This window comes from Sciurus carolinensis, chromosome 3, assembly GCF_902686445.1.
Source record: "Sciurus carolinensis chromosome 3, mSciCar1.2, whole genome shotgun sequence".
Classification (NCBI taxonomy): domain Eukaryota; kingdom Metazoa; phylum Chordata; class Mammalia; order Rodentia; family Sciuridae; genus Sciurus; species Sciurus carolinensis.
In genome coordinates, this window is record NC_062215.1 from 171,627,801 (window position 1) to 171,743,495 (window position 115,695).

General features: G+C 42.4%; 1 protein-coding gene and 1 non-coding gene across 2 annotated transcripts; one reads left to right on the forward strand and one right to left on the reverse strand.

The window, feature by feature from the left end:
• Positions 1-1,443: 1,443 nt before the first annotated feature.
• On the reverse strand, positions 1,444-114,991 carry Col4a4 (collagen type IV alpha 4 chain). The gene is made up of 46 exons (XM_047546602.1): positions 114,945-114,991; positions 108,863-108,940; positions 94,447-94,581; positions 93,542-93,586; positions 92,755-92,871; positions 89,349-89,417; positions 86,716-86,751; positions 84,779-84,841; positions 83,788-83,823; positions 83,527-83,568; positions 80,299-80,379; positions 79,454-79,507; positions 79,120-79,179; positions 78,233-78,277; positions 77,872-77,925; positions 77,021-77,090; positions 76,347-76,451; positions 71,406-71,570; positions 68,917-69,006; positions 67,882-68,045; positions 59,729-59,801; positions 58,859-58,965; positions 57,146-57,329; positions 55,001-55,069; positions 53,199-53,306; positions 52,452-52,670; positions 50,390-50,551; positions 48,757-48,927; positions 48,071-48,214; positions 46,156-46,263; positions 44,640-44,821; positions 43,762-43,825; positions 42,119-42,193; positions 39,355-39,462; positions 38,614-38,721; positions 26,046-26,117; positions 24,806-24,934; positions 24,607-24,720; positions 23,275-23,430; positions 21,355-21,462; positions 20,356-20,364; positions 13,798-13,923; positions 6,926-7,042; positions 4,416-4,604; positions 2,745-3,031; positions 1,444-2,322 (listed from the first exon to the last, which is right to left on the reverse strand). The coding sequence occupies exons 2-46, from the start codon at positions 108,923-108,925 to the stop codon at positions 2,059-2,061; spliced, it is 4,947 nt and encodes a 1,648-aa protein (XP_047402558.1). The 5' UTR covers positions 108,926-108,940; positions 114,945-114,991; the 3' UTR covers positions 1,444-2,058.
• Positions 55,979-56,106, forward strand: LOC124981526 (small nucleolar RNA SNORA66). Its single transcript, XR_007108037.1, has one exon. It is a non-coding gene; the product is annotated as a small nucleolar RNA SNORA66 (small nucleolar RNA).
• Positions 114,992-115,695: the final 704 nt, after the last annotated feature.

The following is a 115,695-nucleotide window of genomic DNA, read 5'->3' on the forward strand; positions in this document are numbered from 1 at the left end:
TTTACATATTTTAAAGTTTGCTAAGATCATATTCTAATGCCAGAGTTAAAGGATTTAAAATAATTTAACTCAAACAAGATATGATTCTGATGTTCCACTTTTCACCCTTACCTCTTCCCAGAAAATGTCCTCAGACTAAGTTCGAATGAACTTTCAGGCAATTTGACTTTGGTAATAGAAAGGTTTTGGAAATAAGAATAATTACAAATAAGGTCAAAATAGGCTTAAATTTAAGCAACTTGAAAATATTTAACATGCATAGCATGGTTAAAAAAGGGACAAATGAACTAGGAATATTTTGCTACAGCAAGAAAATATTTCATCTTAAAACATACATTTATCTTTTTACCAGAATAAACCCATCCCAAAGGCAGCCCATAGAAAACTCATTTAAAATGTATTCTACAGAGAAGAGCTCATAACTAATCAAAGTTTGGCAAGGAAAACATTTTTTATAAACAAAATTTTAATTGTTTTCTCAATTATTTTTAAGCACACTGAAAGTAAGCACTAATATGAATGTTACTTTCATGAGAACATTTGAGAGTTTTCTCTCAAACGACATTTTCTTCATATGAGGAAGATCAATTTTCTGAATATCTTTTCTAACAAATCTTTTGTTTTTTAGAATTAGACCACTGGATTCCTGGCAAAATAGAAAACAGATCTTTTCCTATTTAAAAAGAAAAAAAAAGGTATTTGAAAGTGACATAGCTTCTAGACTTTTATAGAAACTACTAATGCCAAATGTCAAATGACTGCCTTGGTACAATGCTAATAAAAAGTATGTTTTTAAAACTGGCAAACTGGGATGTCCTGTAAACACCAATCACAGGAATATAAAACTCAAGTTGTAGATTGTCTTTGTTTCTTTTAGAGACAGTCCATACCTTCCTGGTGGGGTGACCCTGACTTAATGAATCTTCTTACCTAAGTTTAATTAAGTTGGCCCTTAATTTCCTCCCAAGTGCATAATGATAGCCCTGTCATGTCCCTGTGTGAGCTGCCATTATGTGTGCGGAGAGAAAGTGTCCTTTGTGAGCTGAAGGAAGCTCCGAAGGTTCTCCTGGGGCGGGAGAGAGATGCTTTGTAGAAACCCTGGGCCCGCCTGAGTAAGCCCCATGTGGCTTCAGTCCCATTAGCACTGAGGACCCTGACTGGGGAAAAGCCCTCTATTTGGAGCTCACTGCAATGGAGAGTCAATTTTTGTGAATCACTACTTTAATATTCATTAATAGCTTTTAGGCTCCTAATCCCTTATTGAATATATTTTTTCCATAATTGCTACTTTTCAAAAGGGTTGCCAAAGTAGGCATTTCCATTCTCTGAAAAATGCAGAAGAGAACATAATGTTTTTATATTCATCTGTGATGTGTTTATGCTAATGTCACAGCTCTAGAATACAGCGACTGTGGGCCTTCCTGGCACAGTGACTCATGCTGCTTTGAAATGAACTGCTAAAGCTGGCCGTGTGGATTTTTTTTTTTTTTCTTTCTCTTTTTTAAAGTCTCTTTGGGTCATGGTTTTACAATTATTTAAAGTGTGTGGAAAAAAGAATAGATTACAGAGGAAATCATTTTGAAATGTTGAAAATCTCTACTTTCTGGTTTCATTTGTTGCCCTATTTCTTTCTTCCTGTAAAATCCACCCAGAAGTCACGGTGTTGTAATTGATGTCATTTGTTTGAGCTGCTATTAACTAATGAATGAAAGTTTCAGTGACACAATTTGTAATCTGGCCTTTACCGTCTACTCACCTTTCAGGGGATTAGTATATTTTCAAATAAAGCCTGTACTTCCATCGTCCTCAGTAAAATAAGAGTATGTGGGCTTCATCTAGATTGGTAGGTCCACACCAATCCACGTGTGTCACCTTTGCTTACTCTCTGGGGAAGGAGGGAGGAGGACCTGCAGGGCTACGGGAGCGACCACCTTGAGTCAGGGAAGAGCCGGGAGTGAGGTGGGGTCCCCGGTGAGCACCGCTGAATCGCCCCACAGAGCCGGGGAAGCGGGGGCCCCCTGGGAAGGTCTCTTGGCCCCGGCGGGTGCTTCTGCTTCTCTAGCTGTACCTCACGCAGACCTGGCACCTGCTGATTTTCCGGCGCTGGGCCTGGCCTTCTTTCAGGGTGTCTGCCGAGGGGGCCGGGGAGAACTGCAAGTCTGCCCGCACCGACGTCAGCCAGAAGCTGTACTCGTTGGCAAAAAAGTGGCACGTTCCCTGCCGGCCTTGGCATTCCAGGAAGGGCGCCGCTCTGAAATCTTCCAGGCAGCTGCCGGGCGACGTGAGGGCCTGGCCTCCTCCTTGGTCCCCAGCTCCTGTGTGCTACCCAGACAAGGAGAGCGTTAGGGCTCAGACACGCACACACGCGGCCCGGACGTTCAGGGCACGCCCAGGTCTGGGCCTGCTGTTCACATTTTTCTCTAAATCAGTCCCTAAAGAGCAAAGTACCGTCTATTGGGAAGTAGCAGGAGGCGCGTGGGGGTGCACGCAGTGGAGCCGATTTTGCCAATGACTGAAGCACATCTATTTTCTAAATGGTACCGAAGTGATTAAAAAAAATTGACAATAAAAAATAATAGTGGCCCTGTTATCTCGACCGACCGTGGTTTGCAATAGCGTGCGAGACCTCCTGTCTTACGGCTGTCCGCACAGTGAGTGCAGCGACGGTCCAGTGCAGACAGGAAGGGCAGGAGAAGGTGCTAGAACACAGCAGGTGCCCGCAGACCGCAGGGCAGGGCACTCACCATCAGGAAGGAGTACCCGATCCAGAGGCTCCTCCAGGCCCGCGGGCACGGGGGGATGGTCTGGTCCTGGCTGTGCACCGCCACCGCCTGCGCAGGGGCCTCGCACACCGCGCAGCGGCTGATGTACGGGCGGATCTCCTCCTCCGCCACGGGCCTCATGGGGAGGGGCGCCGCGCTGGCCAGCCAGTAGGACCTGTCGTTCCTCCGGGCGTAGTGGCACACTTGGTGGATGTTGCAGTAGGCAAAGGGCAGCGTGCTAAACACCGGAAGGCAAGACCCCGCCAGACCTGGGACGGAAGAAGAAGAGACACGTGCGTGAGCCGCCTGTGCTGTGCCGGGTGACCTTTCCGGCCACAGCCTACTCCGTGGCAGTGGGACTTTGGGCCAGCCCTGTCTACTCAGCCCTTCCTCGCGAGCCCAGCAACGGGCAGGCGCTGGAGGCGGGCAAGATCTTCGGTCCAAATGAAGCTCAGGACCCAGGCAGAGACAGACAGCGAACAGAGGGTGAAAACCCAGCCTGACAGCCCAGTGAAGGAGGGCAGGGTACCGGGTGCTCTGGGGTCGACCACTGGGAGGAGTTACTTGAAACTGGGACGTGAAATACAAGAAAGACTGAGCCAGGGTTGGAGATGGTGGCGCTATTGGAAGAAGAAGGTGCAACAGTGAAGAGGGCCAGAGGTACAGGGCCCAATGGGAGTGGGGAGAGGGGTCTGGAGGCCAGAGGACAAGGGGCTGTGGATGGGTGGTCTGTCTAGACCAGAGCAGGAGAAGAGGGCCGATGGGAGGGGGAGGAGGAGAGAAGGAAGCAGAGTCAGGAATGCTGAACCTTCCTTCTTCCTGCCCCACAATGAGAACTGTGATGGGAAAGGTCACAGCTGTACCCAAGGAGAAAGGCAGACGGCTGTGTGAGCAGCTGTCACTCTGGGCTTGTGCCTGTGACCCCCTCCCCTTCCTAACATTGGGGTCACAGTCCCCATGGAGTGTCCATTCACTGTTGTCTTGGAAAGACAGTGTTCATCAGCACCCAGGTGTGCAAACCCTTGCCCTGAAATGGATCCCCATGGCTTACACATCTCCTGAGAAAACTGGCAAGGAGCGCCGAGGGATGGCTCTCAGGACACAGTCTCGCAGTTTAACAGCACATTGAAGTCAGCAGGGAGGTATAACCCAGGTGCTGCCATGTGCCAGCACAGGTGTGAACACAGGCACTCACCAGGTCCTGAATAAATAGTTCATATCAGGAGTAAAACCTGCTTTTTTTTTTTTTTTTTTTTTTTGCGGTGCTGGGGATTGAACCCAGGGCCTCGTGCTTGCAAGGCAAGCACTCTACCAACTGAGCTATCTCCCCAGCCCTAAAACCTGCATTTTATTTCAGAGCTGCATTTACCTTACTGTGAAAGAACTGTCTTTGTTTGTTTTTGCTTTTTGTTTTTTTTTTTTTTTAATGAATAACAGGTGGCTAGATAATAATATGTAGCCAGAATAAGTTTCTTTGGCACCTCAAAAGATCATAAGTTTAACAGAAAGAGTTGGCAATCAGCATCATAGTTTTTTTTAAGTAATAATAATCCTATAGAAGATAAGGGATCATTTAAGACATTGATGAATCAGTAATATTAACCCTGAGGTATTCTCCTCCAATGGCGAAGGGATCTTGCACTATGTGCATACCAAGGTCTTGATTGTGAGCTTTCTCCTGTCCTTCCAGGTATAACAGACTGTACCCGGTCCAGAGTCGGGGCATGCCCACAGGGCAGGAGGGTTCTTGATCTGTCTGGCTGTGGAGTACTAGGAGGAAGCCACTGAGGTATCCAGGGCCAACCCCTTTGGGCCCAGGATCACCAGGGGGACCAGGAGGGCCTGGAGCAATAAAGAAAAAAAAATGTTTAGGGGGTTCTGTTCAACAAGCATTTCCAAGAGCCTCTATTCCATGCTGTGCTGAGCACTCAGAGAAGCGGGGAGCAGGATGCCGGCCATTCCCAGGAGCACCCCCGCCCCCAACAACTGCAAAATACACAAACACAGCTCCTCCAGCCAGTGCCCTTGCCCTTCCGCATCCGCAGGTTCCGCAGCCACGGGTTCCACCAACCATGGTTGAAAATATTCCAAACAAAACAGCTACTTACAAAGCACTTACCTGGTATGAGATATTAAAAGTAGTTTAGAGATGATTTAAAGTACACAGGAGGCTATGCATAGGTCATGTGCAAAGAGTATGCCCCAGGAAAGCAGCCTTGGAGGTTGGCATCTGCGGGGAGTCCTGGGACCAACCCGCCCAGTGAATTCTGGGGGATGACTGTATTTGCTACAAGTGCTTCTAGGTGCTGGAGCTACATTAGCATAAAAATGGAAGACAGGACAATCGCTGCCCTCCCTGAGCTTACATGCCACTTGAGGAAGAGAAATGACAATGAGCATAACAAAATGGCAAGTTACAAAGCAACTTAGGAAGTGGTAAGTGCTGGCAGAAAAGAGCAAGAACATCTCAGTGTGGTCTCCCTGCCTTCTCAGACCTGGCCGGGAGCAGCGTTGGTCTTCCTACAACTGCCAGGCCTTGTTGGCTCCAAAACATTGTGGGCTCCATTCTGAGGACAGGGTTTGGATGCACACATGTGATTTTGTATCTCTCTCTCTCTCTCTCTCTCTCTCTCTCTCTCTCTCTCTCTCTCTCTCTCTTTTTTTTTTTTTTTGTGTGTGTGTGTGTGCTCAGGGTTCGGCCAAGGGTCCCTTATTGCTGAGCTATATTCCCAGCCACCCCCCCTTTTTTTTTTGCCTAGGCTGACCTTTAACTTATGAGGATCTCTTCTTTTATAAGGGAGTGAGGTGGAAGGAAAGGCTAGTTTTAGAATTCTGGTTGGCAGATGGGAAGTAAACACTCTATCCAAAGCAAGCAAGGTCTGTCCCCTCTGACACCCCAAAGGGGCTGACCTGTGGCCAGGCCCATAGCTCTTTCTAATTGCCAAGAATAAAAGGTGAAGTTAGATGTTGAAATGAAAGGTGTTTTGTTTTTGCTTTAATCAACTTGTTCCTGCAGGACTGACAGGCTCTCCCCATCTATACTGTAAACCAGAGATTACCAAGTGGCCACTCATGGACTGAATCAGAACTGCTCATGTGTTTTGTCTGACCTGTAGAGATTTCACAATTCAAAATGTCATGCTTGAAAGAAAAGAGTTGGGCGTGCATCTGTACACAACAACTGGCCAAAGCCACATCTTCTAGAGCCAAGGTCTATTCTGCTGCAGGCCCTGCCCACCAGCCCTCCTGGCTCATTACTGCTCATTACCAACCAGGTGTGGACTGGACACCCCTTACCAGATGCTCTCCAAGATAAGATTGTGTCTTAAGTCTTTGGGTCCTCATGCCTGAAATGCTACCTGGTGCTTTTTTCTCTGTTTTGGGGGATGGAACCCAGGGCCTTACACATGCTAGGCTCTACCACTGAGCTACAGCCCCGGCCCCTGCATTATAGTTCAGATTTCTATTCGGAAGAGTCATATCTCCCCCCTTACCACTCCCCAAATTTTTTCCTTAAGAGCCCTGTATTCTATATAAATGTATCAGCAGCTATTCAAATAAGATCAAGTGCCAGGTGCAGGGTACACACCTATAATCCCAGCAACTTGGGAGGCTGAGACAGGAGGATCACAAGTTAGAGGCCAGCCTAGGGAACTTAGCAAGACCCTGTCTCAAAATAAAAACTATAAGGCTGGGGATGTAACTCAGAGGTAAAATGCCCCTGGGTTCCATTTTCAGAACCTACCTACCTATCTACACACATAAATAAGAAGTAAACTCAAAAAACCAGTTGCACAGGGCGGAAACATACCCACTATGCCCAAGACCCTCAGCACAGCCTCTCAGGGGCAATCACATAGCAAACCAGGCTGATGGGCCCTTCAAGACCTTGAAAAGTGAACAGCTGCAATAACAGAGCCATTCATGATGACGCAGAGCATTCTGGGAGAATGCTGACAGGAAACATGGCCTGTTTTTAGGTGGTGTAGCATCCATCAGCATGTGGGAGACCCAGCCACCCTGCACTTCTGCCTTCCTAGTACCTGCTGAGCTGCTTTCTAAGGCAAATGCTTCTAAAATCATCCTGTTTGCAAAGCTGCTTGAAAATAGAGCCCCTAAGGTCCCCCGCACCAGAGGAAAGAGGAGAAACAGAAACCCCTTACCTGGGGCTCCAGGGCAACCCGCCTCTCCAGCGTCACCTTTGCGTCCAGGAGGCCCAGGAGACCCAGGGATGCCATCATTGCCTCTCCTGCCATCCAGCCCAGGTTCTCCTTTGCACCCTGTGGACAAGTTCATGCTGGTGGTCATGAGAACAGCATGGCACCTGTGGCCATTGCCACATGCATCCCCGTGCCAGCCCCGGGCTTCCTTCTTGACTACACTGAGCCAGTTCATCTAGTCTTCCTGGCTGCGAAGCAGTGATCACGCCATGTCCACTTTGCAGCTGCGACAGAGGAGGCTCTTAATTAAGTCACTGAGCCTGTAAAGGGCCAGGCCAGACACAAAGCAGGAGACCAGGAGCTATTGAGAGAAAGCTTTCCCCATTTTCTTCAATATTATCGTATCTTCCCTTTAGAAAAAAAAAACTTGAACATGTATGGCTTTTATAATTACATATTATCCTTTGTAATGATTTTTTTTTAAGCCTGGGTGGAGGAATGAGTGAAATTTAATAAGATTCAGTTGGGGGTTAAGTTAAATTTGAAACCAGTTAAGAGCAGCAATTTTTAAAAAGAACTTTTTATTGAGTGTTTACAATGGGCTAGATGCCATGCTAAACCCTCTACATGGATCATCCAAGTCACTGTTCCCAGCAGGCATAGGACTAGGTACCCTCTTATGCCAATAGGAAGACAGGCTCAGGTCTAGGAATCCACCAGGTATGGTGAGTGGCAAACCTGGCCTAGGGAGCCAGGTGCAGAGGTTGCTTCATCAACCCCAGCCCAGGGAGTCGCGGTATGTTCTTAGAGGATGAAAACTGGAGACCTTGGCAGCAGTCACGCTTCCTGGAGGAGGTAGATGTCTGGTTACTTCTTTTATCAAGACATCAATTAACTGACCACAGTCTCCCTTTGGTCAGGGTGGCAGACATGGTCATTGTCTCTGGGGAAGTTACTGCCCTAGCTGCCCGAATGACAAGCCCTCTCTAGGTTTCCAGTCCCTACTTCTTGTTTTTTGTTTTGTTTTCTTTTGTAGTTTTTCTCTCTCTCCCACAGATTAGCTTATTAGGGACTGATTTGTGCCACTCTCCTTCTAAATGGATAGGTTCAAGACCTAACCCCCGGTGTCTTAGAATGACTGTACTTAGGAACAGGCCCTTGAAGAATCGAGTTAAAATCAGGCTGTTCAGGTGGGACCTAATCCAATCTGACTAGAGTCTTTCCAAGAAGAGGGAACCCAGACCAAAAAAAGATGCTAGGGGTGTGTCCCTGGAACACACAGAGGAAAGGCCATGTGAGGACATGCAGGACCATCATCTGCAAACCAAGGAGAGAGGCACCGGCAGAAGCCAAACTTGCTGACACCTTGCTCTTGGACTTTCAGCTTCCAGGACTGTGGTAAAATTCTGTTGTTAAGCTACTCAATCTGTGGCATTTTGATATGGTAGCCTGAGAAAACCAGCAGAGCTTAAAACTAACCCTTAAGTCAAAGGGGGCTCTCTTCAGTGGCTCTTCATCTTGCCTCCTGCTTCTGCCCTCCCATAGTAATGTGACGATGACAAAGCTGAGGATGCCAGTCAACCTCTGTAATTCACTGAGGTCCCTCCCCTACCCTATTTAAGAAGCTGGTTTTGCCTGTTAACTTGGACCTCAGCCCATTAAATCAATGAATTAACAAAAGACGCAGACCCAAATCCTGTGCCTTATCACCAACCCTGCCAAGCAAAGGATGCATAAGGAGGGTTGCTTGGTTTTTGCAAGCCAGCAAAAATCGAATATTCCCATGCACTTTCCTTCTCTGTCCTGTTTCTGAAAGGCCTGAGCCTCTGCTGCCCCAGGCCGGGCCCTAATTGCAATTACATCTAGTTCAGTCCCTGGTCTCTCACCCTTCCGTGCCATCCCATCTGAGCAACATCACATGGCGAAGGTGCTGCTGGTTCTGAGAACAGAAGCCCAAAGAAGTTCTCCAACAGTGGTCCTCCAACTTTGCCTTGGCAGGGCTGGGGCAGGGCCTAGGAATCTGCATTTCCAAGTTCCCACCTGTTGCTGCTTTCAGGGACCACAGTTTGAGAATGACCGTTCTCAATTACAAATTGAATTTTAAAGCTAAACTCTTTCTGTTAATAAAGTTGGTAGTATATTTTGAAAATCCTATATTTCTGCCTATTCTTTTTGTTATTGTTGTTATTATTTTCTTTTTCATATTTCTGCCTAATCTTTTATTTTATTTTATTTTTGTGGTACTGGGGATTGAACCCAGGTCCTTATGCATGCTAGGTAATCTGCCTAATCTTAAAGCCAGAAATTCTACTCAGAATTTATCTTAAGGAAACAACACCAACACAAATAATAGCAAGAAGATGTTCTGTTTATTCGGTCAGTTCTAAGTCCTTTCTCTGATATTTAACTCAGGTAATTCATACCACCAGCTCTTTGTACAGGTGTGGAAGCTGCATCACAGGGAGCTCATGTGGTATAGCACATGTAGTCCAGATCCAGAATCTTCCTTCCTAACCGTTAGCTTTTCTCCTTTAATCAGGGGTGCTTATGGGTGACATATTCATTACCCAGAAAGATATTCATTACCAGCTGTTTATTATTGTGAAAAATGGAAACACCTTCAATTAGAGCAGTTCCTTTAGGATAGTCCCTGGAACAGCAGCAGTAGCACCTGGGAACTTGTTAAAAATAAGGAATCTCGGAGCCCTCCAACAAGCCAGGAGTCCAGAGTGGGGCCTGGCAATGTTTTCACAGCTCTCTGGGGGATTCAGATGCTCCTTTGAACTTGAGAACCAAGGCCAAGTGACCCTTGTGACCGTCTGTCCCTGCCTCCAGGTTCAATTCCACTATTAGAAATTCCCACATTACCCTTTCTTAACGCTCAACACATCTATACTAATGTAGTGAACCCTTCATTTTCTGCTAGCCTGTTGCTCGACAGGGCAGGGCCTCGTTGGATTAATTTGTTTCTTGCAGAGCAACTGGCACTAAAGCAATCAATAAATAATTCATGAATGTGGTAGTTAAATAAATTATGGCACAATGAAATAATGCAATATTATGCAGCCACTACAGATAATATTGTAGGAAAATATGGAATGACATAAAAGTAAGGGTACATTAAAAAGAGCAGTTTGCAAAGGAGTGTGTGTAGAATAATCTCTTTTTAAAAACATGCAGAAATAAGACTGCAAAGATATACAGGCAATAGTACTTATTAAAATGTTTAGGTTCTTTTTTAAAAAATTGGTACAATAAGGACTCCCCTCCTCGCTTTTACTAAATAACTACCCTCTGGGCTAATGCTACCATCTCCCATCCCCTACGTACATACCTCTCCCTATAGCTCTCAACATCAGGTGGTTCTGCCCACGCCCACCAAGGGGGTGGCTGGGAACGTCTGGAGACATTTTTGGTTGACCCGTGGGGAAGGGGTCTGATTCTGATGTCTAGTGGGTCAGAGACCCAGGATGCTGCTCAGTCCCCTACAATGCACAGGATAATGGATAATCTGGCCCCAAATGCCAACAGTTGAGAAGCCCTGGGCTGAGAAATGATGCTCTATCTTGCAGGTTGCACTCAAGAGTCCTGCATTCCTTCCCAAATCCTCATCTCACACCTCCTGTGACCCGGGGCCTGCAGGGCTGCAACACTGAGTGAGAAGAACCTGCCCTCAGGCTGCTGCGGCCTTTAAAGCAGTGACCAGCAAATCGCAGGTCATGGGCCCGCGGCCAGGCTTGTGCTACGGTGGTGCTGGCCACACGTTCCTTCATCCGCAGGTTGTCTGTGCTTGTGGGTCACAGCAGTGGAGCTGAGAGGGCACAACCACAGGTGTCTGGCTCCAAAGCCTACCATCCCTACCATCTGATCTTTACAGAAAATGATTTTGGCCCCTGGTCTAGGAGGATGTACAGAATAAGCAAGCAAATACATATGCCTCTGGTGACACTAAGGACAGAGGGTGGAGGACACTACGGGGGCAGAGAGAGGACTCCAGCCTTGGGCCCTGGATTCACACAGGAAAAGCTCATAAGGAAGGTGACCTTGAGGTTGAGAAGTGAACAGCACAGTCCACGTGAAGGGCACTTGGGAGAGGGAACAGCATGGGCAAAGGCCCAGAGGAGAGTGGGGCACGGCCCTTCAGGACCCAAAGAGGACGGCTGGGGGCACATGTGATTTGAGTTGTGAAACCGACCTGAAGAGCAAAGGTGGGCTTTGTTCTTGGAGGGAATGGCGAGGCTCTGGAGAGTTCAGAGCAGGGGACGGAGGTGTCAGGTATACAGTACCTGTCTTGCCTTCCTTCCTCACATACGCCCACCACCTCCTAGAACAATCTGGAATGTGTGCCCCTTGCTGCTTGTATTCTACTACAGCAGCCTGTCTGGTCTGAGGCTTCCTTCTACCTTCTGTTCCCAGCTGGTCTCCCCACTCTGCACCAGGCGGTCAGCTGCGTTCAGTGAGGACATTCTGATGTTTGATGTGCTAACGTCACGCCTTTGGAGTGCCTTGGAAACAAACCCCTCTCAATGCCCCACGGTGCCTAGACTGCATTTTTTCATTCCCCCTGACTGTACCAGAGATGGAACCCAGGGCCTTGTGCATGTTAAGCAAGCGCTTTCCTACTGGGCTATGCTGCCAGCTCACCTGGGCTGCATTCTGCATGAGATTAAGTGACAAAGGTGATGTCTCCCCACCTGGGGGAGCGAAACTCCGCCCTTCATAGTAACTGGGAGGGAGCCTCATCTCCCTGGGTACAAGCTGTCACATCTCTTCCACCAACTTCAAAGAGTGCATCAGTTCTTGGGGAAGGAACACAGGGTCCCCACACTGATGTTGGATTATTCTCAGGGCACCTGGCAAGATGATTCCAGCATGCAATCACTGTGCTGTTCTGGAAAGGGCTGGAAGGAAACACTGCAGATCAAAGGCATCTGTGAGTAGAAAGTGTTAGACCTTCTAGATGGAGGATCCCTACCAGACGCAAGTTACACTCACCGTGACTGTCACCTGCTTAACCTAGGCAGGAAAGAACCAAAAGTTTGGTTCTTCTCTGCAGGTCTCAGGTCCAGCAGTTGGTAATGAAACTGGCTTAGCAGTGAGAAGGAAGGTTTTGAAGTGAAACAGGAAGAAACCAGCAATGTCATTGGGACTGGGGGTGTTTCTTCTAGTGGCAGCTATTTCTGCACAACCAGCCATGAGGGTGGCATACCCCCCACACACACCCTGAGAAAGAATCACCTTCAGAAAAGCATGGAGAGCAAGCAACGGGTGCTGCAGGTGACCCAGGTCACTTAAGGTTGGAACACTTTAGACACTCAGGGTAGACGTGTCTCCTTAGTAACTAGACAGGATTTCAGCAGGGATAGACTAGATGGGGAGAGGGGAACAGGAAGACGTTGGGGGTGAAGAGGGAATTCTTGTAAACAGGAACCCAAGCTATAGAAAAGAAGAGGGGCCCCAAAAACAGTAATGGCTTCAGAGCAGGTGCACAGTAGGACAAAAAGAGCCCCAGGGGACTAAGCCATGGGGTGATGCAGTTCAGGCTATGAGACCCTGGAGAGAGGATGATGATTTGCCTGGAAGAACTGAGCAAAATTTTTGTTTTAACGGCAATTAAATTCTGTGGCAGAGAGGTGGCCTTGGGATGTCCCGACTGCCATCCAGCAGGGTCAGTGACACCAATAAGGAGAGGACATAAGAAGCCAGGGAAGGCCCCCTGCAGATGAGCCCTGCCAACCCACATCAGGAGGAATTAGAGTATGCAGGTGATCAACCTGGGCCCACACAAGCAGACCCTCCTTTGGACTCTCACAATCTTTAGAGAATCTTGCACATGACCAGCATCACTAATAAGCTAGAGCATACAAAATGTACCCATTTGACATTTGTTCTTCTTGATTTCTATTTTGATTGTTTTCCAAAGCCACCATGATGGCTGAATCCAGCCAGCCATCAGTCTCAGTTTTGATGTCGAGGTGAGGTAGGGGTCTCCACCCTGGCTGCCGGCCACAGTCAGCTGCACAACTTTGAGGAGCACTCATACTTAGGTCCCACCTCCCTCCACATTCTGTTGCTCTGGCATGAGGCTGGGCACGAGCCCTTTTTTAAGTTCCTCCAGGCGACATGGGCCTACAACTAAGGCTGAGTCGCTATGGAAGGCATTGCTCTTAGCTTAATCTTTTAAGGACAGCATTTCTATAAGATAGCCAGGGTTTCTCAAACTCGAGCTTGTATGCAAATATCCTGGGGATCTTGTTCAAATGCAAATTCTGCTATAATAGTTCTGGGAGTTGGGCTGAGTTGCACGTAATTGACTCCTAGTTCCCAGGTTAATAGACCAACCTGCCCCACGGTGTTCCTGCCTCCTCTGTTGGATAATTCTGGCTCCTCAAAGCCAGAACTGTCCTTATGTCTCTGCTCCAATGCCAGCTCTTGTTGGGTCTTATCGGTCCTGCAACCCTCCACATGAATCTAACCTCTTCCTGCTCTGCTCTCCTATGCCATTGGCCTGCAACTCCATTAAAACACAAATTACATCTACCATGAAGCTACGCAGGTTCTGCTGGCCATTTCTGCCATGAGACTGTGGGGCCTGGGAGGAAGAAATCATGTCTGAATTGCCCACAGTAGTACTGTGCTTTACAAGAGGAGAGGGAATCCATGGTTGAACGATGTACAGATTGGTTAACTGAATAATGCCATCACTGCCCCGTCAGAGCAACCCTCCTTCACCCTGCCCCCTCTAAGTGACATGTCTCCTTCTTCTTTCTTGTAGGCTCTGATTCTGGCTCCGTACAAAAAGCTACCCAAGAAAACACCTCGCTTTTCATTTCTGCACTATGTGATGCAGATAACAAGCAGAGGAAGGCTCATACCTGGTCCCGGAGGGCCTCTCTGTCCTGGGAGCCCCATGGGTCCTTCTGGTCCTCTTGGGCCTGGCACTCCAGGAAGACCTGGGATCCGGGGGCAGGCATCCACATCTGCAGGTGGCCCCGGTTCACCTGGAATTGGAAGCACTCCCTCTGTGACAGGTCCAGTGCACTCTCAGCTAGGGAGAGACTTCCGGCACCACACTGAACTGTCCGCAAGATTTCCACCCATCCAGAGCCAGTTCCACAAAGGTAGGAGCTTGACTGGCTCACTGCAGGGATACACAGAAAACTTCTGGAAAGCATTTGTGGTATAAATGACTGACTGTTGTTGTAAATGGCAAATGGTATATCAGAGGAAGCAGAAGGACGAGACAGTGACAGTTGACCGAGACAATAATAATTTGATGATCTTTACAGGATTTCCAATCTTTGGGTCAATTTTTGACTGGGGTGCTATTTCATCAGTGGCACTGCAAGAAGGACTGGTGGGTCCCCAAAGCTCAGCTTACTCTGTCCCTAATTCATTACTCTACGAGTAGCCAGGGAGATTTCCCTTGCATTCCTTACTAAAACAGAATTTCAGGATTGCTAGGGGCTCTAACACAATGACTTTCAATCTTGAAAGAATGTTGGAATAAGCTGGGGGAGCTATAAAAATATGCTGAAGCCAAGATGTAGCCCGGACAGTGTCCTTAATTTGGCTGCACAGAAAACCTAGTTGGGAGCTTTTGAAAAGACCCCCAACCTAGACTATTGCATAGGAGTTCTGGGGTGGAACCTGGGCATTTGTAGGTTTTTTTAACCTCCCCAGGTAATTCCAATGTCAGCCAGGCCCAAGAAGAACTATTATAAAGCTTAGTTCTGACTTCAGCACATCAAATTCATCTGGCCAATTTGTTAGCCACCAGAGTTCCTTTTTATTTTTACAGACACAGTTTGATTCATTGTACACAGATGGGGTACAACTTTTCATTTCTATGGTTGTACACAATGTAGATTCACACCATTCATGTAGTCAAACATATATACATAGGGTAATACTGTCTGTTTCATTCTATTGTTTTTCCATTCCCACCACCTCCCACCCCTTTTTCCTCTACACCATCGAAAGTTCCTTCATTCTTCTCTTCCCGCCACAACCCCCCATTGTTATATATTGTCATGCACTTATCAGAGAAAACATTCGGCCTTTGGTTTTTTTGGGCTTGGATTATTTCACTTAGCATGATATTTTCCAACTTCATCCATTTACCAGCAAAGGCCATAATTTTCCTATTCTTTATGACTGAGTAATATTCCATTGTGTATATAAACCACAGTTTATTTATCCATTCGCCAATTGAAGGGCATCTAGGTTGGTTCCACAATCTAGCTATTGTGAATTGAGCTGCTATGAACATTGATGTGGTTGCATCACTGTAGTATGCTGATTTTAAGTCCTTTGGTATAAACTGAGGAATGGGATAGCTGGGTCAAATGTGGTTCCATTCCAAGTTTCCTGAGGAATCTCCATACTGCTTTCCAGAGTGGTTGCACCAGTTTGCAACTCCACCAGCAATATATGAGTGTGCCTTTTCCCCCACATCCATGCCAACACTTATTATTGCCTGTGTTCTCAATAATAGCCATTCTAATTGAAGTTAGATGAAATCTTAGGGTGGTTTTAATTTGCATTTCTCTAATCACTAGGAATGATGAGCACTTTTTCACACATTTCTTGATCACCTTATATCTTCTTCTGCGAAGTGTCTGCCCAGTTCCTTAGCCCATTTATTGATTGGGTTCTTTGTATTTTGGGTGTAAAGTTTTTTAAGTTCTTTATAAAGTTTGGAGATGAGTGCTCTGTCTGAAGTGTGTGTGGAAAAGATTTTCTCCCAAGGCTCTCTCTTCACATTATTGATTGTTTCCTGTGCTGAGAAAAGAACATTTTAGTTTGAATCTATCCTACTTATTGATTCTTGCTTTTATTTCTTGCGCTATGGGGTTCTTGTTAAGGAAGTCTGATCCTAAGCCTACTTTTTAGACCTACTTTTTCTTCTGTTTGGTGAAGGGTCTCAGGTCTAATTCCTAGATCATTGACCCATTTTGAGTTGAGTTTTGTACAGGGTGAGAGATAGGGGTTTAATTTCATTTTATTGCATATGGATTTCCAGTTTTGCCAGCACCATTTGTTGAAGAGGCTATCTTTTCTCCATTGTAAGTTTTTGGCACCACATAAGTACAGGTTACTGTACTTATGTGGGTATATCTCCATGTCTTCTATTCTGTACCACTGATCTACCTGTCTATTTTGGTGCCAGTACCATGCCATTTTTGTTACTATTGCTCTATAGTAAAGTTTGAGGTCTGGTATACTGATACCTCCTACATCACTCTTTCTGCCCAGGATTGCTTTGGCTATTCTGGGTCTTTTTTCTTGCAGATGAATTTCATGATTGCTTTTTCTGTTTCTATGAGGAATGTCATAGGGATTTTAATTGGAATTGTGTTAAATTTGTATAGCACCTTTGGAAGTATGTCCATTTTGATAATATTAATTCTGCCTATCCAAGAACATGGGAGATCTTTCTGTCTTCCTCAGTGTTTTGTAGTTTCATTGTAGAGATCTTTCACCTCTTTGGTTAGATTGATTCCCAAGTATTTTTTTTTTTTGTTTTGTTTTGTTTTTGAGGCTACTGTGAATGGAGTTGTTTTCCTCATTTCCCTTTCAGATGTTTCATTGCTTATGCATAAAAATGCTTTAGATTTATGCATGTTGATTTTATATCCTGCTATTTTGCTGAATTCATTTATGTCTAGAAGTTTTCTGGTGGAGTTTTTTGGATCCTCTAAGTAGAGAATCATGTCATCAGCAAATAGTGACAGCTTGAGTTCCTCTTTTCCTATTCGTATCCCTTTAATTTCTTTAGTCTGTCTAATTGCTCTGGTTAGTATTTCCAGAACCATGTTGAATAGAAGTGGTGAAAGAGGGCATCCCTGTCTTGTTCCCATTTTTAAAGGGAATGCTTTCAGTTTTTCTCCATTAAGAATGATATTGGCCATGGACTTAGCATAAATAGCCTTTATACAATGTTCAGGCATGTTCCTATTATCCCAATTTTTTTCTAGTGTTTTGAGCATGAAGGGGTGTTGTATTTTGTCAAACTTTTTTTCTGCATCAATTGAAATAACCATATGATTCTTATCCTTAAGTCTACTGACATAATGGATTTCATTTATTGATTTATGGATGTTGAACCAACCTTGCATTCCCAGGATGAACCCCACTTGATCATGGTGCACTATCCTCTTAATATGTTTTGGATATGGTTTGCTAATATTTTGTTAAGGATCTTTGCATTTATATTCATCAAGGATATTGGTCTAAAATTTTCTTTCCTTGATATGTCTTTGCCTGGTTTTGGTATGAGGGTGATATTAACTGCATAGAATGAGATTGGTAGGGTTCCCTCCTTTTCTATTTCCTGGAATACTTTGAGAAGTATTGGTATAAGTTCTTCTTTGAAGGTCTTGTAGAACTCAGCTGAGAATCCATCTGGTCCTGGGCTTTTCTTGGTTGGTAGGCTTTTGATAGCTTCTTTGATTTCATTGCTTGAAATTCATCTGTTTAAATTGTGTATGTCCTCCTGGTTCAGTTTGGGAGAATCATATGTCTCTAGAAATTTGTTTATGTCTTCAGTATTTTCTATTTTGTTGGAATACAGATTTTCAAAGTAGCTTCTCATTATGTTATGTATTTCAGTGGTGTCTGTCGTGATAGTTCCTTTTTCATCACGAATTCTAGTAATTTGAGTTTTCTCTCTCTTTCTCTTTGTTAGTGTGGCTAAGGATTTGTCTATTTTGTTTACTTTCTCAAAGAACCAACTTTTTGTTTTGTCAATTTTTTGAATTGTTTCTTTTGTTTCAATTTCATTGATTTCAGCTCTGATTTTAATTATTTCCTGTCTTCTACTACTTTTGGTGTTGATCTGTTCTTTTTCTAGGGTTTTGAGATGTAATGTTAGGTCATTTAGTTTTTGACTTTTTATTCTTTTCTTGAATGTGCTCCATTTAATGAATTTTCCTCTTAGTACTGCTTTCATAGTGTCCCAGAGATTTTGATATGTTGTATCATCATTCTCTTTGACCTCTAAGAATTTTTTTATCTCCTTCCTGATGATTTCTGTTATCCATGCTTCATTCAATAGTATATTATTTAGTCTCCAGGTGTTGGAGTAATTTCTGTTTTTTATTTTGTCATCAATTTCTAATTTCATTCCATTATGATCTGATAGAACACAAGGCAGTATCTCTATTTTTTTGCATTTCCTAAGGGCTGTTTTGTGGCATAACATATGGTCTATTTTTGAGAAGGTTCCATGTGCTGCTGAGAAGAAAGTGATTTTGCTTGTTGTATATATGTCTGCTAAGTGTAAGTTATTGATTGTGTTATTGGGTTCTATGGTTTCTTTGTTTAGTTTTTGTTTGGATGATCTCTCTAGTGGTGACAGCGGTGTGTTAAAGTCACCCAGAATTATTGTGTTGTGGTCTATGTGATTCCTGGAATTGAGAAGGATTTGTTTGATGTACATGGATACACTGTTGTTAGGCATAAATATTTATGATCATTATGTCTTCCTGATTTATGGTTCCCTTAAGCAGTATGAAATGTCCTTCTTTATCCCTTCTGACTAACTTTGACTTGAAGTCCACTTTATCTGAAATAAGGATGGAAACCCCCACTTTTTTACTGAGTCTGTGTGCGTGGTAGGTTTTTTCCCATCCTTTCACCTTTAGTCTGTGGATGTCTTTTTCTATGAGATGAGTCTCTTGAAGGCAGCATATTGTTGGATCTTTATTTTTAATCCATTCTTCCAATCTATGTGTTTTCATTGATGAGTTTAGGCCATTAACGTTCAAGGTTATTATTGAGACATGATTTGTATTCCCAGTCATTTAGGGGCTGACCTTTTAAAATTCTTCAAGACATTTTTTGTTCCTAAAGTTTCATTCACTCACCCTGCAAACATCCCACAAAGGATAAGAAATAACGGTGCACAATAAATAGCAGCCAACACCTACTGAACACTCTCAGGCACCAGGCCTGCGCTAAGTGTATCACTGCTAGAGCCCCTTAACAGCTCCATGTGGTGCTACTGTTACTCCCAGGTAAGAAAACTAGGTGCATAAGTGACATAACTCATGATCACACCACTAACAAATTGCAGAGTCGAGGCCAAATACAGAATATTCCGGTTCCAGACTCATGCCCTTAACCCCCATGTCATACATACAGTCTCAAGAACTCTTAACATCTGTGTGATGAATTCTAAGAAATGGACACTTTAACACATTCCAGTTGATTATTTATAGTTTCTTAAAATTCATCCAAATGTGCATCATAATTTTAACAATAACTGATAAAGGAGTAAGAAACTTCCAGCACAGTGTGGCTACAAACGCTAGCTCTGGTCTGCACATTTCTTAATGGACTGTACAAACTGCATTAGAATTCTATAGGCTGTTTGGAAGGTGACCCTACAAATCATGGTATGAAGCCACAAGCAACACAGGCAAAGATATATTTTCACAATCTGTCTAGTTTCATGTAAAACTTAGCTCTTCCACTCTGAGTGATTTGGGGAGATCATGGGAACATTTCCAATTTTCCCTGAATCATCTTGGGCCTGTCCATGGGGGCATAGGGGATGGGGACTTGGCTGGTAGTTTAGATTTAGAATTTGGATGTTATCATCAAATGAATTTCTACATACAATCGCCACAAAGAGAGAACTGAAATGAAAACTCATTAAATATACAACTATGACTTTTAAATACTAGCATTTAAAATAGCAAGATTTAAATATTATTTTACTTTTCAATAAACCAGAAGTTGAAAGACAGGGGCCACAGTGTCCCTCCTAAGGGCCCTAAAAATAATATATAGCATCTGTATTCAGTGCGATTTTCATTAGGGTTTATAACAGTTGCCTGGAAAGAGTAAATGCAAATATTCACAATTTTTCTTTTTCTTTTTTTCTTTTGAGAAACACTTTGTATTCTCTTTGAACATGTCAGACACACACACACACACAAATGCATTTTTTGCATCCTAAGCGAACACCTTCTTTTTAACACAAAGAAGTGTGCTTGTTGAAAAGGGACTTCAGGGTGGGACAGGAAAGGCTGATCACAGTTCCTTGTTGGGTGACAAGGGCCCATCTTTTAGTCATGTCCATACTACTTATATTCGGGTTGTTCTGTACTCCTGTATCGTAGAATTCAGAAGAGGAACTTACAAGGGCACATGCTTTGGAATTTGGGGGAGGGAGCACTCACACCTGGGCCCGTGGAAGATGACAGAAGCTGAGCAGCTGAACTATCTCCACAGCCACAGGGCTGGGGGCACCAGGATGCTCTAATACGAGGTCACCGTGTCTGCAACACGGAGGCAAAGCATTGAACCCTGACATCATTACAGCACCCCACCCACAAAAATGGACGGACTTATTTCACAAATACGACAAAAATGACAGAGAAACCAGACTGAGAAGAAATGATCAGTTGTACAGTCGCTCTTACCTCTGGGACCTGGAGAGATTCGAAGCCAAAAAAAAAACGAGGCCGTGCGAAGATTTTCACATGTGGAAAGAGATTTTAAATTTGTGAATTAGGACAAAAATGACAAAGATTGTTTGAGAACACAAATAATAATTTGGGACAGCATCAATGACATTCAGAGTGACAGCATCTTATTTACATAAAAATGTCCACATCAGTGTGACTGACAGGAATAGCTATGATTTTGTACTAATGGAGTTTTCATCCCTAGACTAAAGACTCGAATGCAAGTCTCCTGAGAAATATACAATTCTGGTTGATTTCTTACAGCAAGTATGCCCTGAATTAATGTAGATAGGAATTCTCTTCATTTAAAAGCTTTTGACAATTCTGTACTAATTTGCCAAATTTGATAGGCTATACCCAGGAAGGAAATATAAGAATAATCCAAGTGCAAGTCCATTGTCCTTTTGTTCTGTGGTGGCCTTTCTCTGTTCTCTGAACTACAGTGTCAATTCCAGACACTGCAGAACATTCTGAATTGTCACGATGCTGCTTGGTATTGACCTAGACTCTTGAAAGGCATTATTCTCACCAGTTTTACAGGCACACATCTGGTTAACTCTACAAAGTTAAAACAGCCTCTAACCTTTGAAGGAACTAATGCACTTTATAAAAGTAGTTAAATAAAACACCTGGTGAAATCCACAGACATTCAGGGAAAGGAAGTGAATAAACAATACCAACAAATAATCAAATCCATCTTTGCTTTTTGTGAGAAGGAGGACAAGTTTTCTTAGAAAGAGTGTAACAACATCTCTTAATATTTGAACTTACTCATTTGATAAAATGTTCATCAAACATGAGTCTTCGTGGTACAGCCTAAAATAACATGCTTTTTTATATCAGAAGGGCCTGACTCACGTACTAAGAGTTTCGTAATTGTTAAGTACTTCCTGAATGATGACCGTCAGTATGTGTTGAGGTTGCTCAGGGGAGGGCCGCTCGTTAGAAGCTTACCTGGAGGACCTGTGGGTCCTTTTCTACCTGAAGGTCCAGGTAAACCCTTCTCTCCAGGTGGCCCTAGAAGACCAGGTGGCCCTGGAAGCCCTGGAAATCCCATCGGTCCTAAAAGAAGTGTAAACATGAGGGCGCTGGAAAAAAGCAATATGAAGACGATAACACTTGGTTATCGACCTTAGACACCCACTCCAAGAAAGGGCCGGGGTAGAGATTTGCCTCAGGACTGCCCGTAGGGCAACGAAAACCTGCCTATCCACAGGGCACACAGTGGTCAGTGAGAAGAACCAAGGAGGACGTGTTTATGACTAAGAGGAAACTGAAATGGAGCCAGAAGACTGCACTTGATCTAGAGTCAGTCAGAGGACTGAACCCCGGGAAAATGAGGCCATGTCCCAGAGCCAGGGGTCCCAGGGGGGCTCCATCACCCTCTTGCTCACTTTCTTAGCTCTGGAACCACCAATGGCTCAGTTCTCCCCCCACGTTGTTCCCTCTCTCCTTCCCGCTCCATGAAGTCCTCTCCTTCTTAGAGTTCAGGCCTGAGTCCATCTCCTCAGGGAGGCCCTCTCTGGAATCCCAGCCAAAGCCCAGCAGCTCCCTCTGGGCTCATGGCTCGGAGCGCTGAGCCTGGTTGTAGCGGTGTTTCCTTGTGTGTGAATATCTGTCCTCCATCAGGAAACTCAGTGCTGAATGAGAGTGGGGCTGTTTAAATCCTGTCATCATTACATTCCTATGGTGCCTAATACATGATGATGAAATAGAATATTTCCCACTGCGCATGTGGCTAAAGGTAAACTGAAGGAATACCTGGTCTTCTCTGCAACAGAACTCTGTCTGCTCCCATGCCCTCGGGACGGAAGTGGAGAAGCATGGTTATTGCTTCCGCCAGTGCCCTAGTTCCCTGCGGATCTTTAGGCTGGTCACCATGATTTACACAGCCTGCTGTTTTTCCCCAGGGACTAGAGTTTATGTCCAGGTGGAGTTTCATTCTGTACAGTAACGGCTGGGGAAGAAGAGAGTCAGCCAGCCCCTTTCCTCTTTCTTCTGTATGATTACAACATGTCAGTCCAATTCTGATGTCCAATCATTGGAAACCCACAAACTTGCAATCTGAGATTGATTTCATTGCTAATACAGACGAAGAGAGCCGCATGCTGTTGTATAGATGTGCACTGCACAATTTCACAGGTGTCATATTCTCTGCATCATGGCACCCTCATGGTGGTTTTGATCTCCCCTCGGCCCTAATCTTTGCCATGCTTCACATTGGGGTCAGAAATAAGGCAAGGTGCTAGTTACTGGGCTCCCTTGGCAAACCTCGATGGCTGTTCCTCTGATATCTAGCTTTCTTATTTATGCAATAAGGGAGTTAAAATGGATAATCATTAGTGGTCCTTTTTCAACAAAAAAGTTCTATGAACTTAATAGTTCTCTGAAATCCTCCTACAAAGCAACTAACCACATACAGGTACTGACTACTGAGCATTTGAAATGTAGCTAATCCAAACTGGGTTGTGCTACGTGTGTAAAACACACAGCAGACTTCAAAGGCAGGAAGCAGTGGTTTAGTGCAGAAAATAACTAGGTTTGCACAATCAGTTGTGTTATCTCATTGATAATTTTATACTGATTTTGTGATAAAATAAATAATTTAAATTATGCATGTGATTTTCATTATATTTCCATTGCTCAGTTTTGGTCTAGGAGAGACTAAAAAGAAACTTGTATTTCTTATTTTTACATATCAAAATTTTACCCAAACTTGGAGACTTTTGGGGGGAAGTCAGGACATTTTGGAAATATATCCCCTGTTTCCACAAGAAATAAGAATGACATCATGGAAGGACGGTACCTCAGACCCTCAAGAGCAAGAGAAGGAGAGCCTTCGCATACCACTGAAGCAACAGACTGTATGCATACCTTTTTGGCCATCTTTTCCATCACATCCTGGAACACCCTGGCACCCTGGAGGGCCTGGGGGACCTGGTGGTCCTGGAGGCCCTGGCAGACCGCAGTCACCTGGTTCCCCTCTCAGACAGTCAACTCTCCCAGGGGGGCCTGGAAGCCCGGGTGCTCCTGAGCACAGTGAAAAGGCAAAAATGTTTCAGTCAAAGACAAAGGTATGTACTAGCTGCCTGAAATCTTAAGAAAAGCAATTTAATGATTTGCAAGCAAGGGATATAAGGGATTAGAATAAGAAAGTCAATAGTATCAGGAGTGAGACACAGAGTGTGTCCCTTGGAGCCCAAGCTGAGAAAGGGTGTAGACAAAGGGTTAGCAACTATTAGACAAAATGAATCTGAGCAAAATCTTCTTCCCTTTCAAGGCTGTTCCTCTTGAAAGTGTCTTTTTATGGTTTTTGTTTGCATTATCATCTCACTACTTTAACTGGGTGGATGGAAGAGTGGGTGGGTGGGTGGATGGATGGATGGATGAGTGGATAGACTGGCAGACAGGTGGATGGAAAGGCTCTGGAGAAAATATCACATCAATAGATACAAAAGGAATATTCAATCTGTAATCCTATTTGAAAATTAATGTCTACAAATAGGAAATGAATCAACCGCAATTCTTTCTCCACTTAGCTTCTATACTTCTTAGCAGTTTTCCTTGCTTTTATTTTTATTGGCACACAGTCCCACCCTCACTAAATCTTGAAGATTCCAAGAGGGTGGATCCGCGTGTGGAAGAGCTGGGGCGGGGGTTGTGGAGGGGGAAGGACGAATGTGGCCGCCGGCACTGGGCGCTGAGCCAGCTCCTCTCCCAATCAGCTCTCGGCTGCCCCGACTCTGTCAGCTTGTAATAACTTCCAAGGGCGGGGCCTGCCAGAGCGCATCCCTGCTAAATGGCCAGAGGAGCAAGGTGCACTGTTAGATGCCCACAAGGAGACGTTTCTGGGTGTGTGAGGGGTCTGGGTCCTCCTACTCTGGGCCAGTGGACAGGTGGCAGAAACCAAGGAGGGCGTGTTTCCCGCCTCCTGGGCTCTTCTGAAGACTCGGGGGCAGCATGATGCTCGTGAGAAACGCTTACTCTACGTCAGAGTCTGTGCCGGGCAGAGGTACACGATAGGACTGGCACGAAAGAGAGAGGTTCAGTACCCAAGTACCACCCAACCGGGTCCCACTTATCTACCTGCCTAACTGAAGGGACTGCCTATGCTCTGCCCTGCTAGCCTCCCCTCCTAGAGCCCTGCCGAGCTGGCAGCCTCCAATGAAGGGAGCATCCCCATCCTTTGCCATGATGCTGTCGTACCTCTTGGACCATCAGGGCCAGGAGGTCCCCGATCTCCAGGTGGACCCGGGTAAGGAATATCACCAATAGGAACATGTCCTGGGATGCCTGCAGGACCGGGTGGTCCTGGTCTCCCTGCATAAGCACAGGTTTACACATTAGCTTTGTATTTGAAAGATTTTGAATAAATCAAAGAGGGATAAAACATGCTGCTTCTTACCTGGAGGACCTGGGGGACCTTTTTCACCAAAAAGGCCAGGAGGAGAAATTCCCGGGCTCCCGGGGTCTCCCATCTCCCCTCTTAACCCAGGTAGTCCCACTGGACCAGGTGGGCCCATTTCATGTGAACCTTAACAGGGAAAACAGCACGAACACTTTTTTATCTTACTTGGACTTGACAAGGAACCATTTCCCAAAAGGAATGTGGCAGAGAAGTGGCTGGTTCTTCAGAGACCACCCTCTGACTGCAATGGTGCTTCCAACTGTGACCATACCTGGGTCACCATTTTCTCTCAATGACCCATCACACTGGTCAAAATCAGGTTTGATTCCTTTTATGGTTATTTCTCAGATTTAAAAAAAAAAAAATGAATAGGTGAGTGATAATACCAACCCTCCAACCTTTACGATGGACGAAGCAAAAACAAATGAGATGCAATAGTAAATAATGATGGATGATCTTCTTTGAAATTTGAGTGGAAGGCAGCATCTAATGAGAACCATGGTATTATGGAGTTTCCCAGTGAGAGGGGAGAACATCACTGGTTTTCAGGCTATTTGGAAGAGCCACTAAATGAGACCCAAGTGTCCTAAATTACTTTTCAATGTTCAAAATAAATAAAGGTTTCGTCTCTCCAAAATACCTAGCAGCACAAGTCTCCTTTCCCTATAGTCTCTCAAGTCTACATGTTGAGTTACAGCTTTGATAAACTTCGATTATATTTTTCCTGAGAAACTGACACAACCAATGTGTGTGTTATGAGAGGAACAAACTAAAATGCAGCTGTTGAAGATCAGCCTCTTTGTGATATCAAAAATCACAGCAAATAGTTCAGGTAATATTTTTTTTTTAGCAGTGGCAGTAAAGGAATACTTGAGGGGCTGATTAGGTCCACATGGCCACACAAGACACTGCTATAGTTAAAACTACACAATTTCTTTTACCGCCCAGACTTTGTTTGTTATCCACAGCACTGTGAAATCAGTCCCACGTAAGTGGTTATTTATTATTGGTAGAGACCCAAATGAGACCAACTCAAGGCGCTATTAACATCCCTTCTTAAATAGGTTTTCTTAAATGTTCTTTTTATGTGTCACCCTCAGTCCTAGAAATAGTTCCCATGCTGTGTCTCTCTCAGCTATGACAGATCTCACGGAGCGAGAAACTGCCCCGAGGGTTCCGCGTCATCTCATCACCCACCCATGGAAGCTGGGTCTCCGGGATGGTTTTTAGATCTTACCTGAGGCACCTTTGCTTCCTTTCTCACCTTTCAAACCATGCAAGCCGTCCAGACCAGGAGACCCTGAAGGACCTGAAAAACATACCAGGCCTGTGTCCTGAAGACAAAAGCCGCCCCTGATACCAATTCTGGTCACTGCCCTGGCACTGCACAGCAGAGGGCATACCACAGTGCAAATTGGACCTCTTGCACTCTGGAGGTCCTTAGCAGGGTAGGACTCCAGGCGATGGTTTCTTAGCACAGTCACCTGACGGAGGTCTGCAGCAAACAGCTTAACACGTGTCCCGGGTTTTAAGACACCCCTCTTGGCTTATAACCATAGCATGATCAGCTGCAGTCCTCAATTAACGACTCAGTGTAGGAAGTAACCTTTGCGTTAATGACAATAAAACAATTCTAAATAAAAAAAACAAAGACTGGAGAGGAGCCCATCCATGCCTCCTGCCTCCCAGGTTAGTCTTTCCACCAGGATCCGTAGGTCCCACTGCCCAGTCATGCTATAAGTAAGAGGGTGTCTGGCCACTGTGGTGCCTGGAACATGCGTGTCCTCCCTGGCTTTATTTTAAGCACTGCTGCTCTGGAACAACAGGCCTGCAGGTCAAGTTTGGCTGTAGCTTTTTTTTTTTTTTTTTTTGCAACCAGTTCTTTCAAAACCATTCGACTCCTTTTTACAACCCCCAAATTTATTTCATGATGATCGTCAAAACCTCCAGGCTCTGTAGTTAGACTTTATCCCATCAACGCCCGAGCCATCTCTGGGAACCTTCTGTCAGGCACCCATAGGATCGAGCAGCCAGGCGTCACCTCCGCCCCACTGAGCACTTTCAGTGGACTTTCTCCGACGGTGTCCCAGCACTACCCTTCCAGTGTGTTTAACTTTCCCCGTGGGCGACCTTTCAAATGCACGTTTCCTAATTGCCCAGCATAGAGTTGGAAGAGGAAGAAGAAAGGGTGGAAAGGATGGAGGAGAAAGGGGAGAGGAAGGGCCAGTGACCAGGATCACAGAACATCTCCTCCAGGCTGAGCCCGGCTGACTGCCGTCCCTTGGGTCGTGTCCCAGGGATGACTGGGGAGGGAGGTCTCTCCTCAGGGCCTGGCGAGTCTGGTCACCTGCCTATTTCATTGGTGGACCTTCCATCTGCTTTTATCCATCCTATTCTTTCTTACCCAATAATAAGCAACTCCACATGCAGCCAGCCATTCACTCAGTGTAGGGACAGATCTCTTGAATGTGGGACAATAACACCTCCAGTTGATATAACTTAACATACAGCGAGCACCCTCAGCTCCACCCGTGAACCTACGTGGGGTGCCCTGATCAACTATGCCTGTGCTGTGCTGTCACACTGTCTCCCCAGCTAAAGGCCAATCGGAGTGGAAGGCCATGTCCTTTTAGTCTTTTTGTCCCCAAACTCGGCTTATTTCCTGACACACAGGAGGAGGTGTTCATAAATGTTGAATGAGTGAATGAATGAGAAAATGTGGACCAAAGAGGTCAAGGGATTGGACAGGTAGAGAGAAAACCAAATTTTTAAAAAGCGTACTACACTTCCTATTTGCTTGTCACCTCCTTCTCTGATATATTCATTTATAGGATGAATATGATTTGGAGAACCTAGAGGAATCCATTTGTATACATGCGTGCCAATTATTATCTATTAAAGCCAGCCCTCCAAGGACTCCTTACTGCAGGATGACACAATTAGTCTCTTCCTGTTTATCAGCAGCACTTGGAACAGACATTGTTGGTCTCTTTTTAAGATCTCAACTTTAGATGAATTCAACTGAACTATATTCTTTTGCACTGAAAAAAAATGGAAATGCATCTTTATTTCCCCTTGATCTCTTATTCCTAACCATTTTTAAACAACCCTGGCTTAGTTGATTTTCCAATCCTCTTTCCTATTTTATGAGCCAATATTTCAAGTTTGCACCAAAAGAACACAATGATCTTCTTCATCTGCCAAATCTGGATATTTATTGCAATCTATCTGAAATGATAATAAATTTTTCGAGACCACTTTGCTATTTCCATGTGTTTTGATCTCCAGCTTTCACCCTGAGATTGATGGCTTGGGGGACTTGGCTAAGGGTGGAATGTTCCAGCCTCTGCCAACTCTCCATTGTCACATCAACACATCCAGATCCTGCGTGGTCCCAGCCCAGCCCCTTGCCATTGTTGAACTGGCCGACCCTTATCTGACCTAATGTTATCTTTCTAAATTGAATGCAGCTACATCTGGGGAGGGTTTTAAGGGTAATTTTTCCTTTTGACTGAAAGCTTTTTATCAATCCCATCTCTAAATCAGAAAGTTGTTCATGCATAAAATATATACAGTGCAGATGAGAGGCAATTAGGCTAACAAAGCACATTCCTGGGTAATGAGGAATTTTTATTCACCTCTCTGATCATCCTGTCCTTCTGCTTAACAGCCATCATTTAAGGCTGCATGGAACGGCTCTCAGGGTACAGGGTGCTCTTCCTCTCGTCAGTAAATCTCATCTCTCCGGCACAGTTGGCCTCCCATCTGTCTTAGCCAGCCTGCTCTTTGTGACTGGATTCTCACTCTCAGGTTGTATTTTTATTCTAAAGCCTGGAACGTCTGCACCCCAGGAGACGTCTACTGGTCTACACTTCTGGTAGGGAGTCCAACGTGTCCCCGCTAACCTGGGACTTTCCCCGGGTTAGCACCAGAAGTTCCACATCCTCAGCTAACCCTTGAATCCAGGCAAAAAGGGAGAGCTGGCCACCCCAACTTTAAAGCTGAAGGGAAGGAGAGACTTTGATGACTAGAGCTAATGGTTGAAGAAACTTGAATATTCTTATCAAAAATAATACTGCAATGAGATTTTTAAAAAATTTCAATTCATCAAATGCAGGAATGCCTACTGAAGGCACAGATAAGATTTCCGCCTGCACCGAACTTCAGTGACCAAATGTGTCTCATGACATTCTGATGGGAAGGTGGGAAGCAAGAGAGAAATGATACCTGTCACGACAGAACAGGCAGGCAGTGATGCTAGGTGTGGTAAGTGCTGCAGGCTGGGGCAGGAGGGTAACAATCTAGCTGTGACAAGGAGGGACGATTCCATCACTCCAAGGCGCGTGGCATTGTTTTCCTGACAAAGGACATTTCAGAGTGCTTTTTAAAAGTGAAACATTTTCCTTACCCAACCCACACTCTGTATAGTGTTGTTAGTCTATAAATAATTCTCTTTAGGTTTCCATTACGACAACCTTACCTTAATGCCCATCCCAGGACTGGGCATCTTAGAGGGACTGTGTGCGCAAAAATTTAAATCTGGGAATCAAGCCACTTTTAGCATATGCTTAAGTTAAAGTTTAAATCTGATTGAACACAAGCAGGACTCAAAATCCATATGGCCTGTTCTAGCAGAGCAAACAACTCTCGAGTTCAGCAGCTGGTTTGTTCAAACAAGATAACCAGTCTCCTTGACTTATTTAGAACATACTTCAAATATTTAGTTTCTCAGTTCAAAGTGTTTCTGCGGGAGGGTGGTTCATTTTGATATCAGCATGATCGACTGCAACTGGGGGCTGGTGTTGCAGCTGCTTCAACCTTTAGGAATGAATTTCATGGCTTTGTCTCGGGTAGGCGGATGCCTTCCTGGGCTGTCAGCAGTGAGACAGTGTCACTACATGGCCAGGAAGCACCCCCTCGCCGTCCCTTCCAACAGACTCACCACTTCATTGCACTGACTTCCGATGCGATCAGGGATTGCTTTTCATGAAGATTTGCTATGGATCAATTCATTGGCTATTAGTTTTTAGTGACATGTCATGTTGAAGTTACGTGATAAATGCAAACTAAATCGAGGTAAAGAAGCATCAACAACAGTAGTATGAGTATTGCCATTTTGGTGACACTGGGTATATGTTATGAGAGTAGAAAGGAAAGGGAATCCAGTAGAAGTGGTTAATAATGGGAAATGTTTTCTTTTGGTTTATTACCAACTTCTTACACACACACACACACACACACACACACACACACACACAAGGTCAAGGAATACCCCATAAGAGATGTAGGGATTGCCAGAGACAGGAAATGACTTCCATCACCAGAGAAACTTTAAAAGTAACCGAAGGATCATTTTGTTTGACACCTTAAATTCATCACCAATCTCTGGACCTCACATTACTGAAAATGTCCATGAAGGGGCAGAACAAGGGGCCAGGCCGTCTGGTGACAGGAGCTTTCCTTGTCAAGTTATTCTGCCGTGTGGAGACATACAAGTTGTGCCAATGCTTCAAAACAGCTTCCCTCTGCAGTCTTGCCCCAGGGAATACATATCAAGCTACCACTTGCTGAAAGTTTGGAATTATTTGGAAGCTATTCCATGAATAAAGAAGGGAAAGAATGGAAAACCAGAATTTGGATTTTCAAAACAATGAAATGGTTAATCCTGGAACTGGTGTCCACTCTCCTGAGAGGAGGCCCTTTCCACTTTACTAACATCCAGTGTATATATAAGCCAATGAGCAGAAGGCAGGAGGGAGAGGAGCAGGAGGGGAACAAGAGCGCTTAGACCCTCAACCTCAGGGCCACTGACTCAGTTGTACAGTCTTGGGTTTGTCTATTTGTTTACTCACACTGTCAACCCAATGCTTTTTTAAAATGGGTCTCTACTGGGTACCAAGGGTATAAAAAAGTCTTCTTTTAAAAAATCTGGAACTGGAGATCCAAGATGGCAGACTAGAGGGAGGCTGCTTCCTTGTTCCTCCGGGACTCCAGTTTCAAGCAGAGGATATCTGTTCCTTGGTGAGGCAGTTTTTGCTGCTTATCGATCCCCTGCCGTTTACCCATTTGTCTGCTGTGATCACCTGCAATCTGCCAGCATACCGATGCCTTTTTTGAGTGCAGATTGCTCACTGTCAGGTGCCTATCATCCACCATTTGCCTGCCCCTCACCTGTCCATCGCCTGCCTTACACCTATCCATCACCCAACGCATGAGGTTCACCTCCCGATCGTCTGACAATAGTCAGCAAACTGATCACCAACCGCCAGTGGAGCACCAGCTGCCTGCTGTTGCCTGGAAGTTCACTGTTACAGTACCTGCCGCCATTTTGAGACAACAGCCAGGCCCCGTAGGACCCCTGGCCAGACTGACTGAGCCCTGTCTCCAGGATCCCTCAGCCCGACTGATCACTCCCTGTCTCCAGAGCCCTCACATCGACTGACTGCTCCCTGCCGCCAGGACCCCTAGACCAACTGACTGCGCCCTATCACCGGGACCCCAGACCGACTGCACCCGGCCTCCAGGATCCCGCAACCACACCAAACACACCCAAACTCCAGGACCCCTGCCTGATCAACAGCATCCCACCTCCAGGACCTCCAGGCAACCATGTCCACACCTCGAGCTGCAGCTCCCCATTTGCCAACACATTTGGAAGCCAGAGTGGCCATCTTGGATAATCCTCGAAGCCTCAGCTCCAATCTTTAGGTGGGACAAATCCCATCCTGAGATGCCTGCTGGATACCTGAAGCTCATTGTAAGGTACCTCTCATGCATCAGGCTACTGAACTCTGGGAGGTTTCATTACTGTATGACTGTTATAATGTAGATTTTCTTTTTTCTTCTTATTGAAAAAATTTAAGTTTTTATTTCTTTACTTTTCTTGCTCTCTTTTCCTTTTGTTTACCTGTTCCCTCAGAGTCTCTTTCTCCCTTTTTTGCATGCTAAATCCAATTTCTTTTGATTACACTCTCACCCTTTCTATTATCTAGAATTTCTGTATATTCTTTTCTTATCCAATTAACAGCCACATTCTACATCCCTCTGCATCTTCTTTGTCCTCCATTTGAAACTGCAGACCTTATTGCAAATCTGTTTGTTTTACTGAAGATAATATTTGAACTCATTCTGTTTATTATGACACTTTTGTTATTGTCCTCATAGGGGCTATTTGGTCTAGGATTGCATAGTGTCTGAATTGGGCACTGCTAATACTGATCTCCCCTTAAAGAAAGGGTTTTAGAAACCTATAGGGCCACTATAAGCCTATAGGGGGAAATCTGCAGTACCCCAGATCTGCACTGCTAAAGGGGAAGATACTTGAACAACATGAAAAAACAAGGGAAGAAAATGATCCAAACAAATCTAGATTCTAAATTCATAGAATCCAATGACAGTATGTTAGAAGAAATGTCAGAAAAGAACTTCAGATTATACATGATTAAGATGATTCATAAAGCAAAGGATGAGATAAGAGAGCAAATGCAGGCAATGAATGATAATACCAATAAGCTGACAGAGCAACTGCAGGAAGCAAAAGATCATTTCAACAAAGAGATAGAGATTCTCAAAAAAAAAAAAAAAAAAGAAAAAAGAAAATCCTTGAAATGAAGGAAACAATAAACCAAATAAAAAACTCAATGGAAAGCATCACCAAAAGACTAGACCACTTGGAAGACAGAACCTCAGACAATGAAGACAAAATATTTAATCTTGAAAATAAAGTTGCCCAAACAGAGAAGATGGTAAGAAATCATGAACGGAATCTCCAAGAACTATGGGACATCATGAAAAGACCAAATTTAAGAATTATTGAGATTGAGGAAGGCACAGAGATACAAACCAATGGAATAACAACCTATCCAATGAAATAATATCAGAAAATTTCCCAAACCCGAAGAATGACATGGAAAATCAAATACAAGAGGCTTACAGAACACCAAATGCACAAAATCACAATAGGTCCACACCAAAGCACATTATAATGAAAATGCCTAACATTCGAAATAAAGATAGGATTTTGAAGGTCACAAGAGAAAAGCATCAGATTACATATAGGGGGAGACCAATATGGATAGCAGCCGACTTGTCAACCCAGACTCTAAAAGCTAGAAGGGCCTGGACCAACATATTTCAAGGTCTGAAAGAACATGGTTGCCAATCAAGAATCCTATACCCAGCAAAACTAACCTTCAGATTTGAAGATGAAATAAAATTCTTCCATGATAAACAAAAGTTAAAAGAATTTACAAATAGAAAGCCTGCACTACAGAATGTTCTCAACAAAATATTCCATGAGGAGGAAATTAAAAACAACAATGGAGGTCAGCAAAGGGAGGAACTACCTTAGAGAAAAACCACTCAAAGGAGAAACCAAGCCAACTTAAAAACCAAAAATAAGCCAAATGACTGGGAATATAAATCATATCTCAATAATAACCTTGAACATTAATGGCCTAAACTCATCAATCAAAAGACATAGACTGGCAGATTGGATTAAAAAGAAAGACCCAACAATATGCTGCCTTCAAGAGACTCATCTCATAGAAAAAGACATCCACAGACTAAAGGTGAAAGGATAGGAAAAAAACCTACCATGCACATGGACTCACTAAAAAAGCAGGGGTTTCCATCCTCATATCGATAAAGTGGACTTCAAGTCAAAGTTAGTCAGAAGGGATAAAGAAGGACATTTCATACTGCTTAAGGGAACCATAAACCAGGAAGACATAACAATCACAAATATTTATGCCCCAAACAATGGTGCATCCCTGTACATCAAACAAATCCTTCTCAATTTCAGGAATCCCATAGACCACAACACAATAATTCTGGGTGACTTTAACACAAAACTGTCACCACTAGATAGATCTTCCAAACAAAAACCAACCAAAGAAACCATAGAACTCAATAACACAATCAATAACCTAGACTTAATAGACATATATAGAATATTCCATCCATCAACAAGCAAAATCACTTTCTTCTCAGCAGCACATGGAAACTTCTCAAAAATAGACCATATGTTATGCCATAAAAAACAGCCCTCAGGAAATGCAAAAAAAAATAGAGATACTTCCTTGTGTTCTATCATATCATAATGGACTGAGAATATAAATCAATGACAAAATAAAAAACAGAAATTACTCCAACACCTGGAGACTAAATAATATGCTATTGAATGAAATATGGATAACAGAAAACATCAGGGAGGAGATAAAAAAAATTCTTAAAGGTCAATGAGAACAACGATACATATTTTTTTGATACAACATATCATACAACGATACTTTTTTTTTGATACAACATATCAAAATCTCTGGGACACTATAAAAGTGGTACTAAGAAGAAAATTCATTAAATGGAGCACATTCAAGAAAAGAATAAAAAGTCAACAACTAAATGACCTAACATTACAGCCCTAGAAAAAGAGAATAGAATAACAGCAAAAGTAGTAGAAGACAGGAAATAATTAAAATCAGAGCTGAAATCAATGAAATTGAAACAAAAGAAACAATTCAAAAAATTGACAAAACAAAAAGTTGTTTCTTTGAGAAAGTAAACAAAATAGACAAACCCTTAGCCATACTAACAAAGAGAAGGAGACAGAAGACTCAAATTACTAAAATTTGTGATGAAAAAGGAAATATCACTACAGACACCACTGAAATACATAACATAATGAGAAGCTACTTTGAAAATCTGTATTCCAACAAAATAGAAAATACTAAAGACATAAACAAATTTCTAGAGACATATGCTCCTCCCAAACTGAACCAGGAGGACATACATAATTTAAATAGATCAATATCAAGCAATGAAATAGAAGAAGCTATTAGAAACCTACCATCCAAGAAAAGTCCAGGACCAGACGGATTCTCAGCTGAGTTCTACAAAACCTTCAAAGAAGAACTCATTCCAATACCTCAAAGTATTCCAGGAAATAGAAAAGGAGGGTACCATACCAAACTCATTCTATGAAGCTAATATCACCCTTATACCCAAACCGGGAAAAGACACATCAAGGAAAGAAAATTTTAGACCAATATCCTTGATGAATATAGATGCAAAGATCCTTAACAAAATATTGACAAATCGTATCCAAAAACGTATTAAGAAAATCGTGCACCATGACCAAGTGGGGTTCATCCTGGGAATGCAAGGATGGTTTAACATCCGTACATCAATAAACGTAATCTATCATGTCAATAGACTTAAGGATAAGAATCATATGGTTATTTCAATTGATGCAGAAAAAGCGTTCGACAAAATACAACACCCCTTCATGCTCAAAACACTAGAAAAAATTGGGAGAGAAGGAACATACCTAAACATTGTAAAGGCTATTTATGCTAAACCCCTGGCCAACATCATTCTTAATGGGGAAAAACTGAAACCATTCCCTTTAAAAACGGGAACAAGACAGGGATGTCCTCTTTCACCACTTCTATTCAACATTGTCCTCGAAACTCTAGCCAGAGCAATTAGGCAGACCAAAGAAATTAAAGGGATACGAATAGGAAAAGAGGAACTTAAGCTGTCACTATTTGCTGATGACATGATTTTATATTTAGAGGATCCAAAAAACTCCTCCAGAAAACTTCTAGACCTCATCAATGAATTCAGCAAAATATCAGGCTATAAAATCCACACGCATATATCTAAAGCATTTTTATATGCAAGCGATGAAACAGCTGAGAGGGAAATGAGGAAAACAACTCCATTTGCAATAGCCTCAAAAAAAAAAAAAAAAATACTTGGGAATCAATCTAACCAAAGAGGTAAAAGATCTCTACAATGAAAACTTCAAAACGTTGAAGAAAGAAATTGAGGAAGACCTTAGAAGATGGAAAGATCTTCCATGTTCTTGGATAGGAAGAATTAATATTGTCAAAATGGTCATACTACCAAAAGTGCTATACAGATTCAATGCAATTCCAATTAAAATCCCAATGACGTACCTTAAAGAAATAGAGCAAACAATCATGAAATTCATCTGGAAGAATAAGAAATCCAGGAGAGCTAAAGCAATCCTTAGCAGGAAGAATGAAGCAGGGGGTATTGCAATATCAGAACTTCAACTATACTACAAGGCAATAGTAACAAAAATGGCATGGTATTGGCACCAAAATAGGAAGATCAATGGTACAGAATAGAGGACATGGACACAAACCCAAATAAATACAATTTTCTCATACTAGACAAAGGGGCCAAAAATATGCAATGGAGAAAAGATAACCTCTTCAACAAATGGTGCTGGGAAAACTGGAAATCCATATGCAACAGAATGAAACTAAACCCCTATCTCTCACCCTGCACAAAAATCAACTCACAATGGATCAAGGACCTTGAAATCAGACCAGAGACCCTGCATCTTATAGAAGAAAAATTAGGTCCAAATCTTCAACTTGTTGGCTTAGGATCAGACTTCCTTAACAGGACTCCCATAGCACGAGAAATAAAAGCAAGAATCAATAACTGGGATAGATTCAAACTAAATAGCTTTCTCTCAGCAATGGAAACTATCAGCAATGTGAAGAGAGAGCCTACAGAGTGGGAGAATATCTTTGCCACTCATACTTCAGATAGAGCACTAATTTCCAGAATATATAAAGAACTCAAAAAACTCTACACCAAGAATATAAATAACCCAATCAACAAATGGGCTAAGGATATGAACAGACACTTCACAGAAGAAGATCTACAAGCAATCAACAAACATATGAAAAAATGTTCACCATCTTTAGTAATAAGAGAAATGCAAATCAAAACTACACTAAGATTCCATCTCACCCCAATTAGAATGGCAATTATCAAGGATACAAGCAACAATAGGTGTTGTCGAGGATGTGGGGAAAAAGGTACACTCATACATTGCTGGTGGGGCTGCAAATTAGTGCAGCCACTCTGGAAAACAGTGTGGAGGTTCCTTAGAAAACTTGGAATGGACCCAACATTTGACCCAGCTATCCCACTCCTCGGCCTATACCCAAAGGACTTAAAATCAGCATATTACAGAGATACAGTCACATCAATGTTCATAGCTGCTCAATTCACAATAACCAGACTGTGGAACCAACCTAGATGTCCTTCAATTGATGAATAGATAAAGAAACTGTGGTATATATATACAATGGAATATTACTCAGCTATAAAGAATAATAAAATTATGGCATTTGCAGGCAAATGGATGAAATTGGAGAATATCATGCTAAGTGAGATAAGCCAATCTCAAAAAACCAAAGGACGAATGATCTCGCTGATAAGTGGATGATGACACATAATGGGGGGTAGGAGGGGGGCAAGAATGGAGGAAGGAGGGATTGTATAGAGGGAAAAGAGGGAAAAGAGGGGTGGGAGGAGTGGGGGTGAAGGAAAAAATAACAGAATGAATCAAACATCATTACCCTATGTAAATGTATGATTACACAAATGGTATGCTGTTACTCCATGTACAAACAGAAACAACATGTATCCCATTTGTTTACAATAAAAATAAAAAAAAAATCTGGAACCAACCTAGATGCCCTTCAACAGACGAGTAGATGAAGGAACTGTGATATATATATACACAATGGAATAATATTCAGTCATAAAGAAGAATAATAGTATGGAATTTGCAGATAAATGGATGGAATTGGAGAATATCATGCAAGTGAAATAAGCCAATCCCAAAAAAACAAAGGCCGAATGTTTTGCCTGATAAGTAGATGATGATACATAATGGGGGTGGGGGAGTGGGGGTTAAGAGAAGAATGGAGAAACTTTAGATTACCTAGAGAGAAATGAGAGGGAGGAGGGGGCGGGGGTATGAAAGATGGTGGGAGGAGACAGGCATCATTACCTATGCACATGTATGATCACACGAATGGTGTGAATCTACTTCGTGCACAACCATAGAAATGAAAAGTTGTACCTCATTTGTGTACAGTGAATCAAAATGCAGTCTGTAAAAATAAAAAACACATAAGTTTAAAGAATTCATCTTCCATTTGTAAGAAAACCCTCTAAGTTAACAAATGGATACAACATAAGTGTTATGCTAGAGGTGTGTGTGAAGTACACATGGAAAAATAACTTTTCTAAAATAAGAGAAATGAACTCAATAGAGAAGCTTCCTGGATAAGTGAGCAGACTTGAAGATTTGTTAATAACAAGTATATTATATCATATTATATTATATTATATTATATTATATTATATTATATTATATTATCACATCCAGACTTACACCCCATCCTCTGTTACATTAAAAGGCCAAATATTTTCACCAGGAACAATTTTTCTTTATCTAACAAAGATAATGAATACTGGTTACTCTTTTTCCATATTGCCCTTCTCTTTTCTTCCCTCCCCTTATCACAGTTGGTAAATACCTATTTACACATATTTTAATGTCTGCCTTTTCTTCTAAATAACAAGTTCCGTGGAGACTGGAACTTGCTATCTGCTGGCAAGTCCCTCAAAACTGCACGCCCAGCATCTAACACGGAACCGATGGCATAACGGGAGCTCAGCTGTCCCGTGGGGAGAACAAATGGCAGACTGAACATTGTGGAAAACACGGGATGAATGCCTAGAAGTGAGACGGCGCTGCCACCGCTGTGGACATCTCCCGTGGAGGCAGGTCAAGGTCAAGGTGGGTACTGCCTCCTCCGGCCCTATGGGAGGAAGAACAGGGGTGCTAGTGGCACCCACGAGAAAATGGCATGGCCAGAGAAATCACTAGCGGTCCGGAAAGGGGCTCCGCACCTGCTCTTTTCGGGCTGGATCTGTCTGATGGGTCAGGCATCTTTTCAACTTACCTTTTATTCCTGGAGGTCCTGGTATCCCTGGATCCCCCGGGAGACCTCTGGGCCCAGGGTCTCCCATTTCTCCTGGATGGCCCTTCTGCCCAGGCATCCCCTGATCACCTGAGGACAACAGGGAAGTTCTGCAGACACCCTGATGATGTGTGGTGACATTCACTGGGGAAATCGTCTCCATTTTTAATTCTTAGGTAACCAGGAATATTTTCATACCTTTTTATTAGATTAGATAACTAATCTTAACTCTAAGGAGAAAAATAAACAACTTCAAAAGGAGAAAATACACTTCAAAATGACTGAAGTTGCCATTTATGATTTTAAACTTGCCCCCTTTTCTCTGAATTGACAGGAAAAGGATCATTAAAACACTTAGCTCTAACTGTGATTTTTGCCTTAGGTCTAAAACAGGGGGTGGGGACGGCATTGTGAGTGGTAGGTGAAAGGAGGATAGCTGGAAAGGAGCTGCTGTTGTTAGACCACCTCTGGTGTGGGTACCATGCCTCTCTTCACAGGTGTTGTCTTGGTTACTCCCAGTCACTCGTGTGACCCAATTAGACAGACCAGCTTCATAGGTGAGCAATGGGTTAGTTTTAGTGGCCTGTCCAGAGGAACAGACTGGGAATCAGAAGAGCCACATGCAAAAGATTAATAATAATGCCTAGGTCTATGGGAACAATGACTTTCTGCTACGCCAAGAGATAATGAGTGGTCAGGAGGATTCCAGACTTCTTAAAGTACCTGGACACCCTGGTGGTCCCAAGGAGCCAGGCAGGCCTGGCCTTCCTGGTGGTCCTTTCAGTCCTTGAACTCCAGGTAGACCTTGATCTCCAGGGGCTCCACCATGTCCTAAAGAAGGAAGGTCACAGCCTGAGTTGCTGTAGATGGTCTTTGAGACATTGAGTCTTTTAAATAACCAACTGCAGTCCTTGCTATTTTTTTTCTATTCTCACTTTCTTGTACTTAAGTTTCTTTCTTATTAAGGAAAAATTGAAAACAAAATGCCCATCATCCAACCACCTTAACAATTTTCCATATGTATATGACATGAAAATAATATCCACAATTTTATACTGTGAATTTTTAAATTAGTGTCATAAGTAATTTTTTTTGCCATAGTCCTCTTAATTATAATTTTTAAAAGATGATAGCCTATTGATTCGATCTTAATTAAATCAATCAATCTAATTTTCTTCTACCATTGGACATTCACGTTATTTCTAACTCTTTGCTATTATGTCTATTGATCTTTACACATCTTCCTTCAATTTTTCTCATATTTGATTATTTCCTTATAAAAGATTCCTAGGAGTAGAATTTCTAGGTAAATAGTTTGATATCTTGGTTCTTTTAAAATACATTTTTAAATGCCAAAGTGTCTTAAAGCAAATCACAGGCATGATGGAATTCCATCCCAAAATGCTTGAGAAGTTAAGAATGAAACATTTTTCTACATTGCAAAGATAACATTATCATAGCCAATAAAATGAATGACAACCCCTAATATCATCTTATGCTCATTCTACACTGGAACTGTAATGTTCTTCACAGCTGGTTTGTCCACATCAAGTTTGGTGCCAAGATCACAGATTGTATCTAGTGACTTTCTCTCTTAAATTTTTAAAAAATCTGAAACCATAAAAGTACCAATAAGTGTGGAAAGACCTCCTCATATTTGGTAGACCTGTGGCTGAAGACTGCACTGTACAGTTGTGGAGCAATCTTCAGTTTCGAAACTTATTTCAAAGTGTCTCATTTGCTCCTCAGAACAATCTTGTAATGCATGCAGGGCCAGTTGAGGAAACTGAGCAGAGAAGACAACCGACTTGCCCAAAGCCACCGCAGTGATGGTGAAGGGAGACCTCGGACTCAGAAGCTTCTCACTCTGGCATCTATTATGAAACCCCACAATGATGACTGCAAAACTATTTTCCTTACTAACTATATATTTAAGTTAGACATTTCAGTTAGAATGTTGTACTGTCTGAATACACACGTCTGCGTTAGAGATAAAAGACTCATGTGAAAGGGAGGGGAGGACCGTGGGACGGGGAGGTCTTGTCACTATAATAGCTTCTTTTCCTGTTAAACTTCCATTTTAGTCGACTGTGGCACAAAAACAAAGAAAATAAAATTTCCCATAATAATTTGTCTTAGACATAGTTTCTGTTCTATGAAATAAAGCACAGCTATTGCCAGGGGGGACGTTAAAGTAATGCACAAATTTACTAATCTAAAATATTTTAATGTAAAGGGGTCCATATAAATGCAAACCTGGTTTCTAATCTGACCACTGTCAGCTGAATGCTCTTGGGCATGAGCAATTTGAGCAAGCATCTTGCATATGGACATTTTTTCTATCCGTGAAGTGGGTATCCCTGTGCATGCATCTTTGTACACTTGTCTGATTGCTGACTTAAAATAAATTCCTAGGAGTAGAATTCCTGAATCAAATAGAGCACTTTTTGTTTGCTTCTTTTTGGCACTGGGAATTGAACCCAGTGGCACTTTACCAATGACCTCTACAACCCTGGGCCTTTTTTTTTTTTTTTGAGTCAGGGTCTCACTAAGTTGCTGGGGCTGGCTTCAAACTTGGAGTCCTCCTTCCACAGCCTCCCAACCAAGTTCCTGGGATTATAAGCAAGTGCTACCATGCTCAGCAAATGGCATGCATAATTTAAAGATTGATGTATGCTCCCATAGGATCCTGAAAGGAAGTAGAAATTTATGCTCCACATGAGCAGAAAGAAAGGCAACAAAATATCCTAAGACCAGTTCCCCTCCTGGAGGTCCTGTTCTGTTGACTTGAATGGAAACGCTCCTCTCTTTCCTTAGGAGTGTGAAGCCGTGCAAAGCACCAGCTCCCCTCTGCCATGGGTCACTCCTGTAGCTGGCAGTGTCCTCCAGGAGGGCTGGGCCTTGCGGGTCCATCATGCTTCCTTCTGAGGGATTCCACATTAATTGTGAGTGGTAAGGAAGAATCATTGTTCGAAAGGCTCCGATCTCTTGTGGGCTATGCAGCTTAGTGTTCGTTTGGTTTGGGCTGATTTTTAGTGAACTGTAGTAGATTCATTGATAGCTCCACACGGCACGCCTCCCTTGCCTTCTCATGTGCTGCCTCAGTAGAGGACAGAGGACTGTGAGGAGAACCCATGGCCCTGTTAAACTGCAGACGGTGCAAATGGTGCACATTTTAATTGCTTGCAATATTCAATTTTGACTTCCGTCAACATAGAGGCCAGCCTAGGGGAGTGTATTGTCATGTCACCGTCCATAGTCATGTGAGCATGATAGAAAACGGAGTCCCTGTGGGTGATCCTTTCTCCCACCAGGCCAGGGGTGCCAGGGCAGCATTACACAAGATCCTTCTGCTTTGTGTCTTAATGGGCAAAGAGGAAAGCAAATACTGATACACTCATTACCAGTTTGAAGGATAAAAGTAATTATTCTATTTTTCAAACAAAACACCTTTTTATGTCTTAATAAGAAAAATATGTAGCTATACCTTGGCATCCAGGGCTGCCTGGTTCACCCTTAGGACCAGGTGGACCATACTGACTGGCAGGTTCACCTTTGTTTCCTGTGAGTAATAAAATACATGGAACATTAAGAAAATTAAATTTGGTTTCATACACCTGAGTTAGTAACTTTCATATTTGTCTTTATAAACTACCTTCAAAGATCCCAGGGTAAGATGGTTTAAAAGCTACTTTTTTTTTTCCTAAAGAAGAATGGACAACCCAACTTCATAGATCATAATGAGCATAAGAAACTATAGATATTGAGAAGTTTCAGTTCTTAAGTCCCTAAAAAATTTTCAAATTTGGGTTTCTTTTTAAGAAATTACTTGGTATTGCAAGATTCTGTTCTTATGTTTTGGGGAAAAAAAAAAAAAAAAAAAGCAGAGATTGCCACTGCTTCAGATGCTACAATTACATTTCCAGCTCCCTTACAAGGAAGCTCAGTTCAGTGTCCTTGTAAAAATAATATCACAAAGGCGTGCTTTAAGGAAGACTTGACAAGAGAGGCATACCCAAAGGCCACTGTAGGCAATGACTCCTGCAGTCCCACAAAGCTATTCATCTATGCCAATGTAATTCCAGACACAAAGAGTTACATTATAGAAGGGAGCCAGTTTTAAGTGGGGAGTTCAAAGTGGAGTGGGAGGGAGGGCCAGACAGCAGGAGGGGTTAGGAGAGAATAAGGAGAGTAGTTAGTACCTGCCCACTAATGCTGTCTTCTAAGAGGTCCCACTCAGGTCTTGGGACAGTGACGCTTGCACCTGACCCCACTCTTAATCATGGCTAATTGCTCAAGGGATTGGAATCTGGTCCATCCCACTCAGCCAGTCTTTCCTTGAGAAAAACTTTTTTTTTAACTTTCAATTCTACTTTCCCCCAAAACCTGGTGAAGGTGCAATGTCAGTTGTTTACTGGGCAACATTATTTTTGGCACAAGATAAACTAAGACCTGAGGAGCTGAATCCCATCTGCCATGTATTTTGTAAATAAAGTTTTATTGGGACATAGCCATACCCCTTTGTTCACATACTGGCTAGGGTTGCTTTCATGTTACAAGAGCACAGTGGAGTAGTTGTGCCTGAGATCATGTCCCACGAAGCTGATAGTTTTTATGATCTGGTTCTTTATTTTGGGGGAAGAAATTGTTGACCCTTGGCTTATGTAAAAACAATTATAAATTATATCTGGTTTGGGAATTCTTGAGTAAACTATAATACCTGCTGGGAAGTCATGGCTTTGGCTGGAGCCCTAATAGCAAAGCTTATGAAGTCCTTAGAAGAAAGACTGGCTCCTGTGGGACATGGGGCTTCTAGTCAATGGGGACACTGCCCACAGCTGTGGGGCTGGTCTCCTTGTGCCTGAGTTGCCCCTTGAGGGGCTATGGTCACTACATGTTTTGCTGCTCAGCCTCCCACTGAGGAGGGAGGGCAGCTGATCCTGCAGGCAGACCACCTCCTGTCTGGAGCCCTTGGAGCTGAGTGATGAATGAGAAACCTTTGGGTCTCGAGTGTTTGACTGTCTACATGAGTCTAAGGACAGCCTTTTTAGTGCTAAGATGATCACCCACAGTGTGCAATTACCCAGGACTATGAGCTTGAAAGGTGTCTACTGTATTTCCAAACCATACCTTTAGGTCCTCTTGCTCCATCAATTCCTGAAAATCCAGGGGGACCAGGAGAGCCCAGCTCACCCTAACAATTTAATGAAACAAAAATAAAACCTTAAATTAGGTTTCCAATGCAAGAAGCACAGGCAAGACTTGAGCCAGTTATAATTTTCTGCTATCAATTTGTTTTTTGTAATTTGCAATGGTAAAGACAATTGGAAGTGCATTGCAAGCATTCTATCACATGTGTCTAGTTTCAAAAGTTGATAAGCTCCTCCAGAATTAGGGCTGTTAATGTCAACAATTATCATACCGCCATCTATTCAGGCTTATAGAACAGTAGTTGTACCATATGACTTGAATTTTAGGTTTTGAATGAACAAATCAATATTTAATAAAATATTATTAGAAGTCCTGTTATACCATAAACTTTAAAAATCCATTTTATCCCAAAAGATGGATACTGAGTTGCACATTTTCAAGAAGTATGATACTGGCTACTCCATTTATTATACATTGTGGTTTCTCCAAGAGTATGTTGTTCATGATTATGAATACCAAATGTTAAAGCAAAATCTGATGAGGGTTAGAAACCAGAATTTGGGTGGTATTTCAGGATGATCTTCATCCCCTAAACCAGCAGCCCTGTGATGAGTCTCCTATGATGGTGCTTAAGGCTGGCTGTAGTGTGTGACTTGCTCATCTACAATAGAAGAACCAGGCAGGAGCACTGGTCAGGAACTTAAGCTATACCATAGCCTTCCAGAGGACTCCATTCCTCTCTCTGTGACCCCTATATTCTGACAGCCCATGAAAGGGAAATGATGTGCACTGGCAAATCAGGGCTCCTTATGGGATCCTGAGAGCAGAAAGGTTTTATTACAGCAGGAACCCCTTACCTGATCTCCTGGAAACCCTGGAAAGCCAATGATCCCTCTTAGGCCCGGTGAGCCTGGAGGGCCAGGGGGTCCAGGAAGTCCATGCTGCCCATTTCGACCAGGTTCCCCTCTGTGGAATCCGGGGGGTCCATATCTTCCTGGCTCTCCTCTTCTCCCCTGCATTCCAGGACTTCCTGTATCACCTGATGAGGTTGGAAGTATTATGAACCTCTCGGCTAAAGTCTCGAGTTAGGCAATAGTCATGCTGAAGAGATCAGCCCTCCTTCAAACGACGAAGTCAAAGGCAGTGGGAACTCTGGCTTGCCCTAAGCTGCATCTCCATGGTTTCTGGCTTCCATGACCTCCCTGTGAAGGATGCTGTCCGGGAACAGACTCAGGACTACCAGAGGAAGGACAGAGTGTATAGGGTTATTGGCTCCAATACACTCATTTTTCAAATAAGGAAGAACTTACCAGAGAAGTTGAAACATTTTCCCCTGACAACTAGTTAAAGAGAAAGCCAATACAAGGACCAAGGCTTCATGCAGATTAAGTCTGAACTTGCTAGAAAATACAAATATGATTGTCAAAATCCTTTCTATGCACTTTTTCTGAGGACCAGCAGCATGGCATAGGGTGCTTGTTAGAAGGACAGAGTCCCTGGAGGCCCCAGGTCTCTGGACTCAGAATCTGAATTTTAGAAGACCCCCTGGTGAATCATATGCATACTGAACTTTGAGAGACACCAAAGTGACTTGGACATTGATTACTATTCAATTTAATATCAATGACTACAACAGGGGTACTTTAAACCTGGATCCAGTGATTTATGTGTATCTCAAGTTGAACCAAGTTTAGAATATCCAAATCTATAAATGTGTGAGAGCTTTAGCTAAGTTTTAGCATGAAAAAGCAAAAAAAAAGTACATAAATTCATGGATGTGTAATTATATCTAAATGACCTTTCCTGATCTCCATGTTGGTGCAAGAGTTGACCTGAATTATCTGTAAAGATGGCATGCATACCCATATTCATAGAAGCACAACACAATAGCCAAACTATGGAACCAGACTTGGTGTCCACCCAGGGATGAATGGATAAAGAAAATGTGATATATGTATATATACACACAATGAAGTTTTATTCAGCCATAAAGAAGAATTACGTTATGTCATTTGCAGGAAAATGGATGGAACTTGAGAACATAATGTTAAGTAAAATAAGCCAAATTCAGAAAGTCAAGGGTTGTGTGAATGTTTTCTCTCATATTGGAAACTAGAGAGGAAAAAGGAAAAGAAAGGCACAGGGAGGGGAGTTCATGAAAATCGAAGGGAGATCAGTAGAGTAGAAAAAAGGAACCAGAGGGAGGGAGAAAAGGGAGTGATAGAAGAAATACTGGGGAAGGATACTGGCCGAGTTACATTGTTCTATTGTGCGCATGTATGCGTATGTAATAATGAATCCCACCATTATGTACAATTATACCGCACCAATAAAAATGTATGGGGAAAAAAGAAAACCTAAACGTCTGTTTACCTCTCTCTCCTGGGAAGCCATTGTCCCCGGGAAGCCCAGGTTCCCCAGGTTTCCCCTTGATGGAAATGATAGCCATTTCTCCTTCAAATCCAGGAGGCCCCCTTGCTCCTGTAGAGATGGATTATTTCAGAGAAAAACACACGCGCCACCCCGGCATCTTGTCTGTTGCCCACTCTCCTCCGGGTGAGCAATCCCCACTAAACCCGCTGCACTGCACTGGAGTTGACAGGATGCACATCACCAGCTTTGACCGTCGAAAGCAAGGCTGTGCCTTCTGCATTCCCGTCCCTGCTGGTCCAGACCCTGGGGACCAGAGAAGTCTGCTAAGTTCAGCCAAACGGGTCCCAGAGGTCTTCAGTGAGTTAAGACAGATTTGAAAATCTCCAGTCTACAAACTGTCTGTTTATTCTGTGAAGTCTGAATTGCTCACCTCTTATTTCTGGTTCCACCTCTTCCCCGTCATTAACACCCTCTGGTACTTTCTTTACACCGACAGAACAGACACATGTTTTAATATGGTTTTCCAAACAGACACTTCCAAAAGGTAGGAAAGGAGTGATCTCCTCCTGCCAAACTTTGCCAACACTGTTCAGCGGCTGCCAAACTACGGGTAGGTTAGGTCAGCCATGGCGGCTTCTTTATGTCTCCGAGGGTGTATTTGTACCCCCGCAGTCAGCAACATCGGGCATTTCAAAGAGAAAATTTCAGAGAGCCTGTTTATCACCACATCACTGGTATTCGGCCAGTTTTTAATTTTTATTGGAATAATTGGAACATTGCAAACATCACTTATCTAAGGTAAGAAAAGAGTGACCTTTAGATTCCTGATTCTATGAAAGTAATTTGCGAGCTAGTAAAACAAAACAAAAATAGTAGGATCAATCCACTAAAAAGAAGAGGTAATTTGAATTGAATATGAAACTATTTACCCAAACAGCATTAAGGGCCCAAAACTTGTTTCTAAGAATGACTGAAAGTTCCTCTTGACATTGGAAATGGTACTGTCACTCACCGCAGCCTCAGGCTGAGAGGTAAAGGTAAGCACTGAGCAGCGAGGGGCACAGAACATTTAAATCAGTGCGCTTGAAGCGTAATTTTTTTTTTATAGTGATGAAAGCTCTTTCTTTAAATGAAACTTGGGAGCAACTGAACTCATGGCCCAGATGAAGATCAGCTCACTCTAGTCCAGAGCTCTGCAAACTACAGCCTACGGGCCACATCTCTCCTGCTGCCAGTTCTTGGACAACCCAAGAACATGGAATGGTTTTGATACTTTTAAATGGTTACGGGAACAGGGTAGCTAGGGGCAGGGCAGGACTCAAAGACAAAAGCACAAGACAGTATTTTGTGAAAATTATATATATATATATATATATATATATATATATATATATATATATATATTTTGTGTGTGTGAAAGTAATACATGAAATTCAAATTTCAGGGTCCATGAATAAAAGTGTATTTTCTGTCCATGTTCCAAAGACTAAGGTATATAGCTGTCCCTACAGTCCATTGTAGCCTACAAAGCCTGAAATATCATCTGTCATGCTCTTAACAGAAAAAAAGCTACCAATTCCTGGTTTAATTGAAACAGAGGTTGGGGGACAGGGTCTTCCAACAGCTGAGAAAGTTGTCTGAAACCCAATATCTGTAAGTCCATGTGTTTCAAGCCACTGGTTATTTTTTTTTTCTAACAATAGAGCAATTCATTTACCATAGTTGTAGGCAAAAAAAATTGAAAGGTAAGAAAAAATGAATGTTGTTTAAAATTTTGAAACAAATACTATAAAAGAGCTTTAAAGAAGGAGAATCTAAACTGTAGAATAGTCCCATTTTATTTTTCAGAGACCATATTAATAAGTTCTGATCAAATACCAACATGGTGCCTCACTGTGCTGTTAAGTGCACTTACCTTTGACACCTCTTGCTCCCTGATCTCCTGGGAAACCAGGCCAGCCTTTCTCTCCACTCTCTCCCTTTCTGCCAGGTTGTCCCTCTGGACCTGGCTTTCCTCTCTCTCCAGGAAAGCCTGCGAAGCCAGGCAGCCCCTGGGGTCCTGATGGAATAAGAACATGAGCTTTTAGGAAAGCAGTTGAAGGACTGCTGTCTAGGCTCTCGCAGAGATGTGAACTCCCAGGCAACTGTGGGTTTGCAGGGACAGTAAGCAACAGTTGTCAACTCCACCATCTTTAATAGCGGTGCTCCCTCACCCAATCCTATGTTCTACCATACAGACCTGACACATAGGCCCTGATGATTCTCAGTCCTGATCTCATAATGCCTTAAGAGGACTAGGGGATGGGATGAGGACAAAGGGCCCATCCAAAGCAACATGCATTACCCTGACCAAGGACTGTATTGTGGTCAGTCCTCTGAGCTGAAGTGTCTGAGAGTCCTTTTCCCATTTACCTACACTAGGACATTCTGCCACTGGAAATAACAATACAGGGACATGAAGAAGGAAGGCATCATTACTGGAAAGACAGAGTCAAGCTCACAGAACAGTAAGTTTTTGAGTATGGTCATACATAATGGCTTTATCGATAGTGGATTTCAAGTTTATAAAATGGGGAGAAATCATGGAAAAGCACTACTTACCCTTTGGGCCTGGAAGACCTGGCAGCCCATCTTCCCCAAAGGGTCCTGGAATTCCTGGAGGTCCTGGGAATCCATCTGCCCCTGGAAGTCCTGGGAGCCCAGGGAGGCCCTTCATTCCTGCTGGTCCTGGAGGCCCCACATCTCCTTGCTGCCCTTTCCAACCTGGGGCACCTGAGACAGACCACAGTGAAGACAAGGGATGAGCAGAAAGCTGGCTTCATACGCACAGCAAAACCTACTCATGGAAGCTTCAATTGTGTATTTATGTCCCATCAAACAAAAGCAAACCAAGTAAGATAACAAAGCAACTTCCCATCCATCTAAGAATATGCTTTTCTGGATGCTATAAAAAGAAGGGGAGATAATGCAAATCAATATTTCCTGGCAGGGATGTGTGAAGATTACAAAGTTGTGTTTTTAATTCCAATGGAAAATGACTAGGTGTTAAAAACAAAATTTTATTTGTAAGTTCTTTTAGAAGAGAAAAACTACTAGAAGAAAATTACTAGAAGAAAACTTTTCAGGTGCTTCTCAAAGCTCTGGTCAAGTGAACTCCTGTTAAGCTGTTAGCTGCGATGAGAGAATTGTAGGACTCAGAGCAACACCATCTAGCATTACTGGCACTAGAAATCAGGCTGTAGTGGCAGATTTTGCCTCAAGCTTGTTTAGATTTTTCAAGTGGGCACATTCTTGCATTTGGACAGAAGTAATAACAGATTTATGTAACAGAATAATGAAATGAATATTATATTACAAATAGCCCCTGGTATGATCTGAATGAGTTCTCCAAAATCCATTTTAAAATTTAATGGCCAGTGGGGTAGTACCGAGAGGTGGGGACTTTAGAAGGTGAATGTCATGAAGATAGAGCCCTCAGGACTAAGATTTAGTGACCTTGTAAGAGAGGTATGAGGGGGGCTGGGGTTGTAACTTAGCACGTGTGAGGCACTGGGCTTGATCCTTAGCACTACATCAGAATAAATAAATAAACAAATAAAGGTATCATGTTCATCTACAAAGAAAAAAAAATTTTTTTTTTTTTTTAAAAGGGTATGAGGATGCTCTTCTGCCATGCAAGCATGCATAGAAATTGCCACCTCTGAGGAACAGGTCCTCTCAAGACACCAAATCCTCTCATGCCTTGTTCCTGGACTTTCCAGTTTCCTGAACTATAAGAAATAAATGTATCTGGTTTATGAATTGCCGTGCAGCAGCCCCTTAGCCTCTGTACTGGGAGACAGTCCTTCACAGGCCTCTTGCACTCTTTATGTCTTGCTGCGGATGGCGAGAGTGCCAAGCCCGATGCTCTTTACCTGAGCAATTTCTCAAGGCTGTGTTTGCAACACAGCAAACGGCTTGCAGGTGGTTCCTAGGCTTAGCACCTCCTTCATCTCCTGCACCCACTGCGTGTGCAGCATCTAGTCAGCCCCACACATGCTGTCGCCACAGGACTTGGGTGACATGGGGAAATGACACAAACCAATATAAAACTCAGGAGTAATAAAGTGTTTTGTCTCTGTCTTGAGACTCCTGCTTCTGCCAATATCCATAAGAGCTCAAAAGACCAGATTATTTATTTTTAAGTAGGGTAAACCACAGACCTCATAGGTTCTCAACACCTGCCAACACTTACCTGGACTTCCTGGAGCCCCAGGGAGTCCTGGTTGACCTGGGATTCCTGGTGCGCCTCTTTCACAGGAATGGCCAGGCTCCCCTGGGATACCTGGAAATCCAGCACTTCCCTCTCTGCCTTTTGGACCTTTCAGACCCGGGAGTCCAGGAACACCAGCTACCCCTGAAATGATACAATGCATCCATGACATTCGTGGCTTCAAACTATACAGATGGCCTCTAATCAATTGTCCATGCATGTCAATACTGGAAGTAAATATTTGATCCTGACTCAGGGCTCAAATGAGCTAAATTTCTAAATGGATTTTTCTTATCATAAATGCAGTGAATTCCAAATGAATGGAAAAACCATGTGTTGCTAAGTGAGTTACTTGATAAGATTATGTGGGTGACAAAGCAGTTACCTATGCAAATAGGAAACCACATGGTTCTTCCTGATTCTAATTAACCTCTACCTTTGCAGCAGGATTTACGCCAAATCTCTATAATACTTACAAACCCAATTTGCACTGTATGAATTTGCATTTTATAAGAAATTTGATCACTTATACTCTCAAATTTCTATATTGGAAACACAGTGTCATCTTCAGAAAGAAAAATAAAGCCACCATAATTCCATACCCGAGCCTAAAAAAACTATTTTCCTGTTTTCATAGTATTTTGGTTCATTAGTTACATTTAAAAAATAGTAATGAGAGTACACAGCCATTGAATTATTTTACAATGCACATTGAATCTGTAAATATTTTTTGCCTGCTGTAATCTTTACAAATATGATTTCCATTGCTAATAACTGAATAGTATTTCTTGAGTGTATGTGTGGTGTGTGTGTGTGTGTGTGTGTGTGTGTGTGTGTATGAGTGTATGTGTATTTTACTTAACTCTCTTCATTGTTTCTGATGTTTCCTGCACTATGGATAAGATGAGAGTATTTCTGTAACATTCATCTTCTATTGAACACTTCCCTTAAATACAGTTTTTAAATGAGAAAGTGGTATTATTGGATCTCATTACTTACCAACTGTTTCTTTGCATATAAGTATTTTTGACTTACAAACTGTCATGTAAGCCCCCTGAGGGCAAAGACAGGGCCTTATTTCCCTACTTCCCTCATCTTCCCTTCCATGTCCCCTGTTATCCTCAGGGAATTGGTTCCAAGACCCCCTGTGGATTCCAAAATCCACAGATGCTCAAGTTCTTTATATAAAATGGTTTGGTATTTGCATATAATCACACATATTCTCCCATACACTTCAAATCACCTCTGAACTACTTAGGCTACCTCATACAATGTAAAGGCTATGTCAATAGTTGATATACTAGATTGTTTAGGAAATTATGACAAGAAAAAAAATTCTGTACATATTCAGTACAGAGGCAGGGTTTTGTTTTTTTCCTGAATATTTGTGGCCAATGGCTGGCTAAATCTGAGGATGAGCAGTGTGCAGGGAGAGGACTGTCCACACTAACCTGCACTGGTGGATACTAAACCAGGCTGGAACATCCACTATTAGGAAAAGGCCCCAAACAGCATCTGGTCTGTGGACCATATTGAGATCACCCTCACCCAATTCAGCCAAGTTCAGACCCTGATATAATGGGTCAGAATTCTTAGGACTGGGGCCCTGAAGATGATCATTTTAATGATAACTCCCAGATTATTTTTTTAATATAAAAACCTGAAAAACTCCATTGTGGATCCTGGAAAAACCCTTAATGATTTCGGAAAACACTGTGAACCATCTTCCCACCTTGAGTTTCACTGCCTGACCTGCTAACCCAGCTGCAGCAAATGTCCCCCGACCCTGTCAACACAGGTAGACATGCATTGTTGCTGCGTGGAAGTGAGTTGACTGAGCCTTGCTCCACTGTCCTGCACTCGAAGATAACTAATACACTGCAAAGCAAGCCAGGGATGCAGGTTGTTTGAAATGCAATCAATGCCTACATGTGAGGAAAGGTGCTTGGTGAAATGTTTAGATTCTAGCTATCTACAGCCAAGTACTCTAAACGTTCTTCAGGCCTGTTCCAGATCTGAGCTGGAGACCTCAGAGCCCTCGTACCTTCTGCCCCTGGACATCCAGGGTCACCGCTGGGTCCTCTCATGCCTGGCGCGCCTGGGGGACCTCTGTCTCCAGGGTGTCCTGGGTGACCAAATGCAGGGTCTCCGGGGATTCCTTTCTGACCTTTCACTCCAGGTGGCCCAGGAAGGCCCGGGGGCCCAACAGGGGAGGATCCCTTTTCACCTCCCAAGCCTGGATCACCCATGTCACCGCGAAAACCTGTTCAACAACAATGACATTTAATGTGTACAAGTATAGCACCTATACACATAAGAAGACTGTTAGTTGATAAAAATACACTTCTAAAAATTACAGGAGTACGTACTTAATACTTGGGAGAAGCTTAAAAGGCAATGCTGCTATTACCTTAGAGAATTAGTAGGCAATGTCGTTTTTGCCCCCTTTAGTAGGGAGGTAAATTAAACTTTGCATTTTCTATAAACCAATGACATTTCCCTCATTGCTTTCTTTCTCTGGCAAACATTCTGTCTGGACTGAGCAGTTTCAACCATATAATAAACAAGTAATAGCCTATAACTCACGGTTCCAGGTAGAAGGAGTCTTGATATTTATAAGATTATTATAATCTACAAGTTATGGCAACACAGTTAAGGGTCTAAGTTATCAAGAAAAACCATTTTCCCATTACTGAGGAATCCCTAGACCATTCCCTTAAAGTCATTCATTTTTAGAACTATTTAAAAGTTCCTAATAGATGTTCCCAAAGCAGGAAAGTACTTCATTTACCAGGTGGACCTGGAATTTCTGGTATTCCTGGTTTGCCCCGTTGGCCTTTCTGCCCATCCAAACACCTTGGCCCAGGAGCACCCGGGGGGCCTGGAAATCCCTTTGGACCTAAACAACAGCAACAAAACACAGACTCAATACAAACACAAATCAAATGGGAACAATGAGGTTTTTTTTTTTTTTAAATGTCTATGTTAAGTCTCTTTTAGAGTATTTCTATTTTATGGAAGCAAAGATGTTGCCTACCCTGGATTACAAAATTATTTCATGAATCATGTCCTCCAAATAAGTTTTTTAAAGTGATTTTGTTAAGGTACTTTCCCAGTAACTGTATTGTAAAGAATTCTTCCTGAAAGTCTTTGGCATGAATACCACCATTCAGATAAATTTTTGGTACCTTCCTTTAATTTGTCTCAAATGCAAATCTGCAGGCCTAATCTGCTCCTGTAGGAAGACCAGGCGATGACCAGTGTCTAGCCTGGTGAGAAAGCACCATAATAAAGGTCAAATTTATTTCCTAGCATCTTACTGCATTAATCCACAAGTGACAAATAGGCAAAAATGCCTGCAAAAGGAGTCAAGATTTAACTTTAAATTGTGTGTGATTTCCTGCTAGGAGATATCTCAGTTAATATAACCTACAAATTGTGAACTTCAAAGGAAGGGCAACTACCAATATGAAGTTTAAGTGTTCACTTTCTTTGAAGCTAAGGCTGCTGAAAGCAACGAAACTTTTTTCATCCATTCATGACAAGGTATCATTAAAAGAGGAAATGAATGTTCATTCAGTCAGTCAGCAAGCAGTTCTTCACTCCTCTGATAGAGAATTATACTTCTACACTCTCACCATTGCCTTAAGCTGGGTGGAAGGTACTACTTTCTGTCCTTGGATGTGGGACTTGGTCATGTGATTGACTTTGGTCAATGGGATATCAACAGCTGTGATATAATACAAGGTATGAAGTGAGTCTGTGAGGCTGGGCCTGTCCGCTTGTGTTCATGCAGTCACATCAGGGCCCTGAGATGGGATGTGTGTTGCAGACGGGGACTTAACCAGGAGCCAGAAACCAAGCCAACAGATTCCATCTCAGATCAGCTGAATCCCCCCAACCTGCAGGCCCATAAGAAAGAAAATAAACGTATGTCCTTGAAACTCACTGAGAGGCATCATCATTATGATGAAAGCAAATGACTCTGGCGAGCAAGAGAGAGTTGGGCATCATCCAATCTTTAGCTACTTTTTGTACTGATAAAAAATCGCCTTTAACAACTGTGCTAGTACTTAATGAGTTGGCTTAAGTAAACTCTGAAGAATAAAAATTAATTTGGCCAAATTCCTGATATGGATTTTGGGTTTAATTCAGCTAAAAACGAGTGATTGATTCAAATGAAACAGATGCATGCAAGTGCAATCAGGAACACAGACGTGGGATTTTTCAGAATAGGTCTGGTCAGAAGCTTGTCCTCTCAGAAAGGTGAGTGGAGAAGCAAGTGGTCTTCTTTGGACACAGGAAGAAAAGGAAAGATACAATTTTACAATTTTCAAAGAGGACATTGTAGCAGATGTGTCATCAGATCAAGGTAAATTCTGGGCACCAAGACTTGAAAATCCCTTTCCAGCGTGTGCTTAAGCCAGTAGACTAGGGGTCCAGCTATAAATTACTCCAAATGCTATTTCCCCTCAGAAGCGTCTAATAATTTTACAAATATTCTAACTTCTTGTCAGGATTTGCTACTGGCTCATCTGTCTTGCTGGTTCTTTTACTCTGCAAGTGTGTAAAATAACTCCTCACTGGTAGTACCTGAAGGTCCATCAAATCCTGGAGACCCTGGCCTCCCAGGGTAGGTTACATTACAAAGGATGGTGTCACCTGGAATGAAAAGAAGAGAGCCATTCACATGACTGATAGCCCAGTGTTAGGTGAGCCTCAGTGACAACTTGCTGAAGACCTGTTGTTCCCTTACAGCACATATAGGAAAACCTGAATGACACTCACAAGTCATTCAGCAGATGACTTAAATTGCTTTTATCCAAGCTTGGCTCAGTGGCGTGCACCTATAATCCCAGCAGTTCAGGAGGCTGAGGCAGGAGGATCACAAGTTCAAAGACAGCCTCAGCAATTTAGCAACCTGAGCAACTTAGACCCTGTCCCAAAATGAAAAATAAAACAGTCTGAGGATGTGGCTCAGTGGTTGAGCACTCCTAGGTTCAATCCTTGGAACAATAACAAAAAAGATTTTTATATCAAATTTCTAGAACTGCCCTGAATCTGAATTTCAATTGTCTAAAATGTTATCAGCATAACAAAAATAAGAAAAGCACTGTTTCTAAGTATGTGTCAATAACTTGTACAATGTACTTACAGGCACATGTGCATCTGTACTTATAGGCTAATGGGCATCCGACATGATGGAATCTGAAGTTTTAAGAAATCATGAAATAGCAGCAAGGGTCCAAGGGTCCAACACAGAGTCAGGGTTGGCTCCTTGTTTGCACAATAGAGAATTTTACAAATGAAGAGACTGAGACAAGACACCAATGAAGCTACCATTCATTGAGGGCTTGCCATGAGTCAGGTGCTTTAAATACATTGTCTCTGGTTCTTAATGACTCAGCAATGTCATTGTTACCATCCTCATTTTAATGGGTAAGGAGACTATGACTCCCAAGCCTGTGCCTCAGAGTTCCAGGATCCTACTAAAAGTGAAGGTGTCTCTTTTGTAATAGAAATATCTCACAATTTATGATTTCATATGCAAATCAAAAACATACGAGATGGGTACAAACTATTGCTAACTCTGCATGGGGGCAGAGCTAAGGGAACCTGGTTTGCTAGAGTAATTGCAAGAACAGGAATGTATTAGCCTCACAAATTCCTGCCATGGCCCATTCTATCCTAGCATAGTGGAGAAAATATCAGATGAATAGAAATGATGCTAGACTTTTTGGGTTCTTTAGACTTACATCTTTATCAAATGCAAAAGCTTATACCTTATCAAATCCAAAAGTATTTATTAATCTATGCTATTAAAGCAAAAAACAAAGAATTATTTTAAAATCTCAAAATTAACAGTGTAGGCCAAGATATATGTACATGATAAAAGAAATCTTAAATAAACCTCTTCGGGGTCTTTCTAAAAATTTTAGCTATAATCCTGAAAATCATTTTATTTTGTGAAATTCACATCACTGTCAAATATATTTAAAATTATCCTTTTTTTCCCCAGAATGTTTACAACTGACTTTTCATGGACAATGATTTATATATATACATATAATATTAATTTATTTTTTTATTTATACAGGCTGCCTTTTGATTCACTGTACACAAATGGGGCACAACTTTTCGTTTCTAAGGTTGTGCATGATGTAGATTCATACCATTTGTGTAATCATACATGTATATAGGGTAATGATGTCTGTCTCATTCCACCATCTTTCATACCCCTGTCCCCTACCCACCCCCCCAGTTCCTCTACCTAATCTATTAAGAGAAGAATGGAGAATGGACAATGATTCTTTTAAATGAAGTACTAGTGTTTCTCTTATTAAAATATACTGCCTTATCTCAAAAGAAAGTAAAAAATAGATACTCTGAATATATATATATATATGTATATATATATATATACATATGCATATATATATACATATAATTTTAATATAGTCAAATTGTATGAGTTGATACTGAGAAATGAATGAAAAGCAATTTTGGTATGCCAAATAAATAAATCAACAAAGATAACTTAGCATTTTGAGAACCTATTTTAAATATTGATTGTGTTGCAGTGATTTTATCTGGTTGACTACGTGCAAGGTGCAGATAGTGCCTGATGGAATTTTACTTATGTGGTTCGCCATGCCTGTGACAACTTTGCCTGGCAGAGACTCACTATAGCTGTCGTGATTTCACTTAACATTCTGCCACAAAAACATTCAAAATTACCTTTCTGCCCCTTCAAGCCATCGGGGCCCCTCACACCTGGGTGGCCCGGAACTCCAGGTAGACCTCTCTCTCCCAGTGGACCAGGAAATCCCAGTCCTGGTGGCCCCACGGGTCCTGCTTTCCCGGGGAGGCCTGGTGGTCCAGGAAACCCTTTACCACCTGGGGCTGCGTCTTCATGATCCCCCTGGGAATGTTATATCATGAGTCAATTACCAATCTTTGAAAGTCCATGAACTCAAAGTAGTCATTGTAGGCTACAGAAACAGGCAAAAAGTTCATTAATTCCAGGAGACAGTTACTCTGTAGCAAGTATAACTTAAAATAATTAACTTTGATTCTTCCAAATATTTTACAAATATATTTTGTATATTTACATGCATACATGATATGAATGTGTGTGCTATACCTCAAATACACAAAATAAGGTGCAAGTTGTACCTTAAGTACTGAATTAAAAAAATTGTGTTGAACTGCTTTCTAATTTCAATTACCATACAGCTTAGAAGTAAGTAAGTCAAGGGACATGCTGGGTTTATGAATCAAGTAATTTCTTATGCGTTTGAAATTTTTTGCCTTCATTCTTATGAGAAGGTAGAGGGATAGACTCCATCACCCTCTGTATCTGTAGGCAGAGGATGAACAAATCCTTTCTCCTTCTGCATGGGAATTAGGCCTTCAGTTGACTATCTAGCTCTGTTTCTTTGGAAACCTGCTAACAATTGAATCATCAACTATGTTCAGAGGCAACACTGCTTATAGTAAAATGAACTCCTGAATGCAACGTTTGCATCTGGTCTGGAGGAGCTGTAAAGACCTGTGGGGAGCCTCTGAGGGAACTTCCCTGCACCTGTAAATGCCTGCAGGCTGTGCTGTGGAAATGGCTCCCAAGTCGGTGCTGCTCCCACATCTCCCTTATGCAACTCCATCTTCTTACACCACTACTGAATGAACAGCTGCAAGGATCTTTGAACGTCAAGGACACCTGGCACTGCCCTCTGGCAATCTGGAAGTCCGATCTTCCAGTCTCCTAAGTGGCCTGACCTCAAAGTGGTCTATGAAAACCTTGTGGGTCTGCATTGTTTCAATTAATTTAGAAAGGAGTCTCCCTCCCCCAACCAGTGTGTGTTGCAGAAAAGTGGATGGTTAGAAATTACTCTCCCAATTTGATCTATAAATACACAGGTTTTCCACATTTATATGAGGGCATTAGGACGATTACCATTTGGTTTGCAAATGGTTTAAGAGGAAGAATGAATAAATCAACAATTACCAAAACTAAAACAGAGATCATTCACATACTTGATACCAGCCAAAGGCCAAAAAACTGTACACACCACCGAACCCAATTTTCAAGCTCTGTCTCTTGTCCACATGCATTTGGTTTGAAGGGATTTCCTGTAAAATCAGATCATGGCCCTTCCTACTACAACACTCTCTATGGTTTCCCATTGCATATGGTGGCCAGCACACTTTGAAATAAAACAGACTGAAATTTTCACTTCTGTTTATCCTGCTTCATAGAGGGATAACCTAAACCTCGATTTCTTTTCTGCAAAACTGGGAAGATAACTGCCCTCCATTAAATTGCTCTTACCAAAAACCAGTCCAGTTTCTGTGTTACCATATTGAGCTGCATCTTGGTAAACTGAGGAGAGAAAAGATGTGTATGTGACTCTATTACAGAGGGAAATTAAATGGCAGAAGTACACATACCCGGGGTCCTGGATCCCCTTTTCTTCCAGCATATCCATCCTGACCATGTTGTCCATGCTGTCCTGGAAATCCTGGAGGCCCATCAGGGCCTCTTTCTCCTTTGTGCCCTAGGAACAGAGGCCAAAGGACATTCATCTCTTAACAGGGATTTAAATAGAAGGAAAGTGAGAACTAAAGATAAAAACAATGGCCTTGACTCTGGCATGGGTTGGTAGTTTCCTCTGAGTGTCTCAGTTGTTGAAAGTCAAACAAACCATGCCAAAGTCAGAGGGGAAAATGACAATTGTCTAACCATCCGAATCTCTTAAGTGTGTGTGTTACTTACTGGGAACTGAATCCAGGGGCACTTTACCTCTGAGCTACATACTCAGCCCTTTTTATTTATTTTTTAATCTTGAGACAGGGTCATGTTAAATTGCCTCAAATTTGCAATCCTCCTTCCTCAGTCTGGAATTATAGGTGTGCTGCATCTAGCATCTAACCTTTCACATGTAGCTTAGGTGAATTACCTTCACCCCAAACTGCTGCACACTAGGTGTCACAATTAAAACACTCTGGACTAAGACAGGATACTAGAATGCAGGAGCAAAACAGAAGGCAAATCAAAGGAGGTTTTGTTTCAAATTCCAAGTTCACTACAATGAGGATTTGAGTATGCGACTAAAGGAGCATTCATGTTTTCAAATAAGACAGGGGATTTGGGGCTAAACATTCATACCACTGTATGAAGGGCAGGAAATATTTTTTAGGCAATCTCAACAATCCTAAATTACACGGACTTGATTAATGGTGACAAGGGAAATGAATGCAAGATCGTGGGCCATATGTCATTCATAAAGGTCAGGGGGCTAAGTGACAGATCATGCTTACCTTTAACTCTAGGTACAACCATGTCACCCTTGGCTCCTTTGTCACCAGGATGTCCTGAAGCACCAGGTTTTCCCTTGGTGAAAAATAAGAGTGATAAATGAGATTCGTTATGATGGGTCAAAAGTTTTTCTTATTCAACAGTTAGGAACATTCATGTGTATCGACTCTGTCTCTACTCTCATCCTGACTCTCTTATTAAAGATTCTAACCTGCCATTCTTAGTCTCACCCTTAAGGTGGTCCTACTTTATAAAAGGCTTTCAAAGTGCATGTGAAAGGCAATGAAATCTGAATAAGTCTTTACCTGACTTAACAGAAACTCAACAGTGTTGATTTCCTGAGCCTAGTGATGTGCGATGGCTACGTAAGAGATCATAGTGGAGAAGCTGGGGGAAAGATCCATGGGAACGCCACGTGATTGACAACCTCTGGTGAGTCTTTTAAAAATTACCTTGGGCTTTGTACTGTAGACTCGAGATCAAAGAGGGTAAGTTAAGCAAAAGAGCTGCCACAGAGCTGAAGGCAGAAGTCTGGCAGGGAAACACTGAGTGTGTGGCGAAGCTGAGGAGCAAGAAGCAGGGAGCAAGGTCTTGGTTCACACACTGCCTCTGTCCAGCAAGGACACAGCCAAGTCTGGCTGGTGGACTCGCCTCCTTTGACCTTGATTTTGCCCTATTTGAGACTGCTTTTTATGTGTTATGTTTTACTGAATATCAAACCATGCCAAAATCATGGAAACCTATTCTTGGTATATTAGGCAGCCACATGTGACATCGATGCCCTTGTAGAAACGCTACATGAAGTCTCAGCTTGCTCATCTAGGAACCTCCATGATCAATAAGCTGGGAGAATCTGGAGGAGGGGGAGAACCTGAGTAGACCTTGGGTGCTCTCACATGGGTGCTACTCCCGTGTCTTTTCATACAGTCTAAAACCGTGCTCAAGGCTGCTTCATTCTCTCTTAATTTAGAATCTGTGGGTTGTAAATGAGAAGAAAGGGATCCATAAGGATAAGGTTGATGTGCAAGGAGCAGTCTCAGAGAAGAGGAAGCCAAAAGTGGACACGTCAGGCATCAACACTCAAATGGGCAAAATGGCTGGGAGTCATTTAAGGTAAAGAGAAATCAGCTCCATACCTGTGACTTTCCCCACCGCACACCCCAAGAACACTGCTGGAGCAAACCACCCTGTCTGTACCTCAGTCTGTGAGACATGGAAACAGAGTGGGACAAATTTCTTGTATGATGGATAAATCAGAAAAAGAATTTTAGCAATCATAAAGCACTAATAGGGGTTAAGTGTTATTTTAATTTTTACCAAGTCATAAGTGATAATAGCACTAGGCCAAAGTGGGTGGCATACAGTATCCTGAGGAGGGAGATTAAGAAAATGTCCTTCGGGTGGATAAACCGTCAGGTCAGAAATCTATTCACATAGCATTTGAACCAATTTCTCTCCAGGAGGGAAGACTGTGGTGTGCTTCCTAATAAGCCTTTGGTGTTCTGGAGAATGATCCCAGTCTGGAAGGCCAAGCGGGTTATTACTGGGCACTTTGGAGACTTTGAATGGACTAGGATTTGTTTTAATGTTTTGTGGATATAGAATTTTCAGTACAAGGTCAGATCATAGGCTTACTTAAGCTAGTCTGAAAAAAAAGTATCAGCGCTGTTTCTAGATATCATTGAAGAAGCATTTCCTGAAACCTTACAGAACATTTTGAAACAGATGTAGTAGTAGACATTCCTCTGAGTACTGAGGGTCCAGCAGCTGACAAGACCACCTTGTCCTGTGGCATCCAGCTGGAGGTAAATCAGGTGTTTAACCCAAGAGATTCCTGGACAAAGGTTCTACACCACAACTTTGGGACTGAGAGCTGCTTCTCACAATTCTAATATCTGAAATCATAACCATCTGTGTCAACACAACAAAAGCTCCAAAGCAGCAGAAGTTCCTCTTCAGGGCACATTTGAGTTGTCATGTGCACAGTCTGGATCAGGGACTTCAGTCACAGATGTCTACAGGGGTCATGCCTGTCCCAGGAAAGCTGGTGGGTGACATAGCGGGAACCTGAGAGGCACAGCCACCTCCACAGACGTATGCAGGCACTAGTGTAACACATTACCCTGTCTTCCTGCAGGTCCGGTTTCTCAAGGAAGCTGTACATGTCATGTTAATAATCCAAAAAGAAACACAGTGAGGACACATCCACGCACTGCACAGGTCACATTTAGCCCATGGCAGCTTATGATGTCTGGTTTGCTCCTAGATTCCTCGGGGACAGTGACCCTGCCTCTCTCATTCACTAGCATGTACCTGAGAGCTCTCAAAACAGGGTTGTACTGAATTCTTTCCAACAAAACTCTAAGACAGTGTTGTTATGCCCATTTTATAAATGATGTGACTCAGGTCCAGGGAGACCACAGAGCTCACAGATGTGAGAGGTGGGACAGGAAGCTGGGTCTGCCTGCTCCCAGGTCCTAGAGCCCTGCATGAGAGCATCCTGGTGGGAACCCCAACCCAGACAGCACTTGCAGGCTAAGGTAACAAATACCAAGACTCAGTTCAATTGCAGGGAAATTGCAAAGTACTTTCTCTTCTGTTTTCTACTTTCCTACCAGTCTGTGGCTGCAGGCCCAGCAACCAGCTTGTGAGGGAAGAGATACAGGGAGGAGAGAAAACACTCGATAGTGCTGATTTGCGGTCCCTTCATGTTCTCCTCATGTCGGTCCCTCTTTCTTTCCCACTCCTAGTGGTTCATAGGACAGTCCTGGTCCCTGGTCATGACATAGTGAAATGGATTTTGTGCAGAGAAGTCACAGGGACAGAATCATACCAAAACAAAGGCATCAGAAATGGAGCCATTTGGAAGAGGCAAGTCCTAAAACAACTGAAATAAGCAAACCTTGCCTAGGATAACCCTGCATGAACTAGGAGTCCATGCTCAAAGATGTTAGCCCTGAGAAGCAACTCAGTGTAAAGCCACAAACATATTCTAGAGCTGTCAAGACTGTCATTAAGAAGATTAAGTAGCCACACACGAAAATGACGGTGATAAAATGTTGAATTTTAAAAAAGCAGACTATAAAATGCAAACTACTCAATAACCATGTTCATCCAACGCGCAGGCATCAAGGACCAGCTTCCTGTGAAGAGACTGAGAACATGCTTTGTGTGGCAAGGGTACACATGCTAGGCAGGTACTCTGCCATTGAGCTACAACCACAGCCTCAAGTACAGGTAATTTTTTAATGATTAAGATGTTTGCAGAGATCCAAGATGGTGGACTAGAGGGAGGCTGCGTTCCTTGTTGCTCTGTAACTTGGGTTTCAAGCAGAGGATATCTGTTTCTCTGTGAGGCAGTCTTTGCTGCTTATCGTCCCCTGCCGTTTACCCTGTTTGTCCAAGCCCATTAAGGGGCTTGGAGACCTTAATTGTCACCTTTGCTTTAAGTCCTTAGATTGAATCTTCTTTTCATGATATTTTCCTGGGAGAAATGGAGAAGAGCACTTTGGGCTTGGTGGTCAGGCCCAGGTGGCCCCAGGATTAAGCTTCTTTAATAAGGAGGGGACAGAAGGGCTACCCATAACCTCCACAGAAGCCACACTCGTCTTTTATTCTGAGGGTCCAGACAGCTGAAAATCTCATTTGTAACTGTCAGAAAATAAAAACTTGAACTAGGTCTCAACCATTTCCCAGCATTGAATATCCCCACAAACTCTGACAAAGCCAGTTTCTGGGCCTCCAGCCTAGACCTCTATGAATCCTAATGTCAACTGAAATCCTCCCACTGCCTCCTCGACACCTCAACTTGTTTGTTTGGAATGCCCCAAAGGGCACTGCTTCCTTCCCCAGCGGTGCCTGCTCTTTCCGGTGTCTTCTCCATCTCAGTCCTTGGCAACCTTCCCTCAATGACTCAGGCTAAAAACTGAGCTGCGTCCTTGACTTCTGTTTGTTGTTGTATCCTGTGTTCCATCTAACAGTCAAGCTGTTGCTGCCATCTTCAAACTCTGCCTGGGATCTGACCAACTCTCATCCCACCCAGCACCACCACTTTAACCGGGTTTCATCAGGACTCCTTGGCTAATCTTCTCGCTTCTCCTCTTGTCTGTAGTCTGTTTTCCACAGAAAAACCAGAGGGAGCGATTCTTTCAAAATGAATGTCAGAGAGTGTCTCTTCTTAAAACTCTCCCCGGTTCTTCCATGACACACAGAACAAAAACTCAGAGCTACCTCAGCTCTCCCTGCAGAGCCTGCCAAGCCCCATGCTCTGCAGCCCCGCCTAACTCCAGCCACCTCTGACGCCATCTCTTCCTGCTTGGCTCTCACCCTCGCTGGAGCCGCACTAGTGGTGATGGCCTTTGTCACCATCTGCCGTGCTCTGTATTTTACTCACTTATCTGTTACATGCTCTGTGTCCTTCCTGAAGTTCCAGGAGGGAAGGGACTGTTCTGGTGCCTACTGCATCCTCCCCACATGAAGCAGTGCCTAAAATATGGTAGGCACATGATAAACATTAATCAGCTGAATGAATGAATGAAAATAGATAAATTTTAAACTTTATTTTATTTTTATTATTTTTAAAAAAATTTTAGTTGTAGATGGACACAATAGCTTTATTTTACTTATTTATTTTTATGTGGTGCTGAGGATCAAACTCAGTGCCTCACACACACTAGGCAAACACTCTGCCACTGAGCTACAACTGCAGCCCCAAGTACAGGTAATTTTTTAATGATTAAGATGTTTGCAGAGATCCAAGATGGCGAACTAGAGGGAGGCTGCGTTCCTTGTTGCTCTATAACTCGGGTTTCAAGCAGAGGATGTCTGTTTCTCTGTGAGGCAGTCTTTGCTGCTTATCGATTCCCCTGCTGTTTACCCCGTTTGTCCACTGCCATCACCTGCAGTCTGCCAGCATATCGAGTACTTTTTGAGTGTAGATTGCTCACTGACTGCCACCTATCATCTGCCATTTGCCTGTTTGCCTGCTTCTTGCCTGCCCATCACTTGCCTTTCACCTACCCAATACCCACCACCCGAGGTCCAACTGCTGAATGTCCACCAGTAGCCTGCAGCTGACCGCAGACCACCAGCAGATCACCAGCTGCCTGCTGTTGCTTGAAGTTCACTACCACAGTATCTGCAGGTTTGGTTACATGTGACTATTGCCATTTTGGGACAATGACCAATACCTCCAGGACCCTCAACCAGACTAACCATGCCCTGCCTCCAGGAACCCCAGCCAATCATGCCCACACCCTGAGCTGCAGCTCACCATTTGCCAACACATTTGGAAGCCAGAGTGGCCATCTTGCATTATCCTGGAAGCAAAAACTGCCATCTTTAGGTGAGGCAAATTCCATCCTGAGACGCCTGTTGGAGATTGGAAGCTCATTGTCTGGTACCTCTCATGCATCAGGCTACTGAAGCCTGGGAGGTTTGAATACTATATGACTGTTAAAGTATAGAATTTTTTTCTCCCTTTTGAAATTTTGTATTTTTATTTCTTTATTTTTCTTGCTTTCTCTATTTTCCTTTTGTTTACCTGTTTCCTTAGAGTCTCTTTCTCCCTTTTCTCATGCTAATAATCAACTTCTATTGATTACACTTTCACTTTTTCTACAATCTAGAATTTCTATATACTCTTTTCTTACTCCATTAATAGTTACATCCTATTCCCCTCCACATCCTCTTTGTCCTTCATTAGAAACTGCAGACCTTATTGCAAATCTATTTGTTATACTGTATATAACAATTGAACTCATCATCTCTGTTTATTATGACAATATTGTTAACATCTTCATAGGAGCTATTAGGTTTAGGGCTCCATATTGTCTGTACTGTGTGCTGCTAATATTGATCTCCCTGTTAAAGGGAGAAACATATAGGGTCACTATAAACCTATAGGGGTGAAACTACAATACCCCAGATCTGCACTGCTAGAGGGAAAGATATGTGAGCAATATGAAAAAACAAGGAAAGAAAATGTTCCAAACATACCTAGATTCTATATTAATAGAATCCAGTGAAAGCATGGTAGAAGAAATGTCGGAAAAGGAATTCAGAATATACATAATTGAAATGATTCATGAAGTAAAGGATGAGATAAGAGAGCAAATGAAGGCAATGAATGATCACTCCAATAAGCAGTTGAAAGAGCAACTGCAGGAAACAAAGGATCATTTCAACAAAGAGATAGAGATTCTCAAAAAAAACCAAACGGAAATCCTTGAAATGAAGGAAACAATAAACCAAATAAAAAGCTCAATGGAAAGCATCATCAACAGACTAGATAACTTGGAAGACAGAACCTCAGACAATGAAGACAAAATATTTAATCTTGAAGATAAAGTTGACCAAATGGAGAAGATAGTAAGAAATCATGAATGAAATCTCCAAGAATTAGGGACATAATGAAAAGACCATTTAAGAATCATTGGGATTGAGGAAGGTGCAGAGATACAAATCAAAGGAATGAACAACCTATTCAAGGAAATAATATCAGAAAATTTCCCAAACCTGAAGAATGGCCATCTTGACGCTTACAGAACACCAAATGCACAAAATTACAACAGATCCACACCAGGACACATTAAAATGAAAATGCCTAACATACAAAATAAAGATAGGATTTTGAAGGCTGTGAGAGAAAAGCAGCAGATTACATATAGGCAGAAAGCAATGCGGATATTGGCAGATTTCTCATCCCAGACCCTAAAAGCTAGAAGGGCCTGGAACAACTTATTTCAAGCTCTGAAAGAACATGGTTGCCAACCAGGAATCCTATACCCAGCAAAACTAACCTTCAGATTTGAAGATGAAATAAAATACTTCCATGATAAATAAAATTTACAAATAGAAAGCCTGCACTAGAGAACAGTCTCAGCAAAATATTCCATGAGGAGGAAATGAAAAACAACAATGTAGGTCAGCAAAGGGAGGAACTACCTTAAAGGAAAAACCATTCAAAGGAGAAACCAAGTCAAGTTAAAAACTAAATATAAGCCCAAATAACTGGGAATATAAATCATATCTCAATCATAACCTTGAATGTTAATGGTCTAAACTCATTAATCAAAAGACATAGACTGGCAGATTGGATTAAAAAGAAAGACCCAACAATATGCTGCCTTCAAGAGACTTATCTCATAGAAAATGACATCCACAGACTAAAGGTGAAAGGATGGGAAAACACCTACCACATACTTGGACTCAGTAAAAAAGTGAAGGTTTCCATCCTTATATCAGATAAAGTGAACCTCAAGTCAAAGTTAGTCAGAAGGGATAAAGAAGAACATTTCATACTGCTTAAGGGAAGCAGACCATATGTTATGCCACATGGCATGGATGTGGGGAAAAAGGCACACTTGTACATTGCTGGTGGAGTTGCAAATTGGTGCAGCCACTCTGGAAAGCAGTATGGAAATTCCTCAGAAAACTTGGAATGGACCTATCATTTGACCCAGTTATCCCACTCCTCGGTTTATACCCAAAGGACTTAAAATCAGCATACTACAGTGATGCAGCCACATCAATGTTCCTAGCAGCTCAATTCACAATAGCTAGATTGTGGAACCAGCCTAGATGTCCTTCAATTGATGAATGGATAAAGTAACTGTGGTATATATACACAATGGAATATTACTCAGCCATAAAGAATAGTAAAATTATGGTATTTGCTGGTAAATGGATGAAGTTGGGAAATATCATGCTAAGTGAAATAGGTCAAGCCCTAAAAACCAAAGGCCGAATGTTTTCTCTGATAAGTGCATAACAATATATACCGAGGGGGTGCGATGAGGGGAAGAGAAGAATGAAGGAACTTTGGAAGGTGTAGAGGAAAAAGGGGTGGGAGGGGTTGAGGGAAGAAAGATAGAATGAGACAGACAGACAGTATTACCCTATATATATGTATGATTACATGAATGGTGTGAAACTACACTGTGTACAACCATAGAAATGAAAAGTTGTACCCCATTTATATACAAAGACTCAAAATGCAGTCTGTAAAAATAAAAAACAATTTAAATTAAAAAAAAAAGATGTTCACAGTTTCGAAGCAATAAATACACATCATATTAAAAACTAGAAAGAGGCACATTAAATTCTATCTCTGTCTCTTCTCGCTGGAAAGATTCTGACTAGTAGAGGTACTCACTGGTGGCCCCCGAGATCCTTCAGCACCAGGAGGGCCTGGGTCACCTCTTTCTCCAAGCCAGCCCGGCAGTCCTAAGTCTCCTTTACTCCCCTGCTTCCCAGGAAGTCCTGGAGGACCAGGAGGACCCATAGGGCCAGGTTTGCAGGCACAGAGTCCTTCATTTCCTAGGCAAAGAATAAAAGTCAGCTTTGTTACATTTCCTGAACAAAATCCCCAGTAAGAGTTTTACTATACAAAACAAATAGGGTGAATAGAGAACAAAAAGACTGGTGTATACAACTCTTGTTACAGGCAAATGGTACGTGGGGTGTAGCATGGGGCAAGCTGCAGGGTAGCTGGCACAGTCCACATAAGGTGAGTGCATAGGAACACACAGCGTTTGTGTCTGAGGGATCTGCCCCTGACAAATTCTAGGGGAAATACTGATCTCCAGCTCCACTGAAGGATTGAACAGTCTTTATTTGGTTTCCACTGAAGAAACAAACAAATAAATAAATAAAGCCTGAACAATCAAGGAAACAACATAGAAAGAGGAATCATTGATGGCACTGCATGTGACAATTGCTAACTCAGGACAATGCAACAGCTCATCATCAGGACTTTAAGTCTTTAAAGGTCTTTGGATGAAATTCCTCAGTTGAATTTCAGTTCTATTACCACCTGAGCTGCTCAGAAAGACCGAATCACAGTCAGAGTGGAGAAACGCAGAGCCACAGGAACTGGATGAGTCTGGAAAGTGCGGAGCCCAGCGAGAGAAGCTGGGATAATACATTAGCGCTGCCCTATCTCTGGCACTCTTGAAAAATCAAGAGGACCTGGTGAGCAAAGTCCCCATTGGGTGTGAGTTCCATTCGTGGCTAAGACACAGGATTGGATGTTATGGTGACTGAGTCGCAGAGAAATGGTGTGGCATACTTGGAGGGAGCAGCTGAGGTGGGTGGCAAACGGGATGAAATGTCACGCTGTGCACCTCAGGGACGCCCCAGGCCGTACGTGGGATGGCCTCCAGGAACTCTTCCCCTGAAGCATACTTGCCTTTTTCTCCTTTTGAGCCTCTTCCTCCTGGGGGGCCCACTCTGCCCTTAAGTCCTTGGGGTCCCGGGTGCCCAGCGCTGCAATACATCACTGCATGGTGGGCAAGGGGACAGGGACAATCACATTGTTTTATCAACGTTTTCTATAGAACAGGAATCTCTCGCCCTCACGTCCTCCACCTCCGGTTTCCCCTCCCCTCCCCAGGCTGCGTTCCTTTCTTTCTTGAGGATTCTCCCTCCTGATGTAGGAGTGGGAACACACGTAGACCATTCGACTGTCCTGGCACGGCATGACAGCTGGCAGGGTCCTCGCTACTCTCAGCCGTAAGTTAATGAGCTGCGGAACAAGGCAGTGGGCAGCAACCACAGGAACGCGGTAAAGCAAGTTGTGTTCTTTTTTACAAGGGGGTGTGTGGAGGAGATTTTTCCCCTTCGCATTAGCTAAGGAAGAAAACGTAAAGATGGCTTGCAAAGCAAAATGTTGGAGGCGTTGTCAAAGAGGACAGATGAAATGCCAATGATGCATTCCCTAAGCCCAGTAGAATTAAAGACAGTGACAGAATATCAGAAAAAGACCTGAATCTACAGGACAAAGGAAGAGGAACAAGCAGGCAAAAACAAGGTAGAAGGTCCCAGCCCACCCTGAGAATCTGAGACCCAAGCTGGTCATGGGGGATCTGGGAAAGAACTGGATTTGTATCAGAATCCCCCGATCCTGACAGTGGGGCTCACACCTGGGTTTGTTAGAGAAAGACACAGGAAGAGCCCCTTCCAAAAACTGCAGCAGGAAACACACAATAGTCCCTCCCCTCCCCACACCCTGAAATTGGAGGAAACAGACACTGCAGCAAGAAGGAAGCTTTTACAGAAGCTGGGTAAGTAAAACAGCAGAATCCTCCAAACACAGTCCTCAGAAACAGACACACACACTAATCCCGGGAGCTGGAAAATGGACCCAACGAAATATCCCCAAAAACGTCACTGAAAAATAAAGAGGTGAAGAGTAATCAAGAGAGATTAGTTTGCTAGTAGAAAAATTAACATAAAGTTCAGAAGGAGAAAGGACGGAGGAGGATATTTCAAAGAAATACTTGAAGAGAAATTTCCAGAAATGAAGGCTATGTATTGAATTGAACACATCAACAAACAAAGTCCTTGAATACCTGCAAGCAAACGAAGACCGACCAGCACCGAGGCAAGTCATTGTGAAATTTAAGACACCGAAAACAAAGGAAAGCTCTACAAACCTCCAGAAAGGAAAAGAGATTTCAAACAAAGGATCAAGTATCTAAATGTTATTGAACTTTGTGGTAGCAACACTGGAGTCCAGGAAACGACAGAGAATGCCTTCAAAATCCTAAGATTTGCAACCTGGAATTTAATCATCAACTGTCAATCAAACTCTGCAATGGAATCAAAGCATTTTCAAATCAAATCCCAACTTGATGTTCTTATTTATGACTTTTTTCAGGAAATATAATGAGAAAATATACCATTGAAAGAAGTATGAGTTGTGAAGAGAGAGAGAGAGAGAGAGAGAGAGAAAGAGAGAGAGAGAGAGAGAGAGAGAGATTGAAGAAAATTCTCAGGATAATGGTGAAAGATGATCCCAAGTCAGTGTCTCAGCAACAAATCAAAAGTGCAACCTGACATAATTTGAACAAATCAAAAAGCTCCAGGAAAGAATTACTCAAAAGGGTAACACTGGTAGAATATTTAGTGAGTTAGAATGTACAATAATGATATTTACATAATTCTGGGTGGTTAGTTAATATAACCACCCAGAAGCAAGCACGCAAAGAAAGGAAGACAATTTCAAGATGCTGTGGGAAAAGTAAAAAATATTATATGGTTCAGCTGGTGAACAGCATTATATAACCATTAAGTATAAACACTAAATATTTATGTGACCAAAATTATGACAATAAGTATATTAATAAATATATCAACAGGTCACGGGGATGGAGATCACACACTTGTGTGGTAGGGTGGTGGTAAATGAGAGTTAAATTCGTCTTCTGTGGAGGGTGGTTCAAAACACAAGCTCAAACTGAAAAGTTAAGGAATTGCAATGCAAGTCTGTTGAAGTACAACCGGAAACAAATAACAAGGATCCAGTTATGTGTGTGGCAATGATCAGCTCTGAGGAGGAAGAGCTGAGATTTCCGCTGTTCATAAGAGGTCTGTAGAACAGTTTGACTTTTAAGCCAGACCCATCGAAAACTTTGACAAAAATAAAAATTATATTTAAAAAATAAAATTGTACTTATTTACAAAATTCTGTCATTTGTACTCAAACTCTCAAATAATTGCAAGTCCTTTGATATAATAATTCAACCTCAGCTTATTTTGCAAAAGGATTTTAATATTAAGTTGGCCCATGGAACATGATACACTTTTCAGATATTTCGAAAGACAAGCTTTCTGAATGACCCTGCACATATCAAATGCAGTATAAATGCCAGCGAGTGCAAAGGAGGAACACTTTACCATGTGATCCCGGGGGTCCCTGCAGCCCTGGGGCTCCAGGCAGGCCGGGTGGGCCTGGCCTCCCTGGCTTTCCTGGAGCAGAATCTGGTCTCCCAGGAACACCAGGTAGCCCAGGAAGCCCTGGAGGACCAGGAAACCCTGGTGGCCCAGGGGGTCCCGCCAGGCCTGCAAGAGAAATGAAGAATGAAAACCACACATCCTCGCAGAGAGACATTTCTTTCTTTTTTTTTTTTTTTTATTGTAAACAAATGGGATACATGTTGTTTCTCTGTTTGCACATGGAGTAAAGGCATACCATTTGTGTAATCATAAATTTACATAGGGTAATGTTGTTTGATCCATTCTGTTATTTTTTTCCCTTCCCCCCCACCCCTCCCACCCCTCTTTTCCCTCTATACAGTCCTTCCTTCCTCCATTCTTGCCCCCTCCCTAACCCTAACACTAACCCTTCCCACCCCCCATTATGTGTCATCATCCACTTATTAGCGATATCATTCGTCCTTTGGTTTTTTTGAGATTGGCTTATCTCACTTAGCATGATATTCTCCAATTTCATCCATTTGCCTGCAAATGCCATAATTTTATCATTCTTTATGGCTGAGTAATATTCCATTGTATATATATACCACAGTTTCTTTATCCATTCATCAATTGAAGGGCATCTAGGTTGGTTCCACAATCTGGCTATTGTGAACTGAGCAGCTATGAACATTGATGTGGCTGTATCTCTGTAATATGCTGATTTTAAGTCCTTTGGGTATAGGCCAAGGAGTGGTATAGCTGGGTCAAATGGTGGTTCCATTCCAAGTTTTCTAAGGAGTCTCCACACTGCTTTCCAGAGTGGCTGCACTAATTTGCAGCCCCACCAGCAATGTGCAGAGAGACATTTCTGTAGATGAAATCAACATCAATGCATTCTTATTCAGATCATGGGATTTCTTAAAGGAAAGGGGATGAACTGGAGGACATTATACTCAGTGAAATAAGCCAGACACGGTAAGAGGAAGACCACGTGGTCTCACTTCCATGTGGCATCTAAAACCATCAAACCCACAGAAGCAAAGGGCAGAATGGTGGTTGTCAGGGCCGGAGGAAGGGGGATGGGGTGACGGTGGTCAAGGGTTCAAAGTCTCAGCTATGGAGGACGAGGCAGCTCTGCAGATCTAACTACAGCGTGGGGTGGGACTACTACAGTACTGGACTGTGCACTTGAAATTGCTGAGAGGATAGATCCCAACTCCTCTCACCACACACACAGACAACTATGCAGAGATGACAGACATGTCAATCATGAGGTGATCATTTCACGCCAAATGCCTACATCAGAACATCAAGTAGTATACCTTATAAGTTTTAGGTTAACGGCATCTTGATAAAGCAATTTTTGTTGTTGTTGTTGTTTTTGGTAACAGGGATTGAATCCAGAGACACTTAACCACTGAGACACATCCCAGCCCTTTTTATATTTTTATTTAGAGACTAGGACTTGCTAAGTAGCTTAGGGCTTCACTAAATTGCTGAGGCTGACTTTGAACATGAGATCCTCCTGCCTCAGCCTCCCAAGCAGCTGGGATTACAGGCGTGTGCCACAGCACCAGGCAGATAAAACTATTTTCTTTTAAATATAAAGAAAACTGCTCTTGATGATAATTCTCAAAAGAAGTAACAAAAAAGGTGATGTTTAAAAAGTTTGCTTTTATGTAAGTAGACTGCTACCTACCTATAAAATAAAAGTTACAATAATCTGAATAAACTGCATTTTTAAAAAAATAGGAGAATGCAAAAAATAACTGAATATCCCAGTTATTAAAATGCTTCACCACCTTTGAAAAAAGGATACTGATGGAAACAGATAGGCTTGGAGAATCAAATTTTCTTAGTGTCCCCCATTTTTTAGGGTTATTGGGAAAGAAGTACATTTTATTTAATTAAAGTTGGTACTTTCTCAATTTTTCCTCCTTAATAACTTGGTGATTCAAGTTGGTAGCCCATTTAATGGCCAAAAACATAGATTCACATAATCACACGTGGAACATAAAATACCCTACTTCTCACAGCAACTCCGGTGGTGGGGAGGCATAGAGGTGAGATTTGAACTTGGCCTCTTCTGCTCTAGCCACAGGAAGGAACTTAAGTAGATTATTTAGCTAGCAAATCCTCTGGATCTACCTGGTAGGCTTGTTATGAGGATTAAATAAGATAATCTATGCAAGGAGTTTAGTGCAATATCTAGCAATAACAAGGGCTCAATAAAAGTGTAGGTGTTCAGGGTATTTGGACGAGGTCCAAACAAGTACTACAACTGCAGGAAATCCTGCCTGCCCTTGACATTGACTGCTGCTGATGTCTGTGGCTTAGAGACAGCTAGCTGGAAGCTTGGGACAAGAATAATCATTCCTGATAGCTCCTTCTTCCTAAGCTTGCCTGGTTCCTGATTCTTTCCATGGAAGACTGCATTTCTCAAAGATGGCGCCACAATTGCTCCAGTCCCACATCCTGGTAGAAGCTTGCAGTGGCCCTTGTGGAAGACTCTTGCCTTGTGAGCAGAGACATCTGGGACTTGGAGTCCTAAGTGACCAAGCAGTCTCACTGCTCTAAAGCCCCTGGTGCTGTGAGGAAGCCTAAATTAGGTACAGAGCCCACACGGGGAGCCTGAAACTACGTGAGACAGGAAGGAGATGCCTAGCCAGGCCTGACGCTCCAGTTCCAGCCCCTTCTGTGACTGCAACAGGGGGGAAATCCATCAGCCAGAGTGCTCCCTTCAGCCCTTCCTGAACTCTTGAACTTCAGAGTCAGAGGGGACATGCTGATTGTTGTTTCAAGGCTGTAAGTAGTTTGTTCAGCAATAGATAACTGAAACCTGTCAATAATGGGTAAGTAGCAAGGCACGCTGATTAAGTTAATGGCTATCATTATTGTATGCACGTGTGCTGGGGCGTCACCTGTGTTTGCATACATTATCTTTTCTCCTCAAAAAATTCTGCTGAGTTTATACCTTATAGATAAGGCACAGAGAGTTTAGGCCAAGTACCAGTGATAACAGTAATAGCTGACACATTGAGGTTTTTTTTTTTTTTTTTTTCAGTGCTGGAGATTTGAACTCAGGGCCTTGTGCTTGCAAGGCAAGCACTCTACCAACTGAGTTATCTCCCCAGCCCCACATTGAGTTTTTGCTGGGCACCAGGCTGAATTTGAAAGACCATATACATATAACTTTTTCAACCCTAACAAGATTCCATGTTACAATGGGAAACTTGTATGTAGTAGAACCTGAAATGTTTCTAATTCACAGTGTAAATTCCTAATAGTTTTATTATCCTATATCATATTATGTGGTTTCCACTGCATGGTGCAACTGGGATTGGGTGATAACTGTCTGATGATGAAGCCTGCTTATACCATGGTAGATACGACAGATAATTACCAAATGAAATTTGTACAACAAGAACTAAAAACACAGGTGTACTTAGCACAAATAAAGTGTGCTCCTGTGCCTTGGGCAGTCATCTGGACTTCCTGCCTTCCTTAGGGTCTGACTTGGATTTTCCACATCCAGTCTGTGGCTGATGCGGATGCTGCCTGATGTCTTTCTTATTCCAGGCCGAGGAGAAAGTTTACCCATTCATATGGCATATCTCAGCCTTGTCCCCAACAAGAGAGCATAACATTAAGTTGTGTCTAGCAATTTTTTTTTTCAAAAGAATGAAATGGAAAAAAGAGTGTATCGTATACCAAAAAGACATTATTGTGTTCCAATCAGTGTGGATAGATAGATGTTCATGTAATGTAAAATAAAACGCACATCCTACAGTGGTTCATAGTGAAAATTCCAAAACCACTGGGTTGATGTACTTTAAAAGGGCTGTGGAATTAAGTTTTCCTGTATATTTTGGTTTAAATTGGCTGGAGATCCTTGTTACTTCCCCCCATTGGGTTTTGATTTCAATCTCCAGGAGGCATTATTTTATTATAAATGAGCCCACAAGGAGAAATCTAAGGTCAGAGTTTAGTGCTTTCTGGCCAACAGAATATTCTATATGATTTACATAATCCTGGGTCAATTAAGCCAATATTACATTAGCTTTAAATGAATTAAACAAAGCTCTATTACCTTTGTGGTCATCACAACTTAACAAAGAGGAAAGTAGATTGTAGATGATTAAACAAGAATTTTGAAGTTAGGGGTTGAATATCTCAGGAATCTTCTCAGGTCTTCTTGGTAAATATAACAAGAGACACTGGCCAGATAAAAGTACATTCATTCGAGACTCTTCTTCTCACAGATTTAATCAGTTGTCCTGGGTGCGGAGAATGCACACATCCTCAAACCTTTGATTCCTAAACTTGCCAGGAATTCAACCAGCACAGCTCCCAAAGGAGCTGAAGTCCTATGTCAGCTGGCCTCTTTCCCAGACATTCTGTCCAATGTCACCTGTAGTTTGGGGGGAATCTTTTTGGTGGGAGTGGGGAAGTCTCTTGTTTTTGAAGTAATGCTGAATCAAAATTTCATCTTTGCAATCATCATTCTTATCTGCACATTTCATGTCGGAAATTTAAGGTGGGGCCTGGGTGAATAGAGGGAGAGCCTTCCAGGAGAGGGGGAAACTGAGGAAACCTGTAACCCAGCAGCAGATTCCAACAGTGTCTGCAGGTGACAGGGCTATAGGTGGCCTGTTATGTGACCCACACCTTCCTGGCCACACCTCTGTGTTGACTGACCATCTCTGAGGTCCCACTGAGGAACCCACCTTCCTTCCGAGTAAGTGATTGACTGATTTGAGCACAGCGCTCCTTCCCCCGGATGTGCAATGGAAGTGAACCGCCAAACATTCTGGGTCTGCTCTGCAGGTCAGCATCGGTCTTTAAAGCTGATTTCAGTACCAAGTGCAGGTGTGGGTGTGAGGCAGGAAATCTGGCAGGTGAGATATAGCAGATTCCTACCTGGACAAGTGTCTCCTGGTCTGCCCAAGGGACCTGGAGGGCCAGGTGGTCCAACAGCCCCCATTTCTCCATATCGGCCAGGGAACCCTGGGTCCCCTGGAGGACCTGCCAAAGATCATGACAGATGTGAATAAACAGATGTCAGTATATATTTTAAAATTCAGACACAATGATATTTTGGGAGGCTTGGTAAAGTCCAATTAGGAGACTCTTTGACAGTTTCTTGCCCCCTTTTAATGAAATATCTTAGACTGGATCCCCTTCATCTGTCCCTCCTCTGCAGATACATAAACTTTGAGCAGAGCTCTCTTGGTTATTGATTGAAGTACTTCCTCTCTCAGCAGTAGCATCTTGGTTGATATGAGTAAAAAATGATCTTACTCATTTCTTGGTAATTAATATAAAAATACTTCTGATAGATGACATAATAAAAATCCCAGCATAGAGTTTACATACGGAAATAAAATTTGATGTCTTATGGCAATAGACATGAACCAAGATGTGCATGTCTACCTGCACATGTAGGATACATTTTCATGCTAAAGTTCACGTACTTAACCCTCCTAGTGTACAAGCTAGAAGACCGTTAAGCCAGACTCTTTTTTTTTTTTTGGTCTGGACCATTCACATCCCATTTTTGCACGAATTATGGGGGAACAAAAGGGAACACAAACCTTTGAGTGGAAGAGATGGAGTTACCAAAACACCTGGTGGTCCCGGGTACCCACGGTCTCCAGGATCCCCCTGAAATTATTTATTCAATTTTTTTTCAGAAATACTAAGATTTCACTCATGTTGCCCTGGTATGAAACAAATGTTAGCAGAACTATGTGTTGCATTCTTAAAAGAAGTAAAGATTATAGGCTGACTAGAGGAATAATTGACTGATGGAGTCCTAGGAGGACAAAGATACACCTGATCTCCAGCCAACACTCAGAGTGAAATGATGAACTGACAAAGCTTTCACAAAAGAAAAACAAATTTTAACTCCAACGAAATTATTCTATGCCCATAATTTAAATACTCCGGATGTCACTAAGTTTCTTGGACGTACTATGATTGTTGATGGTTAACTTGGTACTCGAGTGCAAATAACTTATTCCCCTAACAATAGCTGAATCTACATTGTATTTTAGCTGCAAATATCCTTAACCATGTCCCAAGCTAGGACTGAATGTGAGGTCATAGAGGTTAAAAAAGAAAGAAAACAAGGTCATGGTGGTAAAGCAAACCGCTCTCTAAGACTCCATCTCAATACCATGTGATTCCAGGGAATGACTGAAACTTCCATCATTACCCACTTTCAAAAGAATTATTTCTCAAACGTAAAACATAATCATGCTTAATATGATAATGCTATGACACATGGTAATCATGCACAATAATGTATGCCATACATAAAAATAATGCCGACAAAATTAACTCTTTCAAACCTTACATTTTCCATTCTTTGAAGTATTTTTAAAAATAAATTTGATAACATAAGGGATATAAATTTTTATCCTAAATAATCTCACTCTTTTACCTTTGGACCAAGAAATCCAAACAGCCCAGGAGCTCCAACCAGTCCTTGTTCTCCCTAAAAACAAGCAAAAACATTCATTTTAAAAAATTACATATGATCAAATGACATATTACCTCATTTTCACTTAATTTACACAACACACGCTCACTCAGACTCCGATCTCAACACTGCTCTTGGGTTGCGTCAGGCAATTTTGTGCTTCAGGTTTTGCACCCACAGCTAAATCCTGCAATCCATAAAATGAATGCTGGCCTTTCCGATTCTGTGAGTGTTGGCATGCAACAGGGCAACTTCCAAATGACTCTGAACTGCATTTGCTAGTGAAAATGTACTTATCATCTCTATAATAGTGTACGTTTACCTTTAATCCTGGAAAACCTGGAGATCCGTCGGAACCAGGGTCACCCTAATAAATAGATGAAAATTAATGAGCAGAGTTAAAACAAAATGCATGTGCCAGCATTTTTTTAACTTTAGCAGATTGTTCTATGGATATGTACTCTTTTTTTGCAAAGTAGTTGAATAAAAGGAAGTGAATATAAGATGGATTCCGTTTCTTTATGACATCTGCTTCTTTAATTGATCTTTAGTCTTATTAAAAACAACTCATGTCATGGCTAGTGTTTCAATTAAGAATGTGTTTTTATTGCTGTGACTCTCCAATTTTATTTATTTAACTTAATGTTTGTACTGCACCAAAAGCACTTGAAATCACTGCAATATAATTTGACTGAAAATTAATACTTGTTCTACACAACGTCACCAATAAAATGGCTATGGAAGCCAATATTGAAGTATTTAGTACCAAATCTAGGGTCAAATAAGCTCAACGTCCATGTCTGCTGGGGATTGGCCTCCAATGGTGGTGACTCTGAGGCATCCCATTAGTGACATGTAGGATGTCTGGACCTGACATTGTGCTTTTCTTCTAGCCACTGTCCCTGGATCGGCGTGTTACTTTATGAAATAGGTTTAAATTAACCATTCCAAGTGACTACTACTTTGACTCTGACCCTGTCCCTTCCCCCAATTCTTCAGTATTCTGTGTGCCTGATTCATCTAAATGAAGTCAATCAAAAGGATGTCCTGGGACATTGATCTATCACATAATTCTTGTTGTGCAAAGTATATTTTTCTTATGTGAGGTATTCTCCACTTTTGAGCTCATAGGAACAGAGTTCATCATACAAATGTGTGAAAGACCCAGGCCTCCAGATTCACCAGAGTTAAGTGACAAGTGATCCTTACCCGGGGTCCTGGGAATCCAGGAATACCCTTCTCTCCTTTTGCCCCAATACCAGGCTCTCCCTTTAAAAGATGACAATGTTTAGAAAGGACAGAGCAACATCATCAACACAGAAAGACAGAACAAAATGAGAAATAGAAAAAAAATACCGTTCACAGCTTAAAGAAAATTACTTTAGAACAGAGGCCCCACAGGATTACAGCAAGATGGTGAAAAGTTCTAGTAAGATGTAAGCATTTAAAGCAACGGCAAGGACTGTGCACAAAATTTTTTTGAATAAAGGTATCATCTCATACAAATGAAAAAGAAAATAGAAAATGCACTTAAATAAACTACCTTGTGTCCTGGTGGGCCCGGCCATCCAGCCAACCCAGGAATTCCTTTTATGCCCTAAAAATCCCAAAGGAAATAATCTGACTTATTATATAGCATACTGAATTCTCTCTTCCAGAAATCATCTCTTGTGATGACCTGTTTCATTATTGCTATAAGAAATTGCTTGTCACCTGTCACTAGTCAGCAGCAGAGCTCTAAACACAGCTACAACACTGAAACTATTCAGACCACAGGAGAAGTATAGAAGCATGGGAGTGGACTACCTTGGAACCAGAGTCACAGACTGGGAACTGTGCAAGATGATTAGAGATGTAGCCATGCAGAGAAGTGGTTCATTTTGAGTACAGCAGAGGGATTTAACCAAAAATTGACAAGCAACAACGGAATCTAATGTGGAACTGGTCACATCCATTCTGGAGACTGATAGAAGAATTCTTGCTTGCCAAAAGTCTATTATGTGCGTACATTACCTTTCCAATCATCAAAACATTAAATCCATCTACAACATCTGAAGGACAACTGGTACCTGATTGGCCTCTTCTGTCCACATATCAAAACAACATTCAGGAGGCCCTGTGTTTTGGAGGACTTGGCACAGTTTAGCAGCCCAGCTCGGTCTGCCACTCAGCAGCTAGGCAGCTTTAAGAACTGGGTAACCTTGCAGGCCTCATTGTCCAACCCTGTGCAGTGGGGACAGTTCCTTACAGTGCCAGCCTATTAGAACAGCTTGAGGTGGGCGCAGGGAGGCCTCTGAGGAGCTCAGTACTCTGGAGGGGCCACAGATACATGTTTGGAGAATGCTTTCTATTAGGACTTTACCAAGGTGACTTATGGACGGGGGTTACCTTTTCTCCTTTGTAGAGAGAAGAATCAGGGGGTTCTACCAATAGGGTGGGTCCAGGAGAACCTTGCTGGCCAACCTCACCCTTCAAAAAAATGAAGATAATAGAAATTTCATATTAATTCACATTTTGAAACAAAACTTTCACCCATGTATGATGGTATAAAATACTTCTAATACTGCGTGCCATGGATTTAAAATATCAATTATGGCAAACATATCATATAATTTAAAACATTTATCATGTTTTTTAATAAATGTAATACATGGTTACAGTTAAACACAAATTTAAAAAATCAGAATGATACATAATCTTACCATCTAGAGATAATCTCCATTAGAGGTTGGTATGGTTTTTTTGTGATTTGTGTATGCACACCTATGCACATGTATTGACATAGATGTATGTACATATTTGTGAATAAGTGGTTTGTTAAATGCAACTTAAAATATATTATTATCAGTATAACACTATATAAAATATTTAAGCATAATTTAAAATATAAAATATAATTTATATTTTATTAAATTCTTAATTAATTTTATACTTTTATGACAATATTTGGTGAGCATTTTCCTATCATGCCGAAACTTTGGAATCATGATTTTTAAAGTCTATCAAATAACCTATCTTAAGAATGTACTAGAATTTATAAGCCATTCCACTGTGGTTAGTCTTTTTCTAATTTATATTCAATAAAATTTAGGTTGTTTCATATTTATTTTTAATAATATCTTAAAATTCTCTATATAAAATAATTAGCCATAAGTTTTTATGTGCCATAAGTCATTATAGGTACTGTTTTCTTGAAGGAATAAAATGCCCCTTAAATTGATTTTGCCACAGTACAACCATTAATTCTCACTCTTAACTAGAAGATAATTATTTTACACTCTTGTGAATATTGCCATTATTCTATGCTTAGAATTATTATATTTTTCTTGATGCATCCTGGCAGCTAACACATTGCATGGTCACTTATCAGTGCAGTACAAAAGTCAAAAATATACATGAAAACATCATGGGATGAGGGGAAAGCCGTAATAGATGTGGAGCAGAAAGTACAGGTTGCAGATGTATCAGATCAACTCTGTAAGGGCAAAAAGACCTTCCAGGACACACTTAGGGGATGCATGGCCTCAGCATTTCATGTTCAGCACTATTAAGTGGCTAGACATATACAAAAATGTAACAGCTGCTCTACATGATGCACGAATAAGTGATCGATCATACAGGTAAATAATGCTCAGGTAAATGAGCAGCATGTATTGGTGAAGAGATCCCTTCTAAGATGAGCCAGAATAAAGCCCTTTGAGGGCAAAAAACCTAAGGTCTTTAAAGTGTTGGCCACGATACTGTTTCTTCATATTGTGAAAGTGCCATATATTCATAGATTGTAGTCAAAAGTACAAAGAAGAAAACTAGGAAGGCTGAGTTATAGAAGGTCCATAATCAGATCCTCTGGGAATAGTGACTCACAACCATTTAGGGCTGTGTTTCTTAAAATGGGAGGGGGAAATATATTCTTAAACACTGCAAAGTTCTGTATCACAATTCCAACCCATGCTTTTGTTCCCCTGCCAATCTAAGAGCCTTACTATAAACATAGTTTGGATCATTTAAGGGCCCAGCTCAGAGCCAAGTGCCTCCACACTGGTCGACAGCCTGAGTCTGTGACTGCATCCAGCTGCCACGGCGCAGGGTGGCGTGGGCTGGCGGTGCCCGCCTGGCTCTCTGGTGTCCTGTCTCAGACGGAACTGGGAGCTTTTGCAGCTTTGGCAACAGTGTTCTTGAGGGGCCCCGATTTGCCAAGTTCAAAAAAGATTGTTTAAGTGTATTTTCATTCAGTCATCTCTCTAAGTCAGTGATTCGATGATGGTTTTGATGATTATCTAATAGAGAATTTACTGTGTTCTTCTCAATGTGTGGTAGTGAGCATTTTATGTGCATTACTATTCACTAAAAGAATACTTAGAAGTAGGCAGTATTATGACCCCCATTTCACACAGAAGTGAGGTTTAGAGGAAGTTAAGAGAGGTTCGATGGTAGGCTGGACATCCCTTTCCCCAGGGACATGTGGTACATCTGGACACAGTGTGGGTTGTCATAAGGGGGACCGGGCACGGGGGAGATGCTGCTGGCGCCTACTGGACAGAGGTCCGGGATGCCACCAAAGATCCTGCAATACACAGGATACCTCCCCAAAACAATGAACTATTAGGAGTGTTGAGGATGTATATTTTAATATTTTTTTGTTATTGCTCCTTTTGTAATGTTGGGTTACTACTTCTATAACCTGTACGCTGCTCAACACTCTATCCATGGGTATCTCCCCACATCATGAAGTCTTCCCATGTATTTTTTATTTTGAGACAGGGTCTTGTTAAGTTTCTCAGGGCCTCAACTAAGTTGTTGAGACTGGCTTTGAACTCGCGATCTTCTTGCCTCAGCCTCCCAAGCTGCTGGAATGACAGGCGTGGGCCACCGTTCCCAGCTTCCTGTGTATTTTTGATACTGTGTTACACTGTAAAATCACTACCTCAAACTTAACTCCTGGTGAGCAGGAATCAGGTCTATCTTGCTCAGTGCCCACCCTCAGCATCCTTCTTGGCCCCTCACAGAATAGACACTCAATATCCATTTGCCCACAGCTATTGAAAGAGCCACTCACCTACTGTCATTCAGATTATTTCCAGATAGCCACCTTTTAAAAATCACTCTTCCAAAGCTTATCTTTACCAAGTTTCATGCTACAGCAGAAAGAACTGTGGGTATGAGGGAGTCAGAAGAGGGGACACCGAGGGGCTTGGGAAGAAGGGAACATGGAGGAGAGGAGGGGGGAGGGAGAGTGGGAGCATGTCACTAAATGCTCTTGGAGCCAGTTACTTATATTTATGTGTGGAGTTAAGGGTTCCGATGAAATTACGTCAAACAAATTAGTAATTACACAAAACCGTTACTCTAGATACGACATCAAAATGCCAAATTTCTTCTGGCTAGGGTGAAGCGTGCCATGCAGATGAACTTGAACGTAGTGTTGAATTTGGTCAGAACTGCCATTTTGCAGTCGGGGTAATGGTGCTGTAATCATTCATGGAGGAGGAGATCTCAGTCACAAAAGGGGGCAGACGCCAGACTCGGACACAAGTCAAATAACGACCTAAGAGCCTCCACAACTAGACAGGGTACACGTCGTAGCACAAGCTCCTTTTGGCAAAAGGGGGTCCTTACCGGGTCTCCCATTTGCCCTTTCACTCCTACAGCAGGATTGCCCTGAAAAAGAAAAGAGATCTAATTGCTTTTGAATGTTAAACAAGTAATTAAAATCAATTAAGACTTCTTGCTAAGATTTAAGTAATTACATGCAACATTATGAGGTTTAAATACTCTGGAAAGCCCGATAGGAGAAAAAAGATAACTCGGGCAGTTCCGGGTGACCAGTGTTTCCCTGAGCGTGGGCTGTGTTTAGGTATCTTGCTCAAGACCACCTACCTTCACACCTGGACTCCCAGGATGGCCCGGAGGTCCCTAAATCAATGACAAAAAAACCCACAAATCAATGATCAGTTCTAGACATCAGAATGTAGCTTCCCTGGTCACCCCAAGTTTCTACTTGGGAAACGCTTGATTTTAAAATATGCACGACACAGTCTCACTCATATGTGGAAGCTCCCCCCCCCCCAAAAAAAAAAAAAAACCATGATCTTCTAGAAGCAGGGAGTAAAGTTGAGGATACCAGAGGCTGGACAGGCTACAGGGGAGGAGCGGGCAGAGAGAAGATTTGTTCAAGGGTCACAAAGGTACAGTCAGGTACTTTTCTAGGAAATTAAGTTCTGGTGTTTTACAGCACAGCAGGTTGACTAGAGTTAATGATTTACTGTATATTTCAAAATGACTAGAAGAGAGGACTTTAAATGTTTCAAACACAAAGAAATGATAAATGTTTGAAGTGATGGAATGCTAATTACTCTGATTTGATCATTATACACGTAAACATGTACCCAAATATCACACTATACCCTATGAATATGTACAATTTTTATGTGTCAACTAAAAATATAAAACATGAAAGACTGAGTTTTTTTTGTACTGGGGATTGAACCCAGGGGCACTTTACCACTGAGTTAAGTCTCACTAAGTGTCTCACTTACTTGCTTAGGGACTTGCTAAGTTGCAGAGGCTGGCCTCGAACTTGCGATTCTCTTGCCTCAGCCTCCAAAAAAGACTGACTTTTTTATCATGGATGGGCTATTGTTCTATATGAATATGAAGACAATGGCTTATCGCTGGGGGTGCCGTGTGTGAATATGGATTATGGATAGTAATGGTGGGATTTTGCTGATTCAACAGATTACAATCCCTCAAAGAGCCCACCTAGACCTGACCAAAGACTGAAATGTGGACTTTTTCTTTTCTTTTTTCTTCTTTTCTGTATTTTAGTGTTGACTCTGGAGAGGGATCGCTGCAGCAGAGCTGTACCTACCACTGACCCTGGTGCTCCAGGGTATCCCATGGGGCCGGCCGGTCCTCTTGCACCCCTAGATCCCTAGACAGGAGAAAAACCAGCACATTCATTTGATAAATCATAATGCCCCTCACAGCAAGAGCCGCATATGATCCTAAATAGATAAAAGACCACCAAACCAGCCAGTTCCCCCCACGCCCTCAGGGGGGCAGCTTCCCCAGAGCCTGAGGACAGCATCTCCAGACGGCATGACACACCCTGCAGTAGGGTCCTGTTGACACCCAGAAATCAATCTACCTTTTTTTTTTTTTACAAATAAATCTTATAGTAGCAAAAGTTGACAAGAAAACTTGATGCTAGCTACTGCTAAAATTTCTACATATTACTATTTTGGTATGTATCAGAATACTAATATTGGTTTATGCTAATTAATATACTTTTTGTGTGTGTGGTGCTGGGATTGAACCCAGGGCCTTGTGCTTGCGAGGCAAGCACTCTACCCACTGAGCTATCTCCCCAGCCCCTATGTTAGTTCATGTTAAAATGTTCATGTATTTATAATTTTATTGATTCTTTTTGGCTATACATCACATGAAGACTCAGTTTGACACGATTATACAAGCACGGAACACAACTTGCTCTGGGTCAGTCCCTAGTACTTCCTCTTGCCCTTCCCCTCCCCCTGCTCCTGTCCCCTTTCCTTGACTCCACTGATCTTTCCGCTATTTATGTGGAGGTTGTTTTTGTTTTTTTTAATTAGCGTCTGTGGATGTACATAATTGTGAGATTCACTGTGATATGTTCATCTTTATACATAGGTCAGATTTGTTCCACTGTTCCTCCCTTATCCTCCATCCCCTTTCTCTACTTCACTGATATTTATTCTATTTCGATGTAATTCCCCCTACCCCTTTCTTTCTTTCTTTTTCTCCTTATTTTGAACTAGTTTCCACAGATCAGAGAAAACATTTGGACCTTTGATTTTCTGGGTCTGGCTTATTTCACTTAGCATGATAATTTCCAGTTCCATCTATTTATCAGCAAATGCCATAATTTCATTCTTTTTTGCAGCTGAGTAATACTCCATTGTGTATGTGTATGTGTATATATATATATATATATATATATATATATATATATATACCGCATTTTATTTATCCACTCATCTATTGATGGGCACCTAGGTTGAGTAATACATTTTTAAAACATAACATAGCCAGGAGACCAATGTGAATAGAAAGTTGTTCCCAATTCAGGATCAAGATGATTCAACCATAGGCAATTTTCTGTGACATGTACATCACGGCATAACTGCAAACACTTTGGCAAGGGACTGTTACTCTGGAAGGGTGGAGAGAAGACCTCTGTTCCACTGCTCTTGTCAAATGATTTGCAAGTGTAATGAAATTGCCCTTGTTATGAGAATGAACAGAACGATCATTATTTGAAGAGTGCCATCAAGGACATCTCATTTTCTATAAGACTAACGTCATCACTGAATCACACATCTCAGGGAAGGGAAGGTGGAGCAAAATATTAAATATGATATGCAACTGCTGATGTGGCAGGCACAAATGGCACAGAGGCAGAGCAAAATAATTTCCACTTGGCCTACGCGGGAGGCCTATTATATATGTGTTCTTTAAGCAGACCTACTTCCATAAGTACTAAGTGGCTGCATGGACCTGATCAACCCAAAGGGTCGTAAGAGAGAGGGGAAGATAAAGGCAGACCTGATGGGACCAGCCTGCTTTGCGTGCCTGCAACCTGCGCTGCCACAGCTCTGCTGTCTCCATCTGAGAGGCTTAATAACTGTTGAACAAGGGACCTACATTTTCATCTGGAATTAGGTGGGCCCCTCAAATTTTGCAGCTGATCCTGCTGGGTTTAAAATCGAGTGTGCATGCCAGGCTATTTGAGGAAGAGAGAAGCAGGGGCCTGCTCAGGTGACTTACTGGGAAGCCGGGCGGTCCTGGGTCCCCTCTGTCTCCCTGCAAGAATAACAACGTACTGTTTTAGAAGAGCAACACAAGTTCCCTAAAACACAGATGATGTACAGGTAGAAACAGGCAGGGATCATTCAGACTAAGCCAAGGTAGGGTTTGCTCAATTTTTCAGTGTTGAGGAGACCATGGGAGAGGGCTCTGTGGGGGTGACCAGCTCCATTCCCAGGCCCCGAATTCTCCTCCTACTTAAGTGGGGGCCCTCAACTCTCTGAAATCAGGATGAAAACCATCTTTCAGTTTAAATTAAGCTAAGTTCTCAGTGCACTGAGCCCACCTCCTTGCCGTTTGCCTGTCTCTGTCTCATGGCCAAACCTGGATTTGCTCCTTTGACTACCCTAGAGTGGATGTAAAAGGGATTCATGGGGCGTGTCTCTCACACTTGCCTCTGTCCAGACGTAACACTCATGACTCTGCATGGAGACTCAATCAGCTTTAAATGATCAAAGTGTGTGTATTCACTTGAATATAGACTCTTTTTAAAAATGTAAATCATGCATAGGATATCTTAACCTCTTTGGGGAGTACGGTTATTTCTGTGGCATTTGCCACATTCACATTATTATTCAGGCTTGACCACCACCTATCTCCAGACATTTTCATCTTTCCCAGTGAAAACTCTACCCATTAAACACTAAGTCCCCAAGGCCCCCTCCTTAGTCCCTGGCAACTGCCACTCCACTTCTGTCTCTAGGAGTTTGTCCACTCTAGAACCTGCACGTACGTGGAATCAACACTATCTGCCCCTTTCAGCTGGCTTATCCCTCTTAGCCTTATGTGATCCAGGTTCAGGCACACTGTTGCCTGTGTCAGAATTCCCTTCCTTTTTAAGGTCGAATAATATTCATTTGTAGGAATGCATTCATGCATGCTCATTTGCCTATCCGTCATTTGTTGATAGATACTTGGGCAACTTCTATTTTTTGGCATTTGTGAATAATGGCACTATGAACATGGATGTACCTGTTCCAGACTCTGCTTTCAATCTTTTGGGTTATGTACTCACAGGTGAAATTGCTGGGTCCTATGGGAACCTTGTGTTTAATTATTTTGAGGAACTGCCATATTGTTTTCCCCAATGGCTAAGCCATTTCACATTCCCACTGGCGATGCTGGAGGGGTCCAACTGTCTACGTAACCGCCAACATAGGTTAGTTTTGTCATCTTTTAGAATAGCCATCTGAATGGGTCAGAAGTGGGTGTAGACTCTTAAGGGCATTGTTTCTCACAGGTAACTGATCTACAGGATGTTTTTATTTGGGATCCTCTGTTTCTGCTTAAGATAAGGAATTCTCTACCTCCTCCCTTTCCAGATATTCTATTGCCACAGTTACAGAAAAAATAATAATAATCCCCATAACTAATATTGTAAAGTATGATACAGTTTACAATGTGCTGCAATTTGAATTGTTATAACAGGTCATCTTAAGAATGCTGAGAGGTAAAGCAGGGTGGATAATATTTTAATTTTTTTTTACGAAGAAAATTAGGCTCCGTGAGGTAAAGGGAATGGTTTAAAGTCACATGAAAACTAAGGGTCAGTTTGCTCCTTCCACCACACCACATTGGCTCCTGAAAGGTTTTGCTACTAAGTTTCTTATGCTACTTAAGTCATAAGCAAAATCATAACTCTTGCTGTTCAATATGGATGAATGGGTGCAGAGTCTACAAATAAACACCGTGAGCTCCCAAAAGGGATCACCACTCAAGTACGCCCACAGAACTTAGGGTCCAGTAGGGTCTAGTAGTGATCTGGGACTAGGTTTATCTAACTGTTGTAGAACATTCTTCCTTTAGAAGGTATAACCACATGTCTTGAAAATATATTATATTTCCTCTTGATCATAATTTCTACTGATCACCCTTTACTTGTCCATGACTTTTTGTATTACGGAGATGAGGTGGTCACTCGAGCTTATTTTGGAATGTTTGTACATCACTCTCTGATAAAAACACAGAAGCATAGAGTTTATCAATGATAGTGCTAGAAGGCTGTGATAATTTACAAGATCAACAGTGGGAATTTTTATTATATGTGAAGAAAAGTATTACTATTAGAATATTTTAACTATGATTAAAAAGTGGTCCTCAACTGGGACTGACTTTCCTCCAGGGGACATTTGGTCATGTCTGGAGATACTACCTGCACCTAGTGGGTAGAGTCCAGTGGCCAGGTGTGCTGTTCAATATCCTACAATGCTCAGGAAAACCCCCATAGCAAATGAATATCTGACCCAAAATATCAACAGTGACACACTTGAGAAATCTTGAAATGAATGTATCACAGAAAAGGACCTAATATGTTTGTTTCAAATAAATGGATTTATCAGACTACTGAATAATAAATAAATAAATGTATCCTTGCCACTCTGAGGTCAGGGGGCACTGGAATTTTGCAGCCATAGCAGGTAAGGTCATTGCCTCCACACAAGCAGCAAGGTGCCATCTGAGTGTGTCAGGGTAGTGATAAAAAATCAGTGCATTCAGCGACACGTCACAAGAAATTCCTGTCCAAGTGTTTCACACATGGCTCACCTCTTTGGAAGAAGAAAAAAATTCCAATCCATGGTGATGATAATACTTACCTGAATACCTTTAATGGTACCTAAAATGAACACCGAATCTCCCTTTTCTCCATTTTCTCCAGGAAGACCCTGAAAATACAATATTCACTTAAGAGGAAAATGAATATTACTATTTCAATATTTTCTTTTCTGCATGAAATATGACTTACCAGTAAAATTGCTATGGAACAATTTTAGTAGTAGAGATCTATCATCTTAATTATTATTATAATCCTGAGATTCTCATATAGTTAGGGTCTGTTAAGGAATCTCCTAAGAGTATTCACTAATATATAGTTATTTACTAATTATTCAGCAAGAAGATTGCACTTTCCTCACAATGTAATGTATGATAATCACATTATTCTTAAAAATACCCAATTCTGCCATTTTATGTACAAGAAAAAATAAAAAATAAAAGTATTGCTTTTTGTCCATTTCAGTATTTATATTTAAAATAGAGCTTATATTCTATGTGAGACTATTTAAAACTATAACATGTTCCTTTTGGAAAATTTTTGTACATGGCTGCTATTGGCTGAGGGCATTTTTAAAAAGGAGAGTAAAGTCTCAATGTATTTCTCTCCCACAACAGGTTTTCCTATGTTACATTTTAATATCCTATTTAATATCTTAATATAGCTTAACTTGGTTGCCTCATAAAAAATCTACCCTCTTCATTCAAGCTATTATGAAGAACATACAAATTTCAAAGTTGACCTGACTTATAAAAGCATCCAACTTTTCTTCCAATGGGAAATATTTAATGGTTTTACAGTGACATCAAGAGTTTGAGAAGTCACAAAGCAATTGCCTTTGTATAGTTCCAATCTGTACAAATTCAGTTCCATATTAAATAACACCAAGTCCTCCCACATGGTTGAACTTCAGCTACTATGATAACTGAAATCAGTTGGGTAAATGCATAAAGACCAAACTTCCCTGCTAGCTCTTTAGTCCAATAGATCACTGCAGGAATAAGAGATGTCAATCCTGATCACTGACAGATGATGTCATTCTTTCGAAGTCTGTCTGTGATTGGTCACCGCACACCTATTATTCACAGATTCACAGACAGCAAAGATTGGAGATGAGTTCTCTCCTGTCTCCTGGCCCAAATGGCATGTTACAAAGATGGGCCCGTGAAAGAGGGAATTGGCCAACAAAGACTGAATGAATGAAAAAATGTCCATGTTGAAAGTAACATTCAAATAGAATGTAAGTGGGGTACTAGAAGAAAGAGCTGACTCCGAGAACGTGGACACCACTGTCATTTGAGGGATCCACACACACAGCCAGAGAGCAGGGAGGACAAACTCTGCAAATAAAGAGGAACGGTTGTGAGAGAAAGCATGAAGGTGTGACACAGGCAAAAGCTTGCTAGCGAAGGAACTCCGCCAGCTGCCCCACCTCGCTGCAAACCCGTCCACACTTACAAAGGAGCGTGACGTTTTGACAACGCATAGAAAACTTGTTCATTGGGTTCCATAAACCACGCCGCATTCCAGCACTGTTCCAATGACTCTTGACACGTTTTTACAAAGAACTGAAACACTTTGGTTCTCAGTGTTTCATTCCAGTGTAGTAGGTAAACATGAGTTTTAATTTTTTCATTTCTATTTTTATTTGTGACAGTAAGAGGATTTTTCGTGCTTTAACAAAACATATTAAATGCCACAGGGCAATAGCAAGCTTTCTCATCAGTCCATAAGGTTGCTCTGGGTGGGGCTAGCTTGCATGGTCACGGTCAGGTTACTGTGCAAAGCAAGGACTGATGGCCTCCAAATAAGAGAGGGTAGGAAAGGAGATTGATTTGCAAAGAGACCGCAGTGACACACTTGGGTACTTCTGTCAGTGCTGCATGGTGTGTCAGAACCACAGCTTAGAACCCCTGCTTTCTTGGATGTGCAAGGCTCAGTGGAATGAGGTCTGGTACGATTTGAAGAGTTTAAGAAATGTGCATCTGGGAGACTGTGCTCCAGTCTCCAAGGGGATGAGTGTGAGAGTCAAGGCTGGCGGAGAACCGTCACATGAAAGGTGGCTTGGCACCGACGTGACACCACAGGAGAAACATGAGCAGGGAGATGCCTTTCCATTCTGCGTTCAGACTAGTTTCCCTGGGATTTGGAGCACAAGGAAGATTGGTGAAGAGAAAGTAGAAGACTCTGGTGGTGATCATACGAAAACCTATTAGAAGAAATTTGGGAAATAATATTTAATTAGGGAAGCAGAAAGGCTGCAAAATAGTCACAGAAAATGAATTCTGAAAGGTCACATTATCTTAGATCTTGATTTAAGTGAGAGGGAGAGAAAAAGGAAACATAAAGAATAGAGAACACCAGGGTGAGATGGCCCACACCTGTCATCACAGCAGCTTGGGAGGCTGAGGCAGGAGGATCATGAGTTCAAAGCCGGCCTCAGCAAAAGCGAGGCACTAAGCAACTCAGTGAGACCCTGTCTCTAAATAAAATACAAAATAGGACTGGGGATGTGGCTCAGTGGTTCAATCCCTGGCACCCACCCCCCAAAAATAGAGAATAAATAATGGATAGAGAGAAGGGGAATATGAAAGAATATCCTTTGCTGAAGCCAAGGATATAAATAGAAATACAAATTTTTAAAGAAAACTGAAGTCAAGAGCAGTAAAGTCGTCCTCGAGAGATGGCTATTGTCCAGTTTCTGGACATCCATCGCCATTCTTCTCTAATTTACCTTCTTGTCCTACACAAGCTACAGAGAGAAAAGGTACGTTTCCCAGACTGCTTTGCAGCTGGATGTGATTGAATTCCACCTAGGACATATGGAAGGCAGGAGTGAGGGAGAGATCTTTACCTTGGTCAGCTGCTGCTGCCAAGCAGGAAAATAGAAACCTGTTCATTGGTGTCTGAACATGGCCATGAGAGGCAGCGGATAGTGCATAAGCGCTTCCTGACTCTGGATCTCAATTAAGTGTGAGCCCTGGGAGCAGTAGCCTATGTTCAGCTGAGTCGCGCTCCTCCAACTATAACGATAAGTGCAAACTCCCCATATTAAATCCTCTCTGTTTGACACACCTAGAGGGAAGTAAACCCTGAATGATAAACAGCATAAATCTTGTTAACTGGCCTCTCTGCTCCCTTTTCCTTCCTATGCAATACCCAGAGACATCTTAATGAAACATCGATTGAATAACTTTGCTTGTTTCCTTAAAACCATTCAGTGCCTCCTCATGACATGGAAAGGAAAATCTGATCCCATTCATAGTCTATCAGGCCCCACTCATTCCAGTCCTGTCCACCTCTCTATCCCCACCCCGAGTCACCCCCATTTGTTCACCCTGCTCCAGGCACACTTGCCAGAACCCTGTTTCCTGAACATAGCCAATCTGTTCCTACCCGGGGACCTTTTCCCTTAAGGTTCCTATGAGGGTGAGCTATGGGCATCTTACTGGGTGGCCTCCCAGGCCAGGAGCTCCTCTTTCCCCTGGAAACCCTGGATCACCTCTTGAGCCATTGTAGCCATTCAAGCCAGGTTTGCCTCTGGATCCAGGAGGCCCTGGGTGACCCTACAGAAAACAAAATCATAAGTGAAGCATTTTTGCAAGAATACCATAACACAAGGGTTTATGCAATATGGATCCCAAATTATGACAGTTGCGACTCATGATTTTACTTGTTTAATTTTGTGAAACTTCCTTCCCCACTTAAAAGTGCAGTGTAGCATAGTGAAATTAAAAATAAAAATGTGTAATATATCAAATTTAAATTAATTTAATTTGGAGTATTCCGGGAGATTTTGGAGGAAACTTGCTTGAAACCCTTAGACTCTAAAGAATTGTAAAGGCCCCCAAATACCTCTTCATTCTTCCATCTGATTTTCATGTTATAAATGAGATTCTTAGGCCCATTTCCAATCTTAAGACTCACCAGAAAATAAAATATCTATTATGAGCACTATGTTTATTTCAGAACCCTGCACTTGATGCTGCAAGTGCATCTAGTTCCTATCTTGGAATGTTTTTCTCTTATCTGCTTGAAAACTTTGCTCTCCACAGAAAACATTTTGGATTTGGAGTTATTGCACAAAATTGGAAGGCAAGCACTCTTCCCTGCACTAAGATGAGAAATAAAACCCAACCTGTCCAACAGATATGCTTTTTGAACTTGTGATCTTAAAAGTGCTGATGAATGTTTCTCCCTTCTTTAAAACAATGGAGAAAATTTAGGGATACTTACAGGTACACCATCCAAACCTGGAAATCCAGGAACACCAGTTGGACCCTAAAATTCCAGAAAATAAAACAGATATAAAAATTAGTAAATTATTATATTAACAATTTGATTTACTTGAAAATATGAATAACTGAGGACTCATTATAAAACACCTCATGATCATTGCTTTTATATTGATGCATTTAATCTTTCAGGAAGGGGATGTGGTGGGTATTCAACTCAGGGCCTTGTGTGCAGTAGGCAAGTGCTCTACCACTGAGCCACATCCCTAGCCCAAGACTGATGAGTTTAAGCACCAATGATTAAGAGTCTTTTGTTGCCTACTTAGGAGGGCAATTTGCAGTACCAATTTGAGATAGTCTTTAACATGCTAAGTCAGAAAGTCAACTTCTCAGAATCTATCCTGGAGTACCAAAGTTAAATGTGAACAGCAATGTATGGGATTATTTTTGCACATTGGAACTACACAAAGTTGGGGTAAAATCTCAAATATTCATCAGCAGGAGATAAACTATAGCTTTATTCACAGTATGGTATATGATGCAGTATTATTAAAGGAATACATTCAATTTATATAAATTAATATAGAATAATCTTTAAGACATATTGTTGAGTGAAAAAGGAAAAGTTTAGCATGATGCACAACATTACATCATTTAGGTTTTTATCAACCCCACAAACAATGCCACTCCTCAGTGGTACACACTATGGGGGTATTAAGTGCATAGAGAAAGGTCTAGTAGGGCCTGCTGCTCTGGAATGGGGAGGGGGATGGGGACTGGCTGTTGCAGAGGAGTCCAGACTTAATTTATCACAAGAGATGGGTGTGCACCGCTTCTGACCCTAAAACCTTGCACAGCAGTGCTGGGGGAGGGGAATGTGAGTCTTTCCCTGAAGAAGCAGCTTACCTTGTCTCCTTTCTCCCCCGCTGCTCCAGGAAGGCCAGTGTCACCTCTCAGCCCCTTCTCTCCTGGAATCCCAATGGGTCCGGGGGTCCCCAAAGGCCCTATTGGGCCTTGCAGCCCTAGTGGTCCTGGTTGACCCTGAGAAGGAAGAGTCACAACGTGATTTCGATGTAGCATCTTCCAACATAGACATACAGTCACCTAGGTCCACAGAAGGCTGGAACGTTGAGAGTTTGAGCAAATTTTGATAATTTGTTTCTATAACACAAGTGTTTGATTTAATAGAAAGACAGAAAACCAGGCCACTGCCTTTCTCAGCCTGAATTCCTTCCATGGCACTTATAGATCCCCCGCTGTTAAGGAAGCACAGACTTAAAATCACCACTGTGTGAGTGACATGGCAGGGGGAGGAAAACTGCCAGGTCTTTTATTTACTTCGGTGTCTGATGGTTTGAGGCCTCAGGACAATGACGTTAGATGAAGGGCAGCCTCATGGAGGGTGGGTGGATTTCACAGCATATCCCCTTTTCCCACCTTGACAAGTGGCAGTGGCAACCATTCCTGTTGTTGTTACGGGCTCCTGCCCCACGCCTCAGCACCCGACCCACATGTGGCAACCTGGCTGTGTGACCCCAAACCCTGGGTCTCCGGCGAGTCCCCGGCTGGACGACAGTCTCAGAGTGCGAGCTGCATCTCTGGAGTATGAATACACCCCTGGTGCTCATTTGAAGTCAGGCTGTGAGTTTTTGTGCTTCCTAAAACTTTTTCAAAGATTTTTAAGAAGAATCATTGTATATCCCTGTGTCCCAAAACCCATCATGAATTACTGTATTCGACAAGCAAGTCCGTATTGATTCGTGGACAGAAGAGTTTGAGGAATTTCAGGAGATGTGTGCTCAGATCAGAGCTTTAAAACCTCCAGGGCAAATACAGAGCTGTGCATGGGTGTGGGCGCCCTGGTCAACATGCTTCCTGCAGAGAGCCATCTTCACGAACTATGTTTTCTCACCCTCGTCACGAAGGATACTATTTATTATTTACAAAAATTCTTAAAGCCTAGAATTTTATTTTATTCATTTTTAATTTCTGTGTGTGTGTGTGTGTGTGTGTGTCTCATGTTGCCTAGGTTGGTGTCAACCTCCTGGCCTCCAGTGATCCTCTGGCCTCAACTTCCTGAGTAGCTAGTACAGGCACACACCACCGCACCCTGCTCAAGGTTCAGAATTTTAAGAAAAGCTGAAATATATATAAACATGTGTTACAAAAAAGACACCAATAAAATATGAACTATAATTATATAGGCACAAACCATTTGGGGGCACGGTGAGGGCAGATCAATTTACAATGGGTATCAAATAAATTCTAAACTACAGTCTAAAAGTAAGAATCACAGTGACTTCAGATGACCTTTTCAACATATGTGAACTAATTTTACTTCTAAGATTAATCTCACTTCTCAGTGAGATTAATTAACATACGTTGAAAAGCTCCCATTTTTTCCAAAATATGAGGGTCAGGAAATAACTGCTCTTTCATTAAGTTTGGGAATTATGTTTTTATTTTGCATATAATTTATACATCAACTCCCCAATTATCTTCTGTGAATAAGGTATGTTACAATAATGTATTATTTAGATACATAACACAGCACACAGTGGAATATAATGGGGTAACTAAGAAAGAGACAACCAATTAACTAGCTATAAATCTTTTCAGTGGGTTTCATTTTAGATACACAATCCTGAATCCAATGAGCTAATGGAACTTTGAGGAGGAAAAAGAGGACTGGAAGCATTTAACTCAGTGTTAAGAGTGATGAAACTCCATTTAATGTAGTATAGAAATGCGTCCTGATTTGAGGACGTGACATAGAAAATACTTTCAAAGAAAAGTAAACCGACATGGGTTATCTGCATTACTGAAGGACACCCATCCTTTCCCTCATCCCTATTTCTCCCTCCTCCCTTGTCCACACCTGCCACACAGACCTCTCGGACATTCTGAACGAGCTCTGTTTCTCAGCTTTTGTGCTTGCTGTCCTGTCCCAGGCTGTCCCCATCCGGGGCCTTACTATCTCTCAATGCTCCCCTGGAAACATGCCTCTGATCTTGCCCCTGCCCTTAAGAATTGGATGTCCCTCCAAGACACTAAGTATTAAGCACCAGCTCCTGTGATCCTCCCTTGATCTGTGTGTCCCTTCCAACCCCACCTACTGGACCATGAACTCCTTGAGTACAGAGCATAGGTGCCCAAGGTCATGATGGTAAGAAAGGCAGATGTATTAGTCAGCTATTTGTTACTACAGGAATACCTGAGGCATATTACTTTATAAAGCAAAGAGGCCAGGTTTGGCTCATGGTTCTGGAAGTACAAGGTCCAAACAGCATGGCACAGTTTCTGGTAAGGGCCTCTTGGGCTGTATCACATCATGGTGGGAGTGTGTGGTCTCTCTCTCCCTCCTTATTAAGCCTGCAGGATTCAATCATTGGAACTCCACCCTAATAACCTAATCTAACCTAATCACATCCCAGAGACCTCCCCTCTAAACACCAGGGTAGGTTTAAGTTTCCACCCTTTTATTGCAATTAACATCTGACTGTGGGGAGCAAACCCCTGAATGAGTTTGGAGGTAGAAAACATCTTCAAACCACAATAGCAGAGAATAATAAATGCTTAATAAAATATGAAGGTGAGTCCTCCCCCTACCCCCAGGAAAGACCTGGGTAAAGGCTTCCTTATGACTCTGAACTGCCTTGCCTAGAACATTGGCTTATGGTTGTTTTGCAAAACAGTGAGGATCGCCTACCACCAAGTGCAGAGGACAACTGTAGAGAGTGCACAGTCACTCCAAGGTCAGCGGTGCCGGAGCCTGTGTGTGCTGAGGTGTAACCTGGAGCCACTACACCTCTACCACCACCACCATGTTGAACAGCACATACGGCCTCTGCTTTGCAGGTGGAAGGACTAACATAATACACCAAACGCCTCTTCCCTTAAGCCTGTGAAGACTTTGTGATGTTACCTTTGGCGCTGTTTTACACATTGTTAGGTATTTTGTTATATGATAAAATTTTAAAAGAACTGCATTAAGCCTTGGATAACGGTACTAAAACTGTCAGAAATCTGCTCAGGAAAATTTCCCAAACACCAACCTTTGAAAGAGTAGATTGTCAGTCCAGCCAATTGGAGTAAATAATTTATCCACAGCAATGTAGAGAGTAATTCTATTTTTGTTAAATTGTTTCATATTCAAAAGGATCCAGTAAGAAACCATGCTTACAAGTAAATATTTGGGATCACTTATTTATAAGGCTATACTAGAATTAATTGCAGGGTGAATCGGCACAAGTAACAGGTCCACAAGGACATTTTTCTAACTGGAGAAATGTTAATCATGGGAATTTTGCATCATTCAGAAAAATCTTTTTAAAAGAAATACTGCATCCACTTCTAACCCTTCCACCTGGAAACAGTAACATGGCCTGAAACGTGTTGGTGTCCTGGTTTTAGTGTAGCCAGAAGCAAAGTCACGCATAGGAGGACCGATTTCCAGCCTCACATCCCTGATTTTTTCTGGGGTTGATGGTGGTTTTCCATTTGCTTTGGGGTTTTTTGCTACTGTGTGCACAAAATTGCCTCTGTGGTTTGTGACTTTCCACGAGAGATGGCGAAGTCACTGAATTCAGAAGTGGCAATCAGCTTGACAGCTGTATGAAGCCACTGGGTCATCTCTTTCTCTCTCCTCAAAGGCCAGGCAGACACAGTGTGGTCAGACCCACTATCCACGCCTCCTGCCATGGCAGAAGGCCTTGGCCAGCTGTACAAATAAAGGATGAAGGAGATCAGAGCAGACAGAAACCACATACCACCCTGGCCGCGGGGCCAGGACATTCCTTTAGGATTTTGTCCCTGGTTCATTGTCTAAGTCAGGACCATCTCTTGAGCAGGGCTAAGAGCAAATGACTTGTATTTCACAAGTTAGTACAGGAAACCAAAAGATGGAAAATACACATATATATTTTTAAAAAAATCTTCAAATCAGTCTTTTCAGCTGCCTCTGATCTGCTTGACCACCCAGGAGCAAACCTGTGAGAAATAACAACAATCTAAGAGTTCCTGTGTCACTTTAGCAGTACGAGAATTAGGGAAATAGCTACAAAGAGACAACGACAAATGCGTGCTCAGCCACGCTCTTTCTGCAACTTCTTCATGCTCTTTCCCAGCTGGGAGTTGAGTTGATGTCAATCACTATGAATGAATGAGTGAAGAGGAAAGCCATTTTCGTTATAGTAATTATACAGAATTTTCCAAATCCCCCTTGGACTCCAAGACCATGACATTTGCTATCAGAAGTATCACAGAAAGGTAAGGAATCTATTTATTAAGCTTAGTTATATGCCCACCACCCTCCAGAATTTACTCATTTAGTGCAACCAGCAACACTGGGAAGAGATTTAGTCGTCCCCTGTGAAGGACAAGAGCCCACTCTGGAGACATCATTTATTCCAACTCACACACTGGTATCTTGAGTCCACACAGGGACTGGTCAGCCTCTCTCCAAAGCTTCTCCTCTTCCTGCTAAACCACTAACTTCTTCCACTAAGTTACACACAGTGCCTACAGTGACATTTCAATTCCATCCTGCCTTGAATTACCTGTAAAATTAAGGACTCTATGTATTTATCAGGATAGACTCTATGTTCCTTTATGAGGTTTTCTTAGGAAACAATATTATTAATCAAATTGACTCAAGAGCTCTATGTCTGTGGTCCTCAAGTGTAGTTTTCCGGTCCCTCCATTGGTTTCGGACTCTCCTCCGGACACATCCTCGGCTCTTCCTCGGCTCTGAGTTCACACTCGCGTGTCAGAGTGGAGCTCGCTACTGCCTGGCCTGCTTCCGCCACACACCTGTTGGTGCACTCTGTTCTTTCCATCAGGGTGCTCAGTTTGGGCTCAGTCTCCATGACTCTCCCTGACTATACCTGCCACATCTTGTCTTTGAACTGATGTCATGTGTCTGTGTCACCTGCGTCCCCCTGGGTCATCTCCAGCACAGGCCACAGAAGCACAGCCTCCCTCGATTTCTTGCCCATTCTTCGGCCCACATGGCTGTCATCTCATCTTGTCTTCACCTCCGGTGGCTGCAGCTTCTCCTCCACCACCCACTGACCCCTGCAATTTACACACACACACACACACACACACACTGCTTCAATTGCACTTGTTTGCTGGGATGATAGTAACCTGTCTTCACCTGTAGCTCAAATACCACCTTGTTCCCACCAAAAACATGACAATGATCATAGTGATAGTCACAGCAGCTACCGCGTGCGAGCACTAGCTCTGTTCTAGACACCAGCACTGCGCCGGCCTTCTCAGGGAATCTTCACAACCATACAAAGCAGAATGGCATCTGTGCCAACCTCCTCCCTCCCCCAGGAGGAAGCCCAACCTCAGAGAGATGTGGCAGGTGACTGGAGACCAGGTAGCCCACACCCAGGGAAGCAGATTTGAACCCAGCTCTGCAGTCCTCAAGGTTTCTGCTTCCCTTTCTACCCCAGGCCTTATTAATCCTTCCTCCAAACTCTCACATCTATCCTAAAATAATGAACACCTGAATAGACTCATCACCTGATTTTCATTATTGTTTGGCACATACTATTCAGTATCTACTTAGGTTGAGGTCCCAACACCTTGGCAGCTGTCTTTCACTATGTAAATTTTAAACATGTGTTCACAGATTGCTTAATTGTTAATACTTCTGTAATTAAAATTTAGAAAATAACATTTTAGTTAGTTAGCCTCTCTCTTTTTTATGCTGACCTTATGTTATTATTCCCTTAATACTTAATTGTAATTCAATGAATAAGCCACTAGGTGTCACTACAATATCACATAAATTCTCAAACAGGCCTGAATGTGCTGCATATCCCTTGGACAATGTCCCCAGGGTCCTCCTCTCTTGCCGTAAAATTTCATAAAGAAAAGGTGTTACTTTAAGGGTAGATCGTCCAAGGAGACTAAACTGCAATGACAGAATATTTTCTTGTACCTTACGCTGACCTTACGTGGTAACAAGGGGCTCAGGGTAAATCGATCCCTTTAGCCTGGAGTAACCCTAGGGATCTTTAGCTGTGTTCTTAGAAGACAGCATGGCATAGCGGAGAGCCCTGCATGGAGAACCAAAGACACAGCCTTGCCACTGAGTGGTAAGGTCGCTTCTTAGGTGCCTGATGAATGGTTTTCCATTTTGAAACACAGTGATAGCAATAGCCTAGTATTGTGCATCTGCTGCGGGAGCCAAATAAGGCAGCCTGGCCTCTTGGTAAGCTCCTCCTGAGCAACACCAGCTGACGCTCCTTCCTTCTTGCCTCTACCCCCTTGTTTTTCTCCTGCCTGCTTCTTCTGGGCAGCTCCTCTTACTAGTGGTTGGGGGTCTCACCCTGGAGCTCCTCAGGGCTACCTGACCTTTTTTCCCTTTCTTGGGAAAAGCCACCCATTTCCATGGGATCCACTGCATCCATAGCCAAACAGTCCCTCCATCCTCCTTCCTAGTCCAGCACTCTTTCTGAGCACCAGTCACACATCCAACTGACCTCAGGCTCTATAAGTCCAAAACTGGACTTGTGATTACCCTTCAAATGTGCTCCCCAGTCAAATACCACTGTCCACACAGCTGCTAACACCTGTACCTGGGGTACTGTGCCTCCCTAACCACCACCCCAACAGCCCCACGGAGTCTCCTCTCTTTTCCATCACCCTGCCCCCAGTATTTCCAGTCCACCCACATGCCCACCTCCATAGTCGCCTCTTGCTAAGACACCAGAACACCCCACCCCTGTGGCTGCTGTGGCCTCCTAACAGGCTGTCCCTAATATCACCCACCCACCCTGGCTGTCCTCCAAACACTAGCCAGTGGTTTTCCTGTAAAAAAGATTCTAATCACACAGGATGGGCTGCATCTGCTTCATCACCTCATCTCAGGCCACTTGCTCAAACCCCTCTCTGGTCATCTTCCATCCTGTCTCCTTCTACTTGAATAGAGACTGCCCTCTTTGAGGAACACCTGTAGGAGCTGAATGCACCCATAAAAAGATATGTATGTCCGTGTCCTAGTACCTCTAACCTGAGACTGTTACCTCGGGTGGCAAAGGATGAGAGAATGTGTTTATCTTGGGTTGTCCAGGTGGTCCCTAGACGCCCTTACAGGTAGCCTTATAAAAAGGACATGGAGCAAGATTTGATACAGACACACAGGAGAAGGCTATATGGCAACAGAGGCAGAAATTGGAGAGACATAGTCAGGAGCCAAGGAATGCCAAGCATTGCTGAGAGCCACCAGAAGCCGGAAGAGGCGAGAACAGATCCTCCACTAGCGCCTGGCAGTGCCAAAACCTTGCTTTTGGATGTCTGACCTCAGGATTCGTGGGGGAGTAAATTTCCATTGTGTTAAGTCACCAAGTATGTGCTATTTTGTTACAAAAGCCACAGGAACTAATATGACACTTCCTGCAGGTAGTGGCTGGAGCTCTAAATCCACACAATGATGAGCCCCGTGTCCCTGTGCTCTGCTACCCCTCATTCACGTTGCCAAGCAAAGCCAAGTTGTGGCACCAAATGGTCCACCTGGGAAGGGGTAAGTACCTTTGTCCCTTCTCTCCCTGAGGCCCACTGTGCACCCAGCAGAGTTCCTATCACTCACTAGGCACCTAGAAGCACGCGGGGGCAGGGTCTTGTCTGCCTCTACTACCGGGCTCCGAGCTCCATGCCACAGGGCCTTCCTTCTTTATCACAGAGGACCCAGCGAGGCCTGGCGCATGGGAAGTGCTCAGTGGCTAATGGCTGAATGAATGGAAAGGGTCATTATTAATTGCAGTTATGAGTGCCTGGTAGAGAAAAGATAAGCACATTGAGGACCGTTGTTTCCATGGGAATTTCTTGGCAAATTATTGAAAATGAAGTTTGAAAGAAGAAACTTTCTTTTCCTTCCTAAGTCCCTTATGAGTCTGCATTTCTGTAATTTAGAGAGATGCTACTCTGGCACTAGAGAGGAATTTGTATACTCCCTGTTTTCCATTTTCCTATATGGAATAGGTCCCTAAAAATGTGCCAGTTTTTCAGGTGTACCTGTGTCACTTGCCATTACCTTGCTGCTTCCAAGAGATCCTGACCTTGGTCCTCTTGAGTTTAGCATGTCCCCACATTTGCTGAGCCCTGCACTGGGCCTGGCCTGGCTTCTGCTGGGCCACATAGCTGGGCAGTCATCATTGTGGAATTGAACTCTAATGAGAAGACCAAAGGCCCTGCTGCAAATCATGAACAGCTGAATGATGTAGCCGGCCAGGGCAGCTGTGTGGAAGCCCACCTTCAGACCTAAGCAGCACCTAGGGTTCCCAGGGGAGGTCTCCTTATATTAGTTCTACCTACGCACTTGGTCCGATGGAAAATGCATGATGTATTCTAAGCAAGTACAAGCTTGTTTTCCTTTCACAGAGATGCTAGATGTCAAGAACGTCTTATCAGCATGCTGAGCCTGATGTTAGTTGGAGTTATTCTTCCATATAGATATTAGCCTCTGCTGCTGCTTCAAACACCATTGCTATCAGTAGGCCAAACAGTAGAAAATGATAGTCAGGGATCCTTCCTCTACCCCCAGGCACCAGAAATACTTCCTCAAGCATCTACAGAGGAAATCCTACACTTGAATAATTATTCCTTTAACTTTTTCAAGTGTTCCATTGTTCAGATGATACCATGATGATAGCCAGGCATGGTGGCACACGCCAGTAATTCCAGCAACTCAGGAGGCTGAGTCTCAAAAAATAAAAGGGCTGGGGATGCAGTTCAGTGGAGAAGCACTTTCCTAATATGTGCAAAGTCCTGGTTTGATCCCCAATACTGAAAAAATAAATCATGGTTACTGTTCCTGCCAGGAAACACTTGAGTAAGCTAAGTCAAAGTTGTAACTTGGAAGCTGGTGGGCTGAATTCCACCAGGATGTGTTTAATTGCCAGGCACTAGGTTTTAAAAAAATTCTGAAGTTTGATGTCTTTATAAGACAAATGCCTTGTCTAGTTCCCTAGTCCCCAGTCCCAAAGGTACTATCCCAGATCCCCTTCATTCACATTAACTGCAGTCACCTTAAAGGTGTCTGAGTCTGCCAAGTCCAACAGGGATTCCTTGACCAGAGAATTTTTCAATGATGACAAAATGAGCCAGACAGTTCCTGGAGGAAGAAGACATTGGCAAGAACAAGAAAGCGAAACCGAAAAGCTTTACAACTTTAGTTTTCATTGGATCTTGCTTTTATCAGAAGAGAGCCTAATTCACTTACGTGAACTTTGGGACATAAAAATGATTGCCATGAACCACTTATCAGGCCACAATTAGAAAGTGTCCTAAACCACAGCTGTGAGAGTGATAGAGACTGAATTTTAGAACTTCATGTGCAAATAATTTAATGATATGAAAAATATTAATAATAATTAAAATTCCCCAAGCAAATTCCATTTTTATCATGGAATGCAGACTCTTAAAAGCATAACAGTTGAGTGAATGAAATTGCAGGAAAAATATTTGTTTTATACATATATAATACATGTATATATTTATATAAAGTTCCCAAAGGAAAGAGTGACCCCACTAATTGTCTGATTTTGAGTTTCAAACCCAAATACTAACACAGTTCTTGAGTTTTAAGTCATTTGAACTCCTTATATGAAAAACAATCCCATCATGAAGTTCTCTTGATTACATAGTTGCTAAATTCCCATGAATGGTAAACAGTAGGAATCTACTTTTTTCTGGAATCGACTGTAGAAGTTGTCTCCTTATTTTCCTGGTTGATAAAGCAGAACTTTAAAAGGTACATCCTGGTTCACAAGGACATGACATAATTTTTTTCCCACAAAGAGGCAACCAATAAATGCATAGAGCTTTCTCCCTTAAAACTGATCAAGGAAAACTTGAAACCCTGCCCAGTTCCACCCGACTCACAACCTTACAGTGGATCAGAATGAAGTTGGAGAAGTGTAAGGCTGGAGTCACAAATCATCTTGGAAACTGGCAGCTGTCACTTGTGAATCATGCCCCACATCACAGAACTGCAGGACATGAGAGCCAGGAGGGACAGGCCCAGTCTCCTAGTGAAAACCGGAACTTCTCAGGTGGAAACCCAGAACCTGGAAAAGGTCAAGAATAAAAGTCTCTGACCCTCAGCGGGGGCGCTTTCCTCAGCTACTGCTCCTTGAAAAGCCCTGAGCCCAGCAAGGATCAAAGCTCACTTGCTGCTCAGAGTGTGACTCTGTCCCTACCTGAATTCACAAGGGAATTGGGACTGTGAGAGGTCCCAACCGTCACAGCAGGCTTTGATTCTAGTGTGAGGGGAGGAAGACAGGAAGACAGGCTTGGGCATGACCCCCCACTCTCTGTTCCCCCTTCTCTTGGGAACAGCGAGTGCACCTCTGTGTCCCCTGCATGCTGACCTGGCTCCCAAATCCTGACCAGGATGTGTGTGAACTCCACCTTACATGCCATGTACGGGGATCATTTCTCAAAGCTGTGCGACAAAATGACCCCCAGCTCCCAAAGTAGGGAAACAATGAAAGAGGACTTGGGTTTCCCATGTCTGCTGTGGCTCAGGGATCAGGAATACCCTTCACACCCTTCACATGGCCATCTTTACTGAAGGCCTGGGCACAATCGCATCAAGAGTGTGGGCACAGCCACACTGAGCCCAGCCAGAGCTGGGAGCAGAGAGAGGCAGAGTGGAAGAGAACCCAGTGAGAGGCTGCAGGGGGAGTCCCAGCCGGGAGAGGGTGGCTGAGCAGGGAGGTTGCAGGGATGGTGCCAATACTGTGCTCCTTCTGGAAGGAAGATGGAGCAGGGAAGAAGAGGGTGACACTGAGAAATGTGTAGAGAAGTGGGCGGCATTCAGCAGGTCTTCCAGAGGGAGCCAGCAGCCCCATGGATGTGGCTGGGGAGCCCGAGGCGCTTATAGTGATTATAGGTGGAAGATGAGCAGAGGCCGGACTGTTGGCCTCTGGAACACGGATGAAGCGGAACCGTTCGGCCCAAGGCATGTCCCAGTTCCACCCCAAGCTCTAGCTCCAGGCTCCCATAAGGTGGTGACCACAGCCTTTCCTCTGCACTGGGCCAGCCTTCCTGTCAACATTGCTTCAGCCACAGCAGTTCTGATGTGGGACTTAAACGAAGTACCCACCTAAGCACTGACCTCCGGGGGAGGAGCATTTTCCTTTTTAGAGACCACCAAGGCTATGCCACAAATAGGCTGGGAATTCCAGCCTCTGGAATTCAGGGTAGTCCCACCTTTAGAGCCTATTTCCAGCTGCTGCTTCAGCCCAAGAGGCTGACTGGTTGCTGAGGACCTGAGCAAGCCTGCCTCTCAAACCACCTCCCAGTTATGCATGGGCCCTGCTCCCAAATTCTCCACTGGAAAACATTTCCTGCACCTGCATCCCTCACAGGGAGAACCTGTCTGCCTCAGGAAGGACGGAGCTCTCCTGTTGTGTAAGCAGTCCTCCCTGACCACCCAGAATCAGAGACACACACGCAGCAGAGAGGGCAGCTCAGCACCTTGAGCCTTCCTCACACATAGACTGCCTTGGAGAGTGCCAAGGGCACTGGTTTGTTATGGACAGCCCGAGGAAAGAGAAGGAAAAGGACCAGTGGTGTAATTACAAGGACACTGAGAAGGCTTGGTGGCATTAGAGTGCCCACTTGGGTACTTGCCCAGTTCTCAACCAGGTGTTGGAACCTTAGTGTAATCATCTTTCCATGATCATGGAGCAAATGTGGAGGGGAAGCCAGACACCTGGACGTGACTCCTGGCTCTGCACACAGCAAGTTAATTGGAACTTGGGAGTTCAGATTCCTTGTGTCATCAGATGGAAATAGCAATAACAATAACACCTGCCTTATGGAGCTGTTGTGGGGTGACAACAGGCTTCTCAGCCGCCATGCTGCAGGCTGTTGGGCAGGGATCACTCTCTGTGCATTGTAAGATGTTGACATCACTGTGGCATCTACCCACGGGACACCTCTAGCACCTTCTCCACAAATTACTCCCAGCCCAGAACCATGGAATAGAGGGACAGATTTGTAAAGGCACCTGGCACAGCTGCTGACACATGTCATCCTCCTTTAAACCAGAGGACCCACCAAGCTGGCTCCATCAAAGCAACCGCTCCTCTTTGTTTTTGGTTTGCTTTTCTTCCCACCACAGAGCTGATCAAATCCATTTTGAGGGAGCCTCAGGCCCAAAGGTCTTAAAATTTAGATGCACTTTTTTTTTCGTTGTGAATTTCTATAATCTTGGTCTATAATCTTGGTTTGTATTAATGACCTCACCCCAAAGCTGGGGTTTTTGTCAATCATCTGTACGTGGACTTGGAAAAGCTAAAGTAATTCTTAGGTTGCTAGTGTTTAGTGTCTTAACTTTGTTTTTCTTGCTGACTCCATTTTTAAATTCTCTGGTGAAAGTAGCTTGACAAAGCACAAGATCAATTGCGATGACCAAAATCTTTCATATACTGACCAAAAATTTTAAAAAGCCCTTTATGTATAAGGGGTTTGCTGTCATTTACATTCAACGAGTTGGTGGTTTACAGTAAACAGCTCAACAAAGGAACCATAGAGCACACCTACTATGTGACAACAAAGCCCTGCAGTGGGAGAAATATTCAGTCTCTTCTCTCAGGAATGTAGCATTTTGTAGTAAAGACTGATCTCTACTGAAATGTGCTCTTTGAGCATCCTGCACTGCCCTGCAGGATTGATGTGGACCCTGTGCTGGTCTGAACGATCGTGTCTTCCCAACATGCCTATACCGATATCCTAACGAGATGGTGCCGGGGCGTGGGGTCTCTGGGGAATGGTTTGGTCATCAGCATGGAGTTTGTATGAACAGGATTAGTGCCCCCATGCAAGGACTCCAGAGAGCTCTCTCTCCACCGTGTGAGAAAACAGTGAAGACAATCATCCAAAAACCAGGAAGAGGCCCCCACCAGACACAGGACCTGCACGCACCCTGATCTTGGGCCTCCCATCCCCCAGAACGTGGGAAACAGGTTTGACAGCAGCAGCTGGTAGCCCATTACCATCCATGCCGAAGTATTAGAGCAAATAATTCTTTTTGTATACATATATCAGTGTCCATCTGCACCCCTTAATTATGTTCAATTATGTGTCAGTTAAAAATCAAATATATGCTTAAAAAATACTCCCACAGTCTGATAAGAAAGACGTTTGTTTCAGAAGCTTTGGACCATTTTTAAAGAGCTTAAAACTTTTATGTGATATTTTGTTCCAGCAGCCTGCACGGATGAAGACACATTTCCAAAGAATCATTGATCTGATTAAAAGCTTCTGAAACACACTCCTTCATAGGACAATGCACAAGATTACTGCTTTCTTAAATATGTTTTATTTAACACATATTTAAGGGGTGCAGAGGGACACTTCAATGTATACAAACAAAAATCATGAAAGCATTTTTAATTGAAGAATTGTTTGCTTTAATGCTTCAGCATGAATGAATAATGGACTGCCAACTGCTGATGTCTGAACACAGGGGAGATGTTCATAAAGTTCAAGAAGACTGACAGATCTTAACCAAGAGGGTCCCTGGGCTTTGCAGAATTGATAGCAGCCTAATCATCAAGAGTGCTGCTCTGGGTGGACTTGAGCTAGACACTGACATGTCTATGCTTCAGTCTCCTACCCTCCTACCCTCCATTGGTCTGATTAAGAAGGAGCAAGAAGGGCTGGGGAGATAGCTCAGCTGGTAGAGTGCTTGCCTCTTAAGCACAAGTCCCTGAGTTCGATCCCCTGTACCACAAAAAAAAAAAAAAAAAAAAAAAAAAAGAAGGAGCAAGAGCATTTCGAGCACATATAACTGCACCTGGCAAATAAAAAACCTGCAATAAATGTAGCTCTGGCTGTGATTAGAACACCATTCCATGGGTGTCAATGGGTGCCATCCATGAAACAGTGACAGTCAACTGTCTGCAAAGATTGCTTTCTGAAAATCTAAACGGGCTTTTTCTCACTCCTCGCAGTACTTCTCAGAGCCTTTCAAACACCGATCTGCAAGACGAATGCCAAGGAAGCAATCCAGCATGAATCCCGTGATAGCAGGACCCTTTCTCCAGGGGACAATTCACAAGATTAGTGTGGCATAAACCATGGGGTGAACCACTGCTACCCAGACCACCTTTGAAGCTTGACACACAGTCTGATGTAATTGAAATCGCTTATCAGAAGGTGAAGAACTTTGATTGTAAAAGACATAAGCATTCACAACTACCGAAACAAGCCGGATCTGAGCCGACTCCATGTTAAGTCTTCGGGATGGTTCGCCTGTGGGCATGCTGCCCGGTCTGATGTTCACGGCACTTACCCGAGAGCCCTTCTCAGGGAAGCACTGGCAAATGGAGCAATCTCTTCCTCCGCAAGGACTCATGTATTTCTTCCCACCCTGGAAAGGGAAGCAGCTTCTTTAGCACACAAGTACTCATCTCTTCACTGGATATATACAATGCACAGCATAGCAAGCACTCTGGGTTTGCCTAGCTCACAAGAATCCCATGGTGCACTTTGACCTGTGGATCTGTGAGAAGCAACCACTAATACTGACATATTAAAGGGCAAAGCACATACACTGGGGTTTCATAAGAAGCAGGGCTGATTATATGAGCAAATATTTTCCCAGACTGAAGACCCTGGGGAAAAGAGATGGTCTGGATAGTCACTTTGCTTTGGCCAGAAGCTTCTACAGTTTCTGTCCCCCAGTAAGACTTAATAATGTACACAGTTGTGAGCACAGTAGGGTGTAAACCAGGCAGTTGGGCAAACCACACATACACAGAGGTGTCTAGTTTAACTGATAAGCTTGACTTTTTTCTTTTTTCTTTTTTTAAATATTTTTTAGATGTTGGTGGACCTTTATTTTATTCACTTATTTATATGTGGTGCTGAGAATCGAACCCAGTGCCTCTCCTCACACATGCCAGGCAAGCCCTCTACCACAGAGCCACAATTCCAGCCCCTTGACTTTTTTCTTGATCACCTTTCTCTGCCTCCCGGGTCAACTGGCCCATTTCCCTTGTGATGTCCTTTACAAGACAATTGTCCAGTAGGGCCTAATGCTTCAGGTAAAAATTGTTCCTTCCTACAATGTGCCAATACTATCAGATGGTTCCTCTAATGTGTCTCTCAACCAGAAAACTTCTGAATCTAAATAATTGTGTCCCTCTCCCCATTTTTGGCTGACTTTTCTTCATTAGAGAGTACACACACACACACACACACACACACACACACACCCCTACCCACAACCCTAAGCTCTTTGGCAAGAATCATCACTTTTTTCTCACAAATTCTCATTATCTGGAACCAGTGTCATCAGCCACTTCAATACAAAAGTGTAGTCCCAGAAAGACTGTCAGTAGATCCCTTAGGACAAAGGGCCACCACCATACACCTGCATTCACTCACAGGCCAGGGCCGTGGGTTGGGTGGAGAGGTGGACAGGTGCTCTAGATGCTGGGAACTGAGGTCATGGACAGGAGCATCAAGTCAGTGCCAGAGACAAACTGCCTAACATACATATAGTAGCTGCACATTTCTATAATTGACATATCTTATTAGGAATTGAACCCAGGGGTATTTTACCACCAAGGTACACATCCCCAGCCCTTTTTTAAAAAATTTTTTAAATTTTTTAACTTTTTGGACAGTGTCTTGCTTAGTTCCTGAGGCTGGCCTTGAACTTTCGATCCTCCTGTCTCAGATTCCCCAAGTCACTACTATTACAGATATGTGCCACCATGCCTGGCTTGATAGATCTTTTTCAACTTAGGTCTTTAGACCAATGTATAATGGGAAAACAAACAGTTAAGCCAATATTTATAGTTCAGATAGAAGACTTAGAAACATATATATGTGTAAAACATAATACATATAAATAAGTATTTATATATGAACACACATATAGACATACTTAAATATACATATATGTTGGTGTGTGCATGTGTGTGTGTGTGTAAGAGGGAAAGGAGTCTATCCAGAAATTTTTTTCAATCACACAATTTCAACTTCTTTTGGGGAAAAACATGCTCAGACAAAATCCAAAGAAAATATCTGCAAGCATTAATGAAAAAGGCATCTTTATAAACGAAATTCTCCTGGGTCATTAAAAGTATATAAGAATTTGAAGGTTCACAAGAGCCAAGCAAGTAGATAATTTAAGTTAAAAATGTATTTGAAGTTTCTGAAATATATGCCCCTTAAGTTTTGAGTAACATTGTTATCTACAACATGTAAGTTCAAAATCCTGATAAGATTTAAAAAATTTAAATACCCAGGGCCAAGTCGGGACAGCACAAAAGCACTTGAAGTAGCCAGTCTGAACACTCGGGTCATTTAAGGTTAGGATTCATTACTGTGTGTTCACTGAAATATCAAAATAACCAGAGGAAAAAAGGTCAGTTGATTAGATGGCTTGATAAGGAAGGCAGATTTTTATGTATTTATTTTTACTTATTTTTGCCAAGCATCACTGAGATGTTTGTAGCAAAATTATATCACAAAAAAGAGTCAGTTTAAAATAGACCAGCAGATTCTAATAAAGCAACACCCCAATAAACATTTAAAAGGAGAGAATGAATTCACAGAGGAAGAGTCTGCCCCTCAAAAATAGATTGTATAAACTCTTTAAGAAAAATAAAGACATACTGTATCTCAGACAACTAAACATTCCAAATAAGAGTTACACTGACTGGGAGTATACTTATGCTCTCAAGAAACCAATGTTACTTTTCTTCAAAGAGAAAAACAGGAAAAGTCACTCTGCTTTATCTTGGGCATTTTAAAACAAATATTTGCTGCATAGAAAGTTCAAGAAAATAAATTAATTTCTAGAAGATTAGTCATCTGACCTAAAGATGCACCTCAATTTTCTTTTTTATAAAACAAATAACACAGGCACAAAATTAAAAATTCAAATAGTGCAAAAGACTGTAACAGGAAAAGAAGTTTTCTTTTTCCATCCTGGTCCAAGTTCCCTACAACAGAGGATTAATCCCTTGACATTGTTGTCCAGCAACAAGTCTGCTGAGAAAGAAATCAGGAACCAATTCCATTCACAATAGCTTAAAAAAATACATAGGAACAAATTTAATCAAGGAGGTGAAAAACCTTTACAATGAAAAGCTGAAGAACATTGAAGAAAGAAACTGAAAAAGACACAAGAATATGGAAAGACCGGGTCCCATGTTCATGAATAAGCCAAATTAATATTGTTAAAATGACCATACAACACAAAGCAATATACAGAGTCAATGTGATCCCCATCAAAATACCAATGCTTTTTCTCACAGAACTAGAAAAAAAAAAAAAAACAGTTCTAAAATTCATTTGGAATAATAGAAGACCCAGAATAACCAAAACAATTCTAAGTCAAAAAAATAAATAAACCAATGCTGGAAGCATCACAATACTTGACTATAAATTGTACTTCAGAGCTATAGTAACAAAAACTGCATGGTACTAGCAATAAAAATAGACACATAGACCAGTGGTCAGAATAGAACACACAGAGGCAAATCCACACAGATGCAATCATCTGATCCTTGACATAGGTGCCAAGACATACATAGGAGAAAAGACAGCCTATTTAACAAATGATGCTGGCAAAACTGGTTATCCGTCTGTAGCAAAATAAAAATAGACCCTTATCTCTCACCCTGCACAAAAATCAACTCAAAATGGATCAAAGACCCAGGAATTAGACCAGAACCTAAGAAACTCCTAAAGGAAAATGTAGGGTCTACACTCCAGCATATAGGCATAGGTAATGACTTTCTCAACAAGATCCCTAAAGTTCAGGAAACAATACCAATTGTTAATAAATAGGATGACATAAAATTAAAAGGTTCCTGCACAAAACAGGAAACAATTAAAATGTGAAGATAGAACTTACAGTATGGGAGAAAAATCTTTCCTAGCTACTCTTCTGACAGAGGATTAATATCTAGAATAAAGAACTCGAAAACTTAACATCAAAAAAGCAAATAACCCAATTAATAAACAGGCAAATGAATTAAGCAGATTCTTCTCAAAAGAAGAAATACAAAAAGTCAACAAATATGTGAAAAAATGTACAACATCATTAGCAATTAGGGAAATGCAAATCAAAACCACACTGAGATTTCATCTCACATCAGTCAGAACAGCACCCGCCAAGAATACAAACAATAGTAATGCTGGAGAAGATGAGAATAAAAAGGAACACTTTTACATTGTTGGTGGGATTGTAAATTAGTAACCCACTATTGGAATCAGTGTGAAGCTTCCTCAAAAGACTAGGCATGGAACCACTATATGACCTAGCCATACCACTTCCCAGTATTTATTCTTAAGAATTAAAGTCATCATACTACAGTGATACATGCATACCTGTGTTTTATAGCAGCACAATTCACATTAGCCAAACTATGGAACCAGCCTTGGTATCCATCAACAGGTGAATGGATACAGAAAAGTGGTATATATACACAATGCAATTTTATTTAGCCATAAAGAAAAATGAAATTATGGCATTTGCAAGAAAAATGGATAGAACTAGAGACCATCATGTTAAGCAAAATAAGCCAAACTCAGAAGGTCAAGGGTTATGTGTTTTCTCTCATCTGTGTAAACTAGAGAGGAAAAAGGAACAGAAAGGTGGGAGGTCTCATGAAAATCAGAGGGAGATCAGTAGAGCAAAGGGACCAGAGGGTGAGAGGCAGGGAGGGAGGCAGGCAGTGCTAGGGAGTGACACTGGCCAAATGATATAGTTATATTGTGTGCATGTATGGATATGTGACAAAAATTCCACCATTAATAATGCACCAATTAGGGGCTGGGGATATAGCTCAGTCGGTAGAGTGCTCGCCTCACAAGCACAAGGCCCTAGGTTCAATCCCCAGCACCGCAAAAAAAAAATAATAATAATAATAATAATGCACCAATTAAAAATGGGAAAATGTGGGAAAAATAGAATGATTTAAGAGACATTATAACAAAATGTGTACTTCTTGTTTGGATAGTGAAAAAATCAACTATGAAAAGACATCTTTGAGACAATAAAGGAAATTTGAACTAAAAAAAAATGGTGTCTAAGTATTAATAAGCATGAACAAATGCACACACACACACACACACACACACACACACACAGTGATTTTTGACCTGTTTTATTATTGCCCAAATGGCAGACTGCTCAATATTTTGCCATTTCACATAATCAAATGTCTTCATAATCATTCTGACACAATCTATATAGCTATCCATCACGAAGGACCCTAACTTGTTCAGCCACTCTCTACCAAGGAATGCCGAGGCAGGTCCCTTCTCTAGCCAGTGAACCCTACGCTGCAATTGATATTCTTGTGCACTCATCTTTGGGCATGTCAGGATAAATATGTATGATAAACTCCAAGAAGATACATGCCTGTGTCAATAGGTACGTGCACTTACGATCCTGATTGACAATGCCAAATTGCCTTCCATCAGTTTGTACCTCTACCTTTAGAATCTAACTATCACATCCACTCCTGGTGTGACCACAAGTCGGAGGGTCCAGGATAGAACAATCCTGGGTTCAGTAATTATATTCATTGGCATGGAATGTAAGGATCAAATGAAATGAAATTTAAGACTTTATAGATTTTTATAGTAGAAAACAAAAGAATATGATACAAAAATAAACAGAAAAATCAGGCAAGATCAACAGCAGTCAGTCAATCTCAAATGCAGCCTTCCATTCCCACTTAAGGTGGAGAAAACTGAGCCTCAGGTAGGCTAAGGAATGAATCTATGGCAGAGCCAAGAATCAAGGATGCCTTGTTCCTTGACCCAGGTGCTATCTGCTCCCAACTGGTAGGAAAAGGAGAGTACAAGGTAAATGTTCTGCTTCTATTTGCTTTGGAAAGACTTAAGATAATCTGAAATGGGATTGGGTGGACCCAAGCCAGTTTAGTTGTTTCAAAATCAACCTGAGTTATAGGCAGCTCGTAAACTAGATTTCCCAGAAACATCTGAGATTGGGTTTAATAACTAAGATTCTTTAGTGAGGAGGCAGAAGTAAGAGGGCTTATTACAGAATGTTCTAGGCTTATCTTTCTGCAGAGCTAAAGTGTTCAAATTTAACCTTATATTTTCCGATTTAATCTTGAAATGGCCCAGCTGCCTCGTCTGTCTCAAAAAAAAAAAAATTTTTTTTAAGAAAAGGTTATATTAGTTATAAAATAAAGTCACCTCTAATACCCAGGCAATTCTAAAAGCAGTTTTCACCAAGTAGTAGAGTTTCTCTAGTCCAAACCTCCATTTTCCAGATAAGGAAAGCAAGCCCCAGAGAGTGACTTGTCCAAAAATATAACAAAACCATACATTCAATAAAGGGAATTCTCAACATGCAATCTGTGAATTAATGTACTCACCCCATATACATGTTGTACAGAAAACAGAATAAGTATAAAGGACCTGCAGAGAAACAAAAATGCAGATTAATTTAAACTGTTCATTTTCATGCAATACAAACTAAAAAGTCAAAGAGCAAAGGAATTCATTCCAAAAAGAATTTTTACTTCTAACAGTCTATAATCACCAGCCTATTTCTCACCAGTGGCCAGAGAGATGTTCTACTCTCTTTTCAGCCGGTCAAGGAATCGGTATGGAAGGCAGTGTGGTCCTCAGTGTGCTCAGGAGCAGGGCTCATTTTAGGTGAGACTTGGGGGGACCGGTCAGTGGAGGGAGAGGACTCCAAGGAGCACTAGAGGAATTCAGGAAGGAACCAACTGAGAGGAGAGCATCCTGGAGGTCGTTAACTGGAGCCCGCTACAAGGACTGGGAGAGCAGTTTGGAGGACAGGGGAATGACAGAGAAATTGGGAAAGAACCTCCTGCTCCAGAAAACCACCTGGGGCAGCATCACTATTACACAGGAGCAATGCAGAAACAAAGGGCCACCAACCCTCAGTGGTGTGTGCTGAGGACCTTCATGTGCTTCATCTCATTTGATCCTTAAAACAGCCATCCCACCAGAGGGTGGTAGGAGAACCGAGGCCAGGCCTGTTCTGGTTCTGCCTAGAGCCTTCTCCTCCCTGGAGCCACATTCTCATTGAGCCTTCTTTTGACACCCTCCAGTCCCTCCTCTGGTGCAGACACATGAGAGACACTACTGAGGTCCACA

Excerpts from the sequence above, each read along its gene's own strand:
- Col4a4 (XM_047546602.1), bottom strand. The coding sequence starts at position 108,925 with ATGAGTCCTTGCGGAGGAAGAGATTGCTCCATTTGCCAGTGCTTCCCT. Across the intron at positions 92,872-93,541 it reads CAGGTTTGGATGGTGTACCT|GGTCACCCAGGGCCTCCTGG; the intron begins GTAAGTATCCCT and ends TGTTTTCTGTAG. Across the intron at positions 77,926-78,232 it reads CAGGTTTTCCAGGATTAAAG|GGAGAACAAGGACTGGTTGG; the intron begins GTAAACGTACAC and ends GCTTGTTTTTAG.